The 144179-nt window shown below is 30.5% G+C and overlaps 2 protein-coding genes across 3 annotated transcripts in view; both read left to right on the top strand.

Annotated features, from left to right (window-relative positions):
• LOC142333067 (uncharacterized) overlaps positions 1-43816 on the top strand; it is a 47458-nt gene extending 3642 nt beyond the window's left edge. For both annotated transcript variants that reach the window (XM_075379888.1, XM_075379889.1), the window contains exons 2-9: positions 7757-8104; positions 14857-14914; positions 18211-18564; positions 23704-23899; positions 24622-24819; positions 26026-26193; positions 27932-28124; positions 41008-43816. In XM_075379888.1, the coding sequence (XP_075236003.1) occupies positions 7757-8104; positions 14857-14914; positions 18211-18564; positions 23704-23899; positions 24622-24819; positions 26026-26193; positions 27932-28124; positions 41008-41547 (2055 nt within the window). In that variant the 3' untranslated portion in view covers positions 41548-43816. The remainder of the gene's footprint in view (positions 1-7756; positions 8105-14856; positions 14915-18210; positions 18565-23703; positions 23900-24621; positions 24820-26025; positions 26194-27931; positions 28125-41007) is intronic.
• Positions 43817-67574: 23758 nt separating this feature from the next.
• On the top strand, positions 67575-143953 carry bel (ATP-dependent RNA helicase bel). Its single transcript, XM_075380267.1, has 14 exons — positions 67575-67742; positions 76682-76763; positions 84107-84217; positions 90337-90505; positions 94600-94876; positions 101038-101265; positions 102631-102755; positions 107348-107618; positions 111430-111598; positions 114863-115044; positions 126246-126363; positions 128751-128904; positions 137367-137584; positions 143209-143953. The coding sequence occupies exons 1-14, from the start codon at positions 67698-67700 to the stop codon at positions 143304-143306; spliced, it is 2247 nt and encodes a 748-aa protein (XP_075236382.1). The 5' UTR covers positions 67575-67697; the 3' UTR covers positions 143307-143953.
• Positions 143954-144179: the final 226 nt, after the last annotated feature.

Genomic DNA, 144179 nt, shown 5'->3' with positions numbered 1-144179 from the left:
CCCGTAGAAAAAAATCCGCCGCAGTCAAATCTGGAGATCTTGGTGGCCACAAGCCTCGACCGATAACACGATTACCGAAGAATTCCTCGACGAAATCAGAAGTTGAACCTGTGTAGTGCGATGTCGCACCGTAATGTTGTAGCCGGCAGTGTCTGTCTTCCTCTTCCAAAAATGCGATGAACTGAAATAAAATATCCTGATATCGTTCTGCATTAATGGTGTACTAGAAAAAAATAGGACCGATTATTTTCTTACGCGATATCGCGCACCACACCCCCGACTTCTGCGGGTGTAATTGTTTTTCGTGATAACCGTGGGGATTTTCAGCACTCCAAATTCTACTGTTTTGGCTGTTTACGTAGCAGTCCAAATGAAACCGTGCTTCATCTGTAAAAAATAACGAATCCATAACGTTAATTCCCTCACGCAGAAATCGACGGAACCGTTGACAATATTGTAGCCGTTTTTCTTTGTCGGGCTCAAGAAGTCGATGAACCGTTTGAATGCGGTAAGGTCGTAATTGTAATTGTTTGGTCGCTCGATGAACAGTTGATTTAGACGAATTAATTTCACAGTCAAACGTCTGATCGATTTATTTGGCGAGGCGAGTAATAGCTCTTTGATTTCAGCGACTGTATCTGTATTCAACACTGACGCAGATCTTTTGCGTTCCATGTTATTAACAGAACCGGTCTCTCTAAATTTTGCGACTAACCTTAATACTGATGTTTTGTTAGGAGCTGGCTTATCTGGGTACTTATGGCGAAACAAATCTTGCACTGCAACCGCTGATTTCGTACTGAAGTACGACTCGACAATGAAAACACGTTCATCTAGCGAAAACACCATCTTGTCTCTAGCAATACACTGAACGTTATGATTGCATTGTTGTTACTATCGGTAGTATTCTTCTGCGTCGCCGCGATGTTCAGATGTTGGAGGAGTCCGTTTCAGTAACGAGTAGGGGAGTAATCTTGACTTTTGAAATTTCACGGATGAGTGATTGATGGGTTGCGTTTTATATCGGACACCCTGTACATCAACCAATCAGATTGTATAATAATAAAGAGTATATGGATAAACACTGCAAACTGGAAGAATATAAATCAAACTAAAAAAACTACACTAGATAGTTTGTTGGTCAAACCAAACCCACATTCACCTACTGGTAGCAAGGACACAACAAGCTACACATACAATGGAAAAGATATAAAAAATTCGCCTCTGTAAAAATAAAGACACATATGCTATACCATTAATGACAACATGTACATTTTTAGACATAACAGATAAAAATATAAATTTACTAAAGCAGCATACTAGTATTAAACAGAGAGATATTAAACACTTGAAGTTTGCCAACATTTCAAATTTTTCAATACCAATTTCTTCTGGTTTGGTATGGCCTGCTTGAATTTCTTTGGCTTATTAGATGACACATTGTTATCAAATGGCAGACTATAGTTTGTGGGTAGCCGTTACAGCTCATTCATCATATTGCTATGATTACGATTTTATTTAACAGGCAATCAGAAGTCATTTTTGATGCAGCCCTTGTAGTTATGTCATACAAAATTTGAACACAACATATTAAATTCCACATAAAAGTATACATATTACACTCTAAAGTAATTATATTTATTATGTATGATTTTAAAACAGCTTACCAAATTCCAATTTGATTTCCTCAAGTGCTTTTGGCTATTCTGCCATCTTCAAGAGGATAATTATGACTAACATATATAAAACTGTAATCTTACATAATTAAGTAATTATATTTGACTGTTATACTTTTACTGTAATTCTGCAGCTCTTCACTGTAAAGTTTATTTCAGATTAATTTTAAACTTATATTTTATTTTTTTGATAACTTTTCTACTTAAAACAAGATAATTATGTACAAGGATTGTTTTGGCCCAATTTGTGAGTGAGTGTGTGAGCGAGCGAGCATGCGTGCGTGTTTGTAATCGATCATTTTTATTGGTTATACCATGTTATGACAATCAATGATTTTATAATGGACAAATTGTAGTTTACATTATACATTTGGCAGTGCTGTGTTTTTTTTTATGTGTAAAGAATCATTTTGTAAATAGGGAAGGTGTAGCAGCAGTTAATTTGATTTAGCTTGTAGTCGACAGTATGTAAATGAACCTGAATAAATATATTAATGTAGATGTTCACTATAATTCTTGTTTTTTTAAAGTGTTTTAAAAAAGTAGTTTTGTAGCTATATGAAACTATAATCTGTTGAATCTGTTGCTCATCATATTATCAATGTATTTTTTAATCTTTTAAAAAAAAATATTTTGTAAAAAAATTAAACTGACTTACAATCATTAATAAATTAAACTAAATGTTTTATAATAATGATGCTGTATAAATACATGGAGATTTTCCAAAGCATATCCACATGAGAAATGTTATCTTTATAACAGTTTCTACCATAAAAACATTTATTACTGTTAAGAAAATGTACATATTCTGTGTAAACTGAGAATGTATCATCATTCTGTTTTATTATTGATAAAAATTGTTAGTATTCTTAATCATATCTAACTGGCCTTCCTCTTTCTGTTATGAAACACAAACTGTAAAAATATTTAGTAAATTCTGAATAAAATTGGTTTTTGATGGAGTATTATGATTAATAAATAGAATAGTGAATCTATATAAAAGAAAATACATAATACAAAAGAAAAACATAAATTACAGTAAAATTTTCTGTATTCATGTGTTAACTTAGAGGGGTTCAATAATTTTTATTTTTTGTTAGAGAGTATATTGTGTGTATCTTTCATAAATTATATAAGTGAAATGTTTTCTAAAGTTTACTTATATTATTCATAGACCGGTCAGACATCATTAATAAGATGGAGGTTGGGAAAGGGCTATATATATAACATGCTACCGCTATTGGAACTTTACTAAGTAAATATCCATAGAGTACATTACTTTATTTGGATTTATTCATTTACAGAAAGAATTGTTGTTTGTCTGCAGAGTTCACCTCGTTTGTAAAATTACTGTTAGGATTTTGTTGGTTTTCACTTAATTAACATGTTTGCATCAGTTACATAATGAAACTGGGACTGTCAATTCTTTGAGAGGTCAATTGTTGTAATGTACATATGTTTCTCAAGCAACAATTCCATTTTGTCCCACCATACATCAACTGTGAACAGAAGTGAACTTCAGTAAACAGTTCTGATGCATATATAACTTAACAAAATTAATTATATAATGTTGCTTGAGGAAACAATTAGCGGTCTCCCTATTAATCCACAAACACCATATGTTCTTATGCATTAGACTGAACAGAGTCAACCCATCTAAACAATTAATTAAATGAAATTACTGCCCAGTATTAATGCTAGTAGTTATAATGTATTTTAATGATTTCTTTTTTGTTTTAACGCTAAAGAATTGATGTGTATAATAACTATGCTATTATCAGACTGGCATGTCCTATGTTTGGTTCCCCATGAATACATTATTACTTTAAAAGATGTATATTTTCAATAAAACTTTACATCTTAATATCAAAACTTTAATCACCAACCGCCTAGAGTGGTGTTTTTACATGTGCAGCAGAGAAACCTAAGAAAAAAAAGCCAGTGGTAATATCAGAAAACAGTTTGTATATCATCATTCTTACAATAAATGTTTTGCAAGAAGCATTCTGAGACTCTTGTGTAATGTACATTTTCTCTTCCATCTGAATAAATATAGTTCATCCCATTATGCAGAGAAATCCAAAAATAATCTCACCGATTAAATGCATTGTACCGTTAAATTTTAATTCAGAATTATTTTATTTTCAAGACCCTCTGATGGCTGTTTCAGAGCATTATTGAAACCATTAGTACTAGTTACAAGCATAATTCTTACATAAAATCAAAATTTGAACTTTTTTTTTAAATTTGTATGTACACAAAGGTGGATTTATATAGTTTTAGGTTAGAAATGAAACATATTCTTTTTAACTAATTGGAAAATATAATGTGGTACTTTCTGTGTATTTTTACATGATATCACTATTTTCTTGATCGATTCCACATTTCTCATCCTTCCATTCTTTTTTAATTCATTTAAAATTTCAACATCATCATCATCATACCTTGTCATTATAATTGTCAAAATTCAAACAATACCAGAAACACTTGTCAGTGAATAAACTCATTTTTGGAATGAAATTTGTGCAACTGATGTTATCTAGCAACATTTATAATACTGAATGACAACTAATAGTTTTTGTAGCTTATCACAGAATTTAATAGAAATAAATGAAAATAGGGAATTTTAACATTATTTTGGTAATTTTCATAAAATAACTCCTGACATAACAGTATAGTTCTGGCACGCAATTTGTAAATAAATAAGTTTATATTAAATAGTTGTAACAATTAGCAGCAGCATATTTATTTTTGTGTGCTCTAGGAATTCTATTTGGATAAAAAAAGAGTATTATGGAATTCCAGTAGTAGTATATTCAGCAAAAGTAAATGTCATTAAGAAATAATTAATTTAATATATAGAGTCATAACATTTGTAGTACAATTTTTTTTTTAAATTTAGCTTAGTTTCTAATACTGTTGAATATAGTCGTCACAGTAAATTATGATTGAAATACATTTAATATATGTTAGTTTTATATTCAGTTTCTTTTAAGGTTGCTTTTCGGTATGTCATACTTACTTTGTTAGGAATTTAAACGCAACTCTTTTTTGCAATTTAATAGTAAAATCAGTTTAAAGAAAAAAAGGTTTTGTCACCACTAATTGTAAAATTAGACACACTCAAATGCATCATAGATATTGATGAAACATTTAAAAGTATTGTCCAAGATCTTGGAATAAGTCCTGTAAGTAACTGTAGGGGATTGGAGACGCAAACAAACAAACAAACAAAATTAGAATCTTGGATTTCAAAGATACATTTTTCAGAAAGTGATGTTACATCTAAATTGTGCGATGGAAAGTGAGTTTGAAAAAACAAGGCAACATATTTTTGGTTTTATTCCATTTGTAGAAAAATTTAGCCAATTTCTGGGCCAGTATTGTAGGAAAAGGCACTATATTTTCAATCCATATTTCAAGAAAACCAAGTTTCTCTCCAAGCATTGGTTATTTAGACAATTTTAAAAAGATATGGCATTATTCAGTTACTTATTAGTGATGAACAACTTTTGAACAGTGAAAGTGATTTGTATGTAACAAAAATTTAAAATTAGTTGATGACAAAGGGTATTCTTTATACCAAATTTACAAATATAGCTGGTATGAATTTCAGAGTGCTTCCAGCATAGCTAATACAATAGAAACTGAAGCACCAGGTTTTAAAAAAAATTAAGGAACAGTTACAGTTCTACTTTGACCAAATGTATCAACGATTACAAATTACAATTCTTATAATCAGGAAATCTTAAAAGGGCTTTTAAAACATATTGCTCTGGATGGATCCAAATATTTTTAAGGGCTTGTTTTTCAATGAATTTTTATAGAAGTTTTTTTAAAATTACATGAAACCACCAGACTTCATTAGTCTTATTCAGTCTATGGATTAAGGGGTTATTGCTGCATTTAAGAAAATCCATAAACAAAAAATGGTTACATATGTGCTAGGAGAAGAGAGTCAAAAGCAATAAACTGAACAGATTGTTTCAAAAATTAATTTAAAAGCATATTTATCGGATAGTAGGTGTTTTTTTGTCTTCATTCAATTGACTGGTTTGATGCAGCTCTCCAAGATCTATCTAGTGACAGTCTTTCATTTTGGTATACCCAGTAGGTGCTTAGTGTGAAATTAAAATAGAAACCCAAAAATTCTCTTGAAGAATAATGAAACCAAAAGAATTCTTAAAAAATCGTAAAAAAAATTCTTCTGTAGAGACAGATATAACTTTGTGAAGATTTTACAGATTATGATTTGATCAATTTTGCATAAAAAGTAGGTTTTAAAAACTCAACTGAAGAAGAAATTAAGGAATGGCTAGATTCTGAGGACAAAGCAGAAATTATTCACCGTAACATTATAAATGGGACCCACTAGGTATCAAGTGATGCAAGTAGTAGTGAGGAAATGAAGATAATAAAGCAAAGAAATATGGACTCATGTTTTGGAAACAATGTAGTACATTATGCAGAATAGTAGCTCAATATGTCGCCAATTAATATTTTATTTCTTGAAAGATGAAGTCACCTTTCAACAAAGAATGGAGTTCTTCCAAATATAGTGGACTGTTTCAAAATACCTAGGGTACATTTGAATTTACAATATTTTGTTTTTATATAATTTAGTTTAGTTTACTATTTATTGTCAATAATTAAAAATATCATTTAGTACTATTTTAATTTAACCCACCTTTTATAATATTAAACCTTAATATCTTTATTTTTTACATTTATTATGTGTTTTCTGCAATCTGAGGGGCCTGCTGTCCTCAGGTTAATGTTTTTTGTGATTATTAACTTGGATTAATTAGACTCTACTGTAAAAACTAAACTAACAGTTAATAAACTGTTGGTGATTGTTTTTAATTTGATGTTGGCTTCTTAAGTCAGAAGAGTTTAAAGAATTAGCGAGTTTTTTAAATCAAACTCACCGGGTTGGTCTAATGGTGAACGCATCTTCCTGAATCAGCTGATTTGGAAGATGAGAGTTCCAGCATTCAAGTCCTAATAAAAATAATTATTTTTATATGGATTTGAAATACTAGGTTGTGGATACCAGTGTTCATTGGTGATTTGGTTTTAATTAACCACACATCTCAGGAATGGTCAAACTGAGACTGTGCAAGACTACACTTCATTTACACTTATACATATCATCCTCATTCATCCTCTGAAGTAATACCTGAACGGTAATTCCTAGAGGCTAAACAGGAAAAAAGAGAGTTTTTTAAGTCAGATATTTTTTTAAAGTTTATTTTGAGTTTCTACTGATGCAAACTTTATTTGTACATTTTTTATACAAGATGGTGTTAATCTATACATTCTGATCCTGCCTTTTTTGCAACTTTCTGCACACATTTGTTTAATAATACTGCATTCTTCTTGTAAAGATATCAAGTGAGTGGTTGCCTTGAATGGAATTCTTTCTCATACTACTTCAAGAAAAATGTTTATCAAAAATTGTGTATGACTGGAAAAAAGTAATTCTTTTGAAAGGAATAATTAGATTTTGTTATAACATTTCATGCACAATATGGTTTTCTGTATTAAAAAACAGCACTTTGAAGAAGATAATAGTTGTAGAAGACACATGTAACCCTCTCTCTCTCTCTCACTCTCTCAATCTCACTCTCTTTTTTTCTGTTTAGCCACCGGAACCACTGTAAGGTATTACTTGAGAGGATGAATGAGGATGATATGTATGAATGTAAATGAATGAAGTGTAGTCTTGTACAGTCTCAGGTTGACCATTGCTGAGATGTGTGGTTAATTGAAACCCAACCACCAGAGAACACTGGTAACCACGATTTATTATTCAAATCCATATAAAAGTAACTGCCTTTACTAGGATTTGAACCTTAGAACTCTTGACTTTGAAATCAGCTGATTTGCGATGATGAGTTCACCAGTAGACCAAACTGGTGGATTACGCATGTAACCAGTTCTTAAAAATCTTTTTTAGGGATATAATATTGCTTTCTTAAGTTTTAAATTCACCTCATATCTTGTCTTGTTCTCCCTATTTATTCACAAATTATGATTTACAAATATTTGTTTTATAAGTTTCTTTTCTATTTTTACAGCTTTACCCAGAAGATATTTTACCTAAAACTGTTTGTGTTGAATGTTGTACAAAAGTGGATCAGTATTTTGATTTTTTTGAGCTTTGTTCACAATCCCAAATATCATTAATGGCAATATTTAATGAAAAAAAGTCTGATGTCAATAAATTAAGTAACGGTGTTGTTAGCAATGAACTTGACATTATTAAAAAATTATCAAATGATGACAATGATGAGGATTTTAATGATAATGTTGCGAATAATGATTTTGATAATATTGATGAAGACGATGAACCTGAAAATGAAGATGAGTATGAAAATGATCGTACTGATAGCCAAACCAGAAATAACAATGAAAATGATTCTGATGTAAGTATAAGTTATTAATTTCTCATCTGCTTAATGTAAGTATATATACATGCACATGTGCGCTCGTGTGCACACACACAAAGACATTAGCCTACTATTTAATAGTGACAATTTATTTCAAAATGATTGTATTATAACAAGAAAGTTCATTCTTAAACTACTATTAATATAATCTCCATCAATATTAAAATTGTTACTTGTTATATCATGGAAGTAGTTTGTGAATACCCTACTCAAATGATGCCACCTATGAAGACAGCATATGTTACACTGATTTTTTTTTTTACATTTGATCAGTTGTGATGTTCTGGCTTAAAAAACATCATTTTTATTTTTGTAACACGTGAGAGAAGTCAAAACATTGATTGTTTTTCATCCTTCTCTGAGAGTATTTTTGGCACCCATTTTGAGCATAATTCGCAATATTCTAAATGATATGCTATTTTATACCAAACTTTTCTTGAAGTCTGTGAGAAAGTGGCAAAACTGTGAACCGTCTGTTCTGATGAATGTTCTTTTAAAAATAAATATATCAGATCATTATTAACAAAATATGGCTACTCACTGTTTTTGTCATCATTTATTTACATCTTGTAAGCAGTTTTTTGACCATCCACTCACTCCGCATTTTTGTTATAAAACTAATCTACCAATATCTCGGCTGGTTTCACATTACTTGTCTTCAGAAAATATTTAAAAATATGAAGAAAGCCCTGAACAAAAAACGGCTTCTGTAATGAGATCTGTAGCAAGCTTCTATTTAAAGAAGTTTAGCCTGCAGGCAAAGTGCTGTATGGTACTTAATTTTCTGCTGAATTGGCTTATTAATATATTGTCATATGTATAATTTTTCAAATATAAGACATTTTTTTTTCTACAGTATGCCCATTAAAAAAAGTAAATGCCCCAAAGGGAATCAGTGTTACTATTTATATATGTAGAACTAACACTGAAAAAGGAAAATAAATGGAAATGTGATAGGGAACAGGAACCATTTGCATAGGTCATAACTGCTGCAAGTTAATTATCTTTTCAGTTTTGACTGCATTTACATGAATTTTGAGATTAAAATTTTCTGTGTTAAGTCAGGATGTGCTGGCCGTATATTTTTACCTAATTCAAACAGCAGAACCCCTCTTTGATTTTCTGAATCCAAAAATTTGTGTATTTCTATCCGTCCAGTAATAACAGATAATTTCTTGGCTGTATCTAAAATAAAGTACAGTATCTATTTTTATTTGCAACTAAATGATTTTTATTTTTTTTGTATCTTACATGTATAGTAAATCTTGTTTTCAACAGACCTGTAAAAAATGTAGAAAACTTACATATATGTATGCATCAAGAAATTTACAAAGAAAAAAAAAGAATGACAAATCCTTCAAGACCAGCTAAAATTTTTTTCAAAGCTGTTTGTTTACAATGTCTGCACATCCCAAGTCTGAGAAGAGGAGCACAACCTTCTACTAGTTCGCATTAACTTACGTTTCTCATACGTATATGTTACAGTACTACTTACTCTCTTTAAAAATAAAATTGTATTTATAATGCTCGGATCCAGTTGGTTCCAGTCAAATCCACTTGACATCGCCATGTTCGTACAGATCAGCTGATTACAACGCAGTTTTTTGATTGCAAATCTCATTATTAGTTGCTTAGCTATGCGGTTGTTTGTGAAGTGTGTTTTTTTCGTTTGGCGGATTTTAGAATGAATGACTTGAACAAGCAAAGAGTTGCTGTGAAATTTTTTGTTAAACTTGGAAAATCTGGGAGTGATGTTTTTGATATTCTCAAGACGACTTATGGCGACGTTGCTATGAGGTGTACGACATTTTTTAAGTGGCACAGATGTTTTAAAGATGGTTGTCAGTCGATTGAAGACGATGAGCGTCCTGGACGTTCTTCCACATCAACTGATGACCACACGTAGACAAAATCTACTGGTTCAGACAAATCGATGTCTGACCATCAGACAGCTTGCTAAAGAGTGTGGGATATCAGTTGGATCATGTTATGAGATTTTGACTGAAAAATTGAAGATGCAGCACTGGTTTTTTCATCACGACAATGCTCCAGCCCATTCATCCCTCATATCTCGTGAGTTTTTGGCCAAACGCTCGATCACTGTACTTCCCCACCCACCCTACTCACCTGACCTCGCTCCTTGTGTCTTCTTCGTGTTCCCCAAACTCAAAAGACCTTTGAAAGGAGAAGATTTGAGACGATTCCTGAGATTGAGGCCAATTCGACGAAGGAACTGAAGAACATTACAAAGAAGCGTTCCAGGACTGTTTCCAAAAGTGGAAACACCGTTGGGATAAGTGTGTGCGTCGGGGAGGAGAGTACTTTGAAGGGGACCCAGACAAGTAACTTCTAAATAAAGTACATTTAGTTTTATGACGTTAGTCTACGTATTTTTTGAACAGACCTCATAAAATTAACTTCCTTTACTAGGATTAAGGATTTGAACCTTACAATTCTTGACTTCAGTTGATTTGTAATGATGAGTTAACCACTAGACAAGCCTGGTGGGCTATGTGATATAACCAATTTTTTTTTTGTTTTTTTAAGTTACATGGTACTATTACTATTGAGAAAATGAGATGGATTTTTACAAAAATGAGAATTATGGCATCATTTTTAAATAAATCTGGCATATACATGTGTGTTTTTGCTTTTATAATTCTAGAATGCTGGATTCAGTTATCAAAGCATCAAACAGTTCATCTGAATTGTGGAAGTAATATTTCACGTATGATGAATCAAAATAACTGAACTGCAATCATGAACTGCATTCAAACAGTTTTATACAAACTGAACATTAATTTTAAAACTCATTTAGCTCAGTACCAGATAGAGTGTTTGAAAAAATAATTTATTTATAAATTGTAAGCTTTATAATAATATTATGTAGGAGAAATTACATTTTTGGTGATAAATAGTGTTGTTGGCCTTTGTTAACAGACCAGATATCTAAAAAAAAGTCAAGTTTATCAAAAAGTATTATAGACAAAACTTATTCAAGCTTTACTGTGATTTCTTTTTCATTCAAAGAAAATGGCATTTATGCAAGATAGTTTTTGATCAAGATTGCCTTTTAGTATGCGTTTCTTTAAGTAATGTAATGTACGTTTCATGACTACATCAGATTTTTATTTTCATTAAATTTGGGTAAGTTGTTCAAGATTGATGTCTGTACAGACAGATGGACTTTAATTTTTTACAGTAATAATTACAAACAAAAATTATCCAAGATTTATTAAAAAAAAATTACTATATAAGTAAACTACAGAACACTTAAATCTGTGTACATGAGAGTTCAGTCATAAAGTTACAAATAAGCAATTTTTTTTTCATTCAATAAATCTTAACTGTAATAAATTAAAATCAGAATGTAATATAATATATGGTCTTCATTAAAGAATGGTGGGGTTTCTGTAATTCAGATCAAGGTAGTAGGGAAATTTTGGGAAGTTATGTTGGTAGCCCTAATTGTTTCCAACCCAAAAGTTTGTGTACAAGTAGTTCAAATCACGACTCCAGTTTTTGTATTGTTGCTGACATATGTTTAGTTTGTTACTATGTTCAGTGTTCAAGAAAAAGCAAGTGTGTTTTATGACAATCTGAATTAAAGTCTGTAATAGTTCAATATGCATTTCGACGTGAATATGGAAAACAGCCACCAAATGAAAATAACATATGATGTTGTTTCAAACAGTTCGAAGAAGCTGGATCTGTTCTCAAGGAAAAATCAACTGGTAGACCATGAGTATCAGAAACTGTTAAACGAATTAGGCAATCTTCAATCAGAAGTCCTAACAAATCCATCTCTCGTCAAAGCCTCGATTTGCATATTCCAAAAACAATTCACAAAGTTTTACACAAAAGATTGAAATTACTTGCATATTAAATACAGCTACTGCAGGAATTGAAAACTGATGATTGAGAAAAACATTTTGATTTTGCTGTTGAAATTTTCCACAAAATTAATGAAAACGAATCATTTATAGACAATATAATTAACAACATAACATTTTTATGAATTATTACATATTATTATTGATAATTGGTTTTAAGTGAAAAAGATTTTCAATACTTTTTATCAATTTTGTGCCTGTGTTGGTGTTTTTATTGAAATAGAGTACTTCAGAACATGATGTACCAATGTTCCATCATCAGAAATATCACTTCATGGTGGTTGTCAATATAACAAAATATACATGATGTTTTCATTGCTCACCTAAAAGACACAAAAATTGGATGCGCGCTTTGGTAGTACATAGAAGGTACTGATTAGGCTGTGATGTTGAGTTTTTATTTACCTAAAGTTATAAGGTTGGTCAGACTGGGAAATTGACTGTTTAATAATAGAATGTGATTGTTTGTGGGCATGCTAGATTTATAAATTTCTAATTCTTTATTAGAATTCAGTTATTGGCCTTATAACAACATGCAGATATTTAAAAGTATTAGCTTTGAACCATAATTATGATTATTTAAAATTAAATGATTGCATTAATTTGATTTTTTATCAGTCAGTTTCTCTTATTACTAATAAAAAAAACAGTGTTTGAAGTGTTATACCTCTTCCATTAAGTATTTGTGGGTAGTAAGGGTTCATCTATCGAATTATACAATTTTTTTTTAAATAAATTTTTGCCTTGTAATTCAGATTGTATTTTCAATTGACAGCTTGAGCTGTTCTGTTCATTTTGATTTGAAGATTATCATTTTTAGTGATTCCTCAGAATGAAAAATCGCTTGATATCAAATTACATGAGCATGATGAGCATTAAATTGTTCTTATTCTTTCAGGATAATTTTGGGACTGGGGTAGTCTCTCATTTGCAGATTATAGTGAGATTATAGCAAGATGGTGCACCATCTTGCTGTTAAACATAGAGATGACCTATTTTAAACACAGGGTTGTTAATTGCTCAACATATAAATCCCCTAATAAACTTTCTCAAAGAAATAAGGGGTTTTCTCTAATCCCACACCTAGCATGTACTCAAGATACAAGTACTTACTCCATAATTACACAAGGCTTTACATCGGACCAGTAAACATAATTACGATAGTTATTGAATGTGAAGTTTTTCTCATTGTACCATATCGCTGATCTAAAGAAATTAAGACCTGCTTCACAATGAATAATTCTTCATAAATTTCTTTCCTTTAAATAAACACAAAGTAATCTGGTCGATAAAATTTATATTCATTTCCTCCAGAATCTTCTGTAATTTAGTTCTGGATATTCCCAGCTTTACAGAATCCTTTGTTGTTGATATTTGTTACTGTTTTTCTCTAAAACATCTTAATAAAACTCTAATATTGTCATCATTATTAAATATAATTTTTCCTCTGTACATTCTCACATAAAGTAAAATGTCTTGCGGCTATCTCAAGCAATCAAAATGAGTTTTTAAGATACAAATATGGGCTAATCATTACCTGGCACCTGTAAGTGTGAATCGTACAAACATCTATTTTGAAAATTAAATATTTTTAATTTTCCTTGTGTTTAAATGTATTAATGTACAATCTTTATTAAAACAATGGTCACTTATTCTTAAAAACTAGTAATATTCACTTTTACTTTACCAGAAAATGGACCAGTCTTCTTATAACTCAACACAATACTTCAGCTTAAGATAAATGGTTTTTGAAAAATAATCCCACCAATCTGTTTAAAATACAATTAAAAGATTTTCTTTTACAGAAAAAATATTACTCTATTGATGGGTTTTTAAAATTTATCTGCATCCCAATCAACATGTATATAAATATGTGCACAAAATAGTTTTCAATTGGAGCTTCTACATCGTGAATTGCTTTTTAGTAATTTTTTATATCTATCATCAATTTTTTATTTACGTGTCATCTTAATATTATTTCATGATTTGTATTTATGTAATTAATATGGACTTTAAACGCATCTTTTTTTTTATCTTACAGTGATATGATTTATATAATTTATTGTTCTTCCCATCAGAATAAAGATTTACTTATTTATTTGAGGGCTCAAATAAATAAATAAAAAACTTATTTGTCTGCAACAAGTTCTTTTGTTTTCTAGCAACTAGGCTTATTTCTAAAACATCTTCAGTGCCTCCATTAAAACATTAAATGCATCCATTAGATAATTCATTAAAATAAGCCTTAATTTAAATTAGATAATTAAATAATAAGGCTTTAATTTAATTAACTTTTTAATTAAATTAAATAATATTTTACTTTTCATAATTTAATGCATTAAAATAGATTTTAAAGTTTTAAATTTTATGTTTAAATTAAGCAAATACTGATGATTAGGACATGGAAATTTAAGAAATCTTGAATGTAATTCTTCAAGGACAATAGTAATATCCTTACCATTTTTTCAACTGAAAGACCGATTTCTGTTTTGTGACTTAAATACCATTATTCTGAAGACATACAAAAATAAATGTATCCACAATTGATACAGCAGCTGCAAATTTCCTACATTTTAAATAATCTTAATCAACATGAAGGGAAAACTGACTTTTAGCCAATCATGTATTTAAATTAATGGAAATTTTTATTAACTTTAGCTGTACGGCACCTTGATTTTTTCTTATACTCTGTACCTATATTACAACTTCTAATTATTTTTTTGGTATTTGGTACATTTATGTACACATTAACTCTACTTTATACTGTAAACAAAAAGGAAATCATGGTGACGTGATCATATCAGATTTTTTCTTATTGTTAATTATTGATTTCAGGAAGAAGCTGCTGGTGAAAATCATGATTTCAGCGTTGAATGTGTGTTAACTGCAAAACGTAAGCATTCATTAAAATTAAACAATTATTCTTGCATTCACTAAGGTTGGTATAATGTACTTTGCATTTAAAGTTAGTTTACGAGTAGAGTTGAGAGCTTAGAAACATTTGATTTGCATCTTTGTGCTTCCAACGCATTTTTTATGATATATGTACATTTAGTGTTGTAATGAATATTTCATTGAAAAAGGCCAGCAGAATTGTTAGAACAACATAAGTGTGATTATAGTGTTTTAAAAATTAAACAAAAGTGGATACTGTTACTAAAATTTTAAAGGAAGTAACAATTAAATTTAAACATTCAGTCGGTTCATTGCCAAAGGGCAGTCTCTACTAGGCTATTATTTTAGCTTGAAGATCCTTATGACCTCATGTAATCAAATTAAAGTTTATTCTCTCCGATTCTTAAATATCTTTCATTTAGATTTAGATTACTGGTAGTGTAGAGAGCTTAAATTTATTTGATTGGCACCTTAATGCTTCCAGCACATTTTCTTGTAAAATATTTGCATTTATGAGGCATATTCATAAATTATATTTTTTATATCGTTTGGTCATTAAAAAAAATTAACTCATGAGAAAAGGTTTTAACTTAGTTTTAATTTATTACATATCTACTTCACTTTTCCACGTAGTCAGTTATATTAATATTCCACATAATCAATTCAAATAATAAAATAAGCACTTTTCATAATGCTGCACCAATTTCTCTAACCTCTCTGCATAGAAGTTCACCACCTGGGAATTGAACCAGTTGACAGTGGCAGTCTTGAGTTCCTTGTTGTTTTCAAACTGTTGTCCACCAAGCATGTTTTCAAATGCAAGAAGAGTAAGTAGCGGCTAGGTACAAGGTCGGGACTATATGGAGGGCAGTCAAAAAGTTCCCAATGAAAATCTTGACTTTACTTCTTGGTTATGGCAGCGGTGTGAGGATGCATATTGTGAAAGAGGATTATGCCAGACGACAGTATCCCACATGTTCCATTTTGGATCACACGTCTCAATTTGATGAGCATTTTGCAGTACACGTCAGCTGTAACTGTTAATATATGTTCCATGAAATTAACCAAAATGACTCCCTCCTTTTTGTCCCAAAAAACAGTAGCCAATATTTTTTGACTCGAATATGGAGATTGCTTAAATGCCACTGCATTGACTTGTTTCAATTCTGCATTGGTGTAGGATATCCATGTCTTGTTACCTGTAACAATGTGGGAAAACAAATCATCTCCACCTTGTTGATAGCAATCCAAAAATGCTCGTTCACTACACATTCTCTTTGTGTTGGTTAATGAGCAGTTTTGGTAGCCATCTTGCACACGGTTTGTAATATCCAAGTTTTTCTGTGACAGTTGTGTTGATAGAGGTGCATCCAACATGTGGAAATTCATCAGCAGAGCACTAATCGTCAATTACCAATTGCGTTGCAGTTTTTGGTTCATTTGTTCAACAATTTCATTGGGCTGAATACTGGGCCTGCTACTCCGTTCTTCATCATGCACATTTGTGTGGCCATCTTTAAAGTCTCGATACCATTGTCTAACCTTTCCTTCATTACTGTAGGTCTATATACTAGAAACAAACTCCTGATTAATCTCAGCAGCTGAAGATCCTTTTGCACACAAAATTCAAATCACAGAGCGCACCTCACAACTGGTGGGAGAAGGATACTGCAATCTGCATTCATTGGCAGGCAAACGACTACTGAATCGAAACAACAATGCAGTGGCTTCGTAAATAGCCGATAGATGGCCCTGCATGTGCAAAACTGTTCACACCCTCTAATATTTAAGTCTAAGCCAACGGTCCTTACTTTATGAATATGCCTCGTAGAAAATGTAATAAATATTTCATTGAAAAATAAATTTTAAATTGAATTAGAATAAATAATTTATTAAAAATAACACTATCAACAAACTACTTTTTTTTCCTTTTAGTGTACAGAAATTATAAAATGAAACAAAACACAGTAAGCAGATTTTATTATTAGTCGCTAAACAATATCGAATGAAAATAATCACAGCCATTAATTCATTTTTTTGTACTTTGCTGGTTATGTACAATTTAGCTATACAGTATACTACATAAGGGAATGTATGGTAAGTAGATAAAATTTTGCACGTCAGGATTTTTGTAGAAAACACAATTTTAGCATTGAAAAATTTCAGAATGGTGTTTGTACGTATTGTGTATGAATATATATATGTTGGCCTGTTTTTTGCTTGATATCTCCAGTCTGGTTGAATTGATTTTAATAAAATTTGCTGTGATGATTATTTATTTGGGACATTTTATGCCATTTAATTTTGATCTTAATCAGTCAAGGGGGAAGGGAGATACAGACCTTATGAGTCCCATATTTCTCTAAATTTTTCCCAAAGAATTAAATTATCTTTTATTTACATAATTCTTTACTTGTATACTTACATAATTTAATGTTCACTTAATTTTCCTTGTAAGTAGTAGTCTGTTGAGGGCAAAGTCCTCAGAGTCGCAAACCTTTCCTGGCGAAGCCAGAAAATTCTTTACCAGCTTCTTTTATATGAATTTTTATTTTATTTCTAGAGCAGTTTATTTCGGAATTTAATTCCAGTCAGGCTGGGGGAGAAAAGATATAAAAATTTTACTAAGTACATAGATTATAAATGAATTTATATTACTTGTGTGACATATTAACACGCAAACATATTAAGACGCTTGTACTATAATGGTCAAAGGGGATGGGAACTTGCCTGTAGAACTGGTTAGAGATTCAATTTCCTTTCCAAAAGTTGCCAGACTAGTCAACTGACATAACACTTATGTTAAGCTGATCTCCCAAAATCTAAACATCATTCTTACAACATCTCTGTTGTCAAATACATTAGTGGTATTAAATATATCTGATATTAAATACATTATTTAAGTAAATTAGTAAGCGAATATTTAATTATGTATTCAAATAAATTAAGTAACATAATTTTTCATTTGATGATGAAAGTTTACCACAAATTTCTTTTTTTCTTATCTTGAAATTTTTTTTTAATTTTTGACTTCATTCATTACATGTATTAAATGCTTCGTAGATTTTTCTGTCTTTCATGTTCTGCCATTATAAAGTTCTGTTTATGTTGTTATATGATTTTTATAAACTTTCTTATACATTAGCAGATTCACAAATATATTATATTGACAGTTCTATTATTTTGTTAATCTAAATCTCAGATAAATGTGATTATGAATATCTGTTCTCATATCAAAAGAATCGGTACTCTTGCATCAGTTTTGAATTTAGAAAGTTACGCTTTCTGTTTTAGGTGGAACTTCAAGAAGAAAATTAAGAATGCCTATTAAAAGATCTTCTAAAGAACTCATTAATACACACAATAATAAAATTATTAAAAAAAGACCTAGTAGACGATGTACTATAAAAAATGAAAAGAAATTGAAGCCAAAGCCTGTTATTAATAATATTAATGGTAAAGTTCTTCATAATAAAAGTAATGAAAAAGTAAAAATTAATGATAATATGATCAAAATTGAAAGCAATAATGATGTAGAGAGTAATGACGATGATAATGATGATGATGATGACGGTGGTGGTGGTGGTGTTAGTGGTGGTGAAGAACAAGAAAATGCGGAAAACATAAAGCAAGTCAACTCAAATAGAAGTAAGTATTGTTAAAAATGTATTTGTTTATGTTAAAAAGTTTTAATTATTCCAGAATCACAGTCATTAGAAAAAGCTGTGTACAGATAAGGCATATGGACTAGCTCATTTCATTTCCAATGGAAAGTGATATAGTTAGTTACTCCCACCGTATTTAATTTCCACCTATTAGTGAAGATTAGGGGATATTAGTTTTGGGAGTTGGGGAGGCACATAATATTGTTATATGTTGTAAGTTAATTAGAGTTATTTTAAGTAGTCTTTTGATTTCAAATTAAGAACGGTAGGATTAGAAACCCAGTTATCCGCATCGGCTCATTCTAAGTAATAATCTAAAAGAATTATAAACGGCAACAAAAATACTGAACTTGAACGATTCCATAGTATAAACGCTATTTATCTGTAGGAATGGATTGCAGTAATTGAACCTAAGTGATAAAACTTACTTATAATTAATTACATTGGAAGTAAGTGCTCTGTTAACATTTTCCTTAATATAGCAGTTTTTTGTCAAATAGCTTATCTTTTTTGTCTTTCTATAATCTTATGTTTTTATTATGAATAGTTTGTCTTTTTTTAAAATTCTATAAATCATACATCGTTTCATTCCAGTAACATTATTTGCCACCTTGATTGCTGCAAATGGATTTTATCAATTGATGATTGCTGTGTTAATGGATTAATTAGTAATAGTGAATTCACCATTAATGTATGTACATCAATGGACAACTGAATAGTTGTTTTTTTCTTGTAAGCACGTTTAATATTTGTTATGTTACTAGTAGTTTTTTAAACTCAATCCTGTCGATCTGCATGACATTTATTTTGAAAAATCAGTGAATCATGTAACATTCATATGAAGAAATTATTATTATTATTATTAAATTAATAAAATTATATTAAATAAAAATAAATTCTGTGAGTGTATAAAATAAATAAATGCTGTTCATTGATTTTATTTAGTTATAGTTGTTGCATATATAAAAATAGTATTTGTATTATTCAGCTATCCACATTTAGACAAACTGGCATTCTTTAAAATTTCCAAATTTTTTTTTTTTATTTGAATGTTGTTTTTTCTTTTATATAATAATCTTTTATATTAGTGAGAGATTATTTGCCGCAACACCTGTTCATTTGTCACTTTGTCCACCCATCTGATTTTTAGCACCTATAATTTGCGGGCAATTATGTTCAGAGTTTTTATGTGAATAAATTATATGTTTGTTTTTATTTTTTTCTCCTAGTAGCTATCTCTTGTCTATTATCAATTGATGGTAATAGTTCAGCGATTAAAAAATAAATTTTTTCCTCCAATCGATCTTTCTGATGGGAAATATGAGTCGGGTTTAAAGTGGTTGATGACGGCCAACACTATTCCAAACATTGAAGAGAATAAAAACAATAAATTGTGTTTCACGTTTGATAAAGATGAAAATAATAATTATGAGATAACTAAAAAACATTACATAAACATATCGATAGGTAGTTATTAGACAGAAAATATGGTTGAATATAAATAGGTTGAAATGAGAAAAATTAAAAAAACATTTTCTTAAAGACGAACCGCAATACATTACAGACTGAAATTAAAAGCACTGTATGGATAGATTTATCAGATTAAGATTGTACTATAGGCAGTTTCTTGGGTTACGAATCAAGAATTCTCAAACCAAATGTAATGCATCTTTTAGATCAAATAATAAATATCGCTCCTGTAAATGTAATATTTGTAAAAGGTAATATTATTTCTGGTAGTTATAAAAATGAAAAGCAAGATCGTATTTTATATGAATTCCCGTTAAGTGTAGATCCGGGTGATATGATTGAAGAATATCCACCTTATATTCACTTTGTAGCTGTATATGTGAGAGAAATTTATGATTTAGTGATACAGTTGACTGATGAAAATGATAATTTATTAAATCTACCCGGTGAACGAGTAAGCATGTCGTTAGTATTGGCACAATGTAAATAAACTATAAACTGTAATTGAACTTTTATTTTGCTATAAATAGATAAAAATGCCTTTTGTATCTGAAAGTGATATTGTTTTTTTTTTGTTATAAAACATTACAAATTGACTAAAGAAAGCATTAAAAAGTTAAAATCTCAAGGATTTGAAATTGATGATGAAGGGAAGTTAAAACCAATACATTATTGAAATGAAAAATTAAAATGTTTTTATATAGATTCCATAATGAATTATTTAAACGTTAAAAAATCCCATGTTTGGATGAGATGTTAACATATAAACAATATCACAAGCATTATACACTTAATAATCTTGAGATGGATATTAGAATACCAATAAATCAATCGGATGTGTATACTGTTCCAGCGATAGTTTTCTGCTTGTTTCAGGAAAGCTGGTAGGTGAAAACGGGGAAAAAATCAACAACTAAAGAATTAGTTAATTTTGCACTTGCATTTTTATTCAATGAGATACAGTATAATATTAACGCACAAGAAGTAATCAGAACAAGAAACGTAGGCATTACAACTATTACGAAAAATGTTCTTTCAATTGCAAATTCTTTAACTTCATAATCTGAAATAGCTGGATGGGTTAAGGGTAACAATAAAATAGATGTGAATGATGATAGTAATTTTACTTTATGTATACCATTAACAGTGTTGTTGGGTTTTGCTGAAGGCTATAAAAAAATAATCGTAAACAATAGACAAGAATTAGTGTTGAGACGTCGTAGTGACTATTTGAACGGGATACATGCTACAATTTCAGATCGTAAATCTAAAGTAGAATTAACAGTAATCGTATGGGTTGTACCGTATTTAAAAACAGTGCCTGAATATCAATTGGCATTGGTTAAATTGAGAGACAAAAATAAAAATTGGAAACTTTATGAAAATTCAGCAGTTCCTCAAATTCTTTGATAAAATATACACCTTTTTATTACTAACCTTTTTTATTTTAACACCTTTTTATTGCTGAAAATAAAATTACTATGATCTTCAATGAATATATCAATATCATTGTCATGACATCTGTACAGACCTGTTATCTTAACATTAGTTTTGTTCGTTGTTCAATAAACAGGTGGAGGGTTTTTAAATTCCCAAATTGTTCATTAATAATCTGTTATCTTAGATTATTTTTTACGTACACAACCACTCCATCTGCTTTGTTAATTTTATTATCATTGTCAAAATTTTTGTCTATCTGTTAAATTAATAAATTTAATATTATCTATTAGTCATGCTTCTGAACATATTATAACATCTGGTTTATTCTCAAGAGCATTCATCATTGCTTTGAGCTTAATAATATTTTTCTTTATGCTTTTTACATTAACATGCAGGATCTATAGCTCTGACTTGAAAAAATTTGAATTTTCATTTATTTCAACCGTCTTGTTAAAAATTAATTCTTTACTAAGATTATAGTCTATAATTACCATAAATAGAATTCAATATAAAATCTTAACCGAAGCCAAAGATTAAACAACAGATCTAAACGGTGACTCTGGTTTCCTGGGTAATCTGTATCATTAATATATTGTTCCCATCTCACCTTGTAGCTTTTACAGTTATTTATGTCATCATATATGATGTAGTATGAATTAAAAACGTAGTTTTATTCAAAGAAACTGACATAAATAAATGTAAGACATTGTTTTAAACTCCAAAATCTTTTATTGAAAATAATTTTTTTTAAATTTATTTATATGCATCAGAACATATTTGGATGTGTTGATGTTTGTTTATAATTAGGATTGTTGGTCTATTCTGAATGATTATTTTTTATTGAATTATGAGGATGGTTTTAGGCATAAATTAATCCAGATAATTCAATTACTGTGTGAGCATTATGGCTTCAACTGATGAAAGCATATTGTATTTTAGTAATTTTGATTTTCTAATAAATCATATTCTGTTATAGAGACTTATCATTCCTATGAATAAAATTTAAAGAAACGACTGAATTTTGTTTTATTTTATTTATGAAAATTGAATTAACTCTTTTCAAGACAACATCAATTTAAAACAAAATGTTATAATTTCACAATTATCAAAGGCATGCAAGCAAGTGGTAATCTTTTTAGCAAGCAGTCTTATATGCTGTACATATAATTAAATGAAAAATTGCTAAGTTGCATTCTGTTTTCTTTATAATTCTTAAAAAAACTGAACTAAAAGCCATTATCCCAATTAGCTTATTACAAATGAATGGCAAATCCTAATTTTACAAAACTTGCAAATGAACTTACTAGTAACTTACACATAAAATGCTTACTAGTTGGCCACTCCCTTTTGATAAAATAAACTCGAATGTTTTTTCTTTTTATTTATTCAACTCAAAAAATTAAAATTACCAAAAAAATTAATTTTCATGTTTTTTTTTTTTTTTATAAAAGTTTTCTAATTTATGTACCCCATATGAATTTTAGCAATAAAATTACAACTGATAAAATTTGAAACATTTTCTCTATGAAGTTTTATTTTTAATTATTCCATCTTCTTTCTAATGAAACCATTTTCATGATTTAATAGATAAGGATGCATTTTAGAAAAATATTTAAAAAGAATTGAAAATGTTTAAAAAAATAGAGATATTCTTGGAAACTTTATTGAAATTTTGAATGGGGGTTTTCCCCCTTCCTGTTTTAAGAGAACAGTTTTTTTTTTATTTACTTGCCAGAGATATATTTTATTAAATATTTTATTAAACGTTTAAATAATTTATATGTGAAAACTCTTTTGAATTAGTTGGGCTCCTACTCATTGTCATATTTCTATCAACAGTTAATATTTTTGGTACAGATATTTAAAGTTTATTTATTATATTCCAGTTATGTGAAAATGAAACATAAAATGTTAAATTATGAAGTGAAACAGGTATATGTTTAAAAAGGTCGGTCACGTTAATTATATTAAATGAAGTACATAGACAACAGTTTCATATCTGTTCACACAGAATGACAACATAGATGGCAATTTGACATTTGTTATGCAAATTAGGTTAGTATAGTTAACCGATACATAGTACGCATTCCAAAACAGTATTCCCACTGAATGTATCATACAACATAGCATATGAACTGAAAATGTAAGAACTATGTATGCACTTAGTTATATTAAAAAATAATTCTGCTAATTAAATCTCTTTGTATTGCAGGACTGATGGATGGATATACCTGGAAATGCACAGATTGTTCAGCTGAATTAAAAACACTTTCAGCATTAAAAGAACATCATCAAGTTTTGCATAATCAAGCTCCCAATTTTAAATGTTCACATTGTACTAAAGTATATACTAGATATCGTAGTTTTGCAAGACATATCAAACTTCACAGCAACCCAAAAAAATTTAGGTTTGTATGTATGTTATTATAGTAAAGCAAGTACTACCGAATACCTTTAAAGTGATTACATCTTCATAACAAAGTAGTTGTAATAAAAGAAAGGAAAACAAAAACATCAATCTTAATGTATAACAATTTTAACATCATAATTTCTGCCTTGGTAAATTACGATCTTTGTTGCCTGATAAACCAACAGTATTAATGAAAATTTTGAGAATGTAGCAGTAAAAATTATTACATAAATTAAAATTGAATTTTACTGCTTTGGTGTGATTCAATAAATTATCTATTAGCTTTATATTATATTTGTATACACATTTTAATATTCAGCACAAAAAAGTAATAAACTTACTTTCTTTTTTATGTTATTTATGTTATGTTTTATGAACCACTTAACACTTTGTCTGCGGACTACACTGCTGTGTTTTATTTGAAAATTACATCATGAGATAGAGTACACACTGTTTCCTGTCATGACCTTGGAAAACTTTCACACTAACATCTATTATACAGATGTTACAGAAAGTATCGACCAAACTTAAGAGACTGATTTAGGACATCAAAGTGAACAAAAATGTAAATCTATCTTCCCACCTACACTACCAGCCATAATTTTAACTGTTTTACTGATCTACTAATCCTTTTACAAAAATTAAGCTGTAATAATTTTTTTCTGTTTGGAATAGAGAGACTTCTTGTGTTTATACTGCAACTTTTTTTTGTTTTTACAGCTGTGAAGTTTGCGGTAAAAGTTTTTCACAAAAAACTGTATTGCAAAGTCATAGTACAGTACATAGCGAAGAAAGACCACATGTTTGTCCTCAGTGTGGTAAAGCATTTAAACAATTTAGCTCTCTTTATTTACATAGCAAGTGCCATTTACCAGAAGAAGTTAAACCAAAATTTCCTTGTACTGTTTGTCCTAAACAGTAAGTATACTTTCTTTTCTCATTTAATGTAGTTTTTATTTCTGGATGAGTTACCGATTTTCCACCTTGTATTTATGCTAATAGTTTATATAAATGTTATATTCCTAATTTTTCATGTAATTGTAAACATTGACAAAAACTTTATAGAAAGCAATTCTTGGGATATTCAATTTTTTCTCTGTAAGCATATTTATACTGGGTTGAAGAACGGACGAGTAGCTGAAAGAAACTTAGTTCGACTGTAAATGAAGTGATCGCCATCGATGAAGAATCAAAGCAAGTGGAGGTGGCTTAATACAGGGGGAAACAGACAAAAATTGTTTGAATGAATTTGAAGCGGGTAATATTTACGTTAATGTGTATTAATATTTTCAACACTTAACAATTTTGTTTTGCTGCTTGAAGTTTTAATTATAAATTACTTTTGTTTCTATAATATACAAGAATCATATTAAACTGGCAACAGTAATTTTTCAATAAAATTAATAAATAATGTAGCAACAAAATTATTTATAAAAGTTTTTTTCCGCTTACTAATTCACTTTTCCTTCCGTTTTAGTAATTTTTCAGAGATCTATATATCAGAGTACTTTGTGGAAATTAAATTTATAAAATATGTTTATGATTTTTAGTCATTGATATAATCATATTAGTCATTGAAATATAGTATGCCTGTTGAAGTAGATGTTCAGATCAGTTCAGTAGTTGACATTTAAGTGTCACATTCAGGCTGAAGATCATACAATTATGCGAGTGCAAAATCAGTAAGCCTTTATTGTATAGGCTCATTGCCAGATTATTGGAAAGCCCCTCGATGAAAGTTGCTTTGTTCAACTGTTATAAATTATACATAATTAAGTCTCACTAGAAAAGCAAATTCACTAATAATACAAGTTTAAATTTGTGGTGCATAAAAATAATATTCGTGGTGTTGAGACGTGTATCAATACAACAGCAAAAGTTAATAACTATTTATTTAAGTAAATAAATATAAAATAATATAATTTGACAGGTGTAGATTTTAATTAAGTAGTTTCAGCTAAATTAATTATCTTAATGAAGGAATATCTCATGAATTTCTTATCATTAACCTTTTTATTTAAGTGTAAGAGAAATCCCAGTGAACCAAAAATATTGTTTTAAATATACTTTGTTTAGCTTTTATTTAAGAGTGTTGTCGAGTAATTTTTCAATATGATTTTGTAGGTTTTCAACCAAACATACTCTTGAAACTCATATGAAAATTCATACAGGAGAACGGAATTTCATTTGTGACATTTGTGGGAAAAGTTTCATCGCCAAGGGTAGTCTAGATTATCATATTTTAGCTCATAATGATGCCAAACCTCATAATTGTGCCGTATGTGGTAAAGGGTAATTATATATAACATTAATTCTCATTTCTACTTAATAATGCATTCTTTAAAAAAATGCTTAATAAAACTATTGATTTACAAATTTGGAATTATCTTCCAAATTTTGAAACATTTCACTTAGTAATTTATTATATTTTTAGTAAATAGTTGAATTGAAGAAAAATTATGTAATTGTAAAAGTTATGATACTGATGAACAGGGGCAGAAATATTTAGCTACTGTTCAAAAATCGTTTGCAGTACGATCATAATGGAGATCATTTTATTATCGAACTGTAACCTTAGAATATCTGATTTCAGAATAACCAATGAAGGATGCTTTCTAGTGATATAGTTTATTATACACAGTAATTTTTAACATCACACAGAAAAGTGATTATTTCAGAACTGAATATTTTGGTGATTTTATAGGTAAACATTTGGTGATCTACAGAACATCTATAAATTTATTTATATTTATTACATGCAAGTAGATTATCAGTCATCTTAATAGATGATAAATATTTATTTTATATAAATTAATTTATTGTATTAAATAATTAATAAATATGTATAATTAATTTTATATTTATATTACTGTTTTTCTGGCAATCAAAAAGCATGAAAAAACAGAAAACTTGAAGAATCTAAACAGAATCTAACTTGAAGTTTAAATTTACAATTTTTGTTTAATAATTTTAAACTGTGAAATTTTTAGCAATTAAGCAGATTTTCTGATGATGAAGTTATAGATAAATGAAACTTGTAAAAAATTGTGATCATGTTCAACGAAGCAAGATCTAATTTTTATGTTCTGGGGAACTGGAAAGCCCTTTTATGTGATTTCATGCCATTTGAAACAATAAATTCACAAGCTTTCTCTAAAATACTTTATTAGCTCCCTTTTCCAATAAGAAATGCCTCTTCCAATGCCATTTTCTTTCGTGTTTCATTTTGCTTGCCCTTACATGGGCATTACAAAAATTTAAGCACCAAACTTTTAAGAAAGAAGTATTAGAGCATCCTTTGTACAGTCCTAATCTGGCTGTTTTGATATTTTGGTTCCCAAACTTAAAGAATTTTTAATCTGTTATCATTTTGGAAGTATAATGGGCCTAAAAATCCAATTCTAATGATCAAATGAAAGAACTAATAATGTAATTTATTAAATGTTTAAATGTAAACACTTACTATGAAGAAAAACAAAGAAAGCATTTTTTTTTTTTGTAAGCACAACATATTTTTAAATTATTGCTTGTTTTATTTAGACCAATTTTTTAAGTAATCCTCACAACTATTTATTTTACCACTCTACTGAAGTCTGACATAGTTATCTTCTGTGCATTTTATCTGGAAAGTTTAGGTTTAAATTGTAGTCATAATTGACCCTTTTTACACTATAAAATTCATGATATCCTCTTCATAAAACAAAAAACTAAAGTTATTATACAATTACAGTCGGTTCATTTATTTATATGTATATATATATATATCCAATAGTGATCCAAGAATAAATTAATAATTTTTCTTCATATTCTTCTTGTTTGTAGGGTGTCGTAAAATTTTATTACTGATCTCAAATTTCAGCTATTTATAAGAAGAAAAAAAACAATCTTAATGGGCAATTAAAGCTATAACTTGTATTATAAGGAATCACCAGTATTGATAAAAGATTTTTGGAATTCTTTTAAATTCTCTTGCAGGTAGTTCTCATTTGTTTATGGCAATTTTTACATGGTTTTCTTATTTGTTTTTCAGTTTTAAAACTGTGCGCTTATTATCAAAGCATGCAACACTTCACACTGGTATTAAGCCTCATCAGTGCGATGTATGTGGTAAACAGTTCCGTGAACGCAGTGCATTGAAAGAACATAATCGCATTCACACAGGTGCAATGCCTTATTCATGTGAATACTGTGGGAAATTATTCCGTTTTAAAGGAATTTTAACGGTTAGTAATTTATTCATTTCATAAAAATATCTATATATAATAAGTAAGTCATTATAAAAAATTAGTTATTTTTTTAGAAAGAACTGAAGTTATCGCAGAGCTATTTTATTTAACAACCAGCGGGGTACCCATTGGTTGGTGTAATATTATAGTTGTAATTACTCCAACTATAATATTGGTCAGAAGAGAAATTAATCATAATAGTAGTGGTCCTTTCCATTCTCAATTATTTATAACTTGTATAATGTATTTTCTTTGAATCGAATTCCTTACAGTTCAGTTTGGATGTTTCCTTTTGTACCTACTGAATTTTATCTACAGAGTTTAGGGGTAGTTGTTAGGAGAGAACTATTTCTTCAATTCTTTGTTGTGTCGTACTTTAGGAACTTAAATTTTACTTTTCTCGTTCAGAAAAAAAATAAAGATATTCAATGATTTAAATAAAATTATACCAGTTACTGATCGATAAACTTTTATTAAGAGAAGCAAATAACGACTCTGTTAAGTATTGTCTTAAAAGCAGGCTGAACAAACATTTACTTATAAGAAGTTACTAATGGTCACAAGTATTTGCACGTAGTGTACTTACAGCATTTCTTTTATTTAATTTTAAGTAATTACTGATTGCATGTGCATTATTTCAATGAAAAGGAGTACTCTGATAAAACAACAGCTGTACATTTAAAAAAATATATTAATACATGTATGCTATTGGCTGCAGGTTATGAGAGGTTGGCCACTAAGCCACCTGAGGTTAGAGAGGTGGTGGTGCGGTAGACTGTTCCCAGCCCCTCTTCCAGTTCTGCAGTTGGGCTCAGCATAAACGGTACACTGAGGTCTTAAAAGAAAAGCAGGAGGCTAGTTTGTCTCAGAAACAGCCTGAGGTTTGTTGGTTAACTTAAAAGAGGGGATAGCTACTGAGACTACAAAAGAGATGAAGCCTACAGAAAAGAAAAGTTTCAGATCATCCTTAAACAAAAGAGGTCGAGTCTGAAAATTCAAATTATGAAAGAAACAAAATATAAAAAGAAACCTTAGTCATCATTGCTGATGACAAAGAGACCATGTAGGTCATCTCAGACTTGCTCAGGCGCCCGAGGATTATTGTATATGATATAGATCAACAATTATCTCAGAAAGAGTTAATGACTTATCCAAGAGCAAAACACTCAGATGACTGAGGATGCCTTCAAGTCCGAATGTCAAAACTGGGATCAGGTAGATGCAAGGCTGAGCACTACCGTGGAATTTTTGAGGTTAGCCCGACTCTTTTGCACAGTTCATCAAGGGCAGATTGTTTGTGGATTTTTCTTTGTGTAAAGTCAAGGAGTTTTTAGATGTCTTGCAGTTGCTAGATATGGTCAAAAAACTAGTTCTGTAATCATCCTGCAGTCTATGCTCATTGTGATGATGAGGGTCCAAAGTGTGATGAGTGACAAGAAGTCAGAAAGGTCCAACTTGTGCTAATTGCAAGTGTGTTTGGAAGGAGTCCAAGCACTCTGTTCATAGCAAGGAATGTGGTTTTTATGTACTTGAATTTTTTAGCGTTAAATGATTAAATTTGGATAGTTAAATGCACAGGATGCTTACATTGTTCAGATTGAGCTTGGTGAAGTCATTCTTCATAGAGGGTTGGATGTTGTTTTATTTCAGCATCCATACATTGTGTTCGGAGCACTTGGAAGTGATTATATTGTGGTTCTAATAGCATGTCTGCTGTTGTGTGTAGAAGGGAAATAGATTGTGTCTTCATTTGACAGCTCTCTAAATCATGTTGTTGACCATGTAGATGTTCAGAACTTCCATCTATATGTTGCAAGTTCATACTTTCAGTGTAGAGACCCTGCTGATCGTCATCTTGAGATCTGGGATAAAAATCTACGATTCTCCAGTACCAGTCCAATCATTATTAGTGAGGATGTGAATGCTAAGTCACAACTGTGCCATAGCGGTTTCACCAATGATGGCAGTGAATTAATAGAGGCCATTTTTAGCCCAATAAGGTCTGCAGGTATTCAGTGTACCTTGTGAGTTGTCCACGTATGCAGGTAATGTAAATGGGTGTCAGTTGTTTCGTAGAATGAACATCGATATTACCATTGGTCGGTTTATTTATGCCAATGTCTGTAACTAGAAGATGGTGGATGATTGTTCAAGTGATCATCGATTGATTATTTATTAGATTGTTAGCAGTTTGAATGAGTGCTACTGATGTATCGTTCCAGTTCAGCGGGGTCATTTCTTGTACAGGCAAGCAGACTAGAGGAAATTTATTGACTTTCTTTCAGCCAGACTTCGAATTTTGGATCAGGATCTAGAGTCTTTGGAATTGGGGGACCTGACAGAGAGTTTGTCGGCAGCTTTCATCGATGCTGCTGACTGCTCGATTCCCTGCAGGTCAAGAGAGGCTTGCTCCATTGTGGTCCAGGGAATTATCAGCCTTGAAACAGGCTTTATGTCGCTTAAGAAGAGCATCTTGATGTGAGGGTGATCTTGTGCAGCAGGCAGTCCTTGTTGCAGAATATCAGGACCGCAGATCTCACTACTTTCACAAGGTTCATACACTGAAGAGGGATTCCTGGCGTTCCTTTGTGCATGAGCAAGGGAACAAGGATCCCTGGGGAGTGTATATGGGGTTATGGGGCGTAAACAAAGAAAGGACATTCTTCTGTCTACTCTCGATCAGACTTGGTGTGATTTCAGATACGTTTGGAATCTTGCACAAATTACTAGACAATTTACTGACATCAAAGCTGTGGAGGACACATACCATCTGCAGGTGCAGCTGAGGTTGCTCATTTTCATTGTCTTTGGAGATGATTGAGGCCTAAGTGTGTCATCTGTACTTTAGGTAGGGGTAAGGCCCTGGGCTTTGATAGAATAACGACAAACCTTGTTCACTCGGTAGGGATAAGCATGAGAATTATCACGCGTATTTTCAATAAATTGTTGTTTGGTGGATGCTTCCCGGTTTGTTGGAAGAAGGATCATTAAGTTATTGTTTAAAGGTGGTGAAAAGGATCCCACTGTTAGTTGTCATATAGACCCTTGACATTACTACCAGTTTTTGGTAAGGTCTTTGAAAAGGTTCTGTCCCTTTGCACAAATGAGAGGTTAACCTTGCGTTGCTTATTGATGAAGAACCACTACAGGTTTCGTCCCAGAACCAGTGAGATGGAATATGTCCTGGGAATTTTCCTACAACATTTCAGAGGCTTTTAACAGTTTGTGGTGACCCTTGGCCATTTATCAACTGCAAAAAAAAGTGCACTGTGAGTGAATTGCAGGTAATGCAAAGTTACTTCAGTGATTGGGATGTGCTGCTCCGTGTGGGCAACCATGAAATAGGCAGAACGCTGTCCAAGGGGTGTCCCCAGAATAGCGTGTAGGGTCCTTTTTTGTGGGTAGTGGAGTTTGATTCTCTTCTGCTGTCGCATTGTGGCTTATGCTGATGATGGGCTCCTGCTGGTCAAAAGATGCTCATGGAGAGAGGTTGAGTTCCGAGCTGCTCAGGCTTGCAGGATACTTGAGCTGTGGAGTCATCAACATAAGATGACTTTCAGCCTGGAGAAGACCACTGTGATTCTTCTCAAAGGCTGTTTGGCAGTGAGGGGGCATGTTCGTGTTTCGATGGCAAACCACCACATAAAATACATTCAGGCTCAAAAGTGCTTCAGGGTGTTTCTTGATGAGAAAATGCAATTCAAGAGACACCTTCAATATGTCATGGAGAAGGCCTGTAGTGCCTTCTTTGGTATTTGACATATGGTCAAACCTGATTGGAGTCTTAATTTTAAGACCATGAGTATCCTGTGTAAGGCCATGTGTGAGGCAATTATGCTATATGTGGCACCTGTTGGGCAGACAGACTAAAGTTTAAATGCTATCGGGACATATTGTTGAGGGCTCAACGCCTTATACTTTTAACAGTAGTGGGTGGCTATCATATGATTTCACGGGAGGTGATCTTGGTGATTGCATCAGAGCGGTGACAACATTATGTCACCAAGAAGTTAGGTGAATTAACTTCTGACAAAGTTCATGAAATTGAACAACATGGTAATGCTTTGTGACAGGCCAGATGGAATGAGGCAGAGGGCAGACGTTATACGCATGGATTCTTTCCTGATGACAGTTTACCTCTTGGATACACCCAAATAAGTATGTGGCGCAATATCTATTTGGGCATGGCGCTTTCCAGAACATGCTGTAGAGGCTCGGCCCGGTAGACTCAGGAATGTGTATGCAATGCAGACAGTTGGACGATCTACATTATGTTCTGTATGTTTGTTCAAAGTATGAGTTGATATGCACGAAAACTATCTGTCAGCTCGATATTATCGGGTTGGCACTGGATCTCCGTATCAGTAGGCGAAACCAGGCCGAATAATTAATAGTTGAGAATTTCATACAATATTTGGCAAAAGAAAGAATTGCCAATGGCATTTAGGGTGCCGGCTGGGCTCCTGCTTTCTTCTTTTGTTTGTTTTGCAATTGCTAAGTTTTTGTTGTTGGTGTTTTATTGTAATTGCGTGTTGAACTCACTTCTTATACTGTTGGGTAGGTAATGGATTTCAGTTCCTTTGCTTATTTTGTTTACTCAGTCTTACTCTGTGGTATGTGTCCAAATGCGAATTATTAGACTATGCTCATCATGTGATATATGAATGCACTAGGTATGACTTAATCTGCACGAAAACTATTTGTCAGGTTGATGTTATCAGGTTGACATTTGATCTCCATGTTAATAGCAAAAGCCGAGCCAAATGGGTTATCATAGAAAGTTTTATTACATATTTGGCATAAGAAAGGATCGCTGAAGGGATCTGATGTTCTGCTTAGACTTTCCTTCTTTGTGTTTATGTTTGGTTTTGTTGTTATTTTGTTTTATGGTGTGCTAAACTGTTGCTGTTTTTGTTTCTGTTTGGTTATAGATTTGTTTGTTTTTCATTAGTTATGTTTTATGTTACTGTTATGTTACATTATTTATTGTTATCTTTTGTTTGTGTTTTTGTGTTGGTTTTATGATTCATTGTGTGAAACTCATTTTTACCTTTCGAGTAGGTAGAGTTCAGTTCCTTCTATCTTAGAAAGTCATTCATTCTTGTTTGAGACTTGGCTAGATGTCTTTTGTTTGTAGTCTATGTTAGCAGTACACCGACAGGAATGTCGCTTGTGGCACCTGCATCGGTGGCATCGTGGCTGAGGCTTGACTGAAAGATGTCATTGCTGAGGTACTGAAGATGACCTTCGGTAAAGCTCATTAGGACTAGGTACGGAGGGGGAGAGTGTGGCAACCAAAACCGTCAGGTGGATGTCTTTCTCTTTGGAGTCAGGTTGTATCCTATGGTTCCAATCCTAGTAAAGGCAGTTCTTTTATACAGATTTGAATATTATATCACGAGTACCAGTGATCTTTGGTGGTGGGTTTCAATCAATCGCACATGTCAGGTACAGTTGACCTGAGAATGTATAAGACTACTCCTCATTTAGATTCATACATATCATCCACCAAAGTAATACCTTGTGGTAGTTCTGGAGGCTAAACAGAAAAAGAAATGTATCCTATCAATTTGATAGCAAAGATGAACTGAAATGATGGAAATTTCTACCGAGGCATTTATATTGGTAGCATCCTGATGGAGGCCAAACTGATTACTGTAATATGTAATTAGAATTAGAGGGCCAATGAGACGACCTCCAGTAAAGCCTAGCCTCATTCTACCCTCCACCAGTTGATATGATTACAAATGTGGCAGACAAAAATCATTGATAGTAAACAGCGGTTGATGAAAATGAAGTATTTTATTTTAAGGTGCACAGCTCAAGATGTTGTATTTGTTTTATTTATTATTTGTGTTAATAAATTATTTAATTAGTATCATTAAGTATGTTTTTTACTATTTTTGAATCTTTTTCAATAACAATTTTGTTATTTTTTTATTCAATTTTAATTTACTCCTTTGTTATTAATCCACACTTAATATTATTTATCGCTCATACTTTGCCCATATAAAAGCTAGTAGCTCTGTTTCAGTGCATCAGTACTAAGTGATTGAAGGCTCTGGTGTTTATTTTAACGTGTTCAATTATGTCAAAAAAAAGAAGAAAAAAGTAGTTTATTGTAAGGCTAATGCCTCCCAAAACTTTACAGGATCAGGATGCCTGTCTGTGATCCTGAACCGACAAAAATCTCTGCCAATTGGTTCTTGTGTTATTTATGGGTCAGTAGTTTGTACAAAAAAAAAATTTGTTATAAACAAATAAAAAATCATGTAAAACATTTACATTTTATAATCTTATTAGCATTAAATTAACCGCACAATAGCATTTTCCTCAAGTCAGTATCTTGAGATTTTGCCTAATTAAGGTCATATTTTTCTTAGATACATTTGTTAACAATTAAAAAATAACAATATTTGCAAAACAAGAATTTTAGCAAAATCACGCTCCTACCCATAAAAATGTTGTTGTCGTCTGCTATGTTGTGACATCACAGGTGAGTGGAAGAATTAAATAAATTAATATTTAATGTAAAAAAGTTATCTGTGTAGCTGGGTCTTGAACCCAGTTGACCCGGTACCTGGTGCATTAAGCCTGGTGGCTACACTAGTCTGCCGACTGTACAAGCAAAATTTGTGAAATTACATTAGTTTAGTTAATGTTGACTGTCGGCACTAGTACTGCCACACCCTCGTGAATTAAATACGGTATGGGCACAAGCTTTAGTTAGAATCATTAAATTAAATGAACAAAAAAATATTATATATAAGTAAAATGATAAATATTTTAAATTAAGCTATGCATCAGAGACAATTGTGTTGTCAGCTTTTTTTTTTGAGTTATTATTTATATGTTCTGATTTTGAATACTATTTTTTTTTTAAATTTCATCATATAATTATTTTTTAATAATTATCTTATTGTACCTTAGTATTATATACTTGTTAGGTTTTGTGACATTAAATTACTAAGTGTTGCTTAGCGTTGTATAGTTTGTTGTGAATTTATTTGTAATGTACCGATGTTATGTTCATAGATTGGATTACTGTACATAATAATACAGAGCCAGAATAATAGTACTCTAATATTCAAGAAAATTGTTAGAATATTTAAGATAAAAGTGATACATTTTCTGCATTTCATATCCTTAACTCTTTGGTGATGTTGTTTCCCTGCAATATTTTTTGTTTTGTCAAGGTTTGTGTTTTCACCCTTTTTTTATTTACCGTAAATTGTTTTTTCCATGGAGGAAGCATTTTTTGTAGGCTATTAGTATTTTAAATAAAGGTATAGCTAAAAATGTTAAAATTAACTTTTTAAAATAATAAAACCGACTTCAAAGCATGTAAAAAGTTAATAAAAGATAATCCTATCTTTCTTTTAAATCTTAATTTTTTAAAGCAAGGGTTTAAATGTTATTGGTAGTAGATTTTATTTATATTATGTTCAATATTTTTTTTTTGTCTTCAGTCATTTGACTGGTTTGATGCAGCTCTCCAAGATTCCCTATCTAGTGCTAGTCGTTTGATTTCACTATGGGCGCATAGTGAATCCTACATCCTACATCCCTAACAATTTGTTTTACATATATGGAAGTTTCACTTCCATATAAAGCGACACTCCAAACATATACTTTCAAAAATCTTTTCCTGACATTTAAATTAATTTTTGATGTAAACAAATTATATTTCTTACTGAAGGCTCGTTCCGCTTGTGCTATTCGGCATTTTATATCGCTCCTGCTTAGTCCAGCTTTAGTAATTCTACTTCCCAAATAACAAAATTCTTCTACCTCCATAATCTTTTCTCCTCCTATTTTCACATTCAGCGGTCCATCTTTGTTATTGCTACTACATTTCATTACTTTCGTTTTGTTCTTGTTTATTTTCATGTGGTTGTTCTTGTGTAGGAGTTCATACATGCCATTCATTGTTTCTTCTGAATCCTTTTTACTCTCGGCTAGATTTACTAAATCATCAGCAAATCGTAGCATCTTTATCTTTTCACCTTGCACTGTTACTCCGAATCTAAATTGTTCTTTAATATCATTAACTGCTAGTTCCATGTAAAGATTAAAAAGTAACGGGGATAGGGAACATCCTTGTTGGACTCCCTTTCTTATTACGGCTTCTTTCTTATGTTCTTCGATTATTACTGTTGCTGTTTGGTTCCGGTACATGTTAGGATGTTAGCAATTGTTCTTCTATCTTTGTATTTGAACCCTAATTTTTTTTAAATGCTGAACATTTTATTCCAGTCTACGTTATCGAATGCCTTTTCTAGGTATATAAACTCAAGTATGTTGGTTTGTTTTTCTTTAATCTTTCTTCTACTATTAATCTGCGGCCTTGTCCCTATACTTTTCCTGAAACCAAATTGGTCTTCTCCTAACACTTCTTCCACTCTCCTCTCAATTCTTCTGTATAGAATTCTAGTTAAGATTTTTGTTGCATGACTAGTTAAACTAATTGTTCTGTATTCTTCACATTTATCTGCCACTGCTTTCTTTGTTATCATGACTATAACACTTTTTTTGAAGTCTGACAGAACTTCTCCTTTTTCATAAATATTACACACCAGTTTGTATAATCTATCAATCGCTTCCTCACCTGCACTGCGCGGTAATTCTACAGGTATTCCGTCTATTCCAGGAGCCTTTCTGCCATTTAAATCTTTTAATGCTCTCTTAAATTCAGATCTCAATATTGTTTCTCCCATTTCATCCTCCTCAACTTACTCTTCTTCCTCTATAACACCATTTTCTAATTTATTTCCTCCGTATAACTCTTCAGTATATTCCACCCATCTTTCAACTTTACCTTTCGTGTTACATATTGGTGTACCATCTTTGTTTAACACATTATTAGATTTTAAAATATGTACCCCAAAATTTTCCTTAACTTTCCTGTATGCTCCGTCTATTATACCAATGTTCATTTCTCTTTCCACTTCTGAACACTTATCACTCTTCTTTCGCTAGTTTGCACTTCCTGTTTATAGCATTTCTTAATTGTCGGTAGTTCCTTTTACTTTCTTCATCACTAGCATTCTTATATTTTCTACGTTCATCCATCAGCTGCAATATATCGTCTGAAACCCAAGGTTTTCTACCAGTTCTCTTTGTTCCGCCTAAGTTTGCTTCTGCTCATTTAAGAATTTCCTTTTTAACATTCTCCCATTCTTCTTCTACATTTTCTACCTTATCTTTTTTACTCAGACCTCTTGCGATGTCCTCCTCAAAAATCGTCCTCCTCAAAAATCTTCTTTACCTCCTCTTCCTCAAGCTTCTTTAAATTCCACCGATTCATCTGACATCTTTTCTTCAGGTTTTTAAATCTCAATTTACATTTCATTATCACCAAATTATGGTCGCTATCAATGTCTGCTCCAGGGTAAGTTTTGCAGTCAACGAGTTGATTCCTAAATCTTTGCTTAACCATGATATAATCTATCTGATACCTTGCAGTATCGCCTGGCTTTTTCCAAGTGTATATTCTTCTATTATGATTTTTAAATTGGGTGTTGGCAATTACTAAATTATACTTCGTGCAAAATTCTATAAGTCGGTCCCCTCTTTCATTCCTTTTGCCCAGCCCGTATTCACCCACTATATTTCCTTCCTTGCCTTTTCCAATGCTTGCATTCCAATCTCCAACTATTATTAAATTTTCATCTCCTTTTACGTGTTTAATTGCTTCATCAATGTCTTCGTATACACACTCTACCTCATCATCATCATGGGCGCTTGTAGGCATATAGACGTTAACAATCGTTGTCGGTTTAGGTTTTGATTTTATCCTTATTTCAATGATTCTATCGCTATGCGTTTTGAAATACTCTACTCTCTTCCCTATCTTCTTGTTCATTATGAAACCTACTCCTGCCTGCCCATTATTTGAAGCTGAGTTAATTAGTCTAAAATCACCTGACCAAAAGTCGCCTTCCTCTTCCCACCGAACCTCACTAATTCCTACTATATCCACATTTATTCTATCCATTTTCCTTTTTAAATTTTCTAGCCTACCAACCTTTTTTAAGCTTCTAACATTCCACGCTCCGACTCGTAGAATGTTATTTTTTAGTTTTCTGGTGACCCCTTCCTTAGTAGTCCCCACCCGGAGATCCGAACGGGGGACTAGTTTACCTCCGGAATATTTTACCAAGGAAGGCGCCTCCATCATTGCTATATGAAAATGCAAAGAGCCACATTTTCTTGGAAAAAAAGCAGCTGTAGTTTTCCATTGCTTTCAGCTGCGCAGTACTCAGAGGACTGAGTGATGTTGATATGGCCGTTTAAGTCGTCCTGACCCATGTCCCTAACAACTACTGAAAGAGCTGCTGCCCTCTTTCAGGAATCATTCCTTAGTCTGGCTCTCAACAGATACCTCTCCGATATGGTTGCAGCTTCGGTCCAGCTACTCTGTATCACTGAGTACTCAAGCCCCCTCACCAACGGCAAGGTCTCATGATTCATAGAGGAGGATTATTAATATATTATTATTATATGTTATTTATGTATATATTTTTAATATTTTAAAAAGATATTTATAACGTGAAAATTGCTAAGTAACCAAAGAACAATAACCTTACATTACATTTTTTTTTTTTGTCTTCAGTCATTTGACTGGTTTGATGCAGCTCTCCAAGATTCCCTATCTAGTGCTAGTCGTTTCATTTCAGTATACCCTCTACATCCTACATCCCTAACAATTTGTTTTACATATTCCAAACGTGGCCTGCCTACACAATTTTTCCCTTCTACCTGTCCTTCCAAAATTAAAGCGACTATTCCAGGATGCCTTAGTATGTGGCCTATAAGTCTGTCTCTTCTTTTAACTATATTTTTCCAAATGCTTCTTTCTTCATCTATTTGCCGCAATACCTCCTCATTTCTCACTTTATCCACCCATCTGATTTTTAACATTCTCCTATAGCACCACATTTCAAAAGCTTCTAACCTTTTCTTCTCAGATACTCCGATTGTCCAAGTTTCACTTCCATATAAAGCGACACTCCAAACATACACTTTCAAAAATCTTTTCCTGACATTTAAATTAATTTTTGATGTAAACAACTTATATTTCTTACTGAAGGCTCGTTTAGCTTGTGCTATTCGGCATTTTATATCGCTCCTGCTTCGTCCATCTTTAGTAATTCTACTTCCCAAAAAACAAAATTCTTCTACCTCCATAATCTTTTCTCCTCCCATTTTCACATTCAGTGGTCCATCTTTGTTATTTCTACTACATTTCATTACTTTTGTTTTGTTCTTGTTTATTTTCATGCGATAGTTCTTGCGTAGGACTTCATCTATGCCGTTCATTGTTTCTTCTAAATCCTTTTTATTCTCGGCTAGAATTACTATATCATCAGCAAATCGTAGCATCTTTATCTTTTCACCTTGTACTGTTACTCCGAATCTAAATTGTTCTTTAACATCATTAACTGCTAGTTCCATGTAAAGATTAAAAAGTAACGGAGATAGAGAACATCCTTGTCGGACTCCCTTTCTTATTATGGCTTCTTTCTTATGTTCTTCAATTGCTACTGTTGCTGTTTGGTTCCTGTACATGTTAGCAATTGTTCTTCTATCTCTGTATTTGAACCCTAATTTTTTTTAAATGCTGAACATTTTATTCCAGTCTACGTTATCGAATGCCTTTTCTAGGTCTATAAACGCCAAGTATGTTGGTTTGTTTTTCTTTAATCTTCCTTCTACTATTAATCTGAGGCCTAAAATTGCTTCCCTTGTCCCTATACTTTTCCTGAAACCAAATTGGTCTTCTCCTAACACTTCCTCCACTCTCCTCTCAATTCTTCTGTATAGAATTCTAGTTAAGATTTTTGATGCATGACTAGTTAAACTAATTGTTCTGTATTCTTCACATTTATCTGCCCCTGATTTCTTTGGTATCATTACTATAACACTTTTTTTGAAGTCTGACGGAAATTCCCCTTTTTCATAAATATTACACACCAGTTTGTATAATCTATCAATCGCCTCCTCCCCTGCACTGCGCAGTAATTCTACAGGTATTCCGTCTATTCCAGGAGCCTTTCTGCAATTTAAATCTTTTAATGCTCTCTTAAATTCAGATCTCAGTATTGTTTCTCCCATTTCATCGTCCTCAACTTCCTCTTCTTCCTCTATAAAACCATTTTCTAATTCATTTCCTCCGTATAACTCTTCAATATATTCCACCCATCTATCGACTTTACCTTTCGTATTATATATAGGTGTACCATCTTTGTTTAACACATTATTAGATTTTAATTTATGTACCCCAAAATTTTCCTTAACTTTCCTGTATGCTCCGTCTATTTTACCAATGTTCATTTCTCTTTCCACTTCTGAACACTTTTCTTTAATCCACTCTTCTTTCGCCACATTACATAGACAACTTAAAAAATGGGTGTGGTCAAGTGTAGCTACAGCATTGAAATAAACGAAAAATTCCTTGTTTGGATTAATTTACGTGGTACTACTGTATATATATATATATATATATATATATATATATATGTATATGTATATGTATACATATATATATATAATTAAACAAAGTTTGACTTTTTCTGTTCCCAAGATAATAAGACATTCCTTTTACCTATATGAGAATTATTATAGCTGAAATTATCTATCAAAATTTAACTAGAATGTCATCTAAAGGAAATGTTGATAATATTAAGACAATGAAGATGCTTACCTTATCCGATTTACCACTTTATAATAGTGAGGTGGAGTTTTGATATCTCTTACTTAAAAATACTAGAAAATTCTTTAATTCTTTTCTTTTACTGTAATTGAATTGGAGTCAGATTGTATAGTTTTGATTTTTTAAATACATTTTTTTTAATAATTAAATATGTTATTTTTCTAGGTTCATAGACGACAACATACCGGGGAACGTCCTTACAGCTGTAGCGATTGTAGACGTGAATTTACTAACTGGGCAAATTATAATAAACATATGAAACGTCGACATCGTAATGTAGAAAATAACTCATCATCGCCTCGTGTAATGATAGATCGAGGTATACAGTCTTCATCCCAAAATACCCTGTCACAGTCACAATCGACAACAGAACCATTGCATCAACCAGAACCGCAGCACCTGATTGCAATAACACAATCAGATCCTCAAGACCAATTACCACCGCAGATTTCTGTACAACAATTAACACCTGTAACAGGAATTCAATTACACATGCAGTCACCAGCAATTTTTAATGACAATAATACTACCAATAGCAGTGATAGTAATAGTTATAAAATATTACCGGATGACAATACTAGCGGTTCCTTAAATGGTGATTTATATCGTGTGTCACATTATTTACCACCAAATGCTACATTAACTAGTATGAGCTATTATATTCCACCGATACACCAACCTGCAATTCATTCAAGAAATCAATGAACTAATTTTATTGTAAAACTGCATAGATTTTAATTTTATGATTTTAGCAGAAATTTTTAATTTATGCTAAAATCCTGATTATCTAGGATAGACAGAACTCATTTCCCTTAATAGTGTTTCTACTGAATGGAGACATTTCTACAAAATATATTAAATTTTACTAATGGAATACATTTTTTCCAACAGAAAGGAGAGAGTATACTAATTTGTTGTTTTAATATAATCTCTCCCAATCTTTGGTGTGGCTGTGATACACGCACGTAAAGCATTTAAAGTATAAGTGGCATTAATTACTTATATTACTTTCTCTAATGATTTTTATTATATAGTTTTTCTTGTAAACAAAGTAAAGATGAGATTTTGCTTGAAGTGCTGAATATTGCTTCCATTTCAGTGAACTTAGCATGCTGATGTACAACATGATTCGATTCAATGAAGAATACATCACAAGACTGCTTCAACCATTGCTCTTTCTCTACTAAACCTGGTGTGAGGTGTTAAATATTTTTGAGAGTGGCTATGTTAGTGGTCATCTACATTTGTTAAGGCATTTAACATACAAATACTGGGCTGAAAGCGATCAAAATAAAATAATCCACATCATCCATAGCATACATAATATGAAACAGCTGCTCATTTTTATGTTAAACACTATTTTTTGTAAGTACTGCCAAATATGATATTAGAAACTCACCTTTCATGTACATATTGATTATGGTTTTTTTAATATATGACCAATTATAGAAAAATTTTAAGGGAAATTGTTAGGTTAGCAGAGATAAAAGTTAACATATTTAATGGGTTGAATTAATGTTATTTAAAACAGTTAAATTTAAAACTGTTATTCCTTTTTTGTTATGAAACAGCAGAAATTGAAAAAAATATATTTCTCTTATAGCGGTAGCAACTGTTATAAGTCTATCTAGATTGTTGGGTATAGCATTTAAGCTATACCCAACATTGTTTAAATTTGATGATATATGTATAAGGTGTATTGAAAAAGTAATGAGAATTTTGAAATTTCACGAGTGTATTAATCAGATTCTCGGGATTTTTTTTGTTGTTGTATTGGTAAACATGTATGAAAAGTATCTGTACATTTTTAGCCATATTGGATGTTTAGTCTGTTGTCAGCTATCAAAAGGATAACACGTGTTTTGGTACGATCGGCAATATTTTATTTGTATAAATAATGGATCAAAAAATTGTTTAAATTTCGCTATAAGAATGGAATAAAGTGTGTAGCAATGTTTTAAAAATGTTAAATATTGCTTTTGGTGAGTCTGCTATGGGTAAAGCAAGGGTTTACAAGTGGTATAAGCATTTCCAAGAAGGTGATGAAGATGTTGAAGATGACGAGCACCCCGGACGTCCCAGCACATCAACAACCAATGAAAACGTGAAAAAAGCGAAAGGAATCATTATGAATGATCGCTGAATCACAATCAGAGAAGTCGCTGATGATATTGGGATATCAGTTGGCTCATGCATGAAATTTTTTCGAATATTTTGGGTATGAAATGTGTGACAGTAAAATTTGTTCCAAAATTGTGAATTTTGAACAAAAACAGCGGCAAATGGTAGTTGCTCAGGAGTCACTAAATGAAGTAAACAACGTTGCAGAACTAGTGAAACATGTCATAACAGATGATGAAACATGGGTTTATGGATATGATATCGAAACTAAGGCCCAGTCGTCCCAGTGGAGGCACTCTGGATCACAAAGACCGATAAAAGCTTGACAAGTACGGTTTAATGTGAAGGTTATGCTCACCGTGTTCTATTTTAATGGCATAGTGCATCGTGAGTTCTTTCCACAAGATCAAACGATCAAGTAGTAGTATTACCTATAAGTACAATGTCGTTTGCGTGAAGCAATCCACAAGATAAAACGCCCAAATTTGTGGTGAAACAATTCATGGCTTATGCACCACGATAATGCACCTGCTCGCAGTTCATTGCTGTTCGCCAGTTTTTAGCCAAAAACGACACTGTAATTATACCCCAACCACCATATTCGCCAGTCATGGCCCAGTATGACCTATTTTCAAAAATAAAGAGAACCTTAAAGGATCGTCGTTTTACAAGTATAGTTGAGATGAAAAACAAATAGCTGAAAGAGCTAAACACTATTCCAAAGATCGCGTTCCAGAAGTGTTTCAGGGATCGGAGAAAGCGCTAGCACAAGTGTATAATATCTAATAGGGACTATTTTGAAGGGAATAACATTAATGTAGAGGAATAAATAAAATTCTTTCAAAAAAACAAATTCTCATTACTTTTTGAACACACCTCGTATGTATGGGAATTGGTTCATTAAATATGACTTCAGCCATCTGTATTTTATTATCCTAACTTCATTCCCTTTTTATTTCTATGGTTTTTCTTGAGATATTCCAGGTGCTGTAGAATTAAGAGATTTTAAGGTGACTGAGTCTACTAAACTGTTAAGGACTGTATAACAATATTACTAACTTTTTCTTAGATGTTATTGAAAAAGATAATGTAATTACTTTGTTTATATCCTTTGGAGTAACTTTTATATTTTTGGAGTATGCTATTTGTCTGTTTATATTTATCTAGTCTAATTGTAAAAGTATTTTTTTTTTTACATTTAAGGATAATAAATAACTTACTCCAAAGACATCTTACATTTACTTTCGCCTCAGTTAGCCTTTTACATGATTGTTTTTATAGTTAGCTTTTATGAAGAATATAATTTTTAAACATATTAGAGTATATGCATAATTTTTAATTTTAGAAAGTACTTATACAAAAGTTATTTGACATTTTATCTTTTCTTTTTGTTTTTAATTTGAAAACATATCGTTTAATTTGGTGTACACTCCCAAAGTTCTTTCTATGAAGTCAAGTAATTATTGACATCATCTTCTTCACTTCCAAAATTACTGTCATTTAAAAGATTTTTAGTTTAAGGAACAAATAAAAATTAATGGGATTTAAAAATTGAGTATGATTTTCCCTTTTTTCTTTCAATTAAAAAAATTTTTAGTACCGTTTATAGGCAACATTAAAAGAAAAGTGACTGATGGTACTATTATTTTTCATTTTAATAAATAGTTTTCTATCTGGCTAATCATCATGATAAATATTTAGCTTATTTTAAAAAAATGTGATAAACTAGAAACATGCCTCTGTGTGTGACATAGACATAGAAGAGTAACTATTTTACTATTCCTTCTGCAAATTCTAAATCCAAGGCGTTATCAAAAATAACAAACATTAGTACTTGTTGGTTATCTGGATGCCGCCTATTTTTCACTTTTTTTTTTGTCAAAAATTGCCATTACAACACATATATAACAAAGAAACTGAATATTATTTTCACCACTAACCTTAATCACCATCAAAAACATCATTACCTGTTGTCAGCCGCCATCACCACATAAACTCTTGAAAAAATTTGAATGTCTGAAATGTTTTCAAATTGGACTAAGTGCCCTGGTCAAGAATAAGTTGTTCTTCTTCACCTTGTAAATTGTCCATACTTGTCCAAACAAATTCTAAATCTAAACTTCCACCAACCTGTACTGCTGATCTTAGATGTGTATCTCCTTGGCCTACCTGTTGTTCTAAATCACCTCCATCCATATGAGTGGCATATACTGGTTAATCAGAATCATCATCACTGTCTGCTTCAGCCTCAAATTGGACTAAATGTAGGTGCTCAACATCTGAACAATCGGATATCGATGAAGCCAAGTTGTCTAATAATTGTTCACAATCACAATGATTAATTCTACTAGGTTTTTCCATTATTTACACAGACTAACTTAAAAATAAATTTTTACTATGAAAAACAAAAAAAAACAGTTCACTAACTGCTCTATCATAAAAACTTTATTGTCAACAGAAAAATACTTACTGTAGTTTTAAAAAACAAACAAACGATACTAAACCGCATGCCAACAAACGGATGTACATATAATACGGTAATTAATTAATCAGACTCGGAACTCAATGTTTATATTGAACGATAGAATATCACATAAAAATTGATAATGCAAAACACAAAATATGTAAAATCAACTCTATAGAAAAGAATTGCATCTTGTCCAGTTCAATTTAAGACCACTAGGTAGGAGCATAGGAGCATGTGATGGCATGTCAAATTGCGTACACTGGTGAAACACATTTGGGGTACTAAATTTGCACATACCGTTTATGGCAAAACACTCTAAAGGGTTAACTAATCCCCCACAACCTTTCAATCGTTTGCTTCTGAACACCAGTTTCAGGGTCAATAAAATTATTCTTATAATTCACCTTAAGTGTTGAAATCCAGATCCCTCAATTTCATTAGTTATGTAAGCCTGCCACAAATCTGAATAATACTTGATTCCTCAAGTATTGGTTTTTCAAGTAATGTGGTTTTTAATTTCACTCGATAAGGTATAAAATGATCTGTTGAGAACACATACAAGAAAACATTCATTTATCTCGTAGCACAAACCGTTATAAATCCATTGCTACGGCACACTTGACTGGCATTGTTTTTGTGCTTTAAAACATACTCTCATCAACCTCATCTTACTGGATCTCCAATCTTCTGATTTGCTTTACTGTACACTACTTCTATGCAAATCTTCCATAAATAATATCTTGTTTCACAAGATATATCCAACTCTTGCTCACACTACTCAAAAGAAGATGACAGTTAGAAACAGCAATCTAAAGTTTTCAAACCAATCCTCACATCTTAATGTAACTCTGGTATGGCATTCTCATTTATTGCAATGCCAACCACTACATATTCTTTACTGAAAAGAATACTTTTCTTCTGTTAAAAACGAATGGCATCTTCCTCAGTGGCCAGTAAATCTCAGATTTTCAGGTCTTTACTGACAACACAAAGCAAAAACAAATAACAGTGAAAGCAAGAAAATCATGTTGTTGCAATCATATGGAAAACTGAAATTGTTTATTTCTAACAAAATAATAAATATTATAATAATAATAATATCAAACCTCCAGATAAAACTTCAATACTTGACAAACAGCATGGTATCCAGATGAACCAAGTGCCCAAGAATTTTAATTTTTATTAAAAAAAACTTACTTTTTCTATATTTACATTGACCCCCTTCAAAGTTATCTATTAAGAGGTACAACACACTTATGCAAGCTTTCCCACCCTCAGTACATTTGTGGAAAGCAATTTTTGGTGTAGCCCTAAGTTCACTTAGCAATTTTTCATTTATTTCATCTGTTATCACAGATTGTTATTCTTTTAATGTTCTCTTAACCAGTGGTAACAGGATAAGTATTGTGTCTAAAAAATACAGAGACTCTGGCAACAGTATGGGTTATTGTTGGCCAAATAATTACAAATTAATAGTGAAGTATGAGTTGAGAATGTTATTATTGTGGTGCAAATTCCAAGAATTTTTTGCCCACATTTGTAGTTGTTTTCTTTGAATTGCCTCCCATAAATGCCATAAAACTCCTAAGTAATATTGTTTGTTGAATGTATAACCTTGTTATAAGAATTCATAATGAACGACACATTAGAATCTTAAAAACCAGTAATAAGCAGAACCATAACATTTGATCGAATTTGGCTTGCTTTTTTCAATATTGCTTATTCAGGAAGCTGAATAAGTTTATTTGGGACTTCATTTCAATATAATGCCCATACACTTATGTTTCATCACCTATTACCTGCTATAGCATATTTTAGTAATTATGAGTAATCAGTGATGTCGGCTAACAATTGCTCTGCAATGTTACTTTTGTATGAATTAAAATTTCCACTTACCAACAATTTAAAAAGTGTAAATCCCAGTACTTTCAGGACTGTTACTCCATCTTCAGGGATTTTCTAAAAGATGTTAAAACTGTTATGTTTACAATAGTCGATCATCAAGAATAAAATTAATTTGTACATCAGTAAGACAGTAACATCATATTTGTAAGATGTTTGTGACTTATCAAATAGATTTAATTTTAAATTAAATGTTACCAACCTATTAATAATTAATTGTTATATAATTTGTTTATAAAGGATATCATTATCGAATCTGACCTGTTCATTCATCAATTTATTATTACTTAAATGTATATGAAATTTTTCTAAGATACTGGTTTTATAACATTTATTATTGTATTTTAATATATTCATTGGGGTTATAATTATGTCCAGTTTCTAAAATGTGTCTGGCGAAATTAAATTTTTTTTACTCTTTTTAATAAAATGTTCTTTAATTCTTATGGCGAATGAACGATTTGTCATTCCAATATATTTTAAGACACAATTTTCACAACTAAGACTATACAGTCCTTGTTTTTCTAAATTATAATTATTTTCATTTATTGTAATAGAAAGGTCTTCATTATTTATATATTTTATTATTTCTTGTTCATACTTTGATAATAGTCCAAAGAAGCTAAAATCAACTGGTAGTAGGGAATGAGGAAGAATTTTGTGGCACAATTTGAATATTTTTTTGGGTAAAAAAAATATTCTTCTTTTTTATCAAATGTAGTTTTTTCTTCATTTCCTTATTTACACAACTTACCAAAAATGTGCATTTCTCAGTTATCATATGACCTGCTCAGAATTCAATGTAGATTATGCCAAAAGTATCCCAAAAGAAAGTGATCACTTTTCCTCTAGATGGTATGGTTTTTCCTTTTCCTGAGGCAAGTTACTCAGTTGCAACTCACTGCTTTGACTGTTCCTTATATGAAGATAGTGATGTATTCAAGTTTCATTAACTGTTGTGAAAGAACCAAAAATTCCTCCTGATTATGTTGAAACAGCTTCAAATCATGTTTAGAATGTTTTTTTGTTTTTTTTTTATCAGTTATTGTTAGCATCTTGCAGATATTTTTTGCATGTGTGTGTATTTGTGTAGAATATGATCTATCCCTTCATTTGAGATGCCTGTTGTCTTAGCATCCTCATGCACTTTTATCATGGATTTTTTCAATGTTCTCTGAAATTATAATCAAAACATTCTTCTGCGCTGTTTATGTTCATATAACCATTCCAAAAAAAGCTAAACCACTTGTAAACTGTTCAAATCAATGGAACTGACTGACCCATTCAAAAAGTAATGTTTGATCACTGCATAAAATTATCTTATATCCATTTTTACTAATCACAATACTTGATTACTTACACAACTGCAAACAAAAAGGTTATGAATGTAGTTGATTGAAATTTTGTGTATGCTGCTAGAGGAGAAGTAGCAAGCTAAGAATTACCTTAATAATGAACTGCGATTCCCATCTCTTGACTTTGCATGGACTTACCAAACACCTCTTGTATAAGTAAAGGTGCAGAAAAAATTAAATACAGATATCTATTGTAGAGTTTTGTACATTGTATACACAATCTTTCTTAGAATGAATTAAGACTATTAATGTTTAAGGCATTTAAGTGTATGCCTTTTGACTTTAACCATATAGATCGGGCATTATTCATGTAGATAAATAACTGTTAGATGCCGGATGATTTTGTACTAATAACTAAAATTTTAAGCTTATCATTTTGTTTACTGATATATTGTTACGATGTGAAATCTAAGATTTGTGCTTTTTTAGTTTTAGTGACATACGTTTTTATATTTCTTTTATTACATCTGTATAAAAATAATATAAAAATTCTTATATTAAAATTTTTACTTTTTTTACAATATCTGTTTGTATATTAAATTTAATTTTAACATATTTACTGCTACATCCTCAGATTTGTTCAAAGTGTGTATATTATACATACAGTATTTGTATGTTCTAATATATTTTGATTCCATTGATTTTGAAAAATTAAAAATTTTTTGCTATTGCAATATAAATAGTACACAGAATCATTTCTGCTGAAACACAGTTTATTAAAAAAGTATATATACTCTTATATATAGCATATATAGTGGGGGGACCTTGCCCCCTGGCCTACCCCAAAGTCGCAGAGTTCACCACTCCCATCTAACCACAGGGCTCTGCCCCCTGAACCTCCACACTACTCATTACTCTCATGGTTGTGAGAATAATACTGATAAATAACAATTAAATATTTAGGCGCTGTGTAGAAACCTGAAAAAGAAACTTAATTACAAGACAAAATAGTAGTAACTATGGTAACTAAAGTTCACATACTTTTTTTTTTTAACTTTCGGGACCACCATTTAGGTATTACTTCAGAGGACGAGATGAACAACAAGTAGCATGTGAAAATGCCATGCCTGACCAGGATTTGAACCTGGAACCTCCGGATGAAAGGCTGAAAAGCTACCTCTCACACCCCAAAGATCAGCAAAAATACACATACCTTTGATGACAGAAAATTCATAACTTATTTCTTTTTTTAATTTAACTTATTTTTTTTAACTTCACCCATGGGGTATGGCTTAAAACCTTCCCTGGGATAACAAATGTATCCTGCAAATGTGAAAGCAATCTGTTGTTAGTTCTCACGAGGTGCAAGAACAAACAGACAAACTTTTGGCTTTATATACAGGTGTTTCAAAAAGGGTGGGCTGGCTATACTTTTTCAGATTCTACTAGTAATACTAAACAAAAAATATCCATAGGAAAAATATGGCAATTTCTCCTTTGTTCTCCCTCTCAAGTGTATTTGTAATAAAGTTGTAAAATTGGCAAAAAATCAGGTCGTAAATACCTTCAAAATTTACAAAATGCCGACATGTTTATTTTTCAATTCGTTATATTTCCATAAATATTAAAATATATAAAAATTTATATAGTTTTATAAAAATATATATTTTTGGTAAAATATTAAGACTTTTATTTTGAACAAAATGACATTTTATTTTTTTAAATCTGTTAACAAATAGCAGAGTTATGGCAGAAAATTTATGTTGTAATTTTGTGTTTGTTTTCATGTCCTCCACTTTACGTTCAATTCAATTAAATATTGTTTTTATTTATTGTTAATTCTAGTATTATAAAGTAGTATAAAATTAAGTAATATTTTTTCACAATAATAGACCTAATAATTAAAAAAATAAAACAACTACCTGTGATAATCTTACGTTAATTGTTGTATGAACATTAGGTATACAATTTTTTTTAAAAATAAACAGTTAATTGTTAAACGCTACAAGAGAGGTTTAAAGTGTCCATCAATAGAAATTACACAAGTCTCCAGTCTTTTTCTTAGAGATTGTCTTAACCGTTAAAAAATTTCTTGAAATCCATTTTGGATCTTTTGTTGAAGATCCTCAGTGTTAGGTATTGGAGTTGAATAAACAATATGTTTGGAATGGCCCCACAGGTAGAAGTCAAGAGGGTTTAATTAAGTCAGGTGATCAGGCAGGCCAGGGCACTGGCCTTCTGTGGCCTATCCATTTTCATGGAAAGTTTCATGCAGGAAATCTGATACCAACTGACTGTAATGTGCTGGAGCTCCATTGTGGTGAAACCACATATTTCCTCGTAATTGAAGAGGTCGGTCTTCAAAAAATATTGAAGATTTTCAGTCAAATGAGCAAGATAATTTTCTCTATTTAAATGATTTGATAGAATGTTCAGGGAAAATCTTTGTTGATGGCTACTTTAGAAGGTACCAAAGGATTCTTGTTGCTCCAAATATGCTGGCTGTAATAGTTTTGAACATCATACCTGTTGAAAGAAGCTTCATTTTTACATTGTTAACATGATCAGCAGTAATAGTTGCTGTGTAAAATTATTCAAACGTGAAAAGTTAATATAAATTGTTTTTTTATTAATATGTAACATTAGGTTTTATTGTTAGCAAATTATTACTTAATTTGATACTAATTTACAATACTAGAATTAACAATAAATAAAAACAATATTAATCAAATTGGACATAAAATGGAGGACACGAAACCGGACACAAATTACAACATAAATTTTCTGCCATAACTTGGCTTTGTTAACGGATTTAAAAAAATGAAATGTCATTTTGTTCAAAATAAAAGGCTTAATATGTTAGCATATAACATACATTTCGATAAAACTTATATTTACGGAGATGTAACAGATTAAAAAATAAATATGGCCACAATTTTGTAATTTTTTAAGGTATTTAAGTGCTGATTTTTTGCTAATTTTAAAAATACACAAAATATTAATGTGATTCCTGTATCTGAATTTTATATAAAATAAAATGGCGGTCAGAGGGAGAACGAAGGAGAAATCACAATTTTTCCTAATATATATTTTTTGTTTAATTTTACAAGTAAAATCTGAAAAAGTAAAGCCAGCCCACCAATCTAGAAACATTCTGTGAATAATAATTTTTTGACAATAAAAGTAAATTAGTTTAGATTTTTAATTAGTAATGTATACACACTCTTTACAATTTTGTTCTTTATTTTGAATAATAGGGTCATTCTTTATCATATACATTTTTGACATCTTTTCAATTAATGGATTTTCTAATATAAATCTTTTATGATAATACAGTAATTCATTACAAATAAAATATTGTGTTCAATACTGCACATTATTCCATTTTCATACGTTAAATAAAAAAAAATTAATATCTGATAATTCTTTAGCGAGTATTTTTTATAATTAAGAAAAGTCTCTGTACAGAACTAAGTTAGTATTTTTTCAAAAATTTTCCAATAAAAAATAAATATGCTCAACCTTTATAGCAATTTATATGAATCTGAGGTATGTTTTAGGTAACCTAAATTTTATAAAACCATCGAGAGCTAAAATGATAGATAACAGTAAGAATAAAAAATATTTACAAGTATATTTTTCTACTTGATCACTATTGACTTCCACATATTTTTTATATCGTTTCAACTACTTCCTTATTTCATTCTGTAAAAGTCTGCCACATATGTCTTAAATCAGTTAATAATGATGTCCTGCTTCAGTTCACCATCATTTTCAGATTGCTCCAATCTGAGCCATTTCTATAAATCTATTAATACATGGTAATCACTTTATCAAGATTGAAGCTGTAGACTGGTCAATTTCCCAGCCAACCATTTTCAAAAGTTGAACATTTTGAGCTTCTATGCAAGATGGAGCACTATTGTGCAAAGTGCACCCCCCAATAGATAATGAGTCACATCTTTTATTTAGATTGACATATATAATTGAAATTAATGACAATTAATTTAATCTAAATGACAATAATTGAAAAATCTAAACAGTCATTGTGTTGAAAACACTCATTACCTGTAGAAACAAAGAAGTCTAACCATTCACCTAATATATGACTTGATATTTGTCAAGGAAATTAAGTTTCATCCCTATTGATGCGGCCATGCAATTTATCTCCATTTTGATTGGAAAATATTTTTAGCTGAGGCCAGACATGTCAGCTCAAAATGTATGCTTTTGTTTCTGTTAATATTTTTGACATTCATCTTGCATAAATTTTTTTTTAGCTAAGTTTCTTTGGTCACAATATTATAAATTACATGAAAATTAGGAAATTAACAGAAAATTCTGGAACGTTAAATCGGCAGTTGTCATTAACTTTCACATTCATTTCTCTCATTTACTTACTCACTGTTATCACTCTAGCTTATATTATGCTCTTCATCATGAACACTGATTCATCCTTCTGTAAACAAATTACCCCATTGTCTAATTTTACTACTAAAAATAATAATGTTTGGTCCATAAAAAATAAAAAGTTGCCTGTGAATTTCAGAGCACTATTGTTTTATTCCAATAAAAGACATATTCAAAGCATTAATTTCACATTGTTAATTATCTACCTATCAATCGCACAACAATCATCTGATGTTGACTGAATAACTGATATCTGGTATATATTATATTGAATCATGGCATATGTACATTACTGCTTTATTGTGGTAATTACAATAATTTCAAAACTACCTTATTCAAAATATATACACCTTCCATGTAGGTATTGAATTTAAAATCAGTTCTAAATTATAATTATGTTCAAAAAGTAAGTATACACCTGTCATACAATAGTACAATATGTAACATGACTTACCTTACAGTAATTGTTGGAAATGATCCCCATGAACATCTAGACATATATGCGTACATTTCTTCTTGTTCTTAAAGACTCACAAGTTGTTCATGTGAAATGTTCTTGGTCAAATCACAAATAGCAACTTGAAGGTTGTGCCGTTTTACCAATAAATATTACTTTTTGCATAACCCTGAAGTAAACATCTGGTGGGCTTACATCTGGAGACCAGTTGGCTCTTAGAAATCATTTGATTTAAAAAACCCTGTTACGACAACTTCATGGACACCCTAGCTGTATTTGTTGTTGCATCATCTTGTTCGATCCAAGCATTTCTAATTTTGCGCTTGGTTAGCTCTCCCATGAATCATGATTGCACTACAGCAAGCTGACTGTTTTTTTATGAAGAATATCGGATCACTGTTCTCCTGTATATTTCAATCCACACCCCAGCCTTCTGATCATGTAGAGAAATTTCATGTATAGCATGTCGATTGTTGGCAGATCATAAATATGAGCATCCAAATACCCAGATAAGTAGAACCATGCCTCATCAGTATAGAAAAAACTGTCAAAATTATCGTCAGAATTTTACACTAGAAACTGTTAAACTATTCACAGTATTGAATTCACTTTCCACAGCTGTAGCCATTAATTTTTGAACCGCGTTCACTTTATGTAGGATGAGAGCTTTTTACAAACTGCCTTGTGTACAGTTGCAATACCAATGTTTTTCTGTTAGGTTAACTTTCACATGGACTTAAACATTGCGTAGCAGCTGATATGTCTTGAAGTTTTTCTTTATAAAGTACTGTTGATCCATCGCTTCACTTATACCCCTTCATCGATCCCATTACGTTAGATTTCTCAATTAGCGCTCTTACTTCATGTCAGTTAGGAATTGGCGTACCTGCAATTCTAATGGAAAACTAGTTTTTACTGTCCGTGTGTACTCATCGTGCTCAGGTAAGATGTATTCAATGAGAAATATTCACTGTTCTAAAGTTAACACCATTCTGACCACACAACGTTACAGATATACAATGAACAACAAAGAACTAAATACACCTTCTCATCTCAAGGTCACCAGCCTGACTGGCTTGCAGAAGCAAACTACACACAATGCAGGATTACTAACCCATGCAAAAAAAACATTTTTTTTTGTAAAATCAATCCTTTGAGTGTGTATTATTAAAATATTATTTAATTCATGTTCATATTGTATAATTATATTGGTAAAAATATATCTTCAGAATCATTCTCAATGAATATATATATATATATATATATATATTCAAACATACACAACAATTATCAGGGTACATAGGTAGGTACATTCACTGCTAGGTAGGTAATACCTATCTAGTAACAAATTTGTTAACTGATCACTACAATTCAGAGCGAATCATGTACAATATATATATATAAGTATTTATATATTAATAAAAAAAAATATATATATATATTTTATTCAAGCCGCATAAAGTTTTTTTTTTAATTTTATAATTTTTTAATATTTATGAATACATATTTTTATATGTTGATAATTTTATTTTTTTAAATTTAATGTGTGATTTTTAAAAAAAAAGTTTAACTGATTATGAGGTAAACCCTTGAAAGCGCTGTTATAAAAACAGTAAGCATAGGTAAGAAGCATTATTGAATTCTGTACTGTTGGCTGTAAACTGTTTTTATACTTTGTATAAAAACAAAGATCAAATGTAAATAAATTAACAAAATATTTAGCTACGTATATACATATATATATATATATATATAAAATCCAAATGTATAATAAATTTCAAAAATAGTTTGCAATTTTAAATAAGCAGCAAATAGAACTTTAAATCTTTATAAAATACTTTACTGTAAAAAAATTACTTCAACTATGAAATACATTTTTTTTAATAAATAGAAGGCTTTGTGATGAGATCTATCTCGGTTACTCTATCTATCTCATTATTAGCAGAAATTTGCTACAGAAATAAGGGTTTATTTACAAGCTATAACAAACTTCATAATTATTAGTCTTATTCTCAATATGTAGATAACTTGTATAATTTTTATGATACGTACAACAAATTAAACTTTTAATTAAATATGTGAATAATTTTAATCACAAAATTAAATTTATATTATAAAAAGAAAACAATAACTGTACAAATTCCCTTGACCGTGCAATATAAGAAATCTTCATAATTGTTAATCTTTAAAATATATAACAAACCAACAACAGACATATATCTGATGATATGGTGATTCAACAAGCCGCTTTCACAAAAAAATGGCTCCTTTTAAGTGCTCTCATAAATAGATTAACAATACCATTAATATCTAATTGTTATCAAGATGAACCTGATACAATTAAATGAACTGCTATATACGCACACATTAACTTGTAGACAAATAAAAAAAAAGAAATTGAAATTGTTTTATTTTGCCTGAGTGCACTAAAATACTTCCTTATATTATTAAAAACTAACTAAAAAAGATCAATAGTCAGACAATACAGCCTTCAAAACTACCAACATTTAAATATGTTAAAGAGAAGAAAACATACAAAAACCATGGAAAATCATTCAGGATCTGTAATATTAAGGCAATGATTGTAACAAATTCTGTATAAGCCAAATTGGAAGGAAAGTATCTTAAAATGTTATTAGAAAATAAAATTATAAATAAATAAAATACATAATAATTGTAATTAAACCATTTTTCTAATTTTATATTTATACAACTTTCAAAATTTATAAAAAAATTGCGTTCACTTTATGTGGACTGTAAATTGTGTTATTTGTGGGAACAATCAGAACAAAACTAATATAAACATTTAGCACCTAATGTGCTTTTATTTAAATTTATAAAAAAGGTGATATGTTAGGGGGCATGATAACACCCACTAACATAGCACTGAAAAGACGTGGAAAGCTATTCAAAAGTTGGTTTGGTAGGTGTTGTCACATCTGCCTTAGAATCCAAATCTTGTATAATAAAACTTTTTGTTTAGTTCTCTTGTACAATATTTACTTGCACTAAGATTTGCAACAATGAGCAAATAAAAAATGCTCAGACACCAAAGTAAATGGTTCTTTACAACTGGAATAAGAAAGCTCACAGAAAGTTGGAATAAGTGCCAAAATGTAGCAGATTTTACTGAAAGTATTAGTTTCATTAAAAAAAAATATATATATATATCAATCAAAGTAGCCAAATATTTTGTAATTTATTTAAATTTGATCTTTTTGCTGTCATTTTAAAGACAATTAAATTTAAGAAAGTTCCCAGAATTTGAGCCCATAGTCAGGTTATTGATACAATTCACAGTTGTTAAAAAAATTATGTCAACACTTCTTATTCTATCACACACTGAGAATGCTTATTGAGTGAAGGATGGCTCTTGTTAACAGTAGATGTGAGGCATAAGGATTTTGGTATGTGAAAGAAGTCTATTGATTCTGGGAACGTCTTGATCTAATATATGACTATTTAATTATATTATTTATGTGAGTAAAGTGCCTTTCTTGAGCTACATCTTAATAAAAATAAAATTGACTTAGTGTTTATTTATTATAATTTATTGGCTTTTTTTTTATACTGAAATAAAATTTTATTAATGCATTGATTAAAGTAATACAATCGAGTCCTGCTTTTCTTAAATAATGTGGTACAATACATTTTCTCGTATTCAAAACTGTGTATTATGTAAGATTGTTAAAAATAATATTTACTTTATAGGAACATTATTGTTTCCTGGATAATTATATTTTTTAAATGGTATTGACTACCATGGTTAGCCTTTTAATATACTAACAGTATTTAAGGAAAAGATATCGTTTAACTTTAGTGATCTATTAAACGTGGCGTTAATCATTTCAATTTTTATCCTTAATTACAAATTTTTATATAATATTCTGCTGCTAGGATTTAATTTATTAAATTATTTATATATTTAAAATAAATGTAGTATTCACTATAAAAATGAACCGCATTATTGAACAGTTATTGTAATAAAATAGCAAAGATATGCTTAAGTCAACGTTAATAAAAAATTTAAATCTATAACTATAGTAATCATCAGAAAAGAAAAACTTATTTTTGAGAGTTATATCTTACATTGACCAGTTATTTTTATGTTATGATAGAGTATCAATTTATTTGAAGAAAGCCAGTAGGAAATATTGTAAATTTTATATTACAATAGAAGGTGCCTATTTTTTCCATCTGTTTTTATGATACTACATTTCAATGTTCTATAATTTTGTTAAAAAGTTTTATAAAAAATTAGTGTTTAAAGTATAGAGTTTTTAATCTGTAATTTTTTTTTTAACTTTTACGTCAGTTGGTTTCATTATGGCAACTGTGTTATTTGTGGTAATCTCAACTCTCTATTATAGAATAATTTAGTTGCTTCTCAGTACTCCGCTATCAAAGAGCTATATATACAATTATTATATCTGCACTATATTCGCCACATGCTTTTCTGAAGCAGCTTCACTTTTTACTGGCAAAAAAATTAAGATTCTCATATATTTTAATAGAAATTCTTCCCTGTACAACTCTTTTTACATTCCATCGTTCATTGAAATTATGAAACTGTGAACTGTGTTTAAAATTTTTTTGTTGAAACACTGAATTTAAAGAAAAAAAATTCTTTTTTTCTGACTGCTGAATTGCAGAACATTGAAATTACACTCCATACCAGGGTACCAGGGTGTCTTTTTATGCATAATTTTCTTTAATTTCTACACATTTTCTTCAAATACATTAAAACTTTCTACCATAATGCAGAAAAATACTAAATTTAATACAGTATAAAACTCTATTTTACCAATCGAGTGGTTCATGACGTATAAATCTGCAAAGATAAGATTTTTATGTGACGTGTATTATAAATATCCATTTCATCATCAGTAGATAGAATTAGATTAACCCAAAAGGAAAATGTATTTTCCTTTAAATATGACATTAAATATTAGAGAGCTCTTATGATTTTGATGAACTAAAATTTTGATGAAAATAAAATTCTTGTTGAAACCAGAGACTTGGAATATCTGAATATTATTGTTGCTTACATACAAGTTTTATTTTTTTAGTGTTGTGCATATTTTTTTCTACTAATAAATATAAAACCTATTAAAAAAAATATAACAAAAAAATGTACATAATTATGCAATCTATTAAAATATATAAAAGCATGATTTGTAATATAAAAATTATTTTTATTATAAAAATGTATGTTTTTACTTTTTTTTACTGTATTTGTGAAATTTAATGAATGAATTATTTTAATGCGATATAATTAATTCAGTTAATACACCATGAATTACTTGTGATGATTGTTGTCACAGTGTGTACGTGTGATTCTGAATTATGTTGGTCTAACTTGATAAATGGATTAATAACATGAGATTTCTACTATTCTGTTCAACAGATAAAAAATTGATGCTGAGAAGAATGAATTCAGGGCTGCCAATGAGATGTCCGATTATAATACTAGTATATTATTATTGAAACTGAAAAAATTATAATTTTATTAAAATTATTTGGGTGTACAGTACAAAATAATATCATCTCTTTTGATTTCAAATAGAATTGTGCGAGAACATTATTCTCAGTAGAAAGGGGAACATTAATTTGTTGCATTTACTATCTATCCCATTCTTTCTTAAGCTGTAATACATGTAAATAACTGAGTTACAAATTTCTAAAAATTATATTTCACTATACCTCCCAGTCTCTATGCTGATATGCAACCATACATTGCTTTAATGGAAGGAAATATATGGTTGTTCACAACTGTACCTCACTTTCCTTAATAAGCCGGGTGCGGGATAATGATTGTTATTCTTAGAGGTATATTTTTGCAAGTGATTTATGACATATGTCAGATTGTCTCCAACCATTATGGTTTTGGCACTTAAATTTTGTTATTACTTGTTAATGTTAATCAGATATCTAATCATCATTGTAGAGTCACCACAAATAAAAATCATGAGTATTCAAATCATGAATAATAATTATACATGAGTGAATCATGCAAAATGTAAGCTTACTGATTCTGCTTTAACCCCCTTATGACATGTTTCAAATTACTGCTAATTTGATTATTTGTCAACAGTGCATTAGTCATGTGTATCACTATTTAAATTCTGTATAAACAAATAGATCAGAGCAATTTAATGATTTTTCAAAACTTTTTGGATTACAAAAATGTTGCCATTGTAGAAGCATTTTTACCAGTTTTTATAAATTAAATGTTTTAAAATAGTTGTTTTGTTATATTTTTTTAATTTTCTTATTTTCAATATAATGTTTTGCTTGTATTAGAATATCTACTTACAACTAGCAAACTTTCTGTCATTCAAAATATGGAAATAATTCTCATAAAAAGAGAAGTCTGTACTACAGGAAGGAGAGATATTATGACTGTTTCCTACAACAACAAAAAACAATGGTGCAAAATTTCATGTACCTTTTTACTAGTTTTATCTCTTTTGATAGGGTTACATGTAATGAAGATAAATAAAATAAAAAACATGTGTTTTGCCATTCCCTACACACACCAGTTCTGTGTGCCTGAATCGGTTAGTGTTTTTTTATATAAAAATTATTAATAAGTAAATATAAAAAATTGTAACTTACTCTACTATTAATTTGATATTATTATAGAAAAATTAATTTAGTTATTTTTCTGCCCAAAAATTAAGTATAGAATATTTAATTCCATATTTTTTGAATTATTTCTATATTTGTTAATATATAAAAAATAATGTATCCAAAAATAATTTTTAAAAAGGTGGTATAAAGAAACTCATAAGCAAAATAATAAAAAAAAAAAACTAATTGCTTATTATATGATATGAACAAAAGTCCTTCTTGTATGTTACATCCGACCAACCACACAGGAAATAAGTGACTCACTGTGACTGTTTATTTTTTTTCTGTTAACTGGGCATATAATACATCATTCTATTAAATTTGACAAGCAAAGTAGGAAAATGATTACATCTCATTTTATTTGTCATATTTCTTGACTGTATTTTTTCAGTTCTTGCAACTGTAATTTCCTCCCTACATCCAATATCACATCCTGCCTCCTTGTCTAATTTCCTGACTTATTCGCTATACATTGCTTTCAAAAAAATGTATTATCTAATGAAAAAGTTCTTAGTCTGTTTCTCAGTTCTTCTATACATAGATGTTAATTCAGGCAATCAACATATCCCCATGCCTATTATTGCTGTATTATCAGCAATATCATAGATGTTTTTTGATACGTATCAGTCACGGCAGATACAATCAGATCAGTCGGGCTCATGGTACATTGATGGCAGATTCAGATACCATTTTTCCCAGGTAAAACTTATAAGTGATTCCATCGCCCATAGTGACTGTATTTGATAGGTCATGAAAGCGGGTATCATTCTGTGTATTCAAGAATCAGGAGTCCTGCAACATAGAACACATCTCTTTTAAAATCATGAGATAATGGAACAGTACATCAGTTGTTATGGCCCTCTTTTATTTATTCTTTGACAAAACTTCAAAACCATCCATTCTGTGGCTGTTATTCTAGCCTATACATTTGTCCAGCAATTTATGACACTCATAACCAAAAGAGTCATAAGTTTATAGACATTTTTTCAATAAGCATCTTTTTCTTGTAAAGAATGAACTGCCTTAATGGAATTTCACCTTCATAAGCAGCTATTATTTCACTGACATCAGGTGCATTCATTTGTATTCATAGTAACTATTAATTTACCTTTCATTAGGTAAAATTATCAGAAGAAAATATGTTGCAAACTTGAATTATTATCTCTCTAACATCTACTAATGACCAAAACACCCTAAATAGGCCACTGAAGTTACAGAATTGATGCGTATTCTTTCCTTCACTGAAACTAACCAGTTTTCAGTTGCAGATTCATTAATTTTGTGAAAAAATGTTATTTTGAATTTCATAATCAAAACATGTATGTGTGGCGGCATCATGTGCTAATCTGATGTTAAAAGACATCAAATTCTGTAATGTTCAAATATGAATAAAAGGTACAGTATTTTATATATTATATATATATATATATGCTTGGTAATTCATGACAAGCTTGTGTCTGAAAACATGACGTGGATTATTGGTTAATTATATTATTCATGGTGGTCATCGGTACTGGAAAGCATCGTACAGCATTGCTATAAAATTGTAGGGAGAGCAGTAAGCCACACTCTGGCCAACCGTCTACTTATAAAGATTACAGAAGCAATGCATTGTTGACACTGTCATCGCATGACAGTGAGAGAAATTAAAAATAAAACCGGAATATAATTAACTATAGTACACCCGACTTTAAAGGTTTCTAGCGATGGAAAATCCTTGCAACCTTCACTCACTAGGCGGGAGAAAATCCCACCTATCATGTTGAACTGCCCCAATGAGTGGCCAATGCTGGCAAGAGCAATCTCTGCCATTATAAGAGGGCGCCTGGTAGCCAAAAGTAGCGGGCCCTCTGTAAGGCTGCAGCGAAGGTGACTTCAGGGAAGTACAGGGTTTTCTGCATTCCAAGGGAGTCACCTTTCAGCTCCCAGAAGATAGGGAGCTCAAAGTGGTTATCCTGGGCATCCCTTATGGGGCCACCCCGGAAGAGATAAAAGAGGAGCTGACCTCGCCCGGTTACGCGACAGTTTCCGTTAAAAAGCTAACGACGAGGGACGGAAGGGAAATCCCCACGTGCCTCGTTGCCTTAAAACGAATGCCAGTCACCAGGGGCTTTTATGACCTTGAACACTTATTCTATTGTAGAATTAAGGTGACCGCATTTGTGTCTCGAGGGGGTCCGCCCCAATGTCAGATGCCAAAAGTTCAGCCATTCGTCGAACTATTGCCGCAGGGCACGCATGAAATGTGGTGGAGACCACGACACGGCGACGTGTCTGAAGCCACGCGAAGAACCTGCCTCGTGTGCAAACTGTAAGGGGCCGCACCCGGCCAATTACAGGAGCTGTCGTCATTATTAGAAGCAGCTGATCAAGCAAATAGGCACCCAGAAAACGTCCGCTGTTACTGACGGACGTAGCTGGGCACGAGTTATCGGAAGGGGAAAACCGAGCCCCCAGCCGTGATGAGCTACCAACGGTGATGGTGGAAAAAGGGAAATCACCTACCCCACACCAACAAAGCCTAAACCGGCAATAGTTACAATAAAGGTGGAAGCAAAAAAGCCGAACAAGCCTGCTCTGCAGGGAAAAAAGGCAGCCGAACAATCGGAAAAATCAAAGAGGGCGGGTGCCAAACCCACGACGTCTGGCAGACCAACCAAGGTCTTAGAAGCCCTACCAAAAGGGCGTTAACGCCTCGAGTGGCAAAATAAATATAATCGCACTCCCGAAGGAGAGTACCGGTACGGATTTCTTGTCACAAGTAACAATTACGGATGTCCTACCGGAAATTCTAGCAACATTGCCCCGCCTGCTCCAAGCAAAATCTCTGAAGGACTGCATTCAGTCCATCATAGAGTGCCTCATGAACCTGCTATTTAGGTACGGTTAGGTAAACTCTCAGACTGCTACAGTGGAACGCCAATTCAGTAGTAGGCAAGACGGCAGTACTTTGCCGTCTGGCCGAGGATCTAATAATAGACGTGATACTGTTGTCTGAACGCAAACAAACAACTGACCATTCGGAATTACTTTACGGATAGGCCAGTACGGCCCAGAGGCCCTGCCAGCGGCGGAACCGAAATTTTAGTACACAGACGCCATATACACATGCGGGTCGACCTCCACATTAACGTAATGGAGCAGACTTGTGTACGTGTGGAGCATCTAGGCACGATGTATCGGTTGATTTCGGCTTATAATAAACCAAACTCAGCGGTACCCGGCGCAGATCTTAATGCCGTGCTAGAAAATTGGGATGGGCCCATAATACTCATGGGCGACCTCAACGCGTCTTGGAATAGCAATCTGACAAGTGCAAATGGCAGGTTGCTATACGAAAGGGCACAAGCACGCCGGTTAGTCGTCATAGTTCCCAAGGTGCCAACCTTCGTTCATCGAACGGGCAGATCGAAACCTGACGTACTCAACATCGCAATCATGAAGGCGGTAACTATAAAAAGCTAGACAACACCCTACACCGTCCCACGAAGACACCACAATTTCATTTTGTCAGCATATGCGACTCCCTCCAGAGAACGAGGCGCATTTCTCCCTCCAAATAACTAGGATAGGCGCATTCCTGTTAGCCCGAAGGAAAGGACTTCAGTGGATGGACTGAAGGGGAATCACGCCAGGATTACTAAGCTCAAAAGCTTAGGCTCACACGGTCAGAACCAGTAAATAAATTTCACGATGGTCCATACGAAGAGGAACACAAATTACCAAATAAACAAAAGTTTATAACCGCCACTAAATAACCGATGAAATCCGCCCGATAATAGAAAGATACAGCAGCAAGGGACATTGTCCAGGCTCTGCGATCTGTAGGAGAAATATTGAAACTCCCTCCATTCTTGCGTTCCGTTCCATTAAAGGTTTTGCGACCGAAGGTTCGAACACTTGTGTCCTGAAAAAAATCGACAGTATAATGCCAATTTGCGTATTGTCAAATATATATTACGAGTTTTGTCGTTGATATTTTCGTGAAAAAATCGCAGAGAGCCAGGTCTTGCTTGTAGGGAGGACAGTCCTCCCTTCAAGCTTCCTCCTCAATGAAGGAAACATGAGTTGTCTCGGAATAACTGTGGTCCCTTTTCGCGGATTTTTTCATCTAACCGTTGTAAAACGCCTCACTGTTTCACCTTGGGGCAAGAATTCGAAACGCACAATTCTATTAAAATCGAAAAAACAGAGAACATCACTTTGACACTGGATCGAGACTGACGTGATTTCTTGGGGCGTAGAGATCCATTGTGATGATTTAACTTTTGCCACGATGTCCGTAGCCATAATCCCAGCTTTCGTCTCCCATTATGGTCCTTTGCATGAATGTTTCATCGTCATCGGCTTGTTCAAGAAATTGCTGACAAAAGTCCACTCGATTTTCTTTCTGCTGTTCTATCGTCAAACGAGGAACAAACTTTGCTGCAACTCGATGCATGTTCAATTTTCAGTCTAAATGTCATTGCATGATCCAATCGAGATGCTAACCTCTTCTACAAGTTCTCTGACAGTCACTCTGTGATTTGCACGCAGCACATCGTTGATTTTCTGGACGTGTGTATCATCGGTTGAATTCAAAGGCGTTCCTGGTCGTGGGTCATCTAGAATTAACTGACAAACACTTTGAAACGTTTCTGTGAAGATTTTTCCCAGTTTCACGTAAAATCTTTTGCTGCTTCCGAAAATCGTCATTAACATTTAAACACGTTGAACTCAAAAACAATAACACGAAAACAAATGACATATCAACAATACAAGAACATGTGGTTACATAGAAAGTTATGCGGAACACAATGCTGGCAATCGCACATAACTAAATATATCCATGGGTGCGTATTAAAAATGTTAGGTTATTTTCTGAACAGATCTCGTAAATCTCTGGATTTTATCAAGTCAGTCACTTTATATCTGAAGATTACAGTAATATCATTGGAATTATCTGGGACCATCTCGTACGAAATCCTATGGATGTACTTGTGCTGTGGAAGTACCATGTAGATAAAAACTGCAGTTCAGCTTTATCTTCACTAAAGGATAAGTAAACTGTGCTCAAGGCCATCATACTGGTATCTGATGCAGTCCCAGTTATCAGGATTTTTTTTAAACTACAGCTGGCTGTATTTGATACTATTGCTGTCTTATTGATTTGCCCAATGTTTTATTATTGAACTCTTACCAAAATGTAATCAATAATTTTCATTTTATTTCTTCAGTAAACATTCCCTTCTTAAATTTTGTTGTTTCTGTATTTAATTCTTCATATGATTTATCTGTCATTTAAAATTCTTAACTTTTACTATTATATTTAGCATGCATCCTTCTCTATATCTACATTTAAATACCAGTTACATTTTCATGTATTCTTTTGCATTTACTATACTAAACTAAAAACTGTAGAAGAAATATTTATTAAAATGCTCTAAGTATTAATCTTATCATTCATTTTCTAATTCAACCTATCTCATCAAAGCATTCTCTTATTCCTGAAATCCTGCCGTACTGATTCTCATACATATGTGTCTATTGTTCCTGCACTCATACATATGAGTAAAATTCTAAGAAACGAAGTTTCTTTTACAATCAGTATTTATTTTGGATTTTCAACTAGTTTTAACTTCATACATTTTCTGTACGACCATTTTTTCATAATTGTATTCTTCTTAATTTACTTTCAGTGCATAATTCCTCTTACCAAGTTTTAATTTTATTAGAGTATTCTTTCTTGTATGTCAACAAAATTGCATGATCAGTAAACTGCACAGTATTGATCTTTCTTCACCAATTTTTACTTCAAAGTTGAGTAAATATCCATAATTAACTTTTAATTGTTCATAGTGAAGGGAAAATGACTTCATATTCTGCTAAGACAAAATATAATAAATTTAATTATAAATTTTTATGTTGAATTATAAGGCTGGCTAGTATAAGATTTTGTTGATTAATTGAACTACATTCCTCTTCTGCACTACAACTGGTAACAACAGTAAAAAAATAAGTTCATAAAAGTTTTGGTCACACTGTTTGTAAATAATTATATTAACTTTTTAAGCATACAATTATTAAGTGACTGTAAAAAAAAAGAAATTTGTCCATAGTATTTTGATGTGTTAATTTGTGGAATTAAGGTTGGATATCAATTACTTAAGGTACATAAAAAAATATATGATCTAAGAATCTTTTAATTGCATATATTAGTATTTAATTAGGATGATTCTTTTCAATCATATTATTATTTTTTTTTGACATCAGAACAACTTAGCACTGTTTTATCAATGTGGCAAATAAAGCTAAGTATCTAACTTCTAGTACTATTTTCAAAATAATTACAATGTAATACTAAATGTAAAAGAAAATTTAAAAGAGACACCTATACAGTGATTAAGATCACACCTACACCAGTCTTATGGACAGATTGTTAAAATATTAATTTTACAAATGCATTAAGAAACTTTGCAACAAAAAAAAGAATTTAATTGTTTAAATTATTTTGAGGCGTTAATTCTCAGTAACACATCAAAATACTATGGACAAGTGTTATTTTTTATTTACTTCATAATTTAATGTTAAAAAAGGGTTTATTGCTTTAAGTTAAATAGAACCTAAGTTGAATGGGGTTTTTTAATACAACCCCACCAATAACGTTATTTCTTTTAAAATCTCTACCAGTCTTTAATTATAATTTTAACAACCATTTTATTTCTTCTTTTAGATCTCTCAAGTTCTTGCACAGTTTTAATCTGTAAAAAGATTTCTTTTAATTTAATTATAAAGTATTTGTTTTATAATTTAAATGAGAATTTTTTGGCCATCATGAACACAATACACTGAAGAAAGGCATCGTTTTGTTTTTCTGTGTCTTGAGTGCAAGGTAGAACAGTGCCCGTCGGTAGTATTAGGCATCTTGCTAAATGTACTAATAAATTCCGTTGTTTGTGCACGTTGCACTGTAAAAATTGACTACATTTTTTGCTTTCTAAACCAACTATGTAAAAATATTTCTGAATAGTTAAACTTACGTAACTGTGAAATGAAGATTTATGATTTACGCTTCAGAAATATAAAAACAAAGTTTATCCGCTGATTTTTAATTTTTCTTTATTCTAATTATTCTCCTACTTGTAGAGAGTTTTTTCGTAATAGTAGATTTTCGTAATTTTCTTTTGATTATAAGCGTGTATTGTACAATTATGCCAACTGAAATTAGTTATTCAATGCATACTTATTTTAATAATAGTTATACTTATATTAATGGGATTACTTCAATGATTTCAGAATAAAAATATAAATAATAATAAAAAAACTATTTCACAAGTTGTTTTATTTTTTCTCCAATTGAAATCTATTTATATTGTCACTGCCTGTACAAGTTCATTCGCATTGAATCTTGGGAAGATTTGGGCATTTCTGGAAGGCACTTGCTTGGAAACATATGATATCGAAAATCTCCTTCGATACTATCGTTTGTCAAATGTACCATCATTGCATTGATGCTCTTTGTCTGAATTCTTTCATAAAAACGACGCTTTGAAGGGGAGTTATTTAAATAAAAGTCTTGATTTGTAGTAATATGAGTAATGTACCCAACCAAAATGGATCAGGTCTAGAGCAGCAGGTATTTATTTAAATAAAAAAATAGTTTTATATCTTAAATCTTCTAAAACTCAATGGCACTACTAACTTGCCTCGGTTGTTCATGGCCTATTGCTTAAGACGAAGTTTATCGTGTAAATTTACGACGTGTTATTGTGTTTTTATTTGTTTGAAGTTTTATTGTTATTGCATACGTATACAGCATTTCTGAAGAAGTTTCGTACTTTTATTTTTCTTTTAATGCGTTCTACCTCTAATTAATACTGGTCGTATGGTCTTCGTAGCATTTCTTACATTAAGCCCCGACCTAATTTAGATTCTATAAAATTTTTGGTAATGATTTTGATTTTCACTAGTGTTTATTTTTAAAAAGTTTTATTTCTTTGTGTGATTTTATTAATTTTGTCATTAGACATATTTTGCCTTCTGCTCTTGAAGACAATTTTCTACTTTGTGAATGTTCATTTGTGAGCTGCATCTTAACGTAGTTTCCATTTATATTTTTATTTGTTGTTCGTTATATGTAGTTATTGTATACTTTATCCATAAATATTTTAGAATATTTTTTGTTTTTACTTTACTGATTTTGTAATTATTATTCTGATTAGGCCTTAATAATTTATATTTCCATCTACTATTTAATATTCTGTTCATTTTTATTATAATCTTGTATTCTTATATCAATTTTACTTATTTTTATCAAGTTTCATCCAAGACATTTTCATACTGAACAAAATATACATTTATCATAGTTTAGTTAGGTTAGGTTGTGATGAACTTCCTGTTATTTTTACAAATGTTTTGCTGCCAAAGGCTTTAGAAATGATGTTTAACAGTCTTTATTATGTATAGTTACTTCATTTTTTTTTTATATTATTAATTGTAGATAATGTGGATAGTTATGTTATGTGGTTTATTTTTAGTCAAACTTTTATGATTGTCATGCAGTTAATGTTGAAACTGTAATATAAATTCATATAACATTTTTGGAACAGTTTTGTTTTGCTTTAAATGAGTATTAATTCTAAACTACCGATTAGTTTTATCACTGTAAATACTTTTATACGATTTATTTATATGTTGTTGAAAACTTTACTTGTATTCAAAGGATAACAATTCATATTTATGCTAGTATTTTCTTCTGGATGTGATTAGTATCAATTTTTGTGTTGGAGCTTGTTAACCACATATACTTAGAATTCATTTCTTTTTATCAGAAGTTAATTTTAGCCATTACTTTATAAAATTTATTTATTTTATGTAACTTCTATATACAAACTAGATAGAAAGCAATGGAGATATGTATGTTTTGGGTACAGTTGCTTCAAAGTTATTTATTTAGGTACTTGTGGTAACCTGATTTGGCAGATTTCTTACAGAATTGCCATCTAGGTGGCAAACACAATTAGATTTTTGGTAATTCTGAACAATTACTCGATTAACTTCAGTTTAGTTCATACTGTATACCATTGTAGATAGGCTTAGGATCAGAAAATGCAAAATCTAAATGTTAGAAAACAGGTTTGGACAGTGGGTGGTCTGTACAAAGTGAAATTCTGTGTCTCATTAACTTTAAGTTTTGTCAGGTATTGAGACTTGTTTAGATGCAAATTTTTTCTGTGAAGAGAGTAAAGTTAAGGTTAGACTTCTGTGGAGAGAAGTTAGGGATAATTAAGATGACTAATACTAAGGTTTGGCAGTGCTATAACACTGTCTCATAAGATAATTGGCTTAATTTATGATTTAATGGAAATATGGACACTACAGAGAGAGATGATATTAATTTGTGAACGATGGATAATCACCGTATAAAGGGCACCATCAGTTATCTGCAGTGGGTGATGACTATTAATGTTAGTTTATGACAGAACTCTAACCTTAATTACAACCTCTCCACAGAATGGTGTAGTATCTGAACAGGTGTTGTCATAACTCACAAAATTGATAGAACTAATTAATTATAGGACTGATAACACAGTGTGGACTTTGACCTTGCACACGTAACCTCCTGCCAAACTTGCTTTCAGATATTTAGATCTTGTGACTTTCTGATTCTAGGCATTTCAGAGCAGTATAGAATAAAATAACAGGGAAATTTCCATTGTAATTTGATGAATTTCCTCAGGGATTGATGTAATTTGTACGGTGGAAGACTGGGGAGAATAGTGATAAACACATAGTGAAAAGTTAAAAAAAGTCGGGTTAGTGAAATTACATTTTGTTACCTGCATATATTCCTTGTGAAATATATCTTTATATTTATTGGAGATAACCATCTTAGTCTATTTTTTCTTTTTCTTACCATTTCCAATTCAAAATTTATATTTACAATTGTTTAAAAGTTTTAATTTCAGACTTAATTTAATTTCTGGATTAATCAATTTTATTTGTTTTAATCCATCTCATTTAGTAGCATTTTTGAGGATACTCTGATCAGTTGCATATACAAAAATGTCAAATTATTAAGAACGGTTTCTAGATTTGTTAGTGCAATCCGTATTCCCTTCCAAGTTATTCTTAATAAATATAAAATATTTATTTTCAAGTATCCCTTTTATGTAGTTTCTATCACTGCTACCAACTTCAGCAGGTTATCGCTTTCTGATTCTTCCTTATGATTTATTAATTTACTTTAATTTTTTATTTATTTTATGTCTATATATGATAATTTTTTTTATCCTTGTTATTCAATTAATCTAATTTATTTTTATGACTCGTATGCTTTTATTTTAGAAAATATTTTGCCAGATAAGTTTTTATGGTCCTCTTTTTCTAAAAGCTCTGATGTTATATATAACATTTAAAGATCTATTTGTGCTTCCGTTGTTTATATTTGCTATGATTGCATTAATTTTATTTATTTTACATGAATATTCATGTAATTTTTTTTTTAAATTCTGTTATAATGAATTCTTGCAAGAAAACTGACCTGCTGAGTGCTAGTTTTGATATCTATATATGTCTCCATGTATAATTTTACTGCCTAATGGGTAAAATTTGCTAACTTCTAATTAAAGTAATTTATCTCACTTTTACTGGTAATTCTGTAACTTAATGTCAACCTTAATGATGATTTATTAGTTCAATTAAAATCATGTTATTTTTTAACAAAATAATGTTAAATGTTTCTATAAGATAATTTAACTTTTTTGGTCATATGATAATAATAATTATTGTTGTTTGTGGACATATAATTCAGAAAATAGTTTAAAAAATTGTATAACTACTTTTTTCTTTAAACCAACTTTATCTTGAAAACTATTAAGAATTTATTACACTAATTAATGGCTAATTTACTTGTGGCAGGTCACAAAATATTTTAGGGTGTTAGAAATTTCTGGTTCATTCTAATTGACAGATGAAGTTATTTAATCTACCAGTTTATCTTGAATTAATTGATTATTGGTGGTATGTGCCATCAAGATTCTGGTTATTCACACATTTTGTCTAAAATATTGCTGTTTTATTAGGTATTAAATTTGGTATAGTTTCAATGTCAATGTCATTCACTGGTTTATCAGTTGTACTTATATTTAATTAACTTTTTGTTTTGTAATTGGTTTGTATTTTTTTTTTTGTATATACGTATATGTATATTTTTGTAATATGTATATACATATTTTTAGTATTAAAAAAAATAACATTTAAATTTAGTTTTATGAATTCAAGCTTTTTCCAAAACATAGTAACAGAAAAACCTAAAAAACTAATATCAATTGTTGACTTTCATGGGATCCTGCAAAAGTCTGCTATTGGTATTAGTTTTTTAAGTTTTTCTGTCACTTGAGTTTTGGTGATTAAGTTTTTATTTTTTGAATTTAATTAGCACAGTGGTCAATATGTTGATGAATAGTTTGAATTATTATATATGAAAAAATTATTTTTAGTATTATGATCACAAATGACACTGCTATAAAAAATATTGGACATATTTGTGACAGCTCTGTCTGTAATACATGTCTTAGCAATTCTGAACAATTACTTGATCAACCTAAATTTTTTCCTACTTTAATTGTACAATTATAGATATTCTTAAGATCAGGAAAACAAGATCTAAATGTCAGAAAGTGGGTTTGGACTGCGGTCGACCTGTACAACGTTGAATACTGCATCACATTATCAGTACTTTAGTCAGGTTAGTACTTTAATCAGTTTTGTTAACGTATCAGCCTTCCCAAATCAGCTGATTTGGAAGTCGAGAGTTACAGCGTTCAAGTCCTAGTAAAGCCAGATATTTTTACATGGATTTGAATACTAGATCGTGGATACCGGTGTTCTTTGGTGGTTGGGTTTCAATTAACCACACATCTCAGGAATGGTCTAACTGAGAATGTACAAAACTACACTTCATTTACACTCATACATATCATCCTCTGAAGAATTATCTAAAACGGTAGTTACCGGAGGCTAAACAGGAAAAAGAAGAAGGTATCAGTTTTGTGAATTATAGCGACCTGTTCAGATGATAATCCATTCTGTGGAGAGAGGTTAGAATTAAAGTTAAGGTTAAGATTTTTATGAAGAGATGATAAATCATACCGTAATAGTTATCAAGAGTAGGATTCTTAGTCAGACATTGAGGATTGTGCCCAGCCATTGACTGTGCTCTTCATAGGGTGATCATCCATGGTACATATATTAATAGCTTGGAATATGTTGTGTAGTCGCACTCTGTAGTGACTATATTTTCCTTTAACATAAGTCAAGTTCCCTATGAGATGGTGTTTGTGGAGAGAGGTTACTGTAACGTTAAGATTAAGAGTTTTCTGGAGAGGTTAGGGATAAATTACCAAGGTATGGCAATACTTAACACCTTGCCATACCTTGGTAATTTTTCCCTAACCTCTCTACAAAACTCTGATCTTAACCTTACTCTAACTTCTCTTTACAGAACATATTTCCATCTGAACAGGTTTTGATAACTCACATAATTGTTCGCTAATTGACTAAAGGAGTGAGTATTGATAATGTGGTGCGGACTTTAACCTTGCACAGGTCACATGCTTTCCAAACCTTTCCCGTATTTAGATCTTCTATTTTCCTGATCCTAAGCATAGCTATTAGAGTATATTAACGTATGAGAAAAATTGAAGTTGATAAGTTATTTACTTTTTTTGTTTAAATTTGTATTTTATTCTGATCAGTACATAATAATACCGATCAGGTTAATCCATACCGAATCATCAGATAAGAAATTTAGATATTGCCAATCAAATTTATTTTACATCACAGAATTTTAATGCATTTAGAGTTGTAGGTATTACTTTATTTTTAGACTGGTTAATTTTTTTTTTTGAGCAACCATTTTGTTTTAGTTTGTTCTAATTTTACAGTTTTTTTTTTAGATTTGCACAGACTTTTATATCTTTCCTGTTTTCAGAGTTATAAAATTCTGACAAAAACAACATTAATTTATATAAAATATGTATTTTTTTAATCACATATTTTGACATATATTGAAGGATATATAGTATTAAAAAAAATAATGAAGAAAAAACTCAATATTTTTTGGGAAAAATACAATTATTTAAAGTAATTTTTTTTTTAGTTATATGCTTCGTTTGAGACTACTTCCTGAAAACGTTAGTTACCTACCTGAAGTTATTCAAAAGTGACACATCACAAAAGTTTCAAATTTTCGTAAAACCAACTTCATATGTAGAATAAAAGATGATTAAAAATTCTCTCTGCAATAAAGCTAATATAAGGGCTAAGGACTACCGAATTTTTATATTGTTAAAATTTGATTATTAAACCAAATAAAACAGGTTAAAATCATTCAGTTGGTAGTCATATATTTTTTCTAACATGAACGTAATTATATTTAAAATTAAAATTATTATGATTAGCTGTTACGATGTAACTGAACCTAATAGCTGAATTAGTTTTATACTCGATGGTAATGTTGAAGTTTATAGCCAAGTAGCAGTTGTGAATTCTAGTGCTGTAAGTTTTTTTTAATACCGTACTAATTGCTACCCACCCACACTCTGGGAAGTGTGGAATGAAGTTGTTGGATCATGTTGAAAGAAGAATATTAGCAAGTCATTGTCCTCTTTACTTCTGTCTTCTATTTTTCTAATTGCCTTTTAATTTGAGAAATGCAGAGTACAATTTTAAATTGAAGATTTATCACATTAGGGTATAAATGAAGAACTGTGATCACCAAACACTATCGGGTGTTTAATGGACTTTATAAATAAGAATTTAGGGTAAAACCTTGTTTGTGGAGTTTTCTTGCAGGTATCAGATTTCAGTTTTAATATGCAAATTAAGTATTTAGACATTCTTCAAAATATAATCTTAAACTCTTTCTTTAAGTAGTCTTGTATGAAACCTGTACACACGTGCACGCACCGCACTGCACCTAAAAGAAGATGAAAAGTAAATACATTTACCCAAAAATATTTAGTAACAAGTTGAGATTTTGTGTTTTAAAACTTAGACATTAAGTTGTTTTTGTCAGTCAATTCAAAATATATTCTCATCGTAACAAATAGCATGTTCTATGTAGATTAATATACTTTTTGTTTAAACTTGTTATCCATTAAAAACAAGGAAGTTATTAAAATTTGCACAAATCATTAAAAAATTGCAAAACTGGCCGATGCGCCTCTATAAGATTGTTACTAAAAAAAATATAAATCATCTTAAAAATAAAATAATTGTTTTTTCAACTCTAAATGAAGTAAGACTGCTAGAAAGTAAATAAATTCCCAGCAATATTTTAGTTTCGTATCAGATGATCTGAAATGGATTGACCCTTCGTTATAGAGAAAATGTCAGGAATGGGTAGGTGTGATGCTTCATGGGCATTTGACTTTGTGGATCAGGGAAATCATGGTAAAACTTTGATCAGAACAGAATTACAAAATGCACAGTTAATTAAAAATAAAGTAGTTAAGAGTTGATATTAATTATTAAAAATATAAATACAATAGGTTAAATTTAATATTACATTAAATAGATTAGATAACTACAAAATAGAATAATTTAAAAGATGTTATTGAACATGATTTAAAAGAGAAAACATATTTGCATACACATAGTGAATTTGGTAGAAAATGTTTTGTTTTTGTATTGCTTAAAAATTCATCAAAGAAACTATGTTGTTTCTGTAAAAGAAAATTGTTCAATACTCGTAAATGAATTGGTGAGAAGATCTTTTACATGAGGTGGCAATTATTAAAAATGGTAATGGGAGCATGATAAGGCTCTTTCTTAAAAAATCTAGTTCAAGAAAAGTATGGGCTATGTTAAGTTAGACCAACAGTTTTGTTATTTGGTTTGTAGGTATGTTCTATTTTTGAAGAATAAGGTGATTTTAAGAAAGGTAAGTTCATAAATGTAAACACGGATAAATACAAACGTTAATTTACTAAATAATGGTTCATATATTCACTATATCGTTATGTATATAAAACAATATATTTATGGGCACCAAATAATCTGACAGCTCATAGGAAACCAAGTATATTAATCAAGTTGTTTAATTAATGTTAACAATCTTAATTTATGTTGATGATTTATTTTCATGTATGCTTAGAATAATATGTTATAATAACAATTGTTGAATTTATAATGAATTATAGATTATTTTAGTTATAATAATAGAAAAAATTAAATATTATAAGATTATTTAGAAAATTAGGCTTGCTTATATGTAGTATTTTCTATTGATGTTTTACTCTAATTCTAAATGTTTGATGTGCTGGCCTTGATAATTCTTATAAAAGAGTTATGTCAATAAAATGAAGTGTTATTACTTTTATTGATATATACGCAGTACTAAATGTAGTATTACTTCAGAAAATGGTGGTGTGAGCTAACTTAAAACACTAAAATAAATAAATTGTTCAAAACTTTAACAAAAGGTGTATATATATTTATTATTGTTATATTAATCTGGTCAACCCAAGTACAGAATTAATAAAATAAAATCGGATGACACCTACCTTATTCTATAATTTAAGCAAGAGCGCTTTCGCAAGTACCTCACACCATCAGTTGCTACATATAATTTTTCAAATTGTTTGTTGCAAAATACACATTAAAATCAAAAACTATACTATACATGAGATTTAAAATTGTTAAAATATTCCTTTCCAATTGAATCAAAACAGAAATAAAACTAATTTTTTTTTAAATTCAAAAATTTTGAATTGTGAATTAAAATTAAAATCAGTAATAAAAACAAAATAGAAATCCATGTAGACTAGCTAGTTATGTGACTACAGAGTTGAAATATTATGTAAATACATAATATTTTATTATATATATATATATATATATTTAATTATAAATTTCTGTTTTAATTTTATTTGAAAAGGATCTTTTAACAATTTTAAATCTCATGTATAGTATAGGATTTTTAATTTTAATGTGTAATTTGCAACGATTTGAAAAATTATATAGAGCAACTGATGATGCAAGGTACTCGCGAAAGCACTCTTGCTTGGATTATGGAATAAGGTAGGTGTCATCCTATTTTATTTTATTTCATTAATGTTGTACTTGGGATTGATCGGATTAATATAATTTGTATAGTGCAGAGGAATATGATTCCTGAAAGGATCGATTAAAGAAAAAATATATATATATATATATATATTGCACTATTATTCTTGATAATTATGTACAGGTTAAACCATTTGGATGGAGGGATTTTATCTTTATTATCTTATTTAGTAACAGTGAAAACAAAATTGAGTAAATTTTGCTATTAGTTTTTTTGTTAAGAAGAAATAATGTTAATATACTTGTTAGACTTATTTTTCAAAATCTTTTGTTTATTTCTATTCATAGTTTTTACGATCTTAGAAATTCAAAAACATAGTAAAATAAATTTTAACACACTTCTTTTTTGATAATAGTTCTTTTACATTTAAATATAATTATTCAATATTATTTTGATATTATGATAGATAAATAAGTTAATTACATTTCTCAAAATCTTTTCAGTTTGCTGGTCTGGACTTGCAGAGCGGTCGTAAAGAGTCCAGTGGACGTTACGTTCCGCCTCCTCTGCGTAATAAGATTGCAGGTAAATTAAAATGCATATTTGTGTTGATGTGTGAGCACGCTCATACACGCATTGCATATGTATTTGCATGTTCATATAGAGGCACATTTTTCTACATTATGTTGTATTTGAAATAATTAATTCTTTTTCTTTTTGGTTTGATGCAGCTCTCCAAGATTCTCTATTTAGTGTTAGTCGTTATACCCCCTACATCCTACATCCCTAACAATTTGTTTTACATATTCCAAACATTACCTGCCTGCACAATTTTTACTTTCTTACCATCTACCTCTCCCTTCAATATTAAAGCGACTATTCCAGGATGCCTATAAGTCTGTCTCTTCTTTTAGTTATATTTTTCCAATTGCTTCTTTCTTCATTTATTTGCCACAACACTTTTTCATTTGTCACTTTATACACCCATTTAAGTTTTAACATTCTCCTGTAGCACCACATTTCAAAAGCTTCTAATCTTTTCATCTTAGATACTCCGATCGTCCAAGTTTCACATCCATATAAAGCAACACTCCAAACATATACTTTCAAAAATCTTTTCCTGACATTTAAATTGATTTTTGATGTAAACAGAATATATTTCTGACTGAAGGTTCGTTTCGCGTGTGCTATTTGACATTTTATGTCGCTCCTGCTTTGTCCATCTTTAGTAATTCTACTTCCCAAATAACAAAATTTTTCTACCTTCCTTCATAATCTTTTTTCCTCCTATTTTCACATTCAGTGGTCCATCTTCGTTATTTCTACTAAATTTCATTACTTTCGTTTTGTTCTTGTTTATTTTCATGTGGTAGTTCTTGCGTATGAATTCATCCATGCCATTCATTGTTTCTTCTAAAGACTTTTTACTCTCAGCTAGAATTACTATATCATCAGCAAATCGTAGCATCTTTATCTTTTCACCTTGTACTGTTACTCGAATCTAAATTGTTCTTTAACATCATTAACTGCTAGTTCTATGTAAAGATTAAAAAGTAACAGGGATAGGGAACATCCTTGTCAGACTCCCTTTCTTATTACGGCTTCTTTCTTATGTTCTTCAATTATTACTGTTGGTGTTTGGTTCCTGTAAATGTTAGCAATTGTTCTTCTATCTCTGTATTTGAACCCTCCTTTTTTTAAAATGCTGAACATTTTATTCCAGTCTACGTTATCGAATGCCTTTTCTAGGTCTATAAACGCCAAGTATGTTGGTTTGTTTTTCTTTAATCTTCCTTCTACTATTAATCTGAGGCCTAAAATTGCTTCCCTTGTCCCTATACTTTTCCTGAAACCAAATTGGTCTTCTCCTAACACTTCCTCCACTCTCCTCTCAATTCTTCTGTATAGAATTCTAGTTAAGATTTTTGATGCATGACTAGTTAAACTAATTGTTCTGTATTCTTCACATTTATCTGCCCCTGCTTTCTTTGGTATCATTACTATAACACTTTTTTTGAAGTCTGACGGAAATTCCCCTTTTTCATAAATATTACACACCAGTTTGTATAATCTATCAATAGCTTCCTTACCTGCACTGCGCAGTAATTCTACAGGTATTCCGTCTATTCCAGGAGCCTTTCTGCTATTTAAATCTTTTAATGCTCTCGTAAATTCAGATCTCAGTATTGTTTCTCCCATTTCATCCTCCTCAACTTCCTCTTCTTCCTCTATAATACAATTTTCTAATTCATTTCCTCCGTATAACTCTTCAATATATTCCACCCATCTATCGACTTTACCTTTCGTATTATACATTGGTGTACCATCTTTGTTTAACACATTATTAGATTTTAATTTATGTACCCCAAAATTTTCCTTAACTTTCCTGTTGCTACGTCTATTTTACCGATGTTCATTTCTCTTTCCACTTCTGAACACTTTTCTTTAATCTGCTCATCTTTCGCTAGTTTGCACTTCCTGTTTATAGTATTTCTTAATTGTCGATAGTTCCTTTTACTTTCTTCATCACTAGTATTCTTATATTTTCTACGTTCATCCATCAGCTGCAATATATCTTCTGAAACCCAAGGTTTTCTACCAGTTCTCTTTGTTCCGCCTAAGTTCGCTTCTGCTGATTTGAATTTCCTTTTTAACATTTTCTCATTCTTCTTCTACATTTTCTACCTTATCTTTTTTACTCGGACCTCATGCAATGTCCTTCTCAAAAATCTTCTTTACCGCTTCTTCCTCAAGCTTCTCTAAATTTCACTGATTCATCTGACACCTTTTCTTCAGGTTTTAATTAATTAAGAGTTTTATTACTAAATTTGACCCCTTAGCCCAGTTTGAAATTTCTCCATTCTACAGGGGTAGTAACTGTTAATTGTCAGAAGTAATTTTATTGTTACATATATTTAAGCTGGTCAATGCAAAACTCATTGATTCCAATTGCCACAGTATATTAGGGATAATCCATTTGAAGTGAACCAAGGGCAGTTGCTTGACAAATTCAAAAAAACAATTGAAACTTACCCACTTGTTTCATACATGTCTCAGGACCTTAAAACTATTTTTTTAAAATTTTTTATTTCAGCACTTTACCTGTGGTGGCAATTTTTGTTACTACGCATGCACACCTATTTTTGTGATGATAAGGGTTTATGGAAAAAATCAACTAAAAACTATTGGTCCTGGAAGGATGAAACAAAAAGCAGTTTATTCATATTTTCTCAAGGTAAAAGATTGGTCCAGTGGTTTATTTACATCTCTCTGATTTCTATGAGAAAATTATGGATAAAGTTGAACATGAAAAACAGTCAATTTCACTTGAAAAATCAAGAGGCAGGGATTGCATACATAGTTTGAATTATTTATTTTTTATATGTAAGTAGTTTTACCATAAATATTAGTGGTGATATACTTATCCCTAAATTTTTATGAATTTTTGAAACTAATTTTAAAAAAAATTCAAATTTTGGCTTCAAATAACTCTGATGGGGCTGGTGATAAAAATCTCAGATTTGCACAACTTGCAGTGTGTTTGTAGATGTTTCTGGCAAATAAAAAAGTTGTTAAAAGTGATACCATTTTGACTCGCCAAATAAGTGCTCCAAGGGGATTTCTTGTTTTCTTGGCACTTCAATATTTTTGTACTTATTACAGTAGTTGAAATAGACTTGTTTGAACCATTCAGCTGCAGTGTTCATGTTATAACAGGTGCTTGAAGTCATTTCCAGTCATCAGGAAAATTCATGTTGCATCATTTAGCTTTGCTGTTACAGAGACTGGTTAGTCTGACATTAGTCAGTAATGAGTTCATAACTTTACAGATTGTCTCAATTTCATCCTGTGTTTGGAAATGTTTATTAAATAAATAATTTTTACTTAATAATATTATATTTGCAAATTTTAAAAACAGTTTTACATTATTTTCAAGTAATTTCTCGTAAAACAATGGAAAAACAGTGTTCCATAGTAATTTATGTGAATAAAGAGTGTCGTAAGACTATGAATGTTGCAGTGCCAAAAGAACTCATTAAAATTTGTGAATTTAGTGATGAAAACCAACAACTTATTTTTTTACGTGTTAATTCATACGTCACTAGTGTTTGTAAATATCATGAAAAAAAATTTTGTCAAAATTCAGTCACCTGTATGGACAGTTCTGTTGTGACTCTTTGAGAACTCATAAAAAACAGTTAAGAAAAATTAAGACAAATAACACTAGAGCAAACTTTTTTAAAGAACACATTTTTCTAAATTTAAATTTAGTTCCTGGAAAGTCTCTTGTGTGTTATTGTTTCAAAAGTATTCTTTCTCAGCTGAAAAAAGAACTATATGAATGCGAAGACAAAGGGCAATACATTCCCCCACATGATAATATTGAACAATTGGATGCTGCTTGTAGCATTTTGGGTGTATCACCTCCAACAAAAGTGAAAAAATTAAGTATTGTAAGATGTTACTTTACTTCAGACTGCAAGGACTATGAAGACCACCCTGTGTCAAGTATTGTACCACTTTCACTTAAGGAAAAAATACTCTACTGCTTGTTTGTATGACAATCAGTGGTGGATAGGAGAAGTCGTAGCAATTAGCCTTGAAAATGACTATGTGCAGGTTCATCTTTTTCACTTAGCTGGATCATGTACATCATTTCAAAAGTCTGAACAAGGCAAAGTGTGGGTACCGATCTGCAAGTCCTGAGAAAGTTGACATCAATTCAGCTAACTAAACTGAGGGTCATTCTTAAACAATTTCAAGAGAATTAGCAGAAGAGATATCACAGCTGTTGGTTAACTACACTAAATAATAAAAACTTTCATTGCTACAAAAACAGGCTATTTCATTGAAGAATAATTAAAATTTTGCTACAATTTATTTTTTCTTTAATAGTGTTTACAAAAATAAATCAACATAAAAATAAAAATGATTTCTTGAAAAAAGATGTAGGCTACTCATTGAAATATCAGTTAGGAAGAGTTTTACAAACATTTTTGAATCAAAATCGTATTATTTTTAAGTTATCATTAAATTACAACCTATCATTAATAATTTAAAAAAAAAACTTTTAAAAATATTGAAAATGTCAACTTCAACAAGATTGGAGCCAAATATAAAAAATGTAAAGTACAAAGAAGACAGAAAACCTCAGTGGAGCCTAGGAGCACTTATTTAGTGAGTCGAAGTTGTATCGCTTTTAACGGGGTTTTCATGATTTTTGAGAGGTTATAACTTTTTTATTAGTATAATAGACAAGAAACTTTTTTATTTGCCATAAACATCTACAAAAACACTGTAAGTTGTGCAAATTTGAGATTTTTATCACCAGCCCCATCAAAGTTATTTGAAGCCAAAATCTCAATTTTTAAAAAACTATTTTCAAAAATTCATAAAAATGTAGGGGTAGTATATGTATATCACACTATTAATATTATTTATGATAAAACTACTAACATATACCTACATATAAAAAAATAATTCAAACTGTGTTTGCCATGCCTGTCTCTTTAAGAGAAATACTAAAAGTGAAATTTCACCATTTTTCAAATTTATTGGTAATTTTCTCAGAAAGAAGAGTGGATAGGTAAATAAACCACTGGACTAGTGTTTTACCTTGAGAAAATATGATTAAATTGCTTTTTTGTTTCATCTTTCTGGGATCAATAGTTTTTTAGTTGTGGTTTTTTTCTGTAAATCTTTACAATCACAAAAATAGGTTGCACATTGTAACAAAAATGGTTGCCACAGGTAACTGCTAAAATAAAAAAAAGTGGTTTTAAGGTCCTGAGACATGTAGGAAACAAGTGGGTAAGTTTAAATCTTTTTTTGAATTTGTCAAGCAACCAGCTTATGTTTTTTTGGGACACTTCAAATGGATTGACCCATTATGAGATTGTTGATAGGATTGTATCCTGCATGAAAAAATGAATTACATTTAATTACAGAATAAAGGAGTAGTACACTTGATTGCTAGACTAATTAAAGGGTGCTACTCAGGATAAACTTCCACATATAACAAAAAATAAATTTCTCTTTCACAATAATAAAGCGCCTGCACAAATTTTTCTGGTTATTTCTATAAAATTTCTTGACCTATTCTTCAAAGGGATTTCACATCACTATTATATTCACTGGCTTCCAGCAATTACTTCCTTTACTCAAACCTGAAAATCGACTTGCTGGATGAAGATTCAGTTCATCCATATTGATGAGTTCAAAGCTCAGACATCTGCTTGTTTACAGAGTTTAACAAATTGCATTGTACAAGGGCATTAAAAAGTTGGAAAGTTGTTGACATAAATGAATTGACTGCAGGATAACTTGACATTGAAAAATAAAAAAAATGTCAGAAAAATGTTTTTATCAGGCCTAAAACTTTTTGAGTGACTCTTGTAACGTGACCTATATGAAGTATATGTGACCATTTTTTATATCATGAGTTACATTTTGTTATTTTACTCGGTGCTTTTGTTTGCATATCAAATTTATGATTTGTTTATTGTAGAAATAAAGTGATTCAGACATGGTTTATATTATTTGTTGAAAATAATTTACCCTGTGCTTCAAAGTAGGTGCGAGCACTCTTGATGATGTTGGATGTCACTTTTCATAGAAGCATACAGTTGGACATAATCTCTCTTGCACTGTTGCACTTCAGGTGTTGGATTTTTGTACTTAAGTGCATGGATTCTGTCAGTATATGCAACCTTTCAAATACTCCTAGAGAAAGAAATTCACTGGTGATAAATCAGGTGATTGGAGGAATAGTAAACCTTTTGAAATCAAGCTCTGCAAACATTTCTTTCAGAGACTGTCATTCCAAGAGTGTGATCCATTCACTCCATTTGTTGTAGGTAACGGTAACAATTGTCTGCTTCTAGAAGTGCAATAAATTGCATGACTATGTATGTACTAGTACAACTCGCTGTTGAGATTCATATCAAAAAACATAAATGCCAAATCGCACACAACACCTCAATTTTCAGTGAGTGTAATAGCATTTCTTGTAAACATGGGAGTTTATCTGTTGTTAACATATACATTTGGTGGAAATATACTTTTACTAAAGAACACTTTATCACGGCCCATTTAATTACATTTCACCACTGAATGTGTAGCCATCCACTTACAAAAACATCCAATATAAGCAAACGTAGCACGTCATTTGAGAATCCACTTCTTTCAGCTCTTGTACTTAGTTTGGATGGAGATATAATTTCTTTATTGCCTTGTTAATGCAAACTTTTGTTGGGGGGACCATTTTAATACTACCTGGACCTTTTCTTGTTTTGTGACTACACCTCCTTCTTGTTGCAAACAGTAGACAATTCTCATAATTGTCAAGTTGTTGAGTTTGAGTACATGAGAATATTTTCAATGAAATTTCTCTTTCCTTTTCATTTGCAGATGACTGTTTGAAAATTCACTTTTGCAATAAATATATTCCATGGAAAATAGGATGATTTTTGTAGTAGTAATAAACTAACAAAAACTTCCTTCAGGCAGGTCAGTGACTCAACTAATCGTTTGTGTTCACTCTCTACCTAGGGAACATTGTGATACGTGACTGGATAGTGAAAAAAAAGTAACTGTAAAAAGAGATCTAGAAACTTATGGAACTCTGCTTTCTAATTGGTTTTTTAATGTTTGTGATTATACATTGTTGAGATTACGTTTGTACATAAAATTATGCATCTTCTGCATATTTATTGTAATGTTTAGTTTTAATTATTTTTAGTTCTGACAGGATTTTTACTCCCATCTTTAATCATTTTTTCCTCTGTTTGTAGAAGTTAGAGACTGGAAAACTTCTTTATATCAAAAAATACATATAAAAGAAATGTTATATTTGTATACTTAAATAATTTTTGCTAATGTTACAAGCAAATAATTATAAAAATTTTTTTTTTATTAATTTGTTGTAGCTGAATCACGTGGAGGTGATAGTTCACAATCTTCTAGTAGTTTCAGTGATAGTCGCGATTCATACCGTGGTGTTAGTAGCCAACGCAGCAATCAGAGCTACAGTAGTCGAAGTAAGAGGACCACTTTTAATTATTTTAAAATATAACTAATTTATGTTAGTTATTTTAGTTGTATCGTCTTATTTAGTGAAATTAAATGTTACTTAATGCTAATGATATTTAGGATCTATCTATCTATTTAGGATTTGTAATTGCAGAATGGTATGTTTTTGATTTTTCATGTTCCTGTTTGGAGTTTTTGTTGTTTCTTGTGGTAAAGGTTTTCTTAAAATATTTGAAAATGATTTGTTTATAAAATTTTGTTTTATTGTTTAAAAATGACTAGGCATGAGAAAATATTTTTAAAGAGCAGCTTATAACTAGTGTAATCTTTGAAAGTTCTCATTTTACATAACAGAGCAAATATACACGCTGTTTGTTGATATATTGATTTACTATTAATCATAATTAATATTTAGTTACACCAAAATTTGTAAAAGGCATTCTTCACTGGGTTAAAACTATTAGCATTTGTTAGGTTAAGCTGTAAATTTCCAGTACTGTGCCTTTAAATATGTTACAGTAAAAATTTATTTTACATTAATTCCTTTTAATATACGCAATCTTAATAAATGCTGCTGCATGTGCACTTGCCATTACTAAAGGTAAGGTATCCGAATTTTTCTGTTGGAAGACATGGGATTTTTTGCATTTTTCAAATGTTTGCACACCCTAGATTGGTTTTCTTAACAAATTTTTTATGTTTGGTTTTGTAACTAAAGATTATGGGGGTTCTAAATCTGATAAATTGAGTGGATGATCCTAATTGTGATAAAAATTTGGATTTAGTCATTTTACATATTCTTTCATCAAGCTTTGTAAGAACCTCAAAATAATGATGTTGATTGACTGAACTTTAAGTTACCCACTCAAACATGAAGATGCCTTTGATATCAAAGAAAACATCATCATAGCCTTGAATTTTCATTCCCTTGCTTTGCTTCATTCTCAGCAATTCTGGTATCTTACAATCATTGCTATATTTAGCTTCTGAGTTGAAATAACAAAGTATGATCTTGCATAAAATTCTCTCCCTTCTGCCAAATTTTGCTGTACATTGAGGACTAGCAGCATCATTTGGTGCACATATTTTTCATATTCAATGATAAAATTAAATTTATGTCACCATTTTATTTTCTACTTTTAATATTCATTATCATTCTAATATTAGTATGAGTCGTATGTTTGAAATCATTTTCTCACTACAATCTGGCCTGTTGATCACATCTGAAGAGCTTGGACTTCCAGGCTTGGTGTTATAATATTTCATTGTTTTTATCCCATCCATTAGATTGTTCTGTTTAATATATTACAATGTATAATAAAATGTAAAGAATTTATTATTGTCCTCTGCAAGAAAAGGTAGAAGCTTCAAAATTCAAAAGTGTAGTCTACATGACCTTCCCAAGGCTGTATTGATTTTTTTGAGTCGAAGAAATTCGTTAAGGAATTTCTCTACTGTCTGCTTTTTTTCTTAGAATCATAAAAGTGGACAAAAGTTTCACAGGAAATGAATTTTCCCTTTTCTAAATCTTCCAATTTAGTTTCTGGTAAAGTTAAAATTTCAGATGTTCATTTCATTATCAAGGCTGTACAGTACCTGTTTGTCAGAAAATTTGTAGAATCCAAGTCAATCTTTACTGTAACAGCACTATATTTTTGTTTGAGATGGCAATTTTTGCAGATTGCTTTGTTGATACATTCGTGATGAAACTAATCAGTTGGACACAGGGCTTCCACTGTATGGTTTGTCACTCAAATCTGCTTGCTCCACTTCAACATTGAACTGAATCTTTGTTTTATTTATATGTGTTATACTTACTATATGTGGTCACAATATGACCTTGGACCTTTTTTTAAAGGTGTTTCATTTTAATTCCCCCCAATTATTTTAATGGAATGACTTATTTTTGACCCCACCAATGAAAAGAGCAGACAATTTTACATTGAAATATGTGGTCACACATATGACCTTGGACCTTTTTTGAAGGTCATACAGCTAACCATCAGAGTTAGTGTTATACTTTTTATGCTCTTTAACATTGCTTGCGAGATAAATGGCCTGGAATATAAATATTCTAAGAATATTGTATAACCTTCAAAAACGTGTAACATTAGCTCCGTACGTATAACACTATCTCTGATGACTAGCCGTATGACCGTAAAAAAAGGTTCATGATCATATGTGTGGCCACATATTTCAGTATAAAATTTTCTGCTCTTTTCATTGGTGGGGTCAGAATAGGTCATTATTTGAAAAAAAAATTGTGTTAACCTTGAAGTAAGGTCAAGGTCATCTTCAAGATCAAATCCAAAGCCATCGTAAGGTATCCCTCTCCAATCTAGATAACTTTTGTTTAGGTTTTTTTTTATTTTGTGCATAGTTTGCAAGAAAATCAGCCGGGGTGATTAAAATGAAACACCCTGAAAAAAGGCCTAAGGGTCATACTATGACCATATATTTCAGTGTAAAATTTTCTGCTCTTTTTATTGGTGGGGTCAAAAATAGGTCATTCCATTAAAATAAAATGGTATTAACTTTGAAATAAGTCAAGGTGAAGTTCAAGGTCATAAGGTGTCCTCCTCCCATCTGAGTAAGTTTTGTATAGATTTTTTTTTGTATTGAGTAATTTGTGAGAAAATTGCATGGAGCAATTAAAATGAAACATCTGTTGTATATATAAATGCATGTCTTGTTTTTAAAGTAAGGTCCACTTTTGAAATTTGTTGCCTATATACATGATGGTGCTTGTGTAACTCAGTTATTTCAATAAATAACTATAAGCAAAAGCGGTTCAGTTATTTTGCTTGTTGATATATATCCACATAAGCTTGAAGCTTGTGTGTGGGATATGGAAATGGAATTTTGTAGTGTATGAAAAATGCAGTACATTTTGTATTTGTTTTTATTCATCCATTTCAAGTAAAACATTTCATGATCCCAACAAGTGTGAAGTATGAGCAGTAATTCAATTTTTAATGGCGTAAAACAATTCTGTGACAGAAATTCCCAAGCAAATTTGTGATATTTGTCTGAATATTCCAAGAGAGACCAAAGTAAGACAGTTATGCTATTCATTTTGAGGAGGGTGAATGAATATTCAAGATGAAGAGGTAGCAGCTGACTGTCAGTAGTAACAGGTAATTTGATTGAAAAGGTGGACAAAAACATTGAGAAAACCGGTGACATCAAGAAAATTATGACAACACTGGTTGCTATGACAACAGGTGTCATAATTTTCTTTGATGTTTCACAATCTTTGATTTGTAAAATTTTGACTGAAAAATTATACAATAAAAAATTGTGTGCCAAGGTGATTTTCAAATTTAATAACACACGCAAAGAAAAATATTTTGCTGTAGCCTAATCCTAAAATTAATTATAATTTTAGAAAAATTGTGCATTGTGTAATTACATTAATTATAATTTTAGGATGCTAAACTTTTTTTTTTTATTGATGTTTGTTTTATTCTGTAATAAATTGTTTGATCACATTGTTACTGGCTGTGAATCCTGGATTTCTTATTGAAGCATCAAGACAACGCAGCAATCATTACCTAGACTGAAGAAGTTCAAACAAGAACGTACGGTAAAGAAGCTTATGGCTATTGTTTTTTGGACAAAAAGGTGTTAGCTTGTCAAATCCAGTGGCCACAGAAACTATTGTAAACGCCGATATGTATTGTGAAACATTATAAAATCTTAGAAAAGTTATTAAAAACAATTGACACGGGATGCTATCCTGCAGAATTTTGTTTTTTCATGACAACAGCCATCCATAGAGCAAATCAGATATTGAGGTGATTGAAAAATCATTTTGCCAGAAAATCTTCAATCATCCACCCTGTAGACCTGATTTAGCTCCCAGCGATTACTTTCTTTTTCTTCACCGTAAACTACGGCTTGCATTAAAAGGTTTGATGATGACGATAAATTGAAGATGGATTATTGCATGGTTTAAGTTGCTGACAGTAGAATTCCTTGAAAATGCAATGAAGAAGCTAGTGAAACGCTTTGAAAAAACGGTGGAAGTTGAAAGCAGCTATGTAGAAAAATAGCAAATGAATTTTGTTTTTATTTCAAAAGAAACCTCACTTTAAAAACACACCTCACATGTATTATGTACATATAAATATTATTTATATCGGACAGCTATTTGGAAGATTTTTTTTTGTAAATGTTCATACTTTAGATTAATATCTCAGATTGGGCATACCACATCACTTTGTGTGATTTGCATTCTGCGTTCACAAATAATTATTTTTTGTATATTGCTACCATATAAGAACTGTTTTTATATAATAAGAAATATTTATTATTTTACTGAAATTAAATCATTTTAAGATTTATATTATTCCTCTTATGTTAATAGAATTTAAAGTATAATTATAAATATATGTAGTAGAAGTAGTAGTTGTATTAGTATTACTTGTACCTTGTTTAATTATTTGTTGTTTTTATTTTTATAGCTGTATAAAAATTTCCTCTCTAATTGTCAATTAGAGAAAAGATATTACAACAACTGCAATCTGTAATGATTTTTTTTATTATGCAAATAAAATGTTTTTAACTATTTTATACATTTTTATTGTTTTTTTAATTCTTCATTGATGATTTTTATTACCGTAATATAATTTACAATGCTTAACTAGTATTTTTACCGATCCAATTTTGTCATCAGAAAATTCTAATAAAAAGTGTTCTGAGGGACATTAAAATATATTTTCTGTTAATTTAAAGTTTAATAAACACCGAAGAACTATTAAAAGTATTGTTATTAAAAGAATTTCAATTTTAACACACTGCTGTAGATGGCAGTACCTGCCGTAAGTATATTATCTACAAAATCCATTTATATATTGTCCGTGACTTTTTCTGTGTACATATTAATGTAGCAAAATTTTCCATTTAGCATACATTTTATGTAAATCTATCAACAGCTCTGTGGTTCAGTTGCTTTTTCTTTTAGGAAATTAATCCTACATTGAAAATCTAGTAAAGAACAGAGGAACTGTACTGTATAAGACAAAGATTGCATTTAATGGATGATTAGCCAGAAGATTTATTCAAAGATTGAATAAAGAAACTAGAAAATGGATATGAAAATTCTTTAAAGTCAGTGCTACATTTTTTGTTTGTGAATTCAACCATCCGTTTATGCCTTCTTTGCTATTTTCAAATTTCAATGTGAACCTTTGTTTACGATGAAGATACAGCAGCATTCATTTATTACAGAGTTTTAATGTTCGTTTTCCTGTATAAGGTCAAGCATGATATATTAATATGATCTCATCAGGAAGCTTTCTGCAGTTAGGTCTATGATTTATTAGTTTTGTTATTTGTTTTGAATTTTTTGTTTTTTTTTTATCTCTTAAATTTGCATATAAAATCTCCAGCAATTTTTTTTCTGTAAAGTACCAAATAACCCATCAAATTTTTTATAGTTTATCAGATTTTGTTTGTTAGCATTCATTAAAAGCCGAGTAAGATTAGAACTGCCATCTCCAAAAATGGAAATTTTAATCTCCAAAATGGCAGTGGCACAAGACAAAATTTATCTATTGACATTTATGGTATTTGTGGAAGTTTTCAAATATCTAGTTTGTCACTGAATCGTGTACAGACAGCTGCATCCCTTCTTTATATAGTGAGAGTTAGTGCCGGCTTGTTATATCTTTGGTTTGCCAGGTGGTGCAGATATATTTTTACCTAGACTCTGACAAAATAATGATAAATCAAACGATGTAATAGTAGTAGTGCAACTGTGTACCCGGCAGTTTACTACTGATAAAAGAGACAAATGTGCTATTTACGCTCTACTATTTGAACCCAATAAATCTGTAATTATTGAATTAACATTACTTACAAAACAATGTTTTTTGTTTCTATTTCAGTACATTGTTGTAGAGAATGGCGATTAAGGTTTTTGTAACAATATTGTTTCTATAAAGCAAATACTTACTTTATTATCCAAACTCATGAGGTAACAAAAAAATAATGTAACTGTGTGTGTTATTTTCTCTTACTTAATGCATCTGTTTTATTGAATGCACATTACAGTTAGGTATATTTTTTTTGTATTAACAAATTTTAATTGTCTATAATTCTTAATGTAATATTTGTTGTTAAGGTAATCAAAGTAACAGGGGTGGAAGTGATTACGGGAGAGGAAGTCGCCGTAACGGCTCTGATTATGACAGTTACAATGGGGATCGTGAACGTGACCGCGACCGTGAGAGGGACAACTGGGGTAGTGATCGGGACCGTGACAGGGATCGTGGATATCGCAGTAGCGGCAGGTAGTTTATTTAGTTCTAAGTCTTAATATTTACAGTAGGATTTTAGTGGTAATTCAGTGAAGCTTGACTTTCCTATTTATCGAATTCCATGACAAAGTGGCTATATTTCACCTGTATATAAAACAAAAATCACCCGCAAGGCGTGAAGTTTTTCAAGTTATTCTTTTTCTTTGATTCTATTACAACAGAATCCTACTGATTCATTGACAACATTCAGTCCTAAAAGCAAGTCATTCAGTTATTTCACTATTGACTGATGTATAGTGAACGTCGTTACTCTCAGTTAGAGAGAGAGAGAGAGAGAGAGTAATAGTAATTATGATCGGTGCTTCAGGCACTATGTCCATTCATAGCCATAAAATAATTCAGGAACAATCATTGTGAAGCAGCAAATCAATTTTTTTTTAACAGTACTGTATTTGGTACCAGTTGTATTCAGTAGAGTTTGGTATTCCATAATAATATCAATAATATTTTGAAGTATTCATTCTTCGTGTAATTAGCCCAAAATCACATAACATCAGAAGCCTTATATTCTTTAATTATCACAAAGGAAAGAACAGAATAATACTTTCTTTAATGAAGAAAGCTTTTTCTTCTGATGGAATTCGTACAAGTAACATTAGATAATACTATTTACTTATGGTGGTGATGGAGTTGTCACAAACCCCATCAGAAGAAAGAATTTTATTCACTAAAGGAAGTATTATTTTGTTCTTTGCTTTGTGATTGCTACAGAGAACAAGGCTAACAGTATACAATGGTAATGTGATTTTGGATTAATTACATAAAGAATGAATATTCAAAAATATTATTGATATTATTCTGGAGTATCAAAAATATTATTACATTTAAAAAATGTTGAAAAAGTATATTTTTTATTTCTTACAAAAATCTCCACACTTACGTGGAATAAAAACCAGGTAATGTACTACATTTTTTGAATTTAAAAATTACATTTAATATTTAATTTTTTGTATCACTGCTAACTGCTGTTAATGGATTTAATAACGCTGTAAGTTATTTTATCGTTTTTGTCTTAATAAAGATGCTTTATTAAGGCGTTTTCATGTTATATTAAATATCATTATTTCTATTAAAGCAAAATCTGTGACTTCAGTTTTTTTTGTTTAGTTCTGAAATTAAATAAAAATCTTTAAAGCTAGTGAGGTGATTAAGAACACTTATTTATCAATACTTCTGTAAGAGTTTGTTCATATCCAGTGCACACTAGTTATTTAAATTTTTTAACAAGGGTATTCCATTTTAATTCAACAAATTATCAGTGCATCACTATTTTTTATTTTTATGTTATCTGGTATATGATAACTTACCCTCCTTGTAGTGGCCAAATATGTTTTTTTTAATTTTTCAAAATTTTTTCTTGACTAATAGAATATTTTCTAACTTGCCAACAGATAAAACAGCCATTTTGATTACTTTTTCCATGAGTTGTAGCATTCATATTTTACATTGTACAGAGGGTCAAAAAGGGCTTTTTGGATAGAGTAAAGATGGAACTTCATTGTAGTGTATTTAAAATTAATTTTGTGAAATAACCAAATCTTGTTATGTTTACAAATTGTTGTATTTTCAAATTTTGGGCCCAAAATAAATGATGAAGGACCTAGAGTAACCTAAGCCTGTTTTTTCCTTTTAACTCTTACGTTCTAGTAGTACTTATAAAAAAAATTAGAATGTTACAATGTACTTCATTAAAAAAAAATAGTCGCCAAATCGTAAGATTTTGAAAATGTCTCATTTTTGGGGTCCAAAAACCACATGTGTGACAGGTGACAAAAATCTGAAATGCTTACAGCAGTAAGTAATTTTTATGTCCTTTAAAACCATATAACATTTTTTGTTACTAAAAGGGGTTGACTAATAATGAAGCACTGTTACTTCTAAAAGTGTACAATGTATCCTAAAAATTCACAGCATGTATGTTTTAAGATAATAATGTAAGTCTACTATACAAAATATTTTGATTTGTCTATAATGAGATGGCTTACATTCTAGACAGTTTGTTACTTAAAGTCTGACTCGTGCACAAAAACTCGTGTTTAAACATGAAAGTGAATAGACATGCATGGACATGAATGTTTGTGTAATCCTGAATGTAAACGTTGTAGAAGATTCAGTTACTGTTTTGATTTCAATATGATATGTTGTATTGCTGCTAGTGTTAATACTGTGGTTAGGTAATGTGCAATTGTTTATAAAGTAATTTTATTAGCAGTGTACTTCTCTTTTATGCAATAGCTTTAATTTTGGTTATGTAAAAAAAATTAATTTTGATTACACTGCGATGAAGTTACATCTTTACTCTTTCCAAAAAGCCATTTTTGACCCTCTGTATGGTGTAAAATAAGAATGCTGTAGCTCATGGAAAAGTGACGAAAATGGCTGTTTTCACCTGTTGGCAAGTTAGAAAATAGTCTGTTACTCAAGAAAAAATTTTGAAAAATGTAAAAAAAAATTTTTTGACTACTATGTATATATATATTTTTTTGGCAAAAATATTTTTTGGGTAAGTTCATAAACCAAATATCATCAAAATGAAAAATAGTGATGCGATAAATTTTTTGAAAATTTCTTGAATTAAAATGGAATACCCTCAACTGTTATCTTCCAATGAAATATCATGCTTAATTCATGTGTATCTGCTTACTGCCTATAGCAGTATACATGTGTTCAGCTATAAAAGTAGGTTTATAAAAAGTTTTATATAAAATTATAGTTATTTTAATTTATTTGAAAAATAGGTTAAAAAATTGTTGACTCACTCATTTTTTTTATCTTTAAAAAAAGAAACAGCCATATTAACTCATTAATAATTTTTAAATCGCTTGAAAAAGGTACACTCAATAATTGGAGCGATTTTAAAACTTAAAATTTTCATAGTTATTGTTAGTTTTAAATTGAATTCAGTCTTTAATGTTATGTTTGAGTTCTTGTAGTTTATGTACTGCTTATCAGAAAATATTGAAAAAGACAAAAAAAAGTTAGCAGATATCCTGTATGAATCAGTTTTATATAAGTAAAGGTTTTAATGATTTAAAAATCATCTGATCTCTAATTTTATTGCTAGTAAGCAGACTAAATTGTTATTAAACTCCTAATAAGGGATATTATCTGATGTTTTTATTTATTTAAATTACATAGAGAATACAAAACAAATTACTATTAAAATATAAGCAAAGAATTTTTGTTTCATTGATATACTGTAATTGATAATATATTAATCTAGTTTGTTTTGTTGACAATAAAATTGAATATCTCATGAAGTGTGTTTTTCTTGTTACTTTTCTCTTTTCATAAACATTCCTTGAAAACATTACATTATTAAATGAATACTTTATTTAATTTTCATTTACTTGAGCATAACTAGCTTCTTATTCTTAGATTAGCTTGAATCTGAAAACTACTATTTCTGTACTTCATCTCTGTTTTTCATTGTAAAATTGTGAATAAGATGTATATTAACATATCTAGAGAATGAACTTATAAATTGTGTAACTTGAAAAAATGAAATAAAAATATTTAATTGAATATTTTGACAAATACAAATCAGTACACAAATTTGTTTGATGTTTTCGGCACTAAAGTCACGGGACTTAATTGCTTTATATCCCTGTATGTTTATTAAAAAATAATGGATAATAAATGTTATTAAAAAGAAATATTTTTTACAAGTTACACAGTAAACTGAAAAGTAAAGCATATAAAGCAATTAAGAGACAAAAGTATCATGACTTTGTTCCAAAAACATCAAAAAAATTTATGTATCCATTTGTATTTGTGAAGGTAACAGCCGGTTAAATATTTTTATAAGTTACATAATTTGTAAGTTCATTCTGTAAACATGGTAATAATTTTAGAATAAGTCTTATTTATAATTTTAGAATGAAAAATAATAGGTTATAAAATGTGGTAGATCTAAGTCTCGATAAGTGATTTACGGTTGAAGCGCTGGGAGTGAGTGATCTATGTATATTTGAAAAAAAAAAACAGAAATATTGGTTATCAAAAAATTCATAACATAGTTTTTATTTACCTGTTGGATTAATGTATTTTGTTGTTTTTTATTTTAGGGACCATGACCGAGATAGAGACCGCGACAGGGACCGTGACCGTGAGCGTGAAAGAGACAGAGACTGGGGGTCCAAAGACCCGCCACCACGCAACAATGATCGCTGGCCGGAGAGGGAGAGCCGTCAGCGTGAAAATGATTGGCTCACAATGCTCCCACGAGATGAACGACTTGAGTTGGAGTTATTCGGAACCGGTAACACCGGCATTAATTTTAATAAATATGAGGACATCCCAGTCGAAGCTACTGGTGATAATGTACCTTCTCGTATCAACTCTGTAAGTTTTACGTAGCTTTTTTTACTTTATTTTATTTTATAGAAATTTATTATTTTAATTATATTTTCTTTTTTTGACGGGGAGGCAGGTAAGGAATTATTGAGTAAATGAGTTATGATCAAAAAATACACATAATTTTGACATTTCGCAGGCTATGTAAGTCCAACTGTCAAAATTAGACCGCTTGTCCATAAGGTATGTTTACATTTGTAGCCATATTGAATGCTTAGTTTCTTGTCGGCTGTCGAAAAGGTTACACGTGTTTTGGTATATCAGTGATTTTTAACTTGTGGAAAAAATGGAACAAAGAGTTATCATTAAATTTTACTTTAAGAATGGAATAAAGTGCAGCACAGCATTGGAAATGTTGAATATTACTTTTGGCAATTCTGCTATGAATAAAACAAGCGTTTACAAGTGGTGCAAACAGTTCCAAGAGGGCCTGTTCTAAGAGAAGATGAAGATGATGAGCGCCCTGGACATCCCAGCACATCAACAACCGATGACAATGTCAAAAAGTGAAAAAAATGATTATACTGAATCATTATCAGAGCGTCAACAAGGATTGTTATCCGAAAGTTCTTTGCTGTTTGTATGAGGCAATCCAAAGAGAATGCCCAGATTTGTAGCAAAACAACTAATGGCAATTATGCACCTGCTCACATTTCACTGCTTGTTCGGCCAAAAACAATGTTGTTATGATGTCTCACCTTGCATATTCACCAGACATCGCCTCCTGTGACTTCTTCCTATTCTTCAAGTTGAAAAGAACGATGAAAGATGTTGTTTTGCCAACATTGAAGACAGAATCGTTGAAGGAGCTAAACATCATACTGGAAATTACTTTCCAGAGGATCTTTGAAGATTGGAAAAAGAACCGGCACAATTTTATTACATTTGAAAAGGAGTACTTTGAAGGTAACAAGTCAATTTTAATGAATAAATAAAAAATTTTTCAGAAAAACTAAAATTCCACATATTCTTATATCAAACTATATTTATATCAAACTATAATATTTTTTCTTCACATGTCACTACCTAAATTTAGTTATTGTGAATTCTGCTGTAAGGGTACTCAATCAATTATTAACTTATTTAGTTTTTAATTCATATTTTCTTGGGTTCAAAGCTTGACCCTAGGTAGTTTATCCTAATCTTCATCCTTAGTGAAAATATAGATAATCTGGACAGTTTCTTGAGTAGTAGAAGAACGATAAAAATCTCTTCTCAGTTGAAGCTGAATCATGTTGAAAAACTCATCCTTTATAAAAATCCTGTGTTCTCGTATTCTTGTAGGAATCCTTGGTTTTTGTGAAAATGCATTTGAAAGTATCGAAATCATTAAATGACTTCATCTTTCATAATTTGTTCAATTTTTGAGTTTATCATTCACAATTTAATGTTGTCCTTTCTCCTCCAACTCCTCCTTCTCACTATCTGCGTCTGTCTGTCCTTCCAAATTTCAGCAACAGTTTTAAACATACTGTTGTCACTTTCATTAACATGTCACAATCAACGATATGGATCTCTGTGGTGTTCAGTTTCTGCAAAAGTGTATCGTGCCATACACTTCATAATTTCTTGGAGGAACAATGCTTCTATAATGAGGTACATAATTAGATGATATATCCTTACTGAGTAGCAATTAAACGGTATGCAATTACAACATGAACCGTGTTATGATTGCATACAGTGTATATTTTATCATACAATTAGAATTAATTTTGGAATAACCCTGGCCTTGTAATAATAGTTTTAAATTAACCTGACAGTGACTAGTTGAAAATTTCTTCCTGCTCCCTCAGACCAGTTTGGGGAATTTGGTGCCTTCTCATGATTCAGTGTTTTCACTTATTGTGTCAACCTGTTGTACAGTTCTTGTTTGTTTTGTGTGTGCGGTGTCAAATTGACCTGACCTCATTGTTTTGTTGCTGATAAAAGTTTTGGGATTACCTGCTCTTTATTTATATATGTATTTTATTATGTTAGAATTATACTCATTTTGAACCCAGTTGAACCTGATTTTCAAAAACAATCTTGAAGAAATATGAGAACAGCTGTCCTTAATTTAGTACATATTGGCGATCAGAATTTAGCTACTAATACAACAAAGTAGGTGTTCAAAATAAGGTTTTTCTGAAGATATTTTGAATATAATAGAATGGCAATTGAATTGAAAATATCATCAATTAGAAATCTCTACTAAAACAAAAACAGACCAGAACTAAATGATTTACATGTGACTGAACTTATAGGTTCTAGTAGGATTTGCTGTACTCAACAATTTTTAAAACTGCTATTTCTACTTTAGTCACAAGTGGGAGTGGAAGACAAATTATTTAGACTTATTATGTCACATAACAATTTTTTAATCCTACTCTCACTCTACATTTTGATAATTCGGAAATAATATCTAAAAGAAAAACTAGAAACTTAACAGCAGCATTTGCTGAAGTATTTGAGATTTTTATTAATAATTGTAAAGGATTTATTCATTGACTCGATGTGTGCCCAAAAAATTGGATAAATATGGATTGAAATTAATGAGTTTCTCAGATTCATGCACCAAGACATTGCTTATGTTTATGATAGAAGGGATACTGATGAAGAATAGGATTGTCAAGAGAAAAATTATTTTTGAAACCAGTTCAAGCTACAATAAGGTTTATAAACCTCTTTTCAGTTCTAATTAAAATATAAGGGGATAGTTGGTTTTCTTCTATAGATATTATGGAAAAATTAGAAGATAAAGAGTTGACTTATGTCAGCAATTTGAATAAACAAAAAAATAGAAATACCTCCAAAATTTCATCCCATTCAGAAAAGAATTTGAGGTTAAACACTAGTTTCTACATAATGCATGACAGTGATATATCTCATTTATCTAAACATAACTTAGTCATGTTGATTTTCTTCTATTCATCATGATTAAGGTTACTGCTTGACAAAACCATTTTTCTTGAAATTATATCGCATTAAAATCAAACTAAAATAGTATGAGTGATTTGACAGAGTTGAACAATTCAGCGCACAACAAGGTGGCAAATTGTCTTATTTTGCTGATTGATTGTCATCTGAGCTGATAATTCATTTGTGGCTTGTGATTCTGGATTTGAAAATTTAAGACTAGATAGAATATTTTTCTAAGTAAGTTGTTTACAACTTCTGGAAGACATGTGGAATGCAGTTATGTAGTTGTAACTGGGACCTAAACCCACCACAGGTGACTTTTTGACAGGCAACCATGAAAGGTCTTTTAAGGAATACTCCACTGACTGAACCAAGCAACACCAGAGTTCAGAGAAGATAGCATTTGGATACGGTGGGCTGTCACAAATTGTATTCGTTTCACTGAAGACTTGGCACTGCTAGCCGACAACATCGACGAAGCTAAATCACAGATATTAGAACTTCAAAGCATTGCAAATAAAACTGGCCTCAAAATATCATTCAAAAAGACAGAAATTATGCCCTAAAAACCAACACAATTAAAAGAAGTAAACATAAACGATAATAAAATCAAAATAGTAAGCCATTTTAAATACCCCAGAAAAATAATAAAGTAAACAAAAAAACATTGCTCCAAATAAGAAGAAAGAAAGTAGCTAAAGTTAAGTATTAGCCTGGTACTTATTATAAAAAATGCCTATCATTAAACACAACACTGTTATAAAACCAAAAGCCTCTTATGCACCTGAAACACTTATCCAACTGAATGACAAAGTCAGACAGACTCCAAAAAAATCAGGTTTTTTTGAAAGAACCTGCATCAATAAAAAGTACCAGAAAAAGACGGGCAGTGGTGGATTGTGTCTGACAAAGTCGTGTACAAAGAGTTAGAACCTATTACTGATACCATGCGTAAGAGAAGACTAGGATTCTTTGGTTATATCATGAGGATGCAAGATTCAAGACTTCTGAAACAGCTAGTACAGTACAATATCGACTCAAAAAACAGAAAGACAGGATCCAAATTCATCAGAGACATAAAAGGGGATCTGAAGGAAATTGGCCTTACACCAGAAGACATCACAGATAAGATAAAGTTAAACAAGAAAATTAAGAACAAAAATACTTGTTACACAAGAAAAAACTCACAACATGAAGATTTTCAACACTAGAAAGGGCACAAAGATTGGAATATATGAAAAAGTTTTAGAAGGACTGCAAGGTCCAAACAGTCCCATCAAAGAGACTTTGATAATGGACTGACTAAAGTGATACAATGCTATACTATATGATACAATTTTTTTACGTCATTAAAGATAATAATAAAAAAATGATGTATCAGAAATTATCTTTTTTGTAATAAATTTTTGATATGTTATAATGACATACCAGATTACTGTAGTAGTTTCATATAATACACTGTAGTTATTCATTATTTGTATGCATTAATTTGATAATGTCAAGTTTAGCTTATAGAAATTCTAGTTTTTAATCGATGAGGTTAGGATAACATTGAACAGAATAGATATTGGTTCCACGTTTTGTGATATGCTTTCTTTTGAAGACTTTTCCTGTAACAGAAGGTCTGTGACAATCTTTTGTGATCACTGGCCTGAGTTGTAAGAAGGTGGTTCAGTAATTAAAGAAACAGATTGGGGAAAAAACTATTTAATTGAATAAACTGAAATGTCTGATGTTCAAGTTTGTACCCCTAATTAAACAATATCAGCTGTTCAAAAAAAAATTCCGTTATAACCTCTTTTGTTTATTTTAAAATTTGTTTTAATGTTTAATTGTTTTCAACTGAAATGTAGACGAGGGAAGAACAGAATGCTGTGAAAAGATTTTTTTTTAAAGGTCTAAAGGCCAAAATTCAGTCACAAATTTTTAAAAAGTGTGTTAACATTGAAAAATCTTTGTAAATGGATTGAACATTTAAACTGGGGAGAACTAGTATCACCAATTTTTATTGTATTGAAAGGCCAGTAAAAATTTTGATTGATGGTTAAAAAATTGTTTTAATGATGTTATTTGCAAGGACAGACTTGTAAAAATTTAGGAAATTGTTGAAATTTAAAATGCAGTTTTTGGCTCTGTCAAAAACTAAATTACTCTGACAAACTAAATTACTGCAAAACATTATCTAAGACAGTTTATTCAAAATCACAAAGACACCTGGATTCAAATTTGTATGCAATTTAAACAACTGTTTTTAGTGGAAGCTAATGCATCTTTAGATTGCGTAATAATGTATGATGAAACTTAGATTCCTAGTTTTGTGTTGGAATCCAAATATCAGAACATGGAATGAAAATATTTGAGTTCACTTGCCAGAAAAAGCTGTTTGTCAATTGGTGAAGTGATGCTAATGGTATGTTGAGATTTGGGAAATGCCCAATGTTTGCCCCTATGGTCTTCTGGTCTTCTTCGAAGAAGACCCTTTCAGGTCAACTGCTCCTGAGACGTGTGGTTAATTGAAACTCAACCACCAAAGAACACCAGTATCCACAGTCTAGCATTTAAAGCCATATAAAAGTAACTGCATTTACAAGAACTCATACCTTAGAACTCTTCACTTTGAAAATCAGGTGATTATACAGTCAATATGATCGGTTTCTCTAATATCAGTGTCATAGTTAACATTTTCAGTGCTAGATCACTCATCTTCAACATCTACTTACTTATCTACATTATTAAAATAACATTTATTAATGGTAATATATTTATATATATAAAAGTATTCACAAGCTTCTGGACGTATGCCTTAATACAATAAAAAGGCGGAACTAGATGTAGCTAAATCAATTACTAAAAAAATTAATTAAGAAATTTAATTTTTTGATATTTTCTTTTACCAATGAAGGCAAATTTACAAGATCGGCCATTCTTAAAACACATATCTGGTTGAAAATCATATTGCCATTTAAGAAAAATTAAAGAAATTAATTAATCGCATATAAAGAAACTTTAATATTACAGATAGCAACACAGACAACAGCTTTATGTATTTCATGTTCGTATTTATTTTGGACATTGCTGAAAACAAATTGTCATCACATTCCAGTTTAGTAACTGCAAGCATACTTTGTAAAATATGAAATCATAAATATACAATCACATTTTGGTCAGAGGATTAATGTATGTATAAAATTGTGTTTTTACTGTGTGTGTATTATTTTCTTCTGTATTTATTTTTTTAATTTTTTTTTCAGTTTGAGGATATCGAGATGACAGAAATCATAATGAATAATATTAATTTGGCTCGTTATGATAAACCGACTCCAGTACAGAAGTATGCTATTCCAATTATTATGTCACGTCGTGATGTAATGGCATGTGCTCAGACCGGGTCTGGTAAAACTGCAGCATTTCTTGTACCAATACTTAATCAAATGTATCAACGTGGACCTCAGGGATTTAACACTAACCCTAATGCTAGAGTATGTTAAAATGATTTATTTACTTAATTTAATGTCTGTTAGATTTTTGTCAAATTTAATGTCTATAGTAATTAGTTGTATTTTATTTATTCCTTAATATTTTATAATTACATTTCTATAACACTGCCTACTCCTTTATATATGAACTAATGTTAGTGTGTATCAAACTACCCCTTGGGCTGAAGATTATTATAAAGTAATGAAATAATCGAATAAATGTTTTAGGTTATCCACCTGCTGACTATTCCATCCAAGTTTTTTCTGATATTGTTAGTCATTTGATTATTATTACTTTTTTCATTAATTGGAAAACTTGTGCCGACATGTCTCATTGGCCTGATTCATTATCCTAGTGCATTCATTACCCTAGTAATGACTAGTATTAGTGCTTAATACTAGTATTATAAGCTGTGGTTTTTAGGTTTTTCTTGGCACCACTTCAGCGTTCTAGTTGCTAAATCCACTGATGCTACTGGTGACAAAGGGTGTGAGGGTTGAGATAGACAGTCTTCTTATCAAAGGATTATTAGATGAGATGATCAAACCCAGCCAGACGGTTAATGTTTGAAGGTACCTAGGTACCATCTTACCTATACTTCTTTGGGAACTGAGTTTTGGTCGAATTAAAAACCCCAAATTTCAGTATCTTTTTTATTATTGCTTTTGGGTTGTTGAATTCATATTCTCTACATATCATTTAAGAAGAAATTTTAATAGAAAAGTTTTATTAAAAAAATTTACATTAAAGATAGATTCACAGCAACAAAGACTGATCATTTACAGAACTATTCTTGCTTAGAAATGTTGAAGAGTTATAAAAGATACAAAAGATCATATACTGTGATAAATTTAGCGATAAAAACTCAAACCGTGAACTATGCCTGAAGGCATGGAAGCGCAATATCACTTTTCACCAAAAGCTGTATTGGAAGCCATAAACTGGTATTAAGAGATTTATCCGTAGAGTTGTCGGCGACATTTATAAGACTGCTGGAAATCCCAACAAGTATTTCAACATTATATGATCTTTTGAGTTTATCTGTGACTCAGTAAAATTTAAATATGCCCGTGATAAGCTAAGTAGGTCCATAATGCTTTTGTACCTAATAAAGGAGCTTTTAAAAAAGCATCAACCAGAGTTTAATCCAGTTGTAAATGCTATAAATGTGTTAAGGAGACGAGTAAAAAACCGAATAGAAAAAGCTGAAGTGGTGCCAAAAACTGTAGAATCAGCTACAGTTTATTGGCCTACAGAAGTAGCAATAGAACATAATTACAGAATATATGTTTTGTTAAGGTATTATATAAATTAAAAGAAAGCCAGGTAGATGAGTTTAAAAAATTTCTCTTTCTTTCTTTTCTCAGATTTATGGAAGACGAAAACAATTTCCATTGGGTCTTGTGTTGGCACCAACTCGTGAATTGGCCACACAAATACATTTAGAATCGAGGAAATTTGTGTATCGTTCTCGTCTTCGACCTTGTGTCGTGTAAGTATAATTATATTTTATACATATCTGTGACTAATTTCCATTATTTATAGATAGAAGCATTTTGGAATCTATATTAAAAACTAATATTGCTTGATTTTTTTCTAGTTACAATGATTTTAAAACGATAAGTAAAATTTATTTATTTGCAACAAAACTTTATTTACTAACTAGTTACCACTTATATATTAATACTTGTTATATTGTGTCAATAGTTTCTCTATACATCATTTAGAAACCTGTTGCTAATTTCGTAACCACTAAACTACAAATCAGAATTGAAAATGACTGCTACTTAAACATTCCTTTAGTTAAAGAAATAAAAATCATGGGGTCAGATAATAGGTGTTGTATAAAGAGAACTTGAATATTTTCTAGCCAAACTTTTGTACACCATTGCAGCTAAATGTGGGTGAGCATTATCTTTAAAAAAAAAAGTGGTTGGACAATGGCCCACATCATTTGTTTTTTGATTGCACTAGGTAAACCATTTTAGAGCGAGGTTATAAGATCATTGCTGATCCAGTTGATATGAAAACATGTGTCAAAGGCCAGTTTGGTTCCAAAAAGTACTCTCTAATTACTTGCTGTTACCTCAAAGTTTGCTTGGCTTCATAGTTTTTGAAGGATTTTTTGAGAGATTGGTCCTTACTTTCATTAATTTTTTGGCAAATTTAAATTCAATTGAACTACAAAATTTCAATTTTCTTTCTTGGTTGTTTTCCATTACATCTTTTCTTGTTTTCTTCTGATGGTACTGCAGGAACTTATTCAACACACATTTGTTTGTATTCAGCAACCGATGCAAGATTTTCAGTGGGAGAGATTTTGAAATTTGAAGAAGAGAGATTGATATCCATCAGTAGGAATCATCTTTATGAATTTCTTTGTCGTACTTTTTCTTCAGTCAGAAGAGAGGTTTATCCAGTTCAATCTTCGTTATTAACATTCCATCATTTTCCTTCATTGAACATGATGCACTTGATCCATAGCCTCATCACCATACAGGAAATATATAAGGAAGATTTATTTTCCTATAAATTTGTTCAAGGTAAACTATTCCATTTAAAAATGGATCGTACTACAAATTTCTCACAATTTATTTTGATGTTTTTTTTTTTTTTTACTTGTTAAATGCTAAGAAAAATAGTAATTACATGTTTAGTCTTCTAATGTTTCTGAAAATTAGCTAACATAACGGGAGGTAATTGACTTCATCTTTAGTGGGAGTGAGGGAGATGCTGCATTAACAAAGGGGCAGGTAGTTTTCTTATTTTGATGGTAATCATGTATTAAGTTGAATAAAATATATATACGAGGTATGGCTATTAAATAATGTAACTAATGTTGTTGTAAAATATTTTAAATTTATACATATTGTCCTCTTCAATATACACCCCTCCTCTATCCCTACAACACTCCATGCAAATTTTCTATTGTTCGAAACAGTGTTAGAAGTCTTCTTCTGTATGCTCTTTCATGACGCATGCCATTTTTTCTTTCACAGCTTCAACGATCTGAAATCTTGTTCCTTTTATTGCAGATTTGACGTTAGGGAATGAATAAAATTCACATGGTGCCAGGTCAAGCAAGTAAGGCGGATGGTCTAACATGGAAACGTCTTGACAGACGATGCAGTGTGAGCCGGTGTATTGCCCTGATGAAGAACCCATGATTTGTTCTTCCACAATTCGGGTTGTTTTTTTATTATTTTTTCATGTAGTTGAGCAAGGACCTAAAGGTTGATTAATAGTTTGACCTTCAGGAACCCAGTGAAGGTATACAATCCCATGAATATAAAAAAAACAATCATCATCGCTTTGAATTTTGATTTGCTCGTGGCTTCCAATGCATGGATTGACGCTTAGTTTCTGGATCATAAGTGAAAAACCAAGATTTATCACATGTTAACAGTCTTGAAGAAGTTTGGGTCATTTTCAGTGGCATTCATAGTGTCAGAACAAACATTTTCATGAGATTCTTTTTGTTTGATTGTGAGAATTTTAGACACCATTTTTGCACTTTGCATGTTAAAATTGTGTAAAATTTGCCTTACGCATTCTTTGTCAATTCCTATAGTTTCAGCAATCCCACAAATAGTTAACTGATGGTCAGATTGGATCAGATTACCGGTTTTTTCAATATTTTTTCTGTTTTTGATGTGGTAACGCGATCCGGGCAAACATCATCTTCATTGTCTTCTCGGCCATCTTGGAAACTCTTAAAACCACTCAAAAACCAACCCACGCACGTGATACACATTTGTTGCCGTATACCTTTTTTTTTATAAAAGTAAGTTTCAGTAGTGGTTTTTTCAAGTTTCATCTGAAATTTCACAACAATTCTTCACTCTAATAAAACAATTATCATTTTTCTGGTCAAACAGATGTTATCCAAACGAAGGCCACGGCCAGACTGATATGTCTAGAGAAACTGGAGTGGCATCGGAAAGAGAAGGCTTCATGCTACACAGCTGTCGGTAGTACAAATTTGGCGCATGCGCAGTTCTTCTTTAGTAGCATTAGTGCTGTTATTTAATAGCCACACCTTATATATATAAAACCTATATATAAAAGTGTTTGACTTGACCTAGATATTGTACTTTTTGCTGGAACATAATTTAGATTTGCTTTGATGCTGTCTTCACTTTAAAGAAACAGAGCTCCACCCAAAAGTTTCTTTTAACATTCATTTTGAAATTTATATTAATTGAGCCATTGTTGGGATTAATTTGTAAGAGCTCTTAAATCATCATAAAAAATAGTAATCATTGCCCATAATTAAAATATTGTTTTTAATTTAATGTATTTAAAAAAAAAGTAATACATATAAAATACTCTGTAATAAACTTACAAACTAATAATTAGTAGTTTTATAATTTTTTTGTAATATTTCTAGGAAGACTTTTTTAAATAAAAATATTAAGAACATGTATTCATAGCTCTTGGAAACCTTTCCAGAATTAACTTTTAGACTGTAGATCCTATTGTAGGGCTTTTTGGTTTTTGTTTCCCAACCTGGAAGTGTATGAGGAAATGATTGTCTTTGGTTTCTGAAAAAATTGATCTGTGTCTAGTACAGTGTCTGTTCTTTGAGGAGCCAATTTGTTCTCCCGATAAAGCATCGTTTAATTGTCTTATTTCATAATACAACCTATTTTGTGTGTTTTTCAGCTTATAAGAGAAATATTAACTTTTCAAGACCCCTACCCACTTATTACTTATTAACTATTCTTTCCCAACATATAATATACAGGGGGGGCATTCAATAATTAAAGAGACAAATTGATGCAGAAATGAAACAGTTTGTAGGAGAGTTTTATATTTTCATGACTTTAGATTGGCATCACTGGGATGAGCTGAGAATACCTGAAAGATAAAAATTGTTTTCTTTATAACCTTAATATTGCATTTAATGATGGCATGTCCGCTTGAAGTTTTCACATTAATTGAACAACATTCAGTGATCTATTTTTTGGTTTCTGAAGGTGAAAAATCGGCTAAAAACTTTTCTCGAATGATTTTACAGTACGGTGAAAGTTGTATGAACTGCAGATTATAAGTGGGTAGAAAAGTTAAAAAACGGTTGAACCTGACATGATGAGCATCGTTCTGGCCGGTCCGTTGAAGTGTCAACTCCTTCACTAGAAACCCGCATTGACGACATTATTCATGAAAACTGATGTATTACAGTTGAACGTATAGAAAAAACAATTGCAGTAACTGTTGGCACAGTTCATAATGTTATCGGTAATAAGCTCAAGTACAGCAAAACAAGTGCAAGGTGGGTCCTGAAAGAGTTAACGCAACGACACAAGGAAACAAGACTCAAAGTGTGTGCAGACTTGAAAGAATGCTATAAAAGGGAAGGTGACCCTTTTCTAAACAAAATTTTAACGTGTAATGAAACTTGGATTCACCATTTTGAACCAGAATCCAAAACACAAAGCATGGAATGGAAGCATACCAGCTCACCTATCCAAAAGAAATTCAGAATGCAAGTCATGTCGACTGTCTTTTGGGATGCCCAAGGTGTAGTCTTTTGTGATTATTTGGAAAATCTGTGTACAGTAAACGGTGTCTATTACTCAGACATCCTGATGAAAAAAAGTAAAGCCAGCAATGAGAGAAAAACACCGCAGATCTCAAAGAAATGGCGTGATATTGTTACATGACAGTGTTTACCCTCACACCACCCAGTTGGCCCAAGAAACCATTGAAAAAATGGATTGGGAGATACTACCACATTCTCTCTACCGTCCGGATTTGGCTTACTTCCATTTTCATTTGTTTGGTCTGCTCAAGGAGGCATTAGGAAAAGGTTCAGCAACAACGATAAGGTGAAAGAATTTGTGGTAAAGTGGCTCAAACAAAACAAAGACTTCTTTGCATCAGGTACAAAAAACTAGTTCATGTTGGGACAAGTGATTAATATTGGTAGGGATTATGTTGAGAAGTAGTAAAAGTCTCATTTTGTAAAAATACACAGTTTTTCTGTATCAATTTGTCACTTTAATTACTGACTGTCACTTGTATAAATGTTTTAATATATTTATTGAATGTATTATCTTATATTTTTTCTTTCATGCATAGTTATGGGGGAGCGCCTGTTGGTGATCAGATGCGAGACTTAGATCGGGGTTGCCATCTATTAGTCGCTACTCCAGGACGTTTGGTTGATATGTTGGATCGTGGAAAAATCGGTCTTGATAATTGCCGTTTTCTTATACTTGATGAAGCTGACAGAATGCTTGATATGGGCTTTGAACCTCAAATTCGAAGAATTGTTGAAAATGAATCCATGCCTAGAACCGGTGAACGTCAAACATTGATGTTTTCTGCAACTTTTCCTAAAGATATACAGGTATTAATTTTCTTGTATAATTTATTATGATGTCACATAGGCTTTTACATTCATGAAAGCGCTGCATTTCATTGCAGAAAGGTTAATTTAACATGATGTACAATAAAATATTCAAAACACATAAAATTTAGTAAATACACAATGAAATTTGATTATACAGTGCTTTCAAAAAGTAATCATGTACCTACATAAACACAATTATATGTTGAGTGATTGTATTTCATTTGATGTGAGTAATGGTTACTGCAAAAGTTAGTAATTCTACGTTGTGTGTGGTTAGCTTATGTAAGCCAGTCAGACTTGTAACCTTGAGGTGAGAAGGTGAGATTGTGTGTTTGTCAATAAGCACTCAGGATTTTCTCTTTCTGTGTGCACTCAGTATGATGTTAACTTCAAAACAGCAAATATTTCTCATTGAATAAATATTCAGCAACTGTAGTGGGTACATTCAGACAGCAGAAATACCAGTTTTCTGCTAGATTTCCAGACACACTAGTTACTAATTGACTAAATAGTATAATAGCAATAATTGAGAATTTAGGGAGGCAAGATCAGTAAAGTACTACGAGCGAATCTATAGACTATCAGAACTCTGTGAAAAAATTGCAAGACATCTTAGCTGCTGTGCAACATAGTCCCCAAAAGGACAAAAGTTCTTGTAAAAGTTGATGCGACAGAAAAACATCGGTGTTGCAAAATACAAATATTAGCAGTTAAAAATACTACAAGGTATGCAGTTATTTTGAACTGCATACCTTGTAAAACAATCCAAAATATCATCAGAATAGTTATTCTGATGATATTTTGGATTGTTTTCTATACCGATGGGACAGTTCCATTTATCAGGATATTTGCATTTCACGTGAATAACTTGTGGGTCTTTGAGAATCATTATGATGCTATCATCATCTATGTCTGTCATAGATAGTCTATCATCATCATTATGATGCTACTAAAAAATCTCAAGCACTGCTAGTCCTTTTAAAGACATCGCCTGTTGTCAACAAAATTAATGAATTTTGACTTAAGAAACTGTTACTGTTTGCAAGGAAGAGAACGGTTTCTAAAATTGATTCTCTGGTATCCCGTTGATGATGTCAAAGGTATTTGAAAAATCAAGAGAACCGACTACAGTTGTGTGTTTTCTATTTTTAGTACAAGTTTTTAGCCATCCAAGCACACAACAACACCATAAAGCCCAAGCCTGCTAGCAGGAGAGAATGGTTTACATAGTCAAAGGTCCTAACCAGTCAAAAAATAAGCCAGAAGCTCTCCATGACCTGTTTATTGTTAGATATTATTAAAGATTTATTACTTTTTAAAAATAGACTATGTTGATACTTTGTTGAACCTTCAAACATTTTTAGAGGAATGGTGTTATAGAACGTCGATTACTAAATTCTGTTGGCAAAACTGTTAAATACTGAAATATTTTTAACACTCTGTATTCACAGAAGTTTGGCAATATATCTATTTTAATGTAGTGATTAATAAAATATTAGGTTCTGCTATACATCCAGCACATAGTAATGTAATTGAAACAGTGGTATATGATTGTCGTCAGAAACCTCAGATGAAATTAAATTAAAATTATTAATCATTTTTAAATGTCTGAAATTGTGACTGGTTAAAATGAAACTATCATTTTATTTAGTTTTTGTAGTTTAGAGAAATAACATTCATTTTCAACCGGTTTACACAATTAGTTCTAATAAAGAGATTGATCAGACAAAAGTAAATTGAATAATTTCATCTCCTCCATCAGACACAGAAAAAAAAATCTTTTACTATGTTCTAAGCAGTCTTGATGTTGTTAGTACTGGATTTAGAAATCCTACAAGCATAATATCACTGATTAGAAAGAGAAGTACAGTTTGTATTTGCATCACTAATTGGTTTGTGTACTCGGTTCAGGCCAGACTTATTATTATTATTCAATATTTTTGACTGAATGATATAACAATTGCCATACATTTTTTCTATCCTGCCCTTTTTGCATCAGACTGAAGCAATATTTGTATAGATGTTGTTATACTGTAATAGCTATATTTCTTTTATCAAAATTCCATGTTTATTTTGTATTTTCCAATAAAAGTTTTTCATTTAAGTGCGTTTACATTTATCTGGTTGAGGTTAAAAATCAATGAAAAACAGCCTCTTCCTATTCCAGCAAATGAATGCCATGATCTTATTTTTATCTTGACATTTTGCATTTTTTAACAGTGAATTTTAGTATTAACACTGCTTTGAATGACATTTATTGTGATTTATCCGCATTTCATCTCCTGTCAAAATCTAACCAAGAAACTTAGAATCTCCTGACATGGGGAATTCTTGCACCTTAATCATTTAATTTTTCTTATGACCTTCTCAACATTTTTAGCAGTTGACACATGAAACTGACAAAGGCATTTGGCCATTCACATCTTTCAGTAATATATATATATGTTGATTATGAAATATGAATTTCTATATTTTTACTATATTGTAATTATAATTTTATAAAATCTTATACAATTACGTAGGTAAAATGTAAAGGGTGGAGCAGAGGAAACGCGTATTTTTCACTACTGAATAACTTCGGTAGTTTTAATTATAGAAAAAAAAGTTTTACATTAAATAATAATATCCAACATTTCATTTGATGCAGCTTGAATTTCTTGATGAATGAAAATTGTTAGGTCTGCGATTATGTATGGCTTGTTCATGTACGCTCTTGATTTCAGGTAGCCCCACAAAAAGAAGTAACAGATCTATAGATTTGGAGAGCAGGGGGACCAAGAAACATTGCCGAATTATGAAATTACATGTCCAGAAAACATTTGGTAAACCGCTTCAATCGATGCTCTCGCCGTGCGAGCTGTGGCACCTTCCTGTTGGAACTACATTTCTCTCGTGTTCATTCGATGCCTTTTCAGTTCCTGGACGCAGGAAGTTGTTTTAACATGTGGATGTAGCACGCTGATGTCTCTGTAACTGCGGTTCCCCCTTCTTCAAAAATGTAAGAACCAATAAGCCCTGTCTTGGAGACACTGCACCATACTGTTACTTTTCAGCTGTGGAGAGGTCTTTGGTGTTTTTCATGCGGGTTTCCTGACGCCCAGTACTGACAGTTCTTACATTAATGTAGCCATCCAGGTGGAAATGGGCTTCATCACTTGTCATTATTAGGGCGTTCGCATCTTCTGTAAGAATGGGTTCATTATGCCACAAAATCCCTTTTCAGTTATCTGCTGGACGATGATTATTTTGTATCACTGAAATTTGAGATCGCCGTGTAAGGTGCGATGAAACAAACGACATGACATACCCAGCACTTCAGCCTGTCGCCTAGCGGATCATTTCAGACTAGCAAGAACTGTCCTTCTCATTCTCTCTATGTTTTCCGGATTTCAGACTGAACAGGGGAAGGCCAGGTGGTTTTTTGTCATCACAGATCCAGTTTTTTAAACACTTCAACCCGTCGAAGTATGGTGTTTCGATCTGGAACTGTACCTCGACGTTCAACATAAAAATTTTAATGGTAAAGATGTTGAACTGTGACCGCAGAATCATTGTTTTTAGAAAAACTGCTTGACAGCAAACACACTATGTTCTGCACCCCATAGCGGCTGAAACCGTGTAGTCTGAGCTGTCTGCCATAAATCACTGAAGGTCAATAACCCCAGTCGCTGCTGAGTACTAGCAATTTAAAACAAAAAAGGCTTTTTTCTGCTCCACCCTTTATTTATCTACCTGCACGTGGGTATTGTGTTTATTGTTGTACTTAAAATAAGTAAAAATGAAACATTGATTTTTTTTCTTTTTCTAGATGCTTGCACGTGATTTTTTGGATAATTATATATTTTTAGCGATCGGACGTGTCGGATCGACTTCAGAGAATATAACACAGAAAGTAATATGGGCAGAAGAAAATGACAAACGATCTTTTTTATTAGATCTATTGAATGCTGCATTCCATAGAGATGAAGATGTGCCAGGTAATCAGCCCATTCTGTTTAGTTAAATTTTATAATACATTATATTTGGTTGTCGGTTCTATATCCAGCATTGTACAGTACTTGGATTACAGAGTTTCATGCTGTTTACAAGGTATTATGCGTTTTAATGTCTGAATTAGATTTCAACATGACTTGATAGGAGCAAACCACGTTAAAATGCTAGTAGCAGCTGAAATGTTTTCAGCCTTATTGAAAGAGGAATGAGCTACAGTAGTTAAAGGTGCCTGCTGTTCTGCTTGTTAGTAAAGTTCCACGCTTGGTAGGTTCCATTTTTTCTCAAGTTTCTGTAATCCTTCCAAAAAAAATTATTTTTGTATTTGGTAATTGAAATACAGCTCCGGTCCCCATTTATGTAAGAGCTCCTTCCTTTCAGGTACTTTTTAAGGTTCGGAATTAGGAAATAGCCAAAATGAGGGAAATCATAAATGGGTCAATCCATTTGAAGTGTCCCAAAAAAACATACTTTAGTTGCTGGACCAATTAAAAAAAAAAAATTGAAACTTACCTGCTTGCTTCAGGACCTTAAAACTATTTTTTTCATTTTTTGTTTATGCAGTTTATCTGTGACGACCATTTTTGTTATGGTGCACACAACCAATTTTTGTGATTGTAAGAGTTTACGGAAAAAATCATGACTAAAAAATTATTGGTTCTAGAAGGATAAAACAAAAAGCCATTAATCATATTTTCTCAAGGTAAATGATTGGTCCAGTGGTTTATTTACCTATCTCTATTCTTTCTGTGAGAAAATGACCAATAAGTTGAACATGAAAAACAGTGAACTTTCACTTTTGGTAATTTTTTTTCAGTATTTTCTATTCGTACCAGCCCTAAATTCTCAAAACATCTGTCTTACAATCCTGGCAAGATCCATTTTGGGTAAAAAAAATCCTGCTCCTTCTGTTATACATTATTCTTTTCTTGTTATTAACTTTGGATTATCCTCCTTTCTGTCGCCTTTAAATAGCTTTTATATCTTTTATTTAAAATTGAATTGTTTGTCTATTAATGAAACATTACTTTTTACTTGTCTTGCTTTGGAAAAGATTATTATATATGTTAACATTATAACTTCTTAAACTATTAGTGTTATAGTTATGATACCAAAGAAAGCAGGGGCAGATAAATGTGAAGAATACAGAACAATTAGTTTAACTAGTCATGCATCAAAAATCTTAACTATAATTTTATACAGAAGAATTGAGAGGAGAGTGGAAGAAGTGTTAGGAGAAGACCAATTTGGTTTCAGGAAAAGTATAGGGACAAGGGAAGTAATTTTAGGCCTCAGATTAATAGTAGAAGGAAGATTAAAGAAAAACAAACCAACATACTTGGCGTTTATAGACCTAGAAAAGGCTTTCGATAACGTAGACTGGAATAAAATGTTCAGCATTTTAAAAAAATTAGGGTTCAAATACAGAGATAGAAGAACAATTGCTAACATGTACAGGAACCAAACAGCAACAATAACAATTGAAGAACATAAGAAAGAAGCCCTAATAAGAAAGGGAGTCCGACAAGGATGTTCCCTATCTCAGTTACTTTTTAATCTTTACATGGAACTAGCAGTTAATGATGTTAAAGAACAATTTAGATTCGGAGTAACAGTACAAGGTGAAAAGATAAAGATGCTACGATTTGCTGATGATATAGTAATTCTAGCCGAGAGTAAAAAGGATTTAGAAGAAACAATGAACGGCATAGATGAAGTCCTACGCAAGAACTATCGCATGAAAATAAACAAGAACAAAACAAAAGTAATGAAATGTAGTAGAAATAACAAAGATGGACCGCTGAATGTGAAAATAGAAGGAGAAAAGATTATGGAGGTAGAAGAATTTTGTTATTTGGGAAGTAAAATTACTAAAGATGGACGAAGCAGGAGCGATATAAAATGCTGAATAGCACAAGCTAAACGAGCCTTCAGTAAGAAATATAATTTGTTTACATCAAAAATTAATTTAAATGTTTGGAAAAGATTTTTGAAAGTGTATGTTTGGAGTGTCGCTTTATATGGAAGTGAAACTTGGTCAATCAGAGTATCTGAGAAGAAAAGATTAGAAGCTTTTGAAATGCGGTGCTATAGGAGAATGTTAAAAATCAGACGGGTGGATAAAGTGACAAATGAAGAGGTATTGCGACAAATAGATGACGAAAGAAGCATTTGGAAAAATATAGTTAAAAGAAGAGACAGACTTATAGGCCACATACTAAGGCATCCTGGAATAGTCGCTTTAATATTGGAAGGACAGGTAGAAGGGAAAAATTGTGTAGGCAGGTCACGTTTGGAGTATGTAAAACAAATTGTTAGGGATGTAGGATGTAGAGGGTATACTGAAATGAAATGACTAGCACTAGATAGGGAATCTTGGAGAGCTGCATCAAACCAGTCAAATGACTGAAGACAAAAAAAAAAAAAAGCTATTACCCTTATTTTCAAATTTCATTTTTTATTTCTTGCTTCTTCTTTCATATAGAGATTATAAATTGAACGTTATATTTTATCTTACTCCTTTCTGCATTACAGGTAGTCTTCCTTGTTTTCTACTTAAATTATAGGTATCTGCATTTTGTAAAAATTTTAGACAACTTTTTTTTTAACTACAGTACTGTATAATTTTACTAAAAATCATTAACAATATATTCCATTGTACGTTATATACCTTATATCAGTATTTTTTATAATATTATTTTTCATACTAGATTTTTTTTAGCCCCTCTTTGCTAATTAAAGGTATTCTTTCTTTAATATCATTTATATTTTCATTAAAATTATTTAGTATTGTATATTTCTTATTTTATGGAACTTAATAAATCACAAAAAGAATTTATAAAACTTTAATCAATAACAGCTTTTTTTATACTTTTTAAAATTTGAATATGTAGTAATGTTTTTCCTTCTTTAGAAATCAATTGTAATCTAATTATTTAATCTAAAGGTAAGCTGTGTATATCAATTTTTGACTTAACTATAGTGTATTAAATAAATAAAAATGTGCTTAACTATTGTACAGAGGCATAAAAGATTAGGTGTGTGATAAAAAGATAAATTGTGTAAAGTTTATGAAGTACTTTAATTTATATTGCTCACTACTCGCTTAGCCTCAGTTTAAAAGTCTTCCATCATTATAATTTTCTCTTGCTATATTTACATTGGAAATGTTATACAAATAATCTCAATATTTATTATATGCATTGTGTAGTAGATTATTAATAAAGTTATTCATGTTCAATAATTTTTAGCTAATGAGTCTTTAACTTTGGTTTTCGTGGAGACAAAAAAAGGAGCAGATTCTCTAGAAGATTTCCTTGATCGGGAAGGATATCCAGTCACATCAATTCATGGTGATCGCAGTCAAAAAGAACGGGAAGATGCATTAAAACGATTCCGCTCTGGCCAATCGCCAATTCTTGTTGCGACTGCAGTGAGTTATGACTTTTGTGATTATAGTATTTAATTTAATGTGTTTGTAACCTAAACAAAGTTAACAACTAGAATCTGCTAGTTTTAACACCCTATTAACCGATACATTTCAGCATTTTTTTTTTTATATTTATATACCAGTTAGATGGTTTATTCAGTTTCAAACGCTATTTTATAACTAACTCTAATCCTATATCTATAAATTATATAATAAATTTACCCAAATCATCTTCTCATTTCGTCCTCTTTTAATGTAAAGATAGATTACATTTTCATCCTCATTATCAATCCTTAGAAATCCTGTTTGGTCTAGATTTTTTAATTTACCACAATTTTTTTTAAACATTTAATGGCAGTATTTCTAAATTTTTGACTTTACACATATGTGGGTTTGATGAATATCCATTTAATTTTCAGAAAGAATTAAATTAATGGTTACAAATTTTTTTTGCCTTCTCAGTATATTTTACATTTCATAATTTGTTAATATTTGGGTAATAAAACTAATTTGAAATTATCATTAAAATTAAACTTTGTATTTATGTTATTTTAATAATTAAACCAAAACCATTTTAAAGTTCACATAATCCAATGTCCAGAAGGTTGATATTTACATTTTCACACACAATGGAGAACCATTCTTTTCTAAAGCGTATACTGATGCCAACATTACAGATGATCATAATAGCTGCAGATTTGTTATGTAACTTATGGGTTACCGATCGAGCCCTACTTTTAACATGGGCATTACAGTTTCATTAAGCTGTTAGTAAACTGATTGAAGGAAAAACAAATGAAACACAATATTAAAAAAGATAACCGACCTTTATTGTACTAATATATATGATGTGCGTCTGCTAAATAATGAGACTCTTTCTACTTCTTGGGAGAGTAGTGAGAATTGATTGTGATCCCTTTGACAGAGACCTTGAACATATCTGAACCTGTATGACAAACATCATCACTCAGTGGTTCAATTGATTGTGAGTCATCATTTAATGCGGTTATGTGTGCTGGAACAATGCTTTAAGTTGAGTGACATTTCATTTTAAAATCTTTAGTAAAATTGAATAAAACACTGATGGAATGTTATCAAATTATTACTGAGAAGACTGCATCCACATTTTGTGCACATGGGTTGAGTTGGATGAAGATTCAATAAAAGATATCAGAACATGTAAAATTATAAACGCCGCAGTTGATCTTCCACTTCTATTTCCTGGATGGACTGTTTCCTGTTGACTATTTCCTGGATGGCATCAATAATATTTGTCTTCAATCCCTGCAGGATATATGGATTGCTCCTAAAAACACAATTTCTTTTAAGTAACCCCATAGGTAGAAGTCTGGACTAGTCAAATCGGGGATCTTGGTGGCCACAATCTTTTAGAAATGATTCTTCCACTGAAGAAAATCCTATATCATCTTTAGAGTAGAACAAGTAATGTGGCAAATAATGCTGTCATATTGCAACCAGCAGTCATGCCCAACTTCTTGCAGTAAGGCTATGAACTGTTGGATAATTTCTTGGTGGATGGCAGCATCCACAGTTTTTTTTTTTTAAAAAAACAAGTGTCCTATTATTCATCCCCTTGAAACTGCACACCATACGCTGATTTTTTGTAGTATAAATGGTTTTTCAGTATCCCACGTCTGGTAGTTCTAACTATTAACATACCCACCAAGGCGAGACTACGCTTCATCTGTGAAAAACACTTGATCTAAAATGCCAGAGTTATCTCTAATTAAGTTCTTGATATCCATTGACAATAGTAAACTCTTTTAGCATGATCAGCATTAGTTAGCTCATGGAAAACCTGCATTCAGTACAGATAACATTTCAAGATTCTTCTTGCTGCAGTGTGTGATATATAACCTAATGAAACGTTCCTTTCCCGGCTTAGTCTGTAGATATTTACAAGGAGATCTTGTAAATGCCCCTTTAATGTTCTGTTTGACCTCCATTGTTAAAACTGATCTTTGTCGAGCATGTCTGGTCTAACACCAAACATGTTTCACAAAAAATTTTTTAACTAACTTCTGAATACCACATTTCACTGGTGTTTCCTTTTCAAATTTCTCCGTGAACTTTCGCCGACAAAACATGAGATTTCATCTCTAAATAAGTTTTCATCACGAATACATTCAGCAGTCAACCACATTTTGACAAACAGCAGCACACGATTATGATGCAACCTTGTTCAAAAGCCAATGCTAGAAACAGACTGGCAATACTTAAATACAAAAAAGTGGATTTGCAGACCTCCCCACCGCAACTCCAGTCGTATCAACATTTTCCGCATTATTTTACCCATCTCACACCAATATATGCATTTTAAGAAAGATATGATGCATTTAGTATAAAATACTGAGTGATGAGGCCTCTTGTAAGTTGAACTCTTTATTTTAATTAAATCTTGCATGTTAATATAGAATTTGTTTAATGATATTAAAAGAAAACTGGTAATTTGAACCTGTCTGCCTGGGTGCAAACTGAAAATTACGAATCTGACAATTTTATGCCTCTTTTTTCATGCATGTTCTCTGCATTCCTTTTTAGATTTAAATTGTATCTCAGCTGTATTTTTCAATTTGAATAAATGAGCTGTCATTTTGTTCACAATAAAAGGCTTAACAATTTATGTAATAAAAAATTACTCATTGTAACTGATATTTATGGAATTATTTAAAAATTTAAATTTGCTATTTTGTAATTTTAAAAAGTAATATTTTTGAACTTATTTATTTTGTAGAAGATGTTTAGGTACATATATATCAAAATTTCATTAAAATATCTCAGTTTATATTTATGAGGTGTATGTTTTTATTGTAAAAATACAAAATGGCAAACAGAGGGAAATGAAACAAGCAGTAATGTTTTACTGAAGTTACGTTTACATATTGTTTTTTTTTTTTCAAATTTTGGGCCCAAAATAAAATGTAAAGAGGACTGTGCCTAAAGTAAGCCTTCAAAGGACAGTCAACAATCAAATTGTTACACCTTCTGAAATGTAGAATTATTGCAAAAACAATATTAAAAATCTGACATTTATTTTGTGCTCTAATGAAAATATTCAAGAGATTAAAGAATAAAAAAATTCCAGGCGATGATAACACGCAGGCGTTTTTCGCCCCTCCCAAAAAAAAAAATTAAACATCGGTTCAATTGGAACATATTTTAAAGATTCTCATGCCTTCAGAGCTTTTTCTGTCAACTACTGAAAGAGGACACAACATTACACCAAAGATGAAAGAGGACTTATCAGTCCTACTCAATAAAAAAATGGCAGGAGCACTAAGTTATGTTAAGTTTGTTATCAAAAAGTACAAGATTTATTCATAACTTCCATCATTTTGTAATTGACTATTTATTAATTATCAATTTATTCGTTCTAATGAGTTTAGTTGTAATTTTTATAATCTGAAAAAAATACATATCATCAGTATTTTTGGATATGTTGTATGTGGTTAGAAGGAACTGTGTTTTTAATGGTTTTGTTGGCTTCATTACTCATCAACCCCTTTGAGTAACAAAAAAATTTTATATGGTTTTAAAGTATGAAAAGTAGTTACTGCTGTAAACATTTCAGATTTTTGCCACCTGTCCTACATGTGGGTTTTGGGCCCCAGAAATGCAACATTTTCAAAATCGTATGATTGGCGACTATTTTTTTTTTTAATGAAAAACACTGTAACAGTGCAATTTTTTATAAGTACTACTGGTACAGAAGAGTTAAAAGGTAAAAAACAGGCTTAAGTTACCCTAATCCCTTCATTATTTATTTTGGGCCAAAAATTAAAAAAAACAACAATTTGTAAACGTAACTTCAATAAACATTACAAGATTTTGTTATGTAACAAAATTAATTTGGAGTACACTAAGATGAAGTTCCATCTTTACTCTTTCCAAAATGTTCCTTTTGACCTTCTGTATGTTGTAAATTAAGAATTCTACAGCTCATGGAAAAAGTGCTGAAAATGGCCGTTTTTACCTGTTGGCAAGTTAGAAAATAATTTGTTACTCAAGAAAAATTTTTTTTTAAATATAAAAAAATATTTTTTGGCCACTACACGGTGGGTAGTTATCAAATATCATCAAAATCAAAAATAGTGATCATTTGTTGAATTAAAATGGAATAACCTACTACTTAGTATAGAATATTTAGATAAGACATATTTAAGACATTCAAATTGGAACATTAGTATATAGAAAATCTATCTAATAACACAACAATTCATAAAAAATCGAATTACCCTTGTTCTCATAAAATTAACATATATACAAATATGATTATTAGAGAAAGGAAATACACACATAATAACAAAGAAAAGTTAAATAATGAAATAAACATCATAAAACATGTAGCATTTGAAAATGGATATGATACTATTTTAATTAATAATATTTATAAAAAAACAACTATCAAAATACAATAAAAAATAACTAACTACCTTACAACCAATACATAATAAGACAAAAAAAAAGAAAAAATATACATTTAATATCATTGAAAACATTACTGAAATCTACAACAGAGAAATCCAATATACAAACCTAATAATCGCATAAAACAACGAACAATCTGTGTGAGATTTATAAAACTAAATGTAATGACTGTGATGGTATTTATATAGGTAAAACAAATAGATCCTTTAAAACAAGATTTCTTTAACATTATAGAAATTATAAAAATAATAAATAATATGTATCTAATATGGGAGACTATCTATCTAATAAACAATAAACATTCAAAATTTTAAAAACATTAGAAATTAATAATTACATAAAATTAAATAAATTAAAAAATATTACATATATAAACACAAACAAAATTTCAATTTGATAAACCATCTCACATTTTTTAAAGGAAGAAACATTCATATAAGACGTACAACAAAGAACACCTCTCGTTTAAATTAATATGCGATTTTCATTATTTTAGTATTTTTATTTTGCAATAATGGAATTACTTCAATCATGACTGAGGATGCGGGATCCCGCAGAAATTGTTAATGAAGAATTACAGTAAGATATGTCGTATCTCTATATTCCATACTTGGTGGTTTATTTAATAGAATTTAAATGTATATGTGTGTGTGTGTGTGTATATATATATATATATATATATACAGCAAAATTTCAAATATTTGGGTCAGATTTTTTTATTCAAGATATTGTTTAGAATTAATGTTGAATATTCCCCACCAAAAAATTTGATTAAAATTTTGTCATTGTAAATAACTTACTTTCATTGTGCTAAACCTCAATCTTCTAAGACCACTCACTACACAAACAATCAAAAATTCAAAATTGTGAAAACTTCCCTTCCCTTTTTTAATTTTTTCTAGTATTGATTGCCCTTCATATAGAAATTTTTTTTGCTATTTTCAAAGAATTTAAGTTGAACCAGTCAGGAGATAATTGTCAGATTCAGGTCAACACATACATTCATATATATCTTCCAAAAATTTCTAAGGGTTTAAAATTTAAGGGTTTTTTTAGATTCAAAGGTTGTGAAACATCGACATTCACAGAAAACCTGACATTGAGCTTTAGACTGTTCACTACACTATCCCTTTGATTTTGATTTATAGCTGCTATATTGCAGCAATAAATCTATAGCCGTGAAAATAAAAATTAGTGTATAGTAAATTATAAATTAAACCCATTATTTTATTGAAAAATTTTACATTTTTGCCAAAATTTTGTGAAAAACTGCCGATAAGATTTTAAGAATATTGATCAAGTTCTCTTTTTAAAAGTAAATTTAAAGCATTGCTTTAAATTAACCATGTCATATAACCATGTTGTAAACTTAATGATTGTGTAAACTTTTTCTTTTGTAAATTTATTTTACTGTTACAGTGATTTTTAATGGTCATGGCTATCTAATATATATGTATATGCGCCATTTAGTTCATACTTTGTGCCAAATGTTTGTTTTTTAGTCTTTATTTCTTTCAATGTCTTCTGTACAATATTATTGGGGTTTTTGTAAAATAAATTAGGCTGATTATCAGTGGACTTGAAGTTGACATCTGTAACACCATTGAGCAAGGGGTGATTTTTTTAAAAATAAGAGAACTGGAAGCATACTTTAGATATTTGGAGTCGTAATTAAGCTTGTTTCACATGTAAAGTTATATATATATATATTTTTTGTAATTGTTTTTTTGTTAATTGATTTATTAAGATAAAACATTAGTTTCGTTAATAAAAAGTTATTTAACTTTATACATTTCTCTACTAATGCCTGAAAATTTTGTCTGGATGAAACTCTCAACCGTTCACAATAGTAGATTATTATTTTGTCATAATATTTTTTTTATTAACTTTTATTCTAAATTATGATATTTTTTTTTAATTTAATTATTTCTGTTATCTGTTGTTTTTAACCACTGCAATATTTATACATTTTTGAGGGTCATCTAGAAAGTAAACATTTGGCTATCATCATCATGTACGGTTATCTGTTCTGAAGCAGTTCCTCTGCCACCACATCCATCTCTCTCCTCCCCTATTCCCTGCCAACCTTTTAAATCCCTCATAACTCCCATTTTTTTTGCATCACTTGTAATTTCTACTCTTGACTGGTATCTCTTGTGCAGCTTCTTTGGAGTTTTCTAGTACTGTTTTAATCAATAGTTCTTCATATGTCCCTGCCAGTAGGCATATTCTGAATTATTCCAATTAGGCTTCTTTTTGATTCATTCTCACCATTTCATTTCTTGTCAGAAGACAAGAACTGTCCTTTTAATCTTATTTAACCTCCTCCATTTTTATGTTTCATACACATTCAGTCGACACAAACACATCCAATCACTTTTTCTTATTACTTAATAAATTTTTTTTTTTAATATTTATTTAGTACTAACATTAAAATGTTATTACCTTCTGATTTGTAAACAAACACTAATAAAATTTTAACATTAGTTTTTAAATTGTATCATATCAAAACTGCTCTAGTTTTGTCAGCCACTCAAGACAACCTTTTTAAACTCAAGATGACTTAAAATAACTGTCAGTTGAAAACAATTAAAATCATCAGAGCCAAATCAGGATCACTTCCAAGGCAAATTCTTTTAAACAGCACCCTAGTTATTCCTGTTAATTATTCCAGCAGACAAATATCAAACTAAAATACGTGGCGTGAGAACGTGCCGTGTCATTTGTTTTGTTTGACAAAGTAATTCAAAATTTCAGTTTAAGCCTGCAAATTTATTGTTTTCTAATAGGCAAGACATCAATAAATAAGAGATGTTGTCGGTCTCAGAGAAACTTGTCTGCATGTTTCCTGTGCTTAGAGCTAGCTTGCTTGACCTTTTTAAATTCTACAGGAGATATGGGTGATACTGATTTCAGAAGTTTTGTGACAGATCCATCATCATCAGTAACAATATTGCTAAGAAATTAATCACCCTAATCTATATAGATCAAGAAGTATCAAGATTACTCACTCGCGTACTCTATTTATCTTACAGTTTAATAACGTGTCTTATATCAGTTTTTTTTTTTTGTATTTAAAATATACTTTGAGAATTTCATTAAGGAGAGACTTAGAAATAAGTTGCATAATCAATCAATAGTGAATCTTGTATTTTTAGAAACTTTACTACTGTTTTTTTTTTTTTTTTTACGTAAACTTCAATTTTTTAGTGACAAAGAGAGGTTAGTCTAGCATGATCTTCATCATGAATATTTGATATTCTTTCATTGAAAAAAGGGTTCAGTTTCTCATAATTCGTTTATTTATAATTTTACAGTCGTACATTTGCCTTATTTGCCTATTAGTTCCTTGGGAGCAAACCTTTTTTCCATTTAAAAACTACTAGAACTCAAATTTTATTTTCTGCATTATTCTCATATCGTTATATTAAATATATACATTTTCTTTGAAGAAAGTTTAAAAATGGAAATTTAATAACATGGAAATGCTTTTATTGTCACTACTAACTACATAAGAAAGCTGAAGGGTATTAAAGATGTACACAAATTTTGATTTTGAACATGCAATTAGATAGATTAAATTCAGCATTTAATCACATATATTTTAAGTTTAGTTTAATTTATTGGTTTGACATTTACAAAGCTTGTTGAAAAAAATTAAAATTTGAAATTCAGAAGAAAATCATGAAGCGATCCATTTATACACTGTATATATAAATCTCTTAACCTACTGAAAGATGTTATTTTTGTTTTATTGAAGGCAGTGGTTAGTGAATGACTTAGTGAAAAATAGTTTTAAATTCATTTCAGTTGAAAAACTATGTTTTAGTTTGAAATTACTGTAGCACTGAAACATAACGTTTAAAAGATGTTGACAGTCATTTAAAATGTTATGTTATTCCAAAGGAAAAATATGCTATAATGGAAGAAGTGTGTGACAGATCAGGAGGAGGACAACATTTGGACGGAAGTGCTAGTATACAGAATAATATAACTGTCTGTTAGCTAGCAGGGTAAGTTTGTTTAAGTTATAGTAATAATGCTATTCTATTTATTACACTCTAAACAATGAAAAATAAAACCGGCTCTAGAAATCACTTAGCCCATCAATGTGATGTAATGAAAACTTTTTACAAGGGACTTCAGATTATTGCTTATTTCATGCTTTTAATATTTTCTAGAATCCTTAAAACATTCATTAATTAACACGAAAAAGCTACTGGTGGTTTGAAATTTATTTTACCAGTCTTAAGATTAAATTGTATGAAAGAATTTTACCTTGATGGAATATTGAACTCACGGCAGTTAATTCATGGCTGCTGAAAACTTAGCGATAGTACAAATTTGTTTCTATATTTAATCTTGTAAGTTAGAGCAGCACTGTTGTATTTGTGTAAACCTACTGTTGGAACCTTTATATTAGAACTCTTAAGAGCGCAATAAGCTGTTGAACTTATTGGTACTTGGTGAATTAATTTCTGTAGTAATGGATCAGATACTTGTTATTAACTTTCTACTTCTTGTACTTGACTATAAGACGCCCTTCACTTTTTTTTTTGTCTTCAGTCATTTGACTGGTTTGATGCAGCTCTCCAAGATTCCCTATCTAGTGCTAGTCGTTTCATTTCAGTATACCCTCTACATCCTACATCCCTAACAATTTGTTTTACATACTCCAAACGTGACCTGCCTACACAATTTTTCCCTTCTACCTGTCCTTCCAATATTAAAGCGACTATTCCAGGATGCCTTAGTATGTGGCCTATAAGTCTGTCTCTTCTTTTAACTATATTTTTCCAAATGCTTCTTTCTTCATCTATTTGCCGCAATACCTCTTCATTTGTCGCTTTATCCACCCGTCTGATTTTTAACATTCTCCTATAGCACCGCATTTCAAAAGCTTCTAATCTTTTCTTCTCAGATACTCCGATCGTCCAAGTTTCACTTCCATATAAAGCGACACTCTAAACATACACTTTCAAAAATCTTTTCCTGACATTTAAATTAATTTTTGATGTAAACAAATTATATTTCTTACCTAAGGCTCGTTTAGCTTGTGCTATTCCGTATTTCAAAAGCGCTCCTGCTTCGTCCATCTTTAGTAATTCTACTTCCCAAATAACAAAATTCTTCTACCTCCATAATCTTTTCTCCTCCTATTTTCACATTCAGCGGTCCATCTTTGTTATTGCTACTACATTTCATTACTTTTGTTTTGTTCTAGTTTATTTTCACGCGATAGTTCTTGCGTAGGACTTCATCTATGCCGTTCATTGTTTCTTCTAAATCCTTTTTACTCTCGGCTAGAATAACTATATCATCGGCAAATCGTAGAATCTTTATCTTTTCACCTTGTACTGTTACTCCGAATCTAAATTGTTCTTTAACATCATTAACTGCTAGTTCCATGTAAAGATTAAAAAGTAACGGAGATAGGGAACATCCTTGTCGGACTCCCTTTCTTATTATGGCTTCTTTCTTATGTTCTTCAATTGTTACTGTTGCTGTTTGGTTCCTGTACATGTTATCAATTGTTCTTCTATCTCTGTATTTGAACCCTAATTTTTTTAAAATGCTGAACATTTTATTCCAGTCTACGTTATCGAATGCCTTTTCTAGGTCTATAAACGCCAAGTATGTTGGTTTGTTTTTCTTTAATCTTCCTTCTACTATTAATCTGAGGCCTAAAATTGCCTCCCTTGTCCCTATACTTTTCCTGAAACCAAATTTGTCTTCTCCTAACACTTCCTCCACTCTCCTCTCAATTCTTCTGTATAGAATTCTAGTTAAGATTTTTGATGCATGACTAGTTAAACTAATTGTTCTGTATTCTTCACATCTATCTGCCCCTGCTTTCTTTGGTATCATTACTATAACACTTTTTTTGAAGTCTGACGGAAATTCCCCTTTTTCATAAATATTACACACCAGTTTGTATAATCTATCAATCGCTTCCTCACCTGCCCTGTGCAGTAATTATACAGGTATTCAGTCTATTCCAGGAGCCTTTCTGCCATTTAAATCTTTTAATGCTCTCTTAAATTCAGATCTCAGTATTGTTTCTCCCATTTTATCCTCCTCAACTTCCTCTTCTTCCTCTATAACACCATTTTCTAATTCATTTCTTCCGTATAACTCTTCAATATATTCTACCCATCTATCGACTTTACCTTTCGTATTATATATTGCTGTACCATCTTTGTTTAACACACCCTTCACATGCAGTAAGATTTCTTTCGCATTACTTCAGCTTGTTTGTTATTATATCCTGGGACTCCACTAAATTTCTGTGGAGAAAATAAGAAGTTTTTTTTTTTAATTGGTGTAATTCATGGACATTTGGCAGTAGAAAACTGAAACTTTGTGAATGTGTATTTTGAAGTGTAATATTTTAAAGAAAACCTTAATAAATAGACTAAAAATTTACAATTTTTTGTTTTTATAAACAGCTGAAGTCTCCAAATAACTTTATAAAGATTATTGTAAATAAATAAATTTAAAAAAATGTTTAATCTGATTCCCTTTAATACCAGGTTTCAACTTATATGGGATATAGGAAAAACAATCTTGCCTACTGTACATTCTAATTTAAATGTGCGTTTGATTATTTTAACTTTATTTTCAGATACAGTTAGATGAAAATAATATATGATACTGTATTGATTATTTTTTTGTCTACTACTTATTATGAATTACACAGCGTTACAGTAGAAATAAGATTGTTTAGTGATAACATTTTTTATATTTCATGTTAGGTGGCTGCCAGAGGTCTGGATATACCTCATGTAAGACATGTCATTAACTTTGATCTACCAAATGATGTCGAAGAATATGTTCATCGTATCGGTCGTACCGGACGTATGGGTAATTTGGGTAAGTACATTTTTAAAACATATAAAGTTAAAGTGGAATTTTTTAGAATCATTTTTAATTTTATAAATAACATTCAAACGGACAATTATCTTTTGTAATCAAAAATATGAATTGTATATCATCAAATGTAAACTGAATTGATATAAATTTACTATTTAAATCGTATTATAGGTTGCACTCTCAAATAATAAAATAAAATCTTATTTGATGAATAGGATGCAAAAACATTCATAAAAAAATAATAAAGGAAGAAATAAACCAAGATTTTGTTGAATTTACTGCTTAGTTAATGTTATTAATTTTAATACGCATATTATATTTGTTTATGAACGTACATATGTATATAAAACAGAATTCACTCTATTTTATTAGTTACCGGTAATAATAAATGAACTAAGAAAATAATGAAACAAAATTCATTTATTGAGGGTTATCTTTTGGTCCTTAAACCATTCTAAGCGTTGATTTTCAATTAACTTGCATCAAAGAAATTTTTAATTTTTATTGTAATATTATTAATATCTTTTATCCACATAGAATCACTTTAGTCAGTCCATTATCCAAGTCTCTTCGATGGGCCTGTTTGGGCCTTGTGGTCCTCCCATTAGTTTTTCATGTGTTTTCGATCTTTGTGCCATTTCTAGTGTCGAAAATGTTCATGTTGTGTTTTTTCTTGTGAGTGTGAAGCAAGTGGTTTTTGTTCTTGATTTTTTTTTTTAATTTTATCTTTATCTGTGGTGTCTTTTTGGTGTAAGGCCAATTTCCTTCAGATCCTCTCTATTTCTCTGATCCATCTGCATCCTGTCTTGGTGTTTTCCAAATTGAGATTGTACTGTACTAGCTGTTTCAGAAGTCTTGATTCTGATTGCATGTTACCTTCTAAGCAGCAGCTCACCACATCTGAATGCTGCCTTCTCTTATATCTCATATTGATTGGTTCAGCCGGTGGAATATTCCTTAAAAGGCAATTCATGATTGACTGTCAAGGGATCCCTTTGGTGGGATTAGATTCAAAGTTAACAACTTTAGGTGCGTTCTAGCGAGGTGTGATTTGGTGATAAATAAAAGTATGAAGTTTGTTTAGATTCGGTTCATCCGACAAATTTCTCCTATTTGTTCCAGATACGTCCTGGCACACCTCTTGGAGGCTCAATCCATCTTTTGTTAAAGTTATTGTGAAGGAAAGTTATGAAGTCTGATCTTAAGCATTACGCCTTATTATTGTAAAAATATGCAAAAACAAGGGGGAATTACATTGGACAACATGTACTAAATTTATGATCAGAAGAGCAAATACATATACAAGGTCTGTAAATAAAGTAATGAGACTGGTTCAGAAAAAAGTTTTATTTACAATCCAATTATACATGGACTCTATCACCTTCGAAATAGTTCCTTTGGGAAGTCATTACTATCGAAGAAACAAATTAGCTAGCACGGTTTTGATTTTTGGTTTGCTCATTTTTGCTTTTTTGGGATGTGGTGAGTTTGAAGTGTGCCACTCCTTGCTCTGGTGTTTCGTTTGTTGGTTTTACTCAAATATCCAAGATTCATCACCAGTAATAGCATTTTTTTAGGAAATCAGCATCATTTTCAGTTTGCCATAGAAAATCACGGCACACTTCCACCTTGTTGTTTTTCTGTTTAACAGTGAGGTCTTGTGGGACAGTTTTGCACAAACTTTATTCATGTCCAATTGGTTTGTCAAAATTTGATGGACTGTGGTACAGTTCAAAGTGGTACAGTTCAGTTGTTGTGCAATCATTCTGTGACAGTTAATCGTCGGTCGCACTGTATCAACTCTCTGATTTGCTCAACATTGTCGTCAAATTTTGACGTTAACAGTCTTCCAGAACATGAATTTTCCACAACTGATTCCTGGCCATTTGAAAATGCTTTAAACCACCTAAAAACTTGGGCTCATGACAGAGCATCATCTCCATACTCCCTTTGCAATTTTGAAAAAGTTTCAGTAGCATTCTCACAGAGTTTAACACAAAACTTGATTGCACAGTGTTGCTCATAATTAGTATCGCTCATTTTTATAACGCAAAACAAACCCTCATTTTACGAAAAGTTTGTTTACGTCTCATGTGGCAACAATAGACTAAAAATATTAATACCGCTGATTTATATTGAATATAAATCAGCTGTTTATATAATCATATGTTTACTAGTAACGTTACAGTGTTGCCATTTTGGCTGCAAAAAAACTATTAAACCTCATTACTTTATTTACAGACCTCGCATATCTTATTCAGAAGGGATCGGATGCAGTATTTTTGAAAGTTATAATCCTAATTTTCCAAATAAAATATGTAATTATCATTATAAGTTAGACAATAAAATTTTCTTTTTATCTAAATTTATAATTCTTTATGTCTCAGGTCTTGCTACATCCTTTTTCAATGATAAAAATAGAAATCTGGTGCGTGATCTTGTGGAACTAATTGTAGAAACTAAACAAGATCTTCCCAATTGGCTTCAGAATATGGCTAATGAAGTTAAACAACCATTAGGCGCTCGTCGTGGAGGTAAAAGGTATGTTGTGTTTTTTGCAAAATATTATTTGATTTTTACAAAATTTAATTTGTTTTTTTTTAAATATGAAAAAATTCAAACCTTATTGTCAATTTTAATCTATAAAAAAAAACTATATGTTATGCATTTCAGTATTTATTTACATTTAAGATTATTTATTATTTAATGTAGCAATGCTTTTTGCACAGAATAGGGTATACTTCATTGTTCTAATAGCAAATTAAGAATTCATCAGTGTAGATTTTTTTTATAATATTATTTTAGAGTATAATTAAACGGAATTAAGTATTATCTGTAAACCAAATACATTAGAGTAATCTAGAAGATTTCATTTAGTAAATATTTTCCGTACAAATACACACAAAAAAATTACATGATATTTTAAATATTACAAAAAATTTGCTTGTTGTTTACCATCCTGGTTATATTTTAAATCCGTTTCGGTTGAAAGTATTAACAATCTTATTTCTTCTTATCTTGTTTTTTTTTTTAAATTAAAAAAGAAAAACATCACAACTGATAGCTGATAATGGAAAACGCATTGGTAAAGTATTTTTCTGAATATAATATTTGCCATTAAGTAATTTTGTTGCAAATATTTCTAACAGTAGTAATAATGTTATCAGTAAACACAGCAGGTCATCATTATTGTATGTTTTTTTAAAAAAAAATTGTAAACAACTTTGATAAAATACTTTACCAATAGGTTTTCCATTACAGCTATCATGTCTGAGATTTATTTACAGGATTTTGAAGATAGAAATACATATGACATTATTCATACACATGATATCGTATTATGGACTAGGTATGTTGTAGACGTTTTTGTAGTTTATAATCCCATTATACACAATGAACTTATAATAATTTAAAATAAAATTAATTCATATCATAATAGTTTGAAATCTACCTTTGAGATTGACCTAAATAGAAAAATCAGTTTTCTAGATGTTAGTATCCAAATTAACAAAAACAATCAATTTACAATGTCAGTAAATAGGAAACCCACAACCAATAAAACTACAATACATAGAAATTCAAATCGTCACACAAAATTAGTACATATTTTATGTGGTTAACAGAGCAATTAATTACACACAATATAATAAAAATAAATGTAAATTAAGTAAATAAATAGATATTATAAAACAAATTGTTAAACATAATGGTTATAATATTTCTTTGATTGATAATATATGCAAAAACAAAATAAAAATATTAATAATACTACATCTCTTATACGTGTAAATGATACACAAAAAATTGACAACGTATAATTAAAAATTTATATGCTGATAATGTTGTTGAAAATATTACTAATATTTATGATAAATTAAAACCAGCATATAAGACAAACAGTCATATAATAAAATATTTAAAAAATAACAATCCCACTGACTTATATTTAATTCATGCAGAATTTTTAAAATAAAGTGTAATGATTGTGACATATCAAAACTAATAGGTCTTTTAAAACTAGATTTTTAGAACACATTAGAAATTATAAAAATGGTAGATTGGGTTTATCTAATGTTGCTGACCTGGGCTTATCTAATGTTGCTGACCACCTTATTAATAATAATAAACATATTGTATCTGATATTTGGACAAATTTGGAAATAATGGAAATCAAGAAATTTAATTTAAATAATAGTAAAAGTTTGGACATTTTAGAGAGATTTTTGTATATATAAATACAAAACAATTTCCAACTTGATCAACTTTCAAACAGAATATGAAGATGACACTTATAAAAGTGGCAACAAATGGCAGCACGTTTTTGGATAAAAATAGATATAATCATAACGTATATAAATAATTTAATTCAAATCCACTCAGTAGTATAACATGGGCTGGCCAGGTTACATAGTATAAATTTTCTATTTATTTTATTTTTAAATTTAGTTTTAATTTAAAAAATGTTTAATCGTGATATATTTATATAGTTATTTTATTTAATTGACTTCATATGTTTTTGTATATATGATTGTAATTTTAATCTTTTAATTTAAAATTTTGATATGTAATTTTATATAAATGTATCTTATGTACAACTGATGATGCGGGATGCCGCAGAAGTGCTTTAGGAATAAAAAAGAAAAAATGTCATTTCATTTATTTTGTAATTCTGTACTTGATTGTTCAAGTTGGTTTTTGATTATAAAAATACAATATATTGGTACAGAGAAATATGGGTCTTGTAATTATTGTCTTTAAAAAAAAAATATATATATATATATATATATATATTTATTTATTTACTTAATATTAAATTAAATTTAAACCAACAAAGCACGTAAGTTACATTTGCCATATTAATTTAAGAATTGATTTTTTCAGGATCCTGCATCTTCATTTTATACTTAATTTTATAAATTTTGAAGTTATTATGGACAAATATCTGAATTTTACTATCCAGTGCTGGAATGATATAATATATATTTAAAATGCTGTATTTTCCTTTGTTCTAATGTCATTATTGCTAAACATTAGATCGTATTTTGTTATGTTTTTAATTAAATCAACATCTTCAAGTATGATTTGGTGATTAATCAATTTATATTTTTGTATATATTCATAATTTTAATATTTTCTATTATATTCATTTCTTTATCATTATTACAAATTTCCAAAATCTTTAAATTGTTTTTTCAATCAGTTACTTTGTTTGCATTCTAACAAACATCAGATACATTAGATATACCCATTTTACTTCCCCATCTAGCGTTATAGCTTTAGAAGGGAAAGTATTGTAATTTTTCAAATTTGGACTTGTGTGGTTTTTGTGGACTGGATCTTGATGTTTTCCCACCTTAGAAACTCAAAAACCCTGATGGAAATTTTCCAGATGTTCGTATGTATGTTTGTATTTGGCCTTGCACTCCTTATAACTCCAGAACTACTTGACTGATTTTCACAAACTTGGTCAAATTACTTCTATATATGGGGCATTGATGCTGTTAAATTTTCAACTTAAAAGGTCAAAGAACGAGGCTATACAGCCAGGTCATCCCCTCAGTATCTCAAGATTTTGCTTAATTAATGTCTTATTTTTCTTAGGCATATTGGTTAATGATTAAAAAATATTTCTAAAAAAGTTTTTTCAAAATCGCATCCCCACCCCAAAAAATTATTTAAATAAACTAGTGGCTAAGTGGGTATACATACAATTGTTGTTGTTGTATGCTACATTGTGACGTCACAGCGGTAGAATTAAATAAATTAATAATGTTTAAAGTGTAAAAAAGTTTTTAAAGTGGCTGCTAGTACCGCCACACCCGCATGAATGAGATACGGTATGCATGCGCACTTTAGTTGCAATCATTGAATTAAATAAACAAAACATAATATATTTAAATAAATTGATAAATATTTTAATTTAAGTTGTATGTAAGTCGAGCATCAGAAAAAAGCTGCGTGATGAGAAAGTCCTACAACTGTTATCAGCTTTTATTTTTATTTTTGTAAGCTGCATAATGTTCTCTACATTTGGTTTTACCAACATAAATATTATTATTACATTCATTGCATTTAATTTTGTATATTCCTCATAAATCCTCTATTTATTATTATTATTATTATTATTATTATTATTGTTGTTATTGTTATTTTTATAAATATTTTTTTATAATGTGATTAATCGGTTTATGTGGCTTTTTTATATTTATGATATTTTATTTGTTATTTTTTATTTTTCTCTTATTTTATTTGTGAAACTGTATTTTATGTAAAAACTGTTATTAATTTTTGTGTTGTTCTCCTGTTGTACTTTTGTATAATTATTGTAGTATAATTTTTTTCTTTTTTTTTTAATAATTTTTATCTGTGATTTTATCATCAAAACTGTAAAATATTGCTATTTGTTTTATTTCATATATTTTTTTTTTTGAGTTAATTTTCATTGTTTTTTGTATATTGAATTGCTCTAAATATCATATTCCTGTATGTATTAATTATAAATGACTGTGGATGATTAGAATTTAAATGTATAGTAATATTTTAGTTGTGGGTTTTCTATAAACTGATTTTTGTTGTTTCCATTTTGTATGTAAATTTTAAATTGTAATTGTTAAGTTTATTTAAAATCAACATTTGATCACATGAAAGTAAGTTGAACAAATGCTTTCTGATGTCGCTGACAACCCAGACTACCTCAAACCACTTATAACAACATGAAACATGGTTATATGGCTACAACTCAGATGAAGGCTTTTATTGTATCAATGGAAGTTTTGTGAGGAGTTACGACCAAAAACAAGGACATTAAATCGAGTAAAATGTGAAGGTTCTTCTACGATTACAGTGGAGTTGTTCATCACAAACTCCTACCGCAAGGTTGTACAGTCAACAAGGAACAATAATATAACCTAGAAATTTTACACTGTTTGCGTAAGGCAGTCTAGAGTAAACGACCCAAACTTTAGAGAGATAACTCATGAATTTTGCACCGCAATGCACTGGTGCATACCATTTTACTTATTCAACAGTTCTTGACAAAACATAACACTGTTCTTTGAGAATAGGGTCTCCTTTTGATATGGCTCCTGATGGAAATTCTATTTCAATATCAACTATGCACTACAGTCCTAACGGAAGGCCTGCCTATTATGTTTTTTTTAAAAACTGATCTCATTATATAAAAATTTTTAATAGAGTTGCGTATGCCATTCTTTTGTGGGATACTGGCAATTCAGAAAGTCTTTCACTAATGTTTCATACATTTCTTCAAAAGAATTCAGAAACGTACATAAGCTTCTAATGTAACATCCTTTACTCAATCGAGTAAAGCATTTTGGAAAAAACTCATGCAGACCAGAAACTATAGTGAACTGAAGTATGAATAGTTTACTACAGACAAGAGTAGAAACAGATACCCTGCTAGTAGTAGCGCAACAGTAGCAGCATTAAAGGAAACATTAAAATAAGTACAGTTTAAGCCAGGTCAGTTTGGTTTTAAGTTGTTCACCCTATACATTTATAAATATATGCGTATACACGAGGTGTGTTCAAAAAGTAACAAGAATTTTGAAATTTCACGGGTTGTATTAGTCTGATTCTCGGGATTTTTTCGTTGTTGTATTGGTAAACATGTCTGAAAAATATTGTAAAGTACATTTTTAGCTATATTGGATGTTTAGTCTGTTGTCAGTGTTATCAATGGATAACACGTGTTTTGGGACGATCAGTGATTTTTTATTTGAATAAATAATGGATCAGAGAATTTGTATTAAATTTTGCTATAAGAATGGAGTAAAGTGTAGCAATGTTTTAAAAATGTTAAATATTGCTTTTTGTGACTCTGCTATGAGTAAAGCAAGGATTTACTAGTGGTACAAGCATTTCCAAGAAGGTCGTGAAGACGTTAAAGATCAGTGAAAACCAAATGAAGACCGATGAAAACGTGTAAATCATTATGAATGATCGCCAAATCTCAATCAGAGAAGTTGCTGATGATGTTGGAATATCAGTTTGTTCATGCCATGAAATTTTTTTGGGTATGAAACATGAGACAGCAGAAGTTCCAAAATTGTTGAATTTTGAACAAAAACACCAGTGAATGTAAGTTGCTCAGGGGTAACAACGATACAGAACTACTGAAATGTGTCATAACAGGTGATGAAACATGGGTTTACGAATATGATGTCGAAACTAAGGCTCAATTATCCCAGTGGAGGGATTCTGGATCACCAAGACCGAAAACAGCTCAACAAGTACGGTCGAATGTGAAGCTTATGCCCAACATGTTCTTAAATTTTAACGGCATAGTGAATCACGAGTTCTTGCCACAAGGTCGAACGATCAATAAGGAGTATTACCTACAAGTTCAATACAGTTTCTGTGAAGCAATTTGAAAAAAAATTCCTGGATTTGTAGCAAACAATTCATGGCCTTTGCACCACGTTAATGCGCCTGCTTACACTTCATTGTTTGTTCGTCAATTTTTAGCCAAAAACAATATTGTAATGATACCCCAGTCACCATATTCACCAGACATGGCTCCATGTGACTTTTTTCTTTTCCCAAAAATAAAAAGAACCTTAAAGAGGCCGTCATTTTACAAGCATAGATGAGATTAAAAGCGAATGGCTAAAAGAGCTAAACATTATTCCAAAGGTCGAGTTCCAGAAGTGTTTTGGGGATTGGAAAAAGCGCTGGCGTAAGTATATGTCTAATGGGGATTATTTTGAAGGGGATAACATTAATGGAGAAAATAAATAAAATTCTTTCCAAAAACAAAAATTCTCGTTAGTTTTTGAACACACCTCATGTATATGTTCTTTGCAGTCCTTGTCTTTATTTTATCCAGACACAGGTTTCTCCTTTCTTTTATGGGGTTATTTTTTTGTAAACTTATCCGAAATAATCATAAAATCTGCTTTTAAAAAAATGAAAAAATATTAATTTTTCAATTTTATAATTGCAGTTTTATTTCTTGAGTTTCAAACACATTAATGGTTAGAAAGTTATAGGCTGTTGTTTGTATGTGTATGTGTGTTCGTATATATCTTGCATAACTCAAAAACAATTAGCTGTAGGATGAAATTTTGGAGTTAGCACTGTAATCTAGTTGTGGATCTCCCTTTTTGATTGCAATCGAAATTAAAATTAAAATTTTAATTAATGAAATATTTAGATCTTTAGGGAAGGCACATAATTCAAATCGGACTTCATCTCATTTTGTTTGTTTTAACTTTTCTTTTTTTTAAACTTAAATATATTAATTTAATAATTATTAACCCGTGATTGTAAAAAAAATTTCACAATAAATAATAATTCATCGATAAAAAAAAATTATTAGTGAAATAAAATTAGAAGTAAAATAAAATAAAAATAATAGATTTGGTGAAATATCAGATTATTTAATATTAATTGAAAATTATAATTTAAATTGTATCTTCAGATTTTCTTAGCAAATTCTTATAAAAATTGTATATTTATTTTTTAAAAAAATCATTCTATTTAATTATTTGACAAAAAAATGAAGTACATTTTTGAATTGTATTTAGTTTAAAGTGATTGATGAAAATTTTTTTTCACTTGTGCATAATCTGCACAAGATTGCTGGCGTGTTTTATAAATAAAAGTTAATTAAACTATTCCGTTTAGTGAACTCCTGTATGCTGGTACAAATATTCATTTTGACCTTATGATGTAGAATAATCAGTTTTTATTATTGGATTATTTGTTAAACAATTTATTTAAAGCGTAATTAAGGGACTTTTACTCCTAATATTTCAGGTAAGATTGTTGAATTAATAGTTGTATAAATATTTGATAATAAAAATTAATATTTTAGCAATTGTGTAACTGTACACTTTTATTAAAAAATTGGAGGATCATATCTCACTCTCAAATGAAATAAGTTTAAATGAAGGACAGCAAAAATGTGTATATATAATTTAATATATATACAACTAAGTCATGTGCTGTCCACATCAGATTTTTTAGTCATATTATACTGTATACTAAAATTAAATAAACAAAATTGTTGAAGGGGTCTACCGTGATGGCGTAGAAAATCAGTTGCTTGAATCATATTCATAGATACTAACCTGAATTTTGTCAGTCAGTTTTTGTTTTCCACGAATTATCATTTTTACGATTATACTCTTATTCTATTAACTAGCTTTCAGCTATTAAATTATAATTACTACAGTCAGGTGGATTTTAACGTATGTACCCATTTTACTGTTGCCATATGACATGCTTCATTTGAAAATATAGAATACTCTAAAACTTTATCCAAGATGGCTAAAAGCATTTTGAGATGGATTAATTCTCGATAGATGATATTAAAGTTTTAGTTATTTTCATTGTTTTGTTAATGTTCTGATAAGAATACAGTAAGTCTATTAAAGTGGAAAAGCTCTTTCTTCTATTATATAAAAAAAGGCAATAGTAGGAGCCGATAGTGGTGGTACAGTGATCGGTATTAGATAGCATCTCTTTAGCAGTTAGCCTAATTTCTCCAGCCAAAAAAATACCTTTATCATTCAAATCCATATCCTCCAATCCTTAGCTTTGAAGAGACTATATTTTTCATATTTTTATCCTACTTCTGAATTATGTTAGAAAAAAGCTACAAATAATGACTTAAGTTTTGCTTTGCTTGATACACAATCACAAATTAAAGCTGCGCAATGAAACAGCCCAGGATTATGGTTTTATATAGAAAGAGTATTATGTATACATTTACTAAATTTATTTACACAAAGTGTAAATTTATACAGAATACTGACCATAGGGTCAGTACTCTGTATAAATTAAATCTATCAAGACAGTCCAGGGCTAGGTGGTGCGCTGCACTATATTTGTAAATCCTCCTTTATAATACAAAAACTTAAGTTTATTGATAATTTGTTGTGAATACTTTTCATGCAAATCCTACCCCTGTTTTATTTAATTAAGTTTATATTATATTGTTGTACATGTATGTTGATAAAAGGAATTGTTTGTTACAGTGGGGGACGGTATGGTGGAGGTGGTTTTGGTGCTCGTGATTATCGTCATCAAAGTGGAAGTGGTGGGGGTGGTAGCAACAATAGTGGAGGAGGTAGTAGTGGTCGAAATAATTCACGACCACCTCCCAGCAACTTCAATAGTTATGGAAGTGGAGGAAGCACTGGTAGTTTTAGTGGCGGTGGCGGCAGTGGAGGAGGAGGAGGAGGAGGACATGCTGGTAAGTTGATTTTAATTTTTTTTAATTTTCTTTTGGTTATTAGCCTTTTTGATAAACTTTTTCTCTTGTTTCTGTTCTGCACTGTTGTTTGTAATCTACATATTTTTTACATTCTTCATTCCCAAAAAATTAATTTTATTATGGGGTACCTAAATAAGGTAAGCGTAGTGAACATTGGTAAGTCAAAAAATATAAACATAGATTTTCTATTCCAAAGGCAAAATGTTGCCAAAATAAAAATTTTTGAACTAAAAGTTACAGAATAAAATTAGTGATTTTTTTTGGCCTGAAAAGTTTTTAAAAAATGAATCTCAGAACCGTACCTCCAGTAATTTTGATAAAACTATTTAAAGTATAAAAACTGGAGTAAATAATATTTTAGTATGGCTTAAATTAATTTGTAAATTTAAATTATCAATAATGAAACAAAACCTAACAAAATTAGTAGAAAATCTGTCGTAATTATAAAATAATCAACAAAATTAAACTGAACTGTATTGTTTGAACTCACAAAAAATAGTCTTATCAGTAAGGCTGAATGCATGCTATATTAAAGGTTGCTGTAGGCTAATAAGTAAGGCGCATTGTTTAAACTATTAGTTTTATCCAGTAATTGTGTTTTACTTGCAATATGATTTTACAGAAATCAGACAAAAATTTTTCTATAAGCTTTTTCAGAGCTGTTTGTACTTTTCTTGATTTTAGTCTTCAAATGAATTCCTTAATTTTCTCTATGTCTTCACTCTGTATATACCACCAACCTTATCTGTCGTATTTCATTTCATTTCGTTTGTTTTCCTATTTATTTTCAGACTGATTTTCTCGTATAATATATTCACCATCTAGTAATTATTTTTAAGTTATCAACAAATTTTTGCTAAATCTTATGACTTTGCTTTAACATGCAAAACATATCCAACAACATTTATTGATAATCAGTAAAACTACTACGAGCTAGTCACGGTAATCGATAAATTACAGCGAGGTAAATTCAGAGCCCGTAAAATTGCTGTTGCAACTTTTAGTAAATAAGATGGATTTGATAGGCTTTTCAGAAGGTAAAGGGTCAGCAGTTTGATGGTTGCTGAGTTTGTTACATTAAAAATTATGAAAGTCTGTATTTTAACTACTGGTTTTGTAGTAGTGAAGTCATAGTGGTGTTTTAGATTAGCATTGTTTACAATAACTTTTGGCCATGAGCCTTTTTAAATATCTCCGTTCAGTCACCTAATTTACTGAAAGTGCATACTGAAGGATATATCGAAACCTGCCAAACCCTACTGCGCAAAGTCAATCTTAATATCCAAATGTTGAAAAGCTCATTTCATTTAATAATGGCTTAATGTCAAACAAATCTTATGTGTGATGACAACAGCAGTGTTTTAAAAACTTTTCTAGGCATGGTGTTAAAATAATGTAATCCAATTACAAAATTAATTTTTTTTTACAAACTTTTCTAAAAAAATTTCTTTTTGAACTGTGATTTTTGATTTTTTAATCTGAATTTTGTACTATAACTTAAATAGAGTACAAATTGTTTTGGTTTTAGAAACTTTTAATCAACTACTATATACTAAATTTTTGTCATTTTTGCCAGCTATATGTTACTTGAAAAAAAAAATTATTTTGTTTGCTTTTTACAATCGCACTTGATTTTCTGACTTCTTCATCTATGCCTTCTTTTTCACAATTTCTCTTCTTTTTTTTTTCTGCACTGATCATTAACAATAATGTTATTACTTATTTCACTTGTAATGATGGCATCATCATGCCCATAGCATATTTAATATAGTTTTTATATTTGTTTTCATCTGTTATTTCTTTTTAATGAAGGCCGTTTTAAAATAGTGAGCGATTGGTTTTTTATTTAACACTTTTATTCTTTTAAAATTCATACTACTAGTATCTAAAAAAATAACACATACTAATGTTAAGTTTCATCAGTTGTTCTGCAAGTATTTATTGTTCATTGAATTTTAATTTCTGTTATATTTTATTTAACAAGCACAGGAGAACAAATTGTTTGTAAGGATTTTTAATAAGCAAGCCAATTGTGGTAATTTTAGCAATATTTTTATATTAGTTATAGTAATAACTATGCTCCATTTGATATTGTAAAAAAATTGTTTTTAATCTCTAAACTTAGGTTCTTATCCTGTTTACATATGCCGCAACCTCAAAATGAAAGATTTAAAATTCCTCTATCCAAGTACTGAACCTTACAAATTTATATTGAAACAACGTTCATCCTAAAACTTAGGCGATTTTAATAATGCCCTTTCTTGGTAATCTTACACGCCAATTAACCATACAAATCATTTTTTGATTTAACTGCACTTTTCAGGACTTGTAATTAAGTATTGATTAAAATCATTTACCTTCAGTCCATCAAAATTCAAAATAACAAAAAAACAAAAATTAAATAACATTTATGTTAAGGTTAGCCTTTTTTCTATGTTACGCTGATCAATCAAATTAGAACACAATTTTGTGCCCAAAGTTATTTAATGATTAGTTTTATAAAAATTTAAATTAATAGAAAAATAAAACTTCAAAAAAGATGTAATATGAAGTTATGGTTGAAGTGCTACAACTAAATTAACTGATTTGCAACGGTAATTCCATCATATAATAAATTATTAGCAATAAATTCTCATAACAAACTTGAATTTAACTAATTTGAATAGCAGCAAAATGGGTAAGTACCCATTTTAATCAATTTCTAAAAATATTTAACTGCTAAATCTTAAATACTTAGGAATTAACAAATAAATTTGTTCTTTTCCTTGAAAAATTACAATTTACCATTGGGCAGAGTATATAAAATTATATTTGATTTTATTATGTTTACACAAGCTAGCACCTGAACATATTTTAACTTTTAAAGAAAAAAAGCTGTTATAACTTACACTGACCACATCAAATTTTGAATTTATGTTGAAGTATCATTATATTAAAGTTAATGTCGTATATCTTTGAATATAAAATCTTTTTAGATAAAAAACCAATATTCAATTGTAATTTTTTTACATAAATCATGATAACAGATGATTCTGACGATTGAAGTTTAGAGAAAAAAATTTGTGTTTCATTTATTGAAGTCAAGTAAATTCTTTGGGAGATAAACAGCTATTTAATGGAAAATTTTATTGTATCAGTATTAATATCGAAAGGCAAGTGGTGATGTAATCCATTATACAAAATTAAATAAGAAGTTTCTATGTGTCTGAACACATTTTGTTTTTTTCAGTTAATGTGGTTGCAAAAATACTTTCCCAATTTTGTATTGATTTGTAAATCAATGTTAAATTGTACTTCGGTGAATGCCAGTTACAGAAACGTTTTTTAAGAAAAATCTGACTAATATAAAAAAATTGAATCTCAAAGCTCTACTCAGTTTTCCATAACTCAAAAATACTTTGTTTTGAATAAGTAAATTTGTTAAAATGCCAGCAAACTTTAAAAATTTAACAATAAAATTTTAGAAATATAAGTACAAATGACTTATAACCCAAAACACAATCGCCAAACAAACATTCATAAACTTTGATAAAAAAAATTCAGGAACAGAGCACCAGCCTTGGAATGGCTACTAGAATAACTGAAAAATTTGTATTTTTAAAATTGGCCTTAAACATATCAAATTTAAATAATTACTATTGTTCTAGGTTTGTGACACCTAAAAAACATGCATAATCCTATTATATTTTTTCTTCACATTTTCAAAATTATTGGCTAAATAATATTATTGAGCAATTAATGGAAAAAAAGACTTAAGTATATGAGGTTTGGTAAAAAAAATAAACAGAACTTTTAAATTTCCCAAGCTCTACAAGGCAGTTACTTTTATACTGATTTGAGTACTAGATCGTGGATACTGGGGTGTTCTTTGTTGATTGGGTTTCAATTAACCACACGTCTCAGGAATGGTTGATCTGAGAGTGTACAAGACCACACTTCATTTAGATTCATACATGTAATCCTCTGAAGTAATGCCCCATATATAGACGTAATCTGACAAAGTTTGGTCAAAATCAGTCTAGTAGTTATGAGATATAAGGTGATTTAGAGGCTGACGCAGAACACACACATGTACATATGAACATTAACATCTGGAAAATTTCCATCCAGTTTTTTTGGGTTCCTTTGGTGTCAAAACATTAAGATCCGGTGAAACCGCATATGTCCAAATTGGAACGATTACAATACTTTCCTTTTAGAGTTATAGCCCTATCTAGACGGGAAAGTAAAATTTTGAGAAAGACTAAAATCTATCTGTATTATGTATGTATAATATATATATACACACACACACAATATGAACATAAAGTGAATTTGACTATTAAAAATACCCAATAAATAGGTTAAAAAGTATTATTTTATTATATATGAAATGAAGATACATTATTTACAATTATTTAAAAACAACATGTTGAAGATGGCCACAATTTTGTTTCACATATTCCTGCAGTCTGTGTGTGTTACCTGTTTATACTTGCATTCAAGCCAACTCTTCTCGGGTCTGTTCTTTAAGGTCCTAGAGGTTGGATGGTGGTGTTATTTATAAAATGTTTCATTTCAATTACTCCCAAAGGAAAAAATCACATGCAAATAGATCTAGTGATCTTGTAGGCCACGGAATATCCCCATCCTTCAACGTAATGTAATTAGAATTAATTTTCTTACTGTCACAGATGCCCTTGAATTGTGGCTTGTAGCGCAATCTTGAAATAGTGTATTTTGATTAACAGGATGTCAATTTTATTCAGGCTGAAGGAAATTTTCTAATATGGTAACATAGATTTATGAATTTACCCTAACTGCATTCTCATCATTGTCATCAAAGAAAAATGCACTCCATATTGTCATTGACACTATGGAGGAGTGGCTTTTTGTGTAATCGCTGAGGATTTACATTCGATCGGTAGAAATAGCTCTGCTTATTTATGAAAACCAAAAAGATTATTTAGAAAGTCTGTATTAACTATAATAACAAATAACAGAAAGTAATTTTCATGATAGACGTCGTTCAGTGCATTATGATTTGAATCTTTAATGGATGGTATGAAAATCTTTGTGTTAAATCTTCCTTAACTACAGTCAAAAATACCTTCTGGCCAGCCATCATTCTAACTGGGTAGAACATTGTAGAGCGGTTTCCACTTGCTCCATTTTCTGATGTTCATACACTTTTAATGTTTTCTTTTTAATGTGGGACCCTTTCCCTGCAAATTTGATTGCAGGGAAAGTTGGCAGAAGGCATCAGATCACTACAAAGAATAGTAAAGCGATTCTGAAATATTCGCTACATGTTCACATAATTATCATTGTTTTCGTACCGTGCCAGAATGGTAAAACACGGGCAATAAAATAATGATGCTTTCAATTTCCTCTGCTCATCAATATTAGATTACGCAGTAGAAGCGATGTTTAAAATGTGTACTAGACTGTAGATGATGTGTATATGTTGGTACACAATCATTTATAGATTGCCTGCATAAAAAGAGTTGAAATAAGTTTAATGTAATGACCTATTTTGCTTTAGGATTCATTCTGTTAAAATGTTTATCGGCTATGCAAAATAATCACTTTTTTAAATTTGTTTTTCGTTTCTTTTTTTTTAGGATACCATGCCGGTGGAAATTATGGAGGTTCTTACTCAAACAATAATACTACCAGTAACAGCAGCAGAGCAAATGATTGGTGGGAACGGTCATCATAAATCGGTTTCATATTATGAGATGAGTTTATAATTTTAAAGGGAATAATAATAATTGAATGAATCATGATTGAGCACCATATTTTGATTTAAAAAGTAAATAAACATAATTGAAACTAAATAATTAATTTTATTATTCACGTAGGAGAATGAAGAGTATTTATAATTAATTAATAAATGAATACGTATTCAATTAAAAAATAAAAATGAGTGAAAATCTTTATTCAGCAAACTCTTTTTGACTGTTCTTTATTATTATAATTATGATTATTATATTGTCATCATCATCATCATTAACATTCTTATTATTGTTATGAACCAACCATGTTTCTTCTCTTTCTGTGTTGTTTTTTTAATACACAGTAATAACAATTGGGATTGCAGAAATGAATTTGAATAAATAACAGGTTATATTTATATGAGTTGAATAGAATAAAAATAAAAATAAGTAAGTGATTTATTTTAGGTTCCCCTTTATACTTTTCTGTATTATTATTATTTTTTTTTTTTTTTACTTAAAAAGCATTATCTTGTAAAGAAATGAATGTGTACCTTTGTATTCTTATTATTATTATTATTATTATTTTTTATTAGATCTCGTATTATTGTTTTACTTTTAAAAAAAATAATAAAATGAGTTGAAAAAATTATTTATTATTATTGTTGTTATTATTTATTTATTTTTTATAAGGTCGTCCAGAAAGTAAAGTCCTTTTAATTATCCTGTTACAGTCAACCGTGCTTAACTTTGATAGGAATTTTCTTTTCTGTTACAGTAATTTGTGCAAAGTTTCTCTATCCAGGGTTTCTTACCGATGTTAAATTTAATTTAAACACTAGAAAATTGTATCTTAGTGTTCATTTCTTTATATCTAA

The sequence above is a fragment of the Lycorma delicatula genome, chromosome 12 (assembly GCF_047948215.1).
Source record: "Lycorma delicatula isolate Av1 chromosome 12, ASM4794821v1, whole genome shotgun sequence".
Taxonomy (NCBI): Eukaryota; Metazoa; Arthropoda; class Insecta; order Hemiptera; family Fulgoridae; genus Lycorma; species Lycorma delicatula.
Note: the sequence above shows the minus strand (reverse complement) of the source record. Positions and strands in the feature narration are given on the sequence as shown.

Coding starts and splice junctions, on each gene's coding strand:
- bel (XM_075380267.1), top strand. CDS start 67,698: ATGAGTAATGTACCCAACCAAAATGGATCAGGTCTAGAGCAGCAG. Junction 101,266..102,630: donor ACACTAACCCTAATGCTAGA/GTATGTTAAAAT, acceptor TTCTTTTCTCAG/ATTTATGGAAGACGAAAACA. Junction 107,619..111,429: donor CTTTTCCTAAAGATATACAG/GTATTAATTTTC, acceptor TTCTTTTTCTAG/ATGCTTGCACGTGATTTTTT.